The 124,412-nt window shown below is 35.6% G+C and overlaps 12 protein-coding genes, 2 long non-coding RNA genes, 1 other non-coding gene and 1 pseudogene across 22 annotated transcripts; 9 read left to right on the forward strand and 7 right to left on the reverse strand.

The window, feature by feature from the left end:
- Window positions 1–6,265: 6,265 nt before the first annotated feature.
- LOC142528698 (protein argonaute MEL1) lies at window positions 6,266–14,688 on the reverse strand. Its single transcript, XM_075633798.1, has 22 exons — window positions 14,150–14,688; window positions 13,290–13,489; window positions 12,460–12,609; window positions 12,198–12,331; window positions 11,901–12,007; window positions 11,438–11,541; window positions 10,836–10,974; window positions 10,623–10,739; window positions 10,407–10,517; window positions 10,257–10,328; window positions 9,927–10,040; window positions 9,672–9,828; window positions 9,460–9,581; window positions 9,223–9,360; window positions 9,006–9,148; window positions 8,872–8,934; window positions 8,081–8,144; window positions 7,853–7,988; window positions 7,688–7,761; window positions 7,445–7,539; window positions 6,982–7,013; window positions 6,266–6,675 (listed from the first exon to the last, which is right to left on the reverse strand). Exons 1-22 carry the CDS (start codon window positions 14,621–14,623, stop codon window positions 6,494–6,496), a joined length of 2,928 nt encoding a protein of 975 aa, XP_075489913.1. The 5' UTR covers window positions 14,624–14,688; the 3' UTR covers window positions 6,266–6,493.
- Window positions 14,689–20,777: 6,089 nt separating this feature from the next.
- On the forward strand, window positions 20,778–22,799 carry LOC142529246 (outer envelope pore protein 16-3, chloroplastic/mitochondrial-like). Its single transcript, XM_075634720.1, has 3 exons — window positions 20,778–20,929; window positions 21,422–21,729; window positions 22,567–22,799. Exons 2-3 carry the CDS (start codon window positions 21,426–21,428, stop codon window positions 22,656–22,658), a joined length of 396 nt encoding a protein of 131 aa, XP_075490835.1. The 5' UTR covers window positions 20,778–20,929; window positions 21,422–21,425; the 3' UTR covers window positions 22,659–22,799.
- A 2,170-nt stretch (window positions 22,800–24,969) lies between these two features.
- LOC142530067 (uncharacterized) lies at window positions 24,970–27,704 on the forward strand. The gene is made up of 4 exons (XR_012816023.1): window positions 24,970–25,111; window positions 26,333–26,407; window positions 26,974–27,189; window positions 27,292–27,704. It is a non-coding gene; the product is annotated as an uncharacterized LOC142530067 (long non-coding RNA).
- A 2,100-nt stretch (window positions 27,705–29,804) lies between these two features.
- LOC142529524 (uncharacterized) lies at window positions 29,805–30,843 on the reverse strand. Its single transcript, XR_012815916.1, has 2 exons — window positions 30,661–30,843; window positions 29,805–30,142 (listed from the first exon to the last, which is right to left on the reverse strand). It is a non-coding gene; the product is annotated as an uncharacterized LOC142529524 (long non-coding RNA).
- Window positions 30,844–33,571: 2,728 nt separating this feature from the next.
- Window positions 33,572–43,093, reverse strand: LOC142529243 (DDT domain-containing protein PTM-like). Of its 2 annotated transcripts, none has more exons than XM_075634717.1 (10): window positions 42,936–43,093; window positions 41,699–42,603; window positions 40,617–41,315; window positions 39,253–40,429; window positions 38,572–38,863; window positions 38,296–38,420; window positions 37,693–38,144; window positions 37,576–37,604; window positions 35,586–36,062; window positions 33,572–35,465 (listed from the first exon to the last, which is right to left on the reverse strand). In XM_075634717.1, exons 2-10 carry the CDS (start codon window positions 42,532–42,534, stop codon window positions 34,417–34,419), a joined length of 5,136 nt encoding a protein of 1,711 aa, XP_075490832.1. In that variant the 5' UTR covers window positions 42,535–42,603; window positions 42,936–43,093; the 3' UTR covers window positions 33,572–34,416. The 2 variants fall into 2 exon arrangements, with proteins under 2 accessions (XP_075490832.1, XP_075490831.1); XM_075634716.1 differs by having other exon boundaries at window positions 41,699–42,756.
- A 6,296-nt stretch (window positions 43,094–49,389) lies between these two features.
- On the forward strand, window positions 49,390–54,898 carry LOC142529909 (glucomannan 4-beta-mannosyltransferase 2-like; annotated as a pseudogene).
- Window positions 54,899–61,504: 6,606 nt separating this feature from the next.
- TRNAL-UAA (transfer RNA leucine (anticodon UAA)) lies at window positions 61,505–61,587 on the reverse strand. Its single transcript has one exon. It is a non-coding gene; the product is annotated as a tRNA-Leu (tRNA).
- Window positions 61,588–61,669: 82 nt separating this feature from the next.
- Window positions 61,670–66,148, forward strand: LOC142528659 (splicing factor U2af small subunit B-like). Of its 3 annotated transcripts, none has more exons than XM_075633749.1 (6): window positions 61,670–62,017; window positions 63,712–63,798; window positions 63,874–63,955; window positions 64,117–64,243; window positions 64,337–64,772; window positions 64,846–66,148. In XM_075633749.1, exons 1-5 carry the CDS (start codon window positions 61,781–61,783, stop codon window positions 64,722–64,724), a joined length of 921 nt encoding a protein of 306 aa, XP_075489864.1. In that variant the 5' UTR covers window positions 61,670–61,780; the 3' UTR covers window positions 64,725–64,772; window positions 64,846–66,148. The 3 variants fall into 3 exon arrangements, with proteins under 3 accessions (XP_075489864.1, XP_075489865.1, XP_075489863.1); XM_075633750.1 differs by having other exon boundaries at window positions 65,855–66,148; XM_075633748.1 differs by having other exon boundaries at window positions 64,337–66,148.
- Window positions 66,149–67,354: 1,206 nt separating this feature from the next.
- LOC142529529 (uncharacterized protein At4g22758-like) lies at window positions 67,355–68,354 on the reverse strand. The gene is made up of 2 exons (XM_075635077.1): window positions 67,769–68,354; window positions 67,355–67,647 (listed from the first exon to the last, which is right to left on the reverse strand). Exons 1-2 carry the CDS (start codon window positions 68,169–68,171, stop codon window positions 67,457–67,459), a joined length of 594 nt encoding a protein of 197 aa, XP_075491192.1. The 5' UTR covers window positions 68,172–68,354; the 3' UTR covers window positions 67,355–67,456.
- A 1,654-nt stretch (window positions 68,355–70,008) lies between these two features.
- Window positions 70,009–79,496, forward strand: LOC142529179 (DNA glycosylase/AP lyase ROS1-like). Its single transcript, XM_075634639.1, is given in 22 exon segments — window positions 70,009–70,231; window positions 70,314–70,458; window positions 71,185–71,751; window positions 71,837–72,814; window positions 72,899–73,234; window positions 74,188–74,278; window positions 74,367–74,777; window positions 74,780–75,794; window positions 75,898–75,977; window positions 76,096–76,180; window positions 76,262–76,353; window positions 76,426–76,494; window positions 76,610–76,646; window positions 76,742–76,824; window positions 77,464–77,895; window positions 77,992–78,028; window positions 78,138–78,195; window positions 78,412–78,515; window positions 78,618–78,683; window positions 78,775–78,889; window positions 78,985–79,023; window positions 79,125–79,496. Coding segments are annotated over 22 exon segments (5,004 nt in total). The 5' UTR covers window positions 70,009–70,168; the 3' UTR covers window positions 79,226–79,496.
- A 507-nt stretch (window positions 79,497–80,003) lies between these two features.
- LOC142529177 (putative phytosulfokines 6) lies at window positions 80,004–80,847 on the reverse strand. Of its 2 annotated transcripts, none has more exons than XM_075634637.1 (3): window positions 80,608–80,847; window positions 80,324–80,403; window positions 80,004–80,231 (listed from the first exon to the last, which is right to left on the reverse strand). In XM_075634637.1, exons 1-3 carry the CDS (start codon window positions 80,705–80,707, stop codon window positions 80,103–80,105), a joined length of 309 nt encoding a protein of 102 aa, XP_075490752.1. In that variant the 5' UTR covers window positions 80,708–80,847; the 3' UTR covers window positions 80,004–80,102. The 2 variants fall into 2 exon arrangements, with proteins under 2 accessions (XP_075490752.1, XP_075490753.1); XM_075634638.1 differs by having other exon boundaries at window positions 80,004–80,228; window positions 80,608–80,835.
- Window positions 80,848–90,055: 9,208 nt separating this feature from the next.
- On the forward strand, window positions 90,056–92,361 carry LOC142528550 (uncharacterized). The gene is made up of 3 exons (XM_075633591.1): window positions 90,056–90,608; window positions 90,740–91,139; window positions 91,770–92,361. Exons 1-3 carry the CDS (start codon window positions 90,056–90,058, stop codon window positions 92,359–92,361), a joined length of 1,545 nt encoding a protein of 514 aa, XP_075489706.1.
- Window positions 92,362–96,997: 4,636 nt separating this feature from the next.
- On the reverse strand, window positions 96,998–98,668 carry LOC142529933 (arogenate dehydratase 1-like). The gene has a single exon (XM_075635656.1). The coding sequence runs from the start codon at window positions 98,541–98,543 to the stop codon at window positions 97,224–97,226; it is 1,320 nt and encodes a 439-aa protein (XP_075491771.1). The 5' UTR covers window positions 98,544–98,668; the 3' UTR covers window positions 96,998–97,223.
- Window positions 98,669–104,875: 6,207 nt separating this feature from the next.
- On the forward strand, window positions 104,876–105,526 carry LOC142528552 (ethylene-responsive transcription factor ERF024-like). Its single transcript, XM_075633592.1, has one exon. It carries the CDS (start codon window positions 104,876–104,878, stop codon window positions 105,524–105,526), a length of 651 nt encoding a protein of 216 aa, XP_075489707.1.
- A 3,094-nt stretch (window positions 105,527–108,620) lies between these two features.
- On the forward strand, window positions 108,621–115,375 carry LOC142529039 (histone deacetylase 9). Of its 4 annotated transcripts, none has more exons than XM_075634400.1 (14): window positions 108,622–108,891; window positions 108,986–109,098; window positions 109,186–109,303; window positions 110,481–110,555; window positions 110,635–110,854; window positions 111,591–111,654; window positions 112,305–112,397; window positions 112,481–112,589; window positions 112,747–112,796; window positions 112,873–112,963; window positions 113,940–114,010; window positions 114,238–114,336; window positions 114,883–114,949; window positions 115,058–115,375. In XM_075634400.1, the coding sequence occupies exons 1-14, from the start codon at window positions 108,855–108,857 to the stop codon at window positions 115,141–115,143; spliced, it is 1,293 nt and encodes a 430-aa protein (XP_075490515.1). In that variant the 5' UTR covers window positions 108,622–108,854; the 3' UTR covers window positions 115,144–115,375. The 4 variants fall into 4 exon arrangements, with proteins under 4 accessions (XP_075490516.1, XP_075490515.1, XP_075490517.1 ...); XM_075634402.1 differs by having other exon boundaries at window positions 108,986–109,042; XM_075634401.1 differs by lacking the exons at window positions 113,940–114,010; window positions 114,238–114,336; window positions 114,883–114,949; window positions 115,058–115,375 and adding an exon at window positions 113,505–113,933 and having other exon boundaries at window positions 108,621–108,891.
- A 2,215-nt stretch (window positions 115,376–117,590) lies between these two features.
- LOC142530079 (serine/threonine-protein kinase AGC1-5-like) lies at window positions 117,591–121,110 on the forward strand. The gene is made up of 2 exons (XM_075635843.1): window positions 117,591–118,313; window positions 120,227–121,110. The coding sequence occupies exons 1-2, from the start codon at window positions 117,703–117,705 to the stop codon at window positions 121,023–121,025; spliced, it is 1,410 nt and encodes a 469-aa protein (XP_075491958.1). The 5' UTR covers window positions 117,591–117,702; the 3' UTR covers window positions 121,026–121,110.
- Window positions 121,111–124,412: the final 3,302 nt, after the last annotated feature.

The raw sequence follows: 124,412 nt of genomic DNA on the forward strand, positions 1-124,412 counted from the left end.
TATACATAATCACATGACAATTTCATAAATTATCGATAATCAACATAGGATTTACGTTAATACGATACACGGTCCTTACATTTTCTCCCCCACTTAAAAGATTTCGTCCTCAAAATCTCAAATATCTCTTTATACATAACATTGGCAAACATATATATATGTCACCAGTTATTGTACATATCAAAACTAAAATCAGTAAACGAATCAGTATACATTTAATACAATGGAACAGATGGATGAGAATCAAACAAATGCGGATATAAATCTCGCATCTTGCTCTCCAATTCCCACGTCGACTCTTCCACACTATGCCGTGTCCATTGTACTCGACTAAAGGAATCGATTTATTACGCAATATCTTTTCCTTTCGATCCATAATGCGAACAGGTTGTTCAACATAGGAAAGAGAAGGATCAAGTTCAACTTTATCAGGTGCAAGTACATGTGATGGATCTGGTTCATATTTCCTCAGCATAGAAACATGAAATACATCGTGAATGGCAGATAGAGCTGGTGGCAATGCCAATCGATAAGCAAGATCTCCAACTCGATCAAGAATCTCGTATGGACCAACATATCGAGGAGATAACTTTCCTCGCATGCCAAATCGAACAGTGCCTCTAAAAGGAGATATTTTCAAAAACACTTTATCACCTTTCTGGAATTCTAAGGGTCGTCTTCGTTTATTCGCATAACTCGTTTGACGATCCTGAGCAGCTTTCATTCGCTGTCGAATCAACTGAACCTTATCATTCATTTCTTGTATCATTTCAGGTCCAGTCAATTGTCTCTCACCAATTTCATCCCAGAATAACGGTGATCTACATCGTCTCCCATATAGAGCTTCAAACGGTGTCATACCAATAATCGTTTGAAAACTATTATTATAAGAAAATTCAACCAATGGTAAGGCATCTTGCCATCCCATTCTGAAATCCATCACAATTGCACGCAACATATCTTCCAATGTTTGAATTGTACGCTCAGTCTGGCCATCGGTTTGAGGATGATAAGCAGTACTCATAGCCAAATGCGTACACATCTCTTTCTGGAAACTACCCCAGAATTTAGAAGCAAACCTGGGATCACGATCAGATACAATTGAGACTGGCACACCGTGCAGTCTCACAATATTCTCGATGTATAAGCGGGTCATTCTCTTATAAGGATAAGTCCGCTCATACGGAATAAAATGTACAGATTTCGAAAGCCGATCAATAATAACCCAAATAGCATCACAGCCTTTGGGCGAACGAGGTAAATGAGTCACAAAATCCATAGCAATATGTTCCCAATTCCATTTCGGGATTTCAAGACCATGGAGAAATCCTCCAGGTTTCATTCTCTCGGCTTTCACTTGCTGGCAGACAAGACATTTCGAAATAAACTCAGCAATGTCCTTCTTCATACGTTTCCACCAGAATTGAGGTCTCAATGTCAAATACATCTTTCGACCTCCAGGGTGAATACTGTATTTGCTACAATGTGCTTCTCGAAGAAGGGCATATTTCAAATCAGAATCATTAGGGACTACCAGCCGACCATTAAGTCGTAAAGAACCATCAGAAGAAATCTGGAATCCAGGCTGATGTCCTGCAGATACAAGTTCTTTCGACTTTTGGATCTGATCATTGCTTCGTTGGGCCTTTCGTATTTTCGATATCAAATTCGGCTCAATTTGCAATGCTGAGACAGTGACAGAATTCCAATTCGAGTGAAAAGTCCAGTCAGAAGTACATATATCCTCATGTACCTTGGCGACACAAACAAAAGGTAGAACAGAATCATAAACTTTCCGACTAAGGGCATCCGTAGGTCTTGGCCAATTCAATACAACTTCGACCTTCGCATGATCAACAGATATGCCATGTCTCGAAATGACGTGTCCCAAAAATATCACTTTGTCCATCCAGAATTCACATTTGGACAATTTATCATATAAATGATTAGTACGAAGAGTTTGAAGTATCAGTCTCAGATGTTCAACATGCTTCTTTTTCGATTTCGAATAGACAAGAATATCATCGATAAAAACAATAACGAATCGGTCTAGAAAATCTCGAAAAACACGATTCATTAGATCCATAAATACAACAGGAGCATTCGTGAGACCAAAAGGCATAACCAAAAACTCATAGTGGCCATACCTCGTACGAAAATCAGTTTTAGGCACATCTTCGTCTCTAACTCGTACTTGATGATATCCATAACGAAGATCAATCTTAGAGTATACAGAAGTACCCTGAAGCTGATCAAATAAGTCATCAATACGAGGAAGTGGGTACTTGTGTTTCACAGTAGCCCGATTCAGTTGTCTATAGTCGATACACATTCGCATAGTACCATCTTTCTTTCGAACAAATAAAACTGAAGCTCCCTAAGGTGATACACTCGGTCGAATAAATCCCTTATCGAGAAGATCCTGTAATTGTTCTTTCAATTCTTTCAATTCCAATGGTGCCATGCGATAGGGAACTTTAGATATGGGAGCAGTCCCCGGCACAAGATCAATACTAAACTCAACTTCTCGATGAGGAGGAAAATCAGGAATCTCATCGGGAAATACATCTGGAAACTCTTTCGCAACATGAATCTCAGATAAAGAAGGCTCCTTCTTAGAGACATCAATAACGTAGATAAGATAACCCTCATCTCCGCTAGTCAAAAGTCGAGACATTTCCAAAGAGGATACCAATGGAATTTTGGCTTGAGAGCCCTTGCCATAAAAATTCCACTTGGGTCCATCAATCGGTCGAAATCGAACCACTCCATGAAAACAATCAACAGTAGCTCGATTTATCGTCAAGATATCCATGCCAACAATACAATCAAAGTCGTGCATTGGAAGGACAATCAAATTCAAGAATATCACATTATCCTCATATATCAATACACAATTATGCACAACTTGCTCAGACAAAATAATCTTTCCTGCTAGCGTGGCTATCGATAATGTATCATACAATTGGGTACACTCAATACCGTGAGATGCAACAAATGCATGAGATATGAATGAATGAGATGCTCATGTATCAAATAAAATACGTGCAGGATAATCGCAAAGCATGCAAATACCTGCAATCACACCACCAGGAGCTTCTTTCGCCTGATCCTCCGTCATAGCATACACTCTTACTTGAGGAGGAACTTGAGCAGTATGACCACCTGGTCCTCGATATCGTGGGACACTCGACTGCTGGAAAGATGGAACAGGAACAGCAGGTCTCATCATGCTGGGGCCACCTCTAAATCCTGGCTAGGGTTGAGAAGAAGTCGTACCCCTGTTCGGACATACTCGAGAGAAATTGCCTTCATGCCCACGCTGATAACAAGTACCAAACATACATCGACACTGCTCGATAATATGTTTACCCCCACAATGACTACGATAAGGAGCAATCACGGGACTCCCTCTCTGGGATCCACTAGAACTCGAAGAAGACGAAGAAACAGAACCAGTCTTCTTAAACTTTTTACCTCTTGGACGCAATGTAGGCTGCTAAGCTGACACTGGTGGTGGTGGAGTATACTGTGGACCTCCTCGCCTGAGTCCAGCCTCGGCTGCCTTAGCTCGTTCAATTGTCTCTGCGTAGCTGGTAGGCAAACCAGAAACAACAAAAGTATATAAAGTAGGATGCAATCCATTCACAAACCTGTTATATTTCGCTTTTGCATTCCCAGCTACGTGAGGTGCATACTTCAACAGAGTAGAAAACTTCGAAGCATATTCTGCAACAGTCATCGTTCCCTGCTGCAGACTATTAAATTCATTCTCCTGAGCAGTATAATAGGAAGGAGGGGAATACTGCTCCAAAAACTGGGCCTTGAAGACATCCAATGTGACTTCAATCCCGGCTTCTTTCAATCCAATCTCAGCGGCTTCCCACCAAGATTTTGCTCGGTCTTTCAACTGATAGAGAGCAAGTTTCAGTCTCCGAGCCTTGGGATATTTAACAATATTAAACTGCTCGATATCCTTTAACCAAGCCTCTGCTCTTTCTGCACTCTCAGTGCCAAAGAACCTCGGTGGTTTCAGATCCTGGAATCGAGTCATCACTATATCCATGGACAATCCTTCAAATTGCCCAACTATCCTCTCAGTACTGCTACTCGCAGTTTCATTCGTGGGATCCATCTACAAATCAATATCAATTTCACATCATCATCATCTCATATCATCAATCTCATCAATAACTTACTCAAACTAAATCAAGTAGGAGCAAGTAATACAAATAAATCAAACACATACGCACAATTCATTTGTGCCTATTCACGTGTACACAAGACTCAATCGAGCATTCCCAGCTATGCTCTGATACCACTCTGTGGGGGCCCTTAGCTCCTAATCGTTATTACAATACAATCTGATTAGGGTTAATTAATTACAGCGGAAAACGGGTTTAAATTTTCTTTACAATGAGCCCAAAATATTTCTTATATAGTTTGAATACTAAAAATAGTATTTTATTTCATATCATAAAACTCGCCCACACATAATCAAAATCAATCATATACAAACAACTCATATCTTCGGGACATGCCCCGGTATATAGATATATATATACTGGGAACAAAACATAAAACCCCAGCTCAAACTGTGACTCTCCCCAGAATCCAATCAAATCATATCAGGGTATCCAAGGATCATAGCTCAACGTTCATGTCATGTATCGATGTATGCATCTAACGATGTGTGTTAACAAAACATTTATTTTATACATCGATATTCAAATCACAACGTCATGTATGCCACATAAACTCAACAAATAAGGCATATAGACATGTATTCTCATTCCAATCAATCAAACCAATCCAACATATATCATATAATACAAATACCTATTGTATGTTACCCGATCGCAACATACCTCAATTCTTCGTTCCAGTTGATGTAGCTTGAAGATATCAGTATAACAAGCTATCTACATCAATAACGTATTTATTTCAATCAATAACACCATTCAAATTCAATAATATAAGTTCCAAATATCTTTTGAAACTTTGAAAATTCATATCAAATCAAAATCATAACATAATTCAATTCCGACTTCGAATATGAGTTTCTTGTCGGTTATTCTACCACATACAGGAATCTCGACTTCAAATACATGTTATTCCAGCACTTTCATATTTAGAGCTGCTGAAACTAGAAGAAATTTACCTCAAAAGGAAGCTCTCGACGCGAAGATTCCAAATATATAATTTGTTTCGCGTTTGGACAACGTTTCGAGGTCGATTCGGACGAAAGAAATCGACTTCCCAACTTTATCTCTCGAAGCCGCTAACGGAAGGTGAAGGAAGAAATGAACAAAAAACTTAATCTTATCTCCACCGCTCTCGCGCTCGGGCGGTAGAATTCTCGCGCTCGGTCCCCGAGTTTACTTACACCGCGCTCGGGCGGTCACAAACTACCGCTCGGACGCGGAATGTTCTGTCCAAGCACGTTCTTATTCTATATTGGCGCTTGGGCGGTCATTTTCTACCGCTTGGGCGCCACATGTTCTGTCCAAAATATTGATTTTGCATTATATCGGCGTCCGGCTTCTCCACACGAGTTCTTACAACTACAATTTTGTTAATTAATCAATATCTAGTACGATATTTCATTATTAACACTTATTTTCTCATTTTCCATTGTCATGAAATACCTTATATACATAATCACATGACAATTTCATAAATTATCGATAATCAACATAAAATTTATGATAATACGATACATGGTTCTTACATGTACCCCAGGTGGCAAGACTCGATTTGGCCTATCTGGCACATGAACCCAAAAGCCATAAGCAAGACCAGAGCCAATGACATATACACTCGACGATTCCAAGTATTCTGAGACAAAACTTGGATATAATAAATCATATAATGTTTACGTATTATTTTTTTTCTCCGATCTTTTTCTGACTGATTTGAAAGTCAAGGACTCAAATAGCGTTTGAGATTACTTCCAAAAAAATTCTGAGCTTTTTCTTCCCAAAATATTCCGACTTCGAGATTACTTATAAAAAAAAAATTTGAGCTTCAGAAAATTTTGCGACACTTTTTGGAAGCAAAACTATCAAACACTATATGAGTACTTTATACCCGGCTTCTGACCTTGTAGAGCGTGAGAGAATGTGGGTTCTTATACCTTTTACGGTAATTATTTTTCTTAATTTTCAAACAGTAAAAATTCAAACAATTCGATTCGATTTTTATTATTTTAGAGAGCTTGTGCTAATGTGTCAATGGTGAGATTAACCTTCATATCAGAAATCAATACAGCAATAAATAATACCATTCATCCAAAAATTTATAATATCATTCATCTCAAATGGTAAAGAACTTTGACAAACATAACCAAAAACAAATTCTGAATAGTTCCCAAAAAACCCAAAAACATTTCTTAGCTTGCTCATGTGCAATCAGCCAAAAGAAACTAGGCTCCAAATATCCCCAAAACAACCTAGATTAAATCTTATATATCCATTCCTAGTACCAACATGCATCAGCAATAGAACATAACATCCTTCACGTTATCTTTGATTAAAGGCAAGGCCCGGACCTGTATATTCCTCTCCCTCGTGGCACCAACACCTCCGGAGGTTGACCCACTGTCTGATGTGTCAGTTCCTTCGATGTAGTAACGAGCACGAAATGCCGCCAAATGGGCATAGTATGCAGGCGGAACTGCACAAGGAGTCGGAAATTATAACCAACATTTTCATGAAAACAGGTCTGAGTGAGTACCTTGGAATCGAGCAAAATTATGAATATTCATATTAGATCAAGTAGTAATATTTTATTGCTAAGTGAGTCGAGCTTTCACCAGCTTGGATTGTATGCCTATTCCCATTCACACCCTTTAAAGCAAGCCAGGGGAAGAACTTTTTATTTGATGCAATTTCATGAATTGTCAATATAATTTACCTTGAAATATTTAAGATGGATAAAAATAGAAATAACCAGCTGGAAGATAACAAGCACGGGACTAACCTATGGAGACTGATCGAGTGCACCTCGCATACCTGCAGGGATTAGTAGTTCCATTATTATTTATACTGTTATATCTATATTATATAATATAATATTATATATAAAAAATTCCGTCTAAAAAACACCACTTTTTGTTTCCCAAATTACCTTTACACCAACATTTTTTCTCAAAATTGTCATTGCAACATATTTTCAATATTACTTCTCTCGAATTGCATAATGACCCCTACTATTTTCTATCAATTATTATTAAATTAAAATTTAAGAATTTACAACTACATTTTTTCTCAAAGTTCAATTGCAACTACTTTACAATATTTTTCGTCTCAAATTACCCGTAGTGCCTCACATTTAATAAAAAAAATCATATATAAATTATTATTATAATTTTACACACATAATTTACTATTTATTATTATTTATGGAAAGCCCTGATATAGTCAAAGTAATGAAGGCCACATACGTGTAGCACAGGTTGTTAGTCAACAACTGCAGACCATCAGCAGTGAAATTGTTTTCATCATACAATACATGGTAATGCGTTGGACGACTCGTACCCTGCTCGACAAGGATTGAAACAGATCATAATAATTACCAAAAAGGCATCTGAATGTTATGTATCCACTGTGCACGAAGCGGTATTTACAACATATAGAAAAAACAAAAAGATGTAAATGAAGAGAGCCAAATCACAACAGAAGCTTACTTGGATTCCTGCATGGCTACAGAGGTAAAAGTCAAACTCATGGGGATGACAGATATGAGTATCGACTACAGTACCTAAATGTTTAAAGCATCGGTGGGTTACACGCAGTAGGTGGATACCAGAAACTAACACAGGGCTCCTAATATGCATTAAAAAATTTGGTACCAGGCAGAATGTTGCCACTCTTGTCTGTTGTACTACGATCAGAATGATTTTCAGCAAAGAGGCGAGTGTGGTGCCTCTTTTGCACCACCACAAAAGTAACTCTAGGTAGATACCTTTCTTCTATAGAAACACAAGCCTGAAAATAGATGAGTGTGTCCCTCGTTGAAATGTCCAGTGTAAACTTTTTGGTTCAAAAAAATAAGTATAAAAATCACAAAGTCACTGTACCTTTCTGATTGCATCCATTTCTTCCAGAAGAACTTGGTTAAATTGTCCCTCACTAACGCCATCCCTGCCATTTTAGAATCTATTAAGTACATTACCACATAAGATAGTGCAAGTATAATCACACTAGAGTAAGTTGGGGTAAAGAAACATAACCAAAAAACCTAGAATGGCAATTTTTCCACAAATAATACCATAATTACTTTTTCCTTTTTTGGGAAAAGGAATTGTGTTTGGTCAGGCATTTATAGTCTTAAATTCTAAAATTATAGAGAAAACTAATTTATTGTCCTACATTTTTACCGTTTTACGATTTTGGTATGTTATGTTGTCAAATTTCATTTTTAGTCTGCTAACTTTATTTTTATTTTTTTGTGCAATTTTAGACCTTTTTCTGATGCGTCATTGATGTGGCGGCAAATGGTGCTGACGTGGCACTTTCAATTAAAAAGGGCTGAAATTGCAAAGATATTGAAAGATATAAGACTAAACTAAAATTTGACAACAAAGCAGACCAAAATCGCAAACAAGCATATATGACAAAAAATGCAGTTTTCACAAAATTATAATTATAACCATTTAAAAACCTGAAATAATGAGCCACAAAATGCAGCACTTCAGTACTTTACTTCCACTTCTCTTCAAAAAAGTATTAAAAATGTCTTTTTTCCAAGCATCACATCCAAACATAAATCTCCTTTTGTTCAAATAAGTTACTTCCGAACATGTTATCTATGAAGTATTTAGTTAAGTGCTTTCACATCCCAACTCTTCCTAAGAAAAAACAATCAAACCTGTAGAATATAATCCTGTGCGGCTTCTGCCCCGTGGACTTGTAGAAGGCAATCATAAGTTCTCTGCACTCAAAAATTAATGATAAGGAGCAAAGAATAATAATACAATATGTGTCCAGTGGTAAAATTCTAACCTAATCATTCCACCATGAACTGTGCCTTTTTTAGGATCTTGTTTTACTGTGTAAAGATCCTGAATTATTTCTTCCCTGTGAGACTGTGCAGAAACCAACCCTCGATACTTCGTAACTTCTGGCCAATCCATTGAAGCCACCACCTGCAGATTATCAAGATAGGTCATGTCAATTGTACAAACTGCAAAGAAAACAACGATAAATGCTCATCATGTACCGCAGCTATAGAAGGGCTGGAATCTTCTCCTGATGGAGGATGGGTAACATCAGCACCAAAGATTATAGTTGGGCGTTCAGTTAGGAAAGGAATTCCTCTGGACAAAGCCTGCTCGAGAACAGTGTTCCTTCCTCCAACCTACATCAAACCATGACCACGAGAATATGTGCCAGGTTATAAATATCAAGGAGAAGAATCATGAACGGAAACACCATAACAGAATATGTTCAATCAAACCTTCACATTTATTTTTAGAGAGACATTCTCCAAATATTGTCCACTGATTCTTGATGCCTTCTTAGGGTGACAACATTGGGTGACTATTCCCAATTCAGTCTCACAAATTCTCTTGATCTTCCCTGTTGGGGTTTTTTTTCGGGGGGGTGGGGTGTACTTTAAGCAAATAGCAACGATAAATTAGACTGCAGTATCCAAAGAGAGCTGCATACCATAAGACCCACTGATGTCAGGCAAAATCACAATCAGTAACTGAAGTTGTTTACCACCCAGTCTAGAAGCAGATTCAGTGTGAATATCAACGAGAGCCTTCTCCATCTGACCAGGATTGGCTGAACGAATATGAATCAATGGTTCCGAATTAAATTCCTGAAAAAAATCAGACCATTATAAGTACAATCTAAACTTTCAGCGTGTCAATGAGATTTATGAATATAACAGTACTTGTTTAAGCAATTAAGACCAACCATCCCCTTGTTGCAACACATGCTGATCAATTCATGGCAGAACATGCTTGGATCTATATTACGGGAAAAGCTGATACAGGTCCAGAACTCCACTTTTCCACCATTCACCATTTTCTGAACAAGTGGTCGATGTATCCCAAAGTAACAAGTTTAGAAATATCCTCACCATCAACACGGATATAAAATAGCAGTATTCTTCCGACAGATTGGACACAATTTTATTTCACTAAATCAGAAGCATAAAGGAATCAATGCAGACTCATACAGGCATTTATTAGATAGCGAATTTAATTTCTAATTAAGGGCTTATTTGGAAAAAAAACAGTTCACCTTATTAATCATGTTCCACTGCCCAACCCTAGGGGCTATAGTGGACTCCCTTCCAGTCCCATGATATTTCAGCTGGCAATTCAGAATTAGGCGAGTTAATAAAAAACCGTGCAAAAAATAGCAGGCAACTCAACAAGCAGAGAATTGTACCATGGGAGCAGGCAAAACACGTGCTTCGATGGAAGTAAAATCAGGTTTAACTTGAATGCCAAACTCCTCACTGACAAGTTTATTACCATTGTAGTTGTTACAACGAACCATCTACAGATTAAGGTCAAAGGTATTCAGATGTTAGCATCAACTAATTATGATTTATCAAAGGCAACGTCATAAAGAAACAAGAGGGTAAATGCTATAAACACATGCCTCGATAATGCTCTTCTCTCTCTCTTTTGGACGTTGACAAGTAGCTTTCAAAAGCTCAGAAACTTGTCTTTCATTCAGTCTCTTGGAGTATCTTTGACCATCAACAATTTTGCATAGCTTTTGAGAAAGAACAGGGATGTGGTAAGCCAATTTTACAGCATTGACACAAGAGCGAGGCAGGAAAACGAAATAACAAGGTATGAAACAAGTTACCTCCATAGGGAGGTAAATGGGTTTCGAATCACTTCCAGCTTGAACAGCAGGCAAAAACGGATATTGAAGTGTGATATTATACTTCTGACGAAAGTACTGTACAACAGATATCTTTTCTCCAGACTCATCAACAGGAAACCTGCAAGTTAAGAAATATCTCAATTTTGAAGGATCTAATCATCAGAGAAAATCAGTCAAGATTTAGCAATATATCAAAGAGAGTGCGACTGCGACAAAGAAAGCTTCGATCTGATTTATCCACAATGACACATTACATTCAAGATACAACACCACAGATATAATTTCACCAGCCAATAGTCAAAAGATATCCAGTACACTGAACGGTAGTATGAATATCATAACGAAAAATGAATAAACCAAGTCTCATTGCATGATAAGGAGGGTGAGTGTTGTGACGTAAAAGCCCAAGATTGAGGCAAAGCTTGCCTAAAAACAACTAAACATCTAAAATTTTAAAATTTCTCACAACAATAGATGATCGGTGCCACGAGACCATCGATACCACCACATAAAGTAGGAAAAGAGTATTGCTAAATAAATCCCGATATGGTGCCAAGTAAAGGTAACACGGAAGATCTTACATCAGCTGTTGTGCAGGTTGAGTTGATATCCCTGATATCTTGTATCGTTTGATATACTGCTGATGATTAAGCTCCACTTTAACTCCTTTTAAATTCTTTTTCACCTAAAATAACATGAAGAGATTTCTCTTTACTCTTCAGCATGGCTCAAATTGGAAATAGATATATATATATATATTAAAAAAAAAGAAGCAAAGTTGACTGATGGAGTGTAAACTAATTGTAAATACTTTAACTCCAACAGTTCATTGAACACATGTCAAATGACTGCCTGAATACAATGCCCACGGCAGACAGAATACATTTCATTCATTGACTGATGGAGTGTAAACTAGTTGTAAACTAGTACAACCACAATCTTCCTTGTAAAATCAAATTTCAAATAATTAAATTTAAAATTAATATAAAAGTAGGAGGATGTAATTTTATAGGCACAGCTGCATGGAATAAGCTACAAGCGAACCTTAATGCGGTCTTGGTCAGACAATGGCCTCGTTAGGTTTCTGCTGAAGTACTTTGCAACATATTCAGAAACCAAAACAGGTTCAAAAAAGGCTCTAGCTGACATATCTGCAATGCCACAATTTAATGATCATATATAAGTTTGTCGTCACCTAAAATGACAAAAATGCGGTTGTTCTACCGCCACCGAGCCGACTAATGATAGTGTGAGAGGAACGCTCAGCAGTATCCTCACAGCAGTATCCTCACAGCAGCAACCAAAAAATAGCAGACGAAAAGAATGTCAAAGAATTAATACTTATGTTGAGTGAGAGACCCATCTGGGTCGGGCGAAGACTCTGGTAAAAACCTTTCCAATATTCCAGACCATCACCGAGCACCCCTTTCTGACCTAACTGAGGAGAGAAAAATGACCTTCCAACAACCTCAAATCTGCAATTGAAAGAGAGGAAACCAAAACATGTATTAAAATACTATATGCTTTTGCACATACACACACATATTAGATGCAAACTGCATATTGATATAAACATTTAAGCAGGAACACTGAAAAAGGGAACCTATTGGATGGATTCTCCCTAAGAACCACATCAAGACATTGTAATGTTTCTTGCGGAATATCGAGTTGTCTGCCCTGTAAGAATTGCTGAAGATGATGAAGATCGGCCTTCGAGGCAAATTTTATGGAAACCTTGAACTCTCGTTCCCTCCTGCATAAAGCACCAAAACATTTTAGCCAAGTGAATGCACTGAATGGGAACCAGAATTTCACGATTTTTCAGTAGCTCGGCTCAACTGTCATAAAACATGGAAATAAAAATATAACATTAATCTGTTATATTCCTAGAACAATTACATCATACCCTTCAACATCAAATTACTCTACTTAGCAAAACAAAAGTAATTTAAAAACGCAATTGCATATAAACAATAAACAAAAAGTGTCCAAAACATGAGAATAAAAATATAACATTAATTTGTTGTTAATCTGAGAATAATACACTATTTTATTACCCTGAAGGCATTATAAAACCTCTGCAGAATCTGCACCGGACTGTATAGGTCAGGGATGGAGCCAGAAAATGAATAGGGGAAAAAACTTTAAAATTTTAGGGTGTGCAAGAGCAAATATCAAGGAGGAAAGTGAAACAAATATAATTATTTTCAGGCCCCTAGACAATAAAATTAAAAAGTTGAGGGGGCGGGTGGGCGCATTGGCTCCATCACTGATAGCGGTTACATCATACTCTGCAACATCAAATTACTCTACTAAACAAAACAAAAGGTAACTTAAGAACGCAATTGCAACAAACAATTAACAAAAACAAAAAGGGTCCACTTGAATTAACAACCAAATCTTCCAAGTGTCAAGACAGTTTATAGCATTAACCTGTCTGCTCTATCTTCATCAACAAGCTTAACAACAAAGTCTTTAGAGGCAAAGGGCAGTTGCCCTGCCGTGTAGGCACTTTTTCTCCCATCATAAGCCAACATTCGCTTCCCCAGGTGGGATGTATGATAACAATTGACAAGCTCCTTCATAATAAGCCGACATACTCTCTTTGATGTTACTTCCGGGGTTATCGAAACCTGACAAAATCATCAGTTAAAACAAAAGGTTTAACGAAGGAACATTCACATTTCAACATCAAAAATGAACTTACCAGATTTTGAATTCTAAAAAAAATGAAAAGACAAACCCACAAAAAAGAAAAACCAAAGTACATGAATGAACAATTGTACAAACAAACTATGGCCGATGGACAAAACTATCGAATAAAATATAGAAAAAGGCCATGCCAAGAAAATGGGCAAAAATACAATATGATCACGAATCAAGGCGCATGTCGTGCGACACTAAGCCTGAATTCTGTGAAGCAACATTACTCGCATACATAAAGTCAAGCGGATTATCACAAAGGGTAATGACTTTGCAATCATATATGCACATGCATCGCAAATCAGACCAACTGTCAACGAAAGATGGTAAAACCGGCACACCACACACGTACAGAGAGATTGAAATCAATATCGCGTGTCAACATGGATAGATCCCCAGGGAAGAAAAAGATCGAATCACATGTTGCATTGTAAGGATTTCCCAGTACAAACAGAAGATGAACTATGCAAGATTAGATCACGTTCCACATAATAAGAAAACGATTAACACATTCGAGAGACTTTGCACTACAACTACGCACTGGTGAGACAGGGAGCAAGTGATTCGTACGAAACAGGAAAATCACATACGTCATATTGATGCAGATCGCGGTTGGCAACTTGAACCAAAAAGTGATTGGCCCTCACTATAACCTTCTGCCCCACGGTTCCAAAACCTGGCCGCGCCGGTTGTGCGAGCGCCTTCGAAGACATCGGAGTCAACCGCTGCTGCCCTTGCGGATTCTCTACCGCCAGATCATGCTCCACTGGCTGAGGCTGAACTTCAGCCGAAGCGGGTGGCGCAACCGCCAACTTCTGCTCCACATCGTGGCTCAGTGCTGCCACGACAGGCGGCGTCGGAGATAACGGAACTGATTCAAAAGGTAGAACAGACGAGGATGCTACCGATGGCGGCGGAGGACCATAAGAACCGCGGCCTCGACCGCGGCCTTGACCGCCGCCACTAGAAGGCTGCCTTCCTCTTCCACCTCCACCTGCGCCGCCGCCGCGATACGTCTGCGCTCCTCTTCCGCCGCCGCCGCCGCCTCGCCCTCTTCCCGACATTTTCGCTTTTTTCTGCTTTTTAGACGCAATAAATTCGAAGGATGTTGTGTGGAAACTGCCGAGTATTTGTGTATTTATACATGCGCGGGGAAGAGTGGAGTCGCGTGGGAGTGGGGAGCGGATGTAGGGTACGAATTATGCGGTTCGTGCAGTTACATGATAAATCGTGTTACACAATCCGCCATTATTCACTACCACTAGCGCGTTTTCAAAGAACTGAAGCAACTGCAGGCAAAAGGTGTTGGGTTAGATTTTTACCCGGCATAGGAAAAGCGTGTGAAATGGGGTTAAAAAATTTTGAAATATATTATTATACTACTGGATATAGTAATGATTGCGTACGATAAGCGGTTCACTGCACCATATGTAGAATAAACGGACATGAAACGGCGAACGATGTTGTACAGTTTCAAGTGGTTGGACTATTTTACCCTTACTTTTTGCAAGTTGCTTAGCCTGCTAGGTTTTGTTTCAAGTATTGTTTCAACATTCTTCGGTTACGTGAGTGCCCGCAGGGGTAGGTTCGACCGAACCACCTTCTTCTCGCACACTAAAAATTGGTCCTACCTCAGTTCAAAAAAAAAAATTTAAATAAATTTTGTCCTACCTAGTATATATTTCTCAGGACACTAAAGGTTGTTTGGCTGCTACGTTTTGTTTCGATTTTATTCGTCAGATAAATTAAATTTATTTATTTTTATAAAAAAAATAAAGTTTTTAATATAAAAATTAATATTTTTATGCTTTATTCAAATAAAATATTTCTCTCACAAAATTGATCCGTAAAAATATTTTATAATTGTTTTTATGTCAATTCAAATCTACGTTTGCTGCAAGAAATTTAATTCTATATTATCCACCAATTCATTTAAAAAAAAACTGATGGAAAAGACTTTTAATTAACTCCACGGTCGGCTAACTTTGATGCTGATACAGTTGCTGTCAATATCTCTAAACTTGGTTTGGAAATCGAGAGAGAGAAGAACATAATGCGGGATAAAAATAATTAGTTTTCCTTCTGGAAATTTTTGTTCTAAATAACAAATTTTACTTTTTTTTTTTTTACTCACATTAAAATAATAAAATCTCCCGGACCAATAAATTTTTTATATTTCCTTTCCTTTCCCTTCTTTCCCTCTCAAACAAAAGTCTAGTGTTAAGAATACTCTTCTGTGGGTGGATGCAATCTATTTTTTTTGTGATGCCTCTTTCGATGGTTCATATTAATATATGGAAGTTGTGGATTTAAAATAATAATAATAAAAACAATAATAAATCATTTCAAACCCAAAGATTTTCGAACGTTTTTAAATTTAAATTATTCTTTATATTTAAATGTAACTTAAATTTATTATCGAATGCAAGTGATTATCTGATTATGATATATTTTATTTATAAATTAATGGTTTTTTTAATAATGATATATTAATATAAAAATTTAAAATTAGATAAATATTGTTGGGTAGAGAAACAAAAACAGTCTTGATTTTGATGATAACTAATTTTTTTCGTCTTTCTAGACATATTTACTAAATTATGAAGTTTTTATCTCAAGTCGGAAGCTGAAACTCAAAATCAGTCAAACTGAAAATCTGGCGAACTGCAGTTTTCAATTAGATCTCACAGCTCGGTGATATAATGATAAGCCGCCGAAATGATTGAATAGAAAATTCTAATTTAAACAAGTCATATTTTACAACAGCTCGATTGGTTCGAATGTTAACTAGGCTAAATATTAGTCGCATGATCTAGATAATGGAAACGAAAACAACTATAAGCTTGAATAGATTAATTATGGTATTTTGACCATAACTCTCAGCTCGGTTATTCAAATAGAATGCTTCAATGTATGTTACAAACCTAAGATAAAGATCATCTTCGTAAGTCAAAGTCTTAACCGGATATTAAGAAGATGATAAATCACGATGAAATTCTTGGTTCTACACATAAAGTATATAAAATTCCAGATTGCTAATAGCTTGACCCGTTAAGCATATTTTTCTCGTACGAAATTTGAATTGAGTGATTCTTGATTCCATAAAAAGATAAGAAAAAATGCTAAAACTTTCATATTTATTATTTTATCCAAAAATCGACGAATCAAGAACTATAACAAAGCAAAATCAGCATATCAACTTGTACTAGCTTGACAACAACTAGCTTGGAATTGCTTAGATCAAGCAAACATCTCAAGCTCATAACATACCAGATCAAACCATCAGATCAACACAGTTATCAGCTCAATTTCAGAAAATGGCTAGAAACACGAATTTGATCGTTGTAATGTCATGATCCGTACACAACTTTTCCAAACGATCATATTATTGTATCTATCACCTATATCATTATTGTGGGTTATAATACATCATATCGAAGATCGAATACAAGCTTTGAAAGTGGATTCAAAGCATATTTATCATACATGGAGAAATTAGCTAGATTGAGAGCAAATTCATGTATGATGATACATTTGATATATACTGCAAAAATTCATCGCACACAGTCACTCTCACATATACATGATAGTTGAGTTTCAAAGTCTAAATGAGTTAGTATTCACACGAAGACATTAAATATTGTGTTTGTAGTATTGGCATAAAAGATTATAAACATTATGCGGATTGTGAGGTTTCGGCTTACAATCGAGTGTGGTAGGAGTTTCAATTAGGCAATAGATAAGTCATAAGTTGAAATGTGTTTGTACAAATCAAAGTCTTATAGTGAATCCTTCATAGCTGGACTAAGGGATAAAGTATGAGTTGTTAATATCCGAACATCCATAAACAAATTTGTATTTATTTATTTGTTACATTTAATTATTGCTATTGTTTTAAGATATATTGTTAAAATAGTTTATGTGTTCTTCAAATACCCAAAATATTGCACATCAAGTTTTTTAATAAAATCATTCAACAAAAAAACATGTTTTACACATTAAACTTGCATATCTTTTAAATTATTTTTAAAATGTTCAATCGGTTATTACAATAGGTTATTTTTTGCGTCACCCGCTTGGTTTGAAAACCAAACTCGATTTAATTGATCGGTATTCAATATTTTAATAACCGAACTATTGTGGCTTAATACTCATCCTCCAGACAACCATATCAAATATATTATTATATTTAATTTTTGTATATCATAAAGATTTTAATAAGCAACAAGAGAAAGAACAAGACTCAATGAGTCCCTTCAAAATTCTGACTCAGAAATATTCTGATATCTATTTAAAAGATAAAATGATTGAAGTCTACATGAAAGAAATGAAGAAAGACCTTTATAAAAATATTGGATGTTCAGATTCCAAATCAGATAAATTTATAGCGTCTGATTCAAGTGAAAATCAATTCGTTCAGTTAATGCACATGCAGGATGCACAAGATCCAGAAGAAGATATTCTTAATTTTTCTCATATTAGTGATATTTTCGAAAATTTAAAAATTCAATAAAAGGTAATATCAAAGATGATTAGATGCTAGTGGAGTTGGTGGAATATCACTATCAACTTTAGTTAGTGGCATGTCACTATCAACTTTTGAATTTTGTAACCATGTTCCTATTTGCTTTTCAAAAAAGCATTGTACTGCTTATATTTTTAGTTGAAATCCGGGGTTTAATGTCCGGCTCTTTCTTCCGTAAGTATGTTGTTTTGTGTTCTTAGAAGAACACGTTCGAGTTTGCTTCTCGTAAACATAGATAAGGCATGTCAAATCAATTCGAATTCAGTTATTTTAGTGGTCTATATTTTATTTATATAGTATATATCAACCTAGATAGTCTTGTTTTCTCTCGGTAATATTATTAGCCATCACTTGCTCGAAAATTAAAACTTATCATCAAAGTATTCTGATACAAGTACTCCAAGCAATCCCTTAACAAATCGACAAACAAAAATTCGCGGGGCATTTTAACACTTTAATTTGAAATACAATCCCAACATAATTAAACTAATGAGTACATGTTCACAAATTTGAAGTCGATGCAAGAGAAAACTCTTTGTTTTTAAAATAAATTTACCTCGTATATGATGTTTACGGGATATGACAATCGTCTTTCAAAATACAACGATTTTCAACCTGTGATAATACTACTATAATTCATAAGTTTCATAAATATGAAATAAAACAAACCTCCTTTCGAGAAGAGAAAATAGGAAATTCAAAAAAATGAATGCAAAATGTGGCAGACAAAATTAATTGCATTAATAAATGTATGATTCCAAGGAATCGTTTTGGTAGGAAGTTACAATCATTAATCTGTCATTTTACAGTGTAAATTGCATGAACATTCTCCAATAAAAATTCCAAAATAAAAAATATCTTATCTAAATTACTTGTATTTAAAATCCTATGTATCGGAAAAAACCGAGAAAAAATCGAGTACAAAACCCCTGGTAAATAGGAGTAGTATATTATTGAATTTCTTTATAAAAGGAATAAATGAATTTGATTTTTGAAAAATATACACGACACTTTGGTCTATTTATATTACTTCAGTGTCTTTATGAACTTGATTTTTGAAAAATATACACGACACTTTGGTCTATTTATATTACTTATATTACTTTAGTGTCTTTATTATTATTTATACAGGGTATGGTACAATTAGCTACAAACTTAACTCGAAAGCAAGGTACCATTTTATTCCCTTCAATTTTTAAAATTGCAACTGTGTTTCATAATTGTTATATAATTTATTCGCCTTAAAAATACCTGTTATTTATTAAACATGTCAAGTTAAAAAATTAAACTGTCTTTATTGAGTGCAATAATATCCCTAATACGATCGAAACGTGGTGCTTGAGCTACTATGCATTGTAAAAGATTTGAGTTTATCATTACTAACATCTATAGATTTTGGTAAAACGAAAAGCACTTAGATTCTAAAATTGATATCGGGGTCTGTCTAACCTATACTAATTGTATCGAATCAATATTTTGAAATCTTCATTCTATATATTCATCCTTTTCGTTATATTTATGATATATGGTTTTTGTTTTTTTATAAAAATATTTGGAAAAATTGTCATCCCAAAAAACATACGCGTGTACGGATTAGCTTATATCATAATTAAAGTTGAAGGAAAGTTCTTAACCGTGACCGAGAAAGTTCAAAGTCAAGAACCAAGTTATATTTTATTACAACTTAATTTTTATTAGAAAATTTATATTTTTTAAAATCTAATTTTTATATTTTATGATTTTAATTATTTATATTATTAAATTTCAGTTTTACAATTTTTTTATATGTGATAATTTTAATCAATTTCATTAGAAACGATGATAGTATGAAATTATACACACAAATGTCACATCACCACTGACCACATATATCGATATGTGAAGATATATGTTAGATATATCGACCCAGTTTATACGGACAGTAAAACATAATATTCTTGACATAAAAAAATAATACTCTATATGTGAGACATATCGACACAGTCTATACGGGCAGTAATACGTAATACTCTTGACATAAAAAAATAATATTTTTTATGAGTTTGATCTGATATCCGTCTTACAAAATCAAGTATCTCACATGTGCAATGAACAAAATATTATTTTATATAATTAATGATTAGAATTAATAAATATAAGTGTGTGGATAATTATTTAAAATTAATTGATATAATTAAATGAATATATTTAAATTTCAAATATTACGAATATAATTAGTATTTTAAAAACTTTTTTTATGTCATTTTGGATAACACTCAGATGATGCTTAGAACAAGGGTGGTTAATCCGATCTGTACTATTTTTTTATTTGTGGATTTTCACACGTGGTTCTTCATGACAAGATTTTTAACGAGACACTTAAGCAACATCAAGGGATGTCGTATTATTGTCCTTCATTAGGATTTTATTTCATTGGATTTTTTCTAGTAAGGTTTTGATAAACGACATACGTCAAATGACATTCAAATGAGAGCATTGCAATATCATAGATGTCTGCAATTTGGGCGATCAGAAAAAATCATATCAAATATTTGAGTGATGGTAGAAAATCGTGATCATATCAATTCTTGTATATCATATTGACCATATTTAAAAAAAATTTGTGTCTATAAATATGTCATTCATGTAATTCATTTGATATGTTGAATTTACTCGTGCATTATTTTTTGGTTAGTTTTTCTTTTAGCTTATTAAATTTAGGCAAAAATAAAACACACAACCAAAAGCCCAATAGTCTCGATCCATTCTCCACACTTTGCATCAAATATATCCGGCCTTTTCTTCTTTCACAAGCCACAATCGATCAGCGTGGAAAACGGGTGAGCGTCCTTCCTTTTCCTACCAGGTGAAATTCATGGTTTGCTGGAACGGATCAAAGTTTCGGCATTATTTCTTTAACATATGATTTCCATTTCGGCTCGAAATATTGTTGTGTAGCGCCGAGTTTATCGAATCACAGCTTTGATATTCTTGGATTTAGCCTTTGTGATTCTCGTATTTTAGATTTGGTGTTGCGGTATTTTGTTGCTAGTATACTGCTAGAAAATATTTTTACGCTCGGATTTTTTCCATTCTTTGTCATTATTTGCTAGTTTTTTTTTACGTCTGACGAGATTTTCATGGCACTGTGAAATGATATGGGTCGGTCATTGCGGAGTGATTCTGCGTTTTTTAAAAGGATTAGTGTGATTTGGATTTAGCCGCTGTAAGTAATATACTGCTGCAGGTCTCTAATTTAATTTGCAAGTCTGTCAATATTTTATCCTAGCATGGAAGATTTAATTGAGAATCTAGGGACTGATTTGTGTTTGTTATACGTTCTTTGTAAACGTTGTAGCGCAATGGATCCTAGGAAACACAGGCGAACTGAAGACGAAGGGACTATTATAACGAAATCGATGGAGGGGGCAACCCACTTTCTAGTTCCTGGAATTTTATGGGGTCTCTTGGATGCTGAACAGATGAATTCTCCTGGTCTGATTCGCACATTGAAGATAACTGGAAGAAGAGGGTTGTTGTGTGCTGCGACGGGTGGACTCTATGTTGGGGCGTGGCAGTTACTCGAGAAATACAGGATGAAAAGAGACATTATTAATGACGCCGGAGGTGCATTTGTGGTTGGTGCTGCTTTTAACGGTTTGATGAGTAAGTTTTTTTTTTATTGATTAAATTTGTGTCATCTCAGTTTATGAGCAATTGAAATTATGATGCTGCATCCTCGCTGCCTGGCCAAAAGTGCATGAAGTTTTTCGATTGTTTGTTGCTTATTATCGTCTATAAATGTAAGCATCCTCATTTGCATCATCTAAGGAGTCTCTCAGGAGTGCTTGCATGCACGTGTCTGGAGACGGTGATCCGGACTAATCCTCCTCGTTCGTGTGGCTTTATGAATTTTTGGTTATTTGGAATTGATACTTATGCACACATGATTTTAGTGAGTGTGCACTCCATATTCATTGTAGTGTAAAAATTAAAATGAAAGCATTTTAAATGTTATGAAAGACCAAGGCAATCAGGCATGGTGTGTTTCTTGTAGCTTCATCTGTGACTTCTTTACATTAACGAACCTAATTTTCCCGTCAGCTATCACAGACAAACGCACCTTTGTTTTTGGTGTTGTTTCTGATGGATTTTATTTTCTTAGCTAGCTTTAAAACACTTGACCAAGCCTCTCTTATGTGGTGATCACATACATTTCACGATTTTATAGTTTAAAAAGCATAGGATTTGCTCTCGAGTTTACTTATCTCGGTAGCCAGATTGCAGCCTATGTATTACCAAATCAACATCTTGTGCAGTGTGTGTGTGTGTGAAGGCTTGTATGTGAGGATGTCCTTCAGCTGCTCAAATTTATTTTCATCACCGAGTTTCGTTTATTTCAATAAGAATTTCTGGAATATGCCGTTTTCTTCCTTTAATTAAATAAAACAAGCGATGCTGAATTTTTGTATAGTTTGGCTGATATGACGTTATGCTGTCTAGACAGGAGCATTTCAATGGGAATAACTGGAGGGATGACATTTGCTATGACTGCTGTTTTCATGGATATGCTGATATCTCCAAGAAAGTCATGATGTTAACTAGTTCAATGCCAAAAACTTTATTTTTAAGTTTCAATGCCAAAAAAATGTTAAAATAAAATTTAAAAAATTTAAAATTTGATCTCATGAGAGATGTCGACGCTTAACGTCAATATATTATAAAATAAAATTTCAGTCTCCTCGACAAAACACAATTTGAGCTCAATAATAGAGAATAAAATTGATGTCTACTGAGCCCAACAAAGACGAATTAATAAACAATGTCATTCATATATATATATATATGAATAAAAAAATATATATATGTGTGTATATTACATATGTATATATATTGTATATAATAATAAGACTTGTTAAAAAAAATTGGAGTCCCTGGATTACAATATAGATATGACTATGCATGTGTCTCGTTACATTCCAGCAATGTATGCGTCTTATAGGATCGGTTAAGAGAGTAATCGTTGAGCTACAATAATTCGATTCTTGAAATATTGAACACCGATGAATTAAATCGATTTTGGTTTTCAAATCAAACGGAAGAGACTCAAAATAATCTTTCGTATAATCCGATTAAATATTTTGTAAAACATTTAAAACATATGTAACAATGATATATCTGTTAGACACAATAATATGACCGTTTGGAAAGTTTCTGTACTGTTTCTGAAATTGCAACGGTCAAATTCGTCTTGTTGGAAGCCTAAACTGGTCAAATGGTCAACTCTGGTCAACTCTGCTGGTCGTTAGTTCAACTAGTCGTTCAGTTCAGTTGGTCAGCTGCTAGTTCGGTTCAGTTGGTCAGGTTCAGTTCAGCTGGTCAGGTTTAATTCAGTTTCAGTTTCAGTTGGTGTGCTGAAATCAGCCTAGCTTTTTTCAGTTTGTGCAGAAACATCAGCTTTATTGTCATTTATCAACATCTTAAGCTCTGATTCAGTCTTCAGCTTCGGAAAATGACTTTTAGATCATCGTCTTATATTTCCAACGCATAATGATTCGTTTCATTCCAATAACCGAGTTGAGAGGTATGACCAAAATACCGCAACTACTCAAACTCAACTGATTGTTATTTTCGTGCAATCAGTTAGGTCATTCAGCAATCAATTAGATCTAGATAACATCCGATTTTGTCCAACTGACGTGATATACGATTTGTTCCAAATTGAGTTTTCTCCGTCCAGTTGACGGATTGTCATTTGAATCATCCAGTTGGGAGATATCAATTAAAATCGAAACTCGCCATAAATTCAGTTTTAGTTTACATGCAATCATTTCGTTCATTCAGCGATAAGTAGGATTTCACCAAATGAACCCAATTATCTATTTCAAAATATAGATAAAAACAGTATTGAAGATTAAAAAAGTAGAGATAATATTAGGAGTGATATACAAATATTGAGACATTTATCTCACAATGATATTTTTTTTTTGTTATTATCTCAATATTTGTATATCACTCCTAATATTATCTCTACTTTTTTAATCTTCAATACTGTTTTTATCTATATTTTGAAATAGATACTTGGGGTCATTTGGTGATTTTACTTTGAAATTAAGACAGATAGAACGTAAATTCCTATGCCTGATTTAGATGAATCACTGAGATTAATTTATTTTATTCTGTAAAATATGATAACTGTATATGATACTCATGAGAAATTTAGGGTCCGTTCCCAGCAAGTGTCACTAGTACAGACCCAGGCTTTTGAAATTGTCCCGAGCCTAAAATCACGAAAAAGACCGTTAAGAGGGGGCCAGGAGGGTATCCTAGCGTAGCCCCTCCGACGCTCAAGTCAGTGACTGATGATATATGGGGAAGCAGCTAAGGATGCTGTTGAAAACAATATAGTGATTTTTTTATCATACGCTCAAACCTGGTATTTATAAGAGAATACCTAAGTCCTTGATGGACATGTCTTCCACTTGGGCTTGGGATGAGCCAGAGTTAGTGAACTCATTCATGTGATATCAATATATTATATATATATATATAAGTAATGTACGTGTCTCGTCAGCTAGTTTATATTAAAAATAGTACACATGTTAAATATTTTCATTGACATGATGTTTGACATCTTTGAATATCAAATTTTATCTATTGAAGTCTTGTTAATGAATATTTAAGAAAAATAAAATAAACATATTAAAAAAATTGTATCATATCTTAATATAATTTAAAAATTCACAAAACTATCGTGAGATTATCTCAATAGTCAATTTTATATAACGAACATCTTATTTGACCCGACTCATAAAAAAACATTAATTTTCATAGATTGATTTATCACACAAATATAAATCCATAATTTTTTTTAAGACTACTTGGATGAAACGATAGATGGACCAAACCACATATTCGACCCAAGTCCGTTCCCCGTTAGTTCTATTCCAGTGGACCGGACCCAAACCCGTCCGCTCGAATTAAAACCTTATTTCTTTCATTCACAGAAGCAACTCCATCGTAGGAAACAGACGCGGTTAAAAAGAAGGTGATTCCTCTTTCCCAACTCTCTGTGCCTACGTATTTCAGATCCATATCGTGCGACTGTTTGTCCATTCCGATTGTTGTGCTTGGATCTTGTTTATCTGCCTCTTGAATAAGTGTTTGCTGTGTAAATCTCTATCACGTTTTAATTGGTATTCCTTTCTGCAATGTTCTTGGTGTAGAGGGATTGTATTAATTTGATTTTTAAAGGAAATTGGAGGACAGACAGCAGTATGGATGTTAATGCTTGAGTGGAATTATGATTCTTGAATTGAATAAGTGTTTGCTGTGTAAATCTCTATCACGTTTTAATTGTCATTCCATTCTGCAATGTTCTTGGTGTAGAGGAATTTTATTAATTTGATTTTTAAAGGAAGTTGGAGGACAGACAGCAGCATGGATTAACATGCTTGAGTGGAATTATGATTCTCGAATTGAATAAGTGTTTGCTGTGTAAATCTCTATCACGTTTTAATTGTCATTCCTTTCTGCAAAGTTCTTGGTGTAGAGGGATTTTATCAATTTGATTTTTAAAGAAACACGCTCTTTTTATGGAATTTGGAGGAGGCCAGACGCAGTATGAATGTTAATGCTTGAGTGGAATTATGATTCTTGAATTGATAGGAATTTAGTGCAGTACCTATATGTGAGGAATTACAATCATTCAAGCCATTTAATTGTCATGAATACAACTAAGTCCCAATAAAGAAATATGACATAATCTTATCCTCTGTAGATTTCTGTCCATGTTCTTACTTGAGCATCATTGACACAACGATGGTTTGTGGGAACTTTGAGCATAACCTGTTTTAAAACAGATTCTGAATAAGGGCTCAGGTCGAATTCGATTAATTTTGATCCCTTCTGACTGAATGTGTTACTCTTCAACTTTATTTAACATCGAGCTCTTGTCCTCTCGTGTTTAGTTGTATTCCTTTTGTTGTTTTTCTAAGATATTGTAGCCAGTGTGTTGCCTTATGTCTGATCCTCTGAAGCAAGAATCTTTAGTCATTTAAATATCCCAGCTTACCTGCCAGGGTTGGTATCTTGTTACTCCACATGTTTTCAGCTTCTAGATAATTGATCTCCATTCTTGTCTATCTTTTAGTACGACTTGGGCATCATCAATTTTTCCTCTGTTTCATAGAGTTATTCTTAGTCAGATTTTATATTGATTTCTTAACTAGGACATCATATACACGAATCTCATCATTTTTAACTTTAGCCCGAAGCCTTAATCTGAAAAAACCCACATCACTCTGCTGCTACGAACTGGAAGGCGTTCTACAAGGCAATAAAGGTACACCATTATTGTCATCGTGTTCATAGGATTATGAAATTCATTGGAATACCTTCACTTGTTAATATTTCATTTTGGAAATGAGGTGCAGTATTTGTGCTGTATGAATGCCTTACCTGTTAATTAGGAATACCAATTTACAGATTCATGGACGATGGATGTTTTCGGGAATTAATGTACAAGTGGGAATATTTTGGGAATATGGAAAGTGTGAAGCCCATTCTTCTTTGTACACTTACAAGTTGGGATGGGCATGAGCCGGCTTTTTTGGGTTCCGCGTGTTAATTTTATTTAAAAACTATATGTTTAAATCTATTTTGTTTTTTGTTTTTAAAAAGAAATCGGATACTGTACAAATATATTAGCATAATCAACTAAAATATAACTAAAATTTACGGAGTTTTGTATTAATTAATTTATCATCTTTGTCTATAAACTTAATTTTTTTTTAAAAAAAAACAGAAGTTGGTTAACTTACCAACCCTAGATTGAGGAGAATTTGAGTTCACTGTGCCAAACTCTCATTCTTACGTGTACTGATACTAGAATTTTGATTAATTTTGAAGTCGTACAATAGAAGATCATCAGGTTTTCGCAGTCCTTCGACTCTAAATCTGGTTGTTCCTCCCACTGGACATACTTCGAGTGATCTCGTATCTTATACTGGGCATTTGGAGTTGCCAGCATATCGTATTGTGTTAATTGCCGTTTGGCTACAGAGACTCTTGCGAAAGAGTTGAGACTAGATGCTGAGAAATATGCACGTGTAATGTCACACAGAGGTACGTAACGTTTGATAACAACAGGCAAAATACAAGAATCCCTTGGGAGATAATCTCGAACAAATATGTAAAGTGCTTATGTGATTGATGTTGTCATGTTAGATACTTGGGGGGCTGCAACAAGGCGAGACTGGTCCTAGCCACACTTTACGCTCATCAGTTATTTCATCACATGCAAGTATTTTAACTTGTGGTGTTTCAAGTGAGTAGCGCCATGATGGTGAGTATTGCATGTGTGACATTCCAGCGAGTGAGTAGCCAACCATCACGGTGATTATGGTTGGGTAAATTGTTCTTATGAGAAGTGTTTGATAATGTGTGTTGTACGTCGTGTTGTGTGCCATAGTGTGAGCATCCTCGTAGTAAGCATGGTGAAGAATAACTAGAAACAGCATAGTAGTCTCATTTGCAAAAAAACTGGAATGACGAAATGTAGTGATGCTTATATTTTTGTTGATTTTGGATGATGTTTATGTTGCTATTGTTATACTTACCTCGTGAGGTGTTGCTTCCGTTGAAGCGGGTAACAAGCATTTGACAAGCTGGAGGAATTTTGTCAAAGAATCGAAGGATTTTGCGACTCTCACAATGTTTTTTTTTTTGGTTTTTTTTGTTTATGAGGCTCTGGTCTGTGGTCCTTCATGTATACAGACTAGTCTCCAGGGTTCACTAGTTGTGTGCTCGATTTTTTAAAAATATTTTTGTTAAAAAAAATTAAAATGAATTTAAAATTTCTGATTTTTAATGAATTTATTAGATTTTTTCATAAAGTTAATTTTAATTTGCTTGTTATAATTTGATAATTTAGTGGGTTTGACATATCAAGAGATAACTCTCTCTTTTCCAATATGTATATACGTGTATGGTTCCAAAAACAAAAACCCCTTGGCACCCCGAGACGATAGTGAAATAGTTTAATTGGTACAGCTAAAAATCAAATTTACCCTTTGATGAAATTTTAACATCCATCATTTTTGCAAATTCTCAATAGATCAATATCATATTTCGAAAAATTAAAATGACAACTATACTTGCTTCAACAGTCTAAAAATAAAATCACCGAGCTATGATTACATATATATTCATCAATGCATTAAAAAAAATTTATTGCATGATTTGAGTTGAAAATTTTATCGTGATATAATTTTAAATAAATATGATGGTTTTATAACTAACAATTCATTTCAGCAGTTTGTTTACTAAATGAATTTTACTCTTTAAGAAAATATGAAAAAACCAAATGAACCCCTCTCAAGTCTCAACCGAATTAAATTTCATTTAATACCCAAAAATCAAAATAACTGAATTAACAATTTTTTTAATTTTAAAAATGAGTTGTTTTATCTAGAAATTCTAGTATATAAACCGAATTTATTTTTAAAATTTGAAAGCTAATAATATTATCTTAATACCACGATATCGAACATTATATTTCAAAACAAATTAGTTTACGACAATATTTTAGGGTATGATCCCAAATGGTCGATGCTCATGAAATGAGAATTTTTTTTTATCTTCGAACGTCCAATTATCTCCTGCAGCATCTCCTCTTCACCAAAAGTTTCCCATCCAAGTTTTGTTTTCAGTCTCCTTCATTATTTAAAAAATTTAAAATTAAAAAGTTAAGTATAATAGTTGCAATTGCAATGTAAGAAATAGCTACTGTAATTACTTTCAATTCAACTCCCTTCGCTCCTAAGACCTCATCTAACCCAGCATTGATCGGAGCAGATTGCAACAAACAGATGGGATAAATGCTGAGTGAGGAATTAGTATCGACGTTCTACTGTTTGGGTCATAAGTTAATCGTGAATATTATGAATATCTTTGGGACACGTAGATTTTCTAAGAAAATATCTATAATTCGTGGTTACTAGTTGAATTAATTTTTGGGAATTACTCATAAGTAATAATGATTCAAAGACTGCGATTATCTTGGGGAGTAGAAAAATATATGAATTGAGATTTTAAGTTTGATAAAAGGTAAGATTGGTTATGTGAATTGATTTTTGGATAAAAAAGTTCAAAATTTTCGAAATTAGGTTATGGAAAACCTGTAGAAGGAAATTAAGAATGCCAAAAACTTAAGGATTAATTGTAGGATTTTCGAAATTTATGGACCACTGGGATAATTTTTGAGGAAATTAAGAATTATTTTTGCAATTATTAAGAAATTTGGGAGATTAGTTTAGCAATAAGTGAAAATTGAATAAGCTGAATTGATCGGAGCAGATCGAACTACCTATTAAACCTAACCAAATTTTCGATTTAATTCGGTTTGGTCGATTATTTTAGTTAAACCGAGATTTTGCTCACTCATAAAACGAAAAGGAATTTCTAATCAATACCATAAAAATTTACATTAAAAATTTGCTCTAGAATCACAAATTGCGAAATAAGTTCATTTACATCAATTTTATTGATGCGATATTAGAAGTGGAGAGAGTAAGAGATAGGGATAACTGAAGAATGTTCTGGGTAAATAAATAAATTAATTAACTTAAGCTATGAATGAATATTTAAATAAATAAAACGAGACATATCAAAAGGATTAAAAAGATATAGTTTTGAGGTAGACTTGTATCTTTTTGTACTAATTTGTAGTCTCCAAACCAAAATCAAACATTAGGATCTTTATGCATGTAAACCTTCTTATGGGCTCAATTATTACATGTAATAAGCCCTTAGTCAAGTTTTTTACAACCACTTGTATGTGCAAGAATAGTGTTACCCGTAACCAAAATATAATGCACAAACCTAGCAAGAAGTGCATCCGTCCAACCTCCATTTATTTAACTAGTATAAGTGAAGGGCGACGACTCTACATGCTTGGCAAACCATGGTTGCTAGCTCGAATCATGTTCGGCATCTTCTTCCTTGTTTTCTGCTTATAATCCCTTCTTAAAATTCAAACTAGGTGCCAATTCAATTGACGAGGTGGACGAGACCCAATCTAGTTCATAAAATCTTATCATCAACGATACTTGTATAACATGAGGTCAAAAGCAGCAAAACGGAACTACTTTCCCACACAGACAACTTCACAAACCAAGGGTTGCTTGTTCAAGAGTTGGATTCGGATGTTGCAAAAGTCAAAAAGTTTTTAGAAATCATAAGTCTGACAATCAAACAGATTCCTTTGCAATTGAATAAACCAAATCTACAGCAAGACAACGGAACTACTTACGTACACAAAGAACTTCACAAACCAAGAATTCGGATGTTTGCCTATTGATGTTGCAAAAGTCAAAAAGTCTTTAGAAATCATAAGTCAGACAATCAAACAGATTCCATTGCAATTGAATAAACCAGATCTACTTTTTCGTTCTACCAATTCAAGGTAATTCTAAAAAAAAAAAAAAAAAAAATCAAACAAGTAGACATAAACAAAATCAAACGTTCAAGATCTACAGATCGGGAGTAAAATCACGCACATAGCATATCAATCTCAAGTACAGAATATATCCTTACCAATGATATATTCATATGACACAATTGAATTCCAGTCCATGGCTGAAGTTGTTACTCGACCACCAAATTAAAGCCTGAAAATTGAACGAAGAAGGGTCAATAATTATTTTCTCATATCTTAATATGAAAAGAAAGGAGGAGAGGCGAGAAAGTATATTGAAGCGAAGTAGAGATGGAACAGGATTCAGCGGACCTTGACGAATATATATATATTTATATATATATATAAGAAAATAGGGTTCGGTGGACAACGAAGTACACTGAGCCAAAATCTCAATTTCAGCCCGTCACGTCTGCCTAATTTAGTAATTTTAATGCTGGCATTTGCTTTTTATAATTATATAATTACTAGGAAACTTGCATAGAATTTTTATCCAATTTTCAAAATGATAACAATAAATTAATGATGCTACGAATACACACTTAAATATAGTAAAAGAAACTTGAGGAATTTAAAATTAATGAGTCATACACACGTTATGATATTTTTTATTTTCAAAGATAATAGATAATAATAAAAAAAAAACTAATTGGATTCAAGGGATTTTTATACAAAATAGGTGTACTTCCTACTTTTTCTTTAAGAGTAGGTATGGTCTCACATATCCAAGTTCTTGCGATGTCTTTTTAACATGTGACGCCCATTTCTCTGCGTTGCGGAATGCTTTTCTATTTTTCGCCGATTAGTCGTGTGAAATTTTAGTTCTGGGGCTCGAACTATTGTGGTGTAGCGTCGAGTTTACCGAATCACAGCTTCGATATTCTTGGATTTAGCCGTTTAGATTCTCGTATTTTAGACGTGGTGATGTGGTATGAATATTGTGATTCTTGAATTGATAGGAATTTAGTACGGTAGCTGAGCGAGACTGTTATACCTATACGCGAGGAATTACAATCATTCAAGACATAATTTGTCATGAATAGAACCAAGTCCCGATGAAGAAATGCCCCATAATTTTATCTTCTGTCGATTTCTGGCCATGTTCTTACTTGAGCATCATTGACCTGCTGGTCGGCTCGGATATATACAAGGATGGTTGGTGCCTGGTGTGGACCTTTAACTCATTTGAGTGTAAACTGTTTTAAAACAGATTCTAAATAAGGACACAGGTCGAATTCTGTTAATTTTGATCCACGGAATGTGTTACTCTTCGACTTTATTTAACATTGAGCTCTTGTCCTCTTGTATTTAGTTGCATTCATTTTGTTGTTTTTCTAAGATATTGCAGGTCCTTGGCCACTCTCTCGGCCTTGCATGGATGGGTATGTATTTGTTTATTTGGTCCCATTATATTGGGCTGACTCATTTATCCCGCCACATTACAACTATTTGAAGGGATGCAATTATTATACAAGATTATTTTACACTCTATAGGAATCTAACTCATCGATTCGACTTGTGGGGGAGGGACTGGCACATTCCTGCCTAAGTTCATGGATAAGGTGAATAAATCGAGACAATGAACATTGACTCTTGCCCGAATTCTTGAGAGGGGGTGCGGTGATGCCCTATGATACATCCTGGGCCTGGGGTATTATTTGATCGTATCCCGAGATGTATCCCTTTTTCATATCAACTTGACTCATTCTGATTCAGATATAAATATCGAGAATTGAAATCTCTCCGGTAAACTATTTTTTTTTTTTTGGTAATTTCTCATCAAGGTCAAGATCAACTCCACTTATGACTCCGACACTGACTCCCGTTGCCTGGTTAATCCACTCAATCCCTTCTCATTATTTTCAAACACATTCATGAATACTTTAATGTAGTGAAACACACCTTCATGAATACCCTTTAAGATAGTCACAGTAAAAAATAATTAGGTATTTCTTGAATTTTTTGTTTTCATTCTGGCAAGGCCCATTTTTTTATATATAAAATACAACAAAATAAAATATATGGAATTTCTTAAAATAGAGCAAAACATTTTATTACGAGATTTGAGAGAAATTTGCACGCACTCATGAAAGCGAGTAACCCCATCAACTCATTGTTAAGAATGTTTTCATGTCTCTTAGCCAAACTTTCTTTTGTCAAATTGCATATTATTCAAGATTCCTCAAGCATCATCTACCTGGCAACTGTTAGATTCCTCAACTTCTCCATCGTCCACAAGTTTTGTTCCGAATCAAACCCGTATATTTATCCTCTCCGACATTTTCATAATATCTTAGTAGATCCTATCCCCTCCCAGCTCCACACCGGATGTCCCGGCTGCCATACGGAGTACGTCCTCGAACAAAGAGACATTTCCCATTATATCGACATGCGCACCGTTATGTACGCCCCTCCACTCGAATCATCATCCATCCGATTAAGAAAATATTGTTTACTTGTAATATTTAGTAGTTATTTAAAGAAGCAGGACATGCGCTTAATTGTTTCTGGGCACGGTGTTTGAGGAGACGGCATGCTATGATGACATTGTGCACGGTCACTTGTGATCTACCAACAACGGCTCGGTGTTCAGATACGGGGGAATTAATTGAATGGTCAAAAAACATTGTGGAAAATGACCAGGATTATAATACTCGTATTTTAAATAAATAGATCAATTAGTTGCTACCCCAAAAGTTGTAACGTATGATCGACGTGCAACTCAAATCTTTACGATGATCACGTGTCAAATCAGTAAGAATAATTATTTAGCTCTAACAATCTATCTATTATCCGATGATTGCCTTCCAATTTGAAATACATATGGTTTGTCTGAAGAAAGGAAAGACACACAACTAACTAATTCAACTAGTTGTATTGGTTACTTGAATTTCTATGTTTATCTATTTTATTTTTATTGGTGTATGGTTTATGGAAATTTGGTTTTAAATAAGTTATTGCTAGTAACTTAGATATCTCAAAAGCTTAGAATGACTACAATCTCAATTTGAATGTTCTGAAGTTTGAAGTTGGATTGTGTGAAATATTGGGAGATTTGAAATCTATCATGCAACCTCAAAAAAATTCAAGCTCTTGAAATAGGGGACTTTTTATTTCTCATGCCAAAAGCCTGAGTGGTCCCAGTAGAAGAAGCTTGTGTGAACATCTAAGTTATTGGCAAGAACTTATTTAAAACCGAAACTTCAATTATAATTACACTAATAAAAATAAGAGACAGATTCAGGTAACCAATTACAACTAATTGGGAATTGGACTAAAGGCAAGAGGATAAACACAACGATATCAGTCAACGATTGCACAAGCAAAGATCGCCCCGGTGCTTGTCTTTCCATTCTCCAAACAAAACATGCTATCATAATTTCATATATTCTCAATGTTTCGAATTGGAAGGGCATAGAAAGAACAAATTCAGGGAAATAAAAGGCTGAACAATGTCGCTCATTCCAGGAAAATGAAGGTGGTACCCATTGTGCACAATGGAATACTTCCTACAAGCAATGCAATTTGATAAGCAACAAAAAAATCTAGCTTATCCAAGATTGGAGCGTAATCCACGGCGATCACGATTTCTCCCAGAAATAAAGGGAATTAAAGCAGTACTTCTGATTTTTTTAAAAAAAAAGCTTTTCCATGCACAAACGTGATGCGACTCGAACAAATGATTGCAAATGCTATTATGCGTGCATCAACTGAAGCTCGTAGTTTTGGCCTTCAGAGTGCCACCAGACTTGTCCAATCTCAGACATGTGTAACGAGTGACTGGCCATTTTCTACTCAAAGCAGGCTTCACACATATGCCATTCAACCCCAGTTCGTTCGGAGCATATTATTCAAGACATAAGAAAAAATTTCTACTACCTCCACTCACGGCAATGGCCACACTTCCAGCCGTTCTCCCAAGATGACGACTCAACCCAGGGCGAACAATGGCTGTGTATCCACATACCACATTCCTGGCAAGAAAGATCAGGGTATGGTTCGGCATGAGAACAAATCTTACAAGGAAGTGTTTCTACGGATAAGGTCGGTTCTTCCTGATCCTGATCATAAGATATTTCGAGCAACCCATTTTCTGGAAGGAAAGACCTATCCCAATTTTCTGTAGCTTTTTCCAGGGATTCATTGCCATTTGTGTGACCAACGTCATCAGATGCAAGCAACTCATTGAAAGAGAAGTAGGTCTGAGGTTCGAAGTCCATATCGTCACATCCAAGGGAATCGCAGTCCAAAGTTATACCATCATCGAAGTTATCATTAGAAACAATCCATTCAACTTGAGGGGGTGATGATTCCTGCATATAGCTCTTACCATTTGCTTCCAACTTTTCGGATGCTTCAAACTGAAAGGAACTGGTAGACGAGTTACAGTCCAAGTTGTTTTCTTGCATTATTCGTCTCCTGAAGGGTAGTTTTTCTGTAGAGTTCGCGACATTTGATTTGACCTGAAACAGATCTCCAGGGCAAGGATAATCTACTTGATTTTCTTGTCTGACAAGTCTTCTGACTGGTAGTTTCCGAGTCCCAGGCACAGATGCAGAGGCATTACTCCATCTGTATTCCACTTCTGCCTTGTCCTCAGTTAATTGCTCAACTTCAGAAAGAGAAAATAGAAGAGGATCATCAGCTGTTGAGTGGCTAATTTCAGCCTTAGTGGGTAATGTAGAATAAGCCGGCAGGTCTTCCTCGTACTGCTCGCCTATCACACCAAAGTCGGATTCCATCTCCGAAATCTCCTCCTTTGAAGGCTGTTTTTGCTCTATTTTGTCTTCCAAAGCCTTCTTTTTTTCAGTATCCATGTATGGACACACGGGAGATCTTATCCTCCGACACTTGCAGCATTTGAATCCAATCAAAGAAAAAATCTTAGACTCGTGCAGTTCTAAGGCATCAGCGTGAAACCAACCTGCAATAGGCACAAAGAAAAAAATTAATCACTCTTGCACAGATGCTAATAAAAAAACAGTTCAAACTATAAGCATAAGATCAAATTTAAGACGTGGTACTGAAAAAACACATAACATACATTTGCATGTTTCACAGCGAATGTACATTAGGTCACTGTTGCATGGCTGATTGCAAAGCCGGCAGGAAGGTTGTATCAAATCCAGATGTGGATTGCCTCTCAAAAGAATGTTTTTCAACCTGAAATCGATGCTTGCAGTTTCGCAATTCTTCTTCCCCCATATCAAACCCCAGTTTTTAATTTTACTGTTCTTGGCAAGTGAAGAGCGATTGACAGATTTAACCTCAGAAGAATGCTCCACAGTTCTCACAGGTGCTGATGATCCTTTATATCCTGCTAACTTTCCACTTTTTTTGGCAGTACCAGCTTTTCTAATGTCTTGTCCATGAAGGAGCAAAGGACTTGTAGGCGACCCATTGCTAGTTTCAACTTGTGTGCGCACCCGAGTCTCACAGCATCGCTTGCATGTGATACAAAACTCAACCTCCTCGTTCACATTAACTGTTGAACTGGAAGCACATTGATCGTGACAAAAACCTGGCCAGAGAAACCTTGAGAAGTTAAATCATTCATTAATACAAGCCATAAATTTAGACATGTTCAAAATGAAATGCAGATACTACAGCCGGTTACACACAAGAACTGGATCATGACATAACTACGATGTGAAAGGTGATAAAAAAAACCCACCGCCCATTTCATCGATAACTATTAATTTCCATTAGACTAATTTGAGTCAAGCCATTGGTGTCCAATATTGTACAGATAGATATATATGGGTTGGAACTAGTGGTGAATATGCAAATGGACAATTATACCATATCTTCTCGATTTTCCAAATACTTCTTAAAGGTAAGATTCAATCTCCCCACATTTGTTGTCTCACGATTTGTACCAAGTTGGGGTCCATGTCAGTCCATAAGGAATGCACCAAAGCATAAGGCCAATGAAACTCGAAACATGTTGCAGTTAAAATAAATAAATAAAGCTCAACCTGTGAGCCTCAACACAAACTAAAACACAGCCTCTTTGATAATGTGTGCCCCTTAACAATAGAACCCACCCGCGCTTTTAAGTCTGTGTAGAGACAGCAAATCCAAAATAAAATGCAAGAAAGTAAAATTTCATGTTCGCTTATAGAATAACGACCACTTGTTTTATTGTCATTTAATAGCTAGTAATGTATATTCTTATAATAATGATGATGATGATGATTTAATAGCTAGTAATGTATATTCTTATAATAATGATGATTATGATGTGAAAAAATTCCTTTTGAATACTTAAAATATAGAATATCCTTTGGGAGCTTCACTTCAATGAACTGCATGCCTCACCTAGCATTCTACATCAAGACTACTATTACTAGGCACATCTGTTCGCAACACTTCAAATAATCATACGCCCGCACCCCTATCCTGGGTTATTAAAAGCTCATAATGCATGAGCATAAGCCTCAAGGCCGAATTAGGCTCAGTCTATGTGCTTAACGCAAGCTAAGGAGTAGCTTTTTAATGAAGAGTGTGCCTTAACCATAAAGCCCCAACCTTGTCGCTTTTAAGAGCTCTAACGACCTTTTAGACTAACATTAAATGTTGGGATAGGAAAAAAGCAAGTAAATAAGCATCAGTTTCGCGTATAGGCTAATGAAGACTGAGTACTTATTTTACTGTTATTGTTATTTAATAGTTTGTAATTAATAATTATACATTAGATAAACCCGATGAAACTATTTTCAAATGTTTTGATTAACTGATCTCTTTTGGGACACTTTCTTTCATCAAAGTATGTGGCTACGTAGCGCCTCGGGCATAGACTTTACCATACCAATATGCCTTGAGAGTGTCCTGTACTTTTAATGACTAAGCCTCGATAACTCAGCGATTTTTCCTTTCTTAAATAGGAAAGACCATGATTTAATTTGAACACATGATTTGTTCCTTCTTGTTTGACAATCGGTAAAATAATGGAACATGTACATTTCAACATATATAAGGAGTTGAGCTAAAAAAATAAAGCAAAACAAGAATATGGTTCATTATCACAATACCTTGGCATGCATTGCATTGGACAGCATTCCTGACATCAAAACATCAAAAATATTAATGAATGGGAAAAAGTTGAGTGAACTCAAAGAGATGATTGGAAAATGTGTAATGTAAAATACCTATACAAGAGGTCTAGATTGCAAGAACAACAATAATCCTTTTCCATGTTATCTCGCTTCAGAGAGAGATATGCAAATATATTTTTATGGAGAGCCTTCAACTGCTTCCTCTGAAGTTTGGATAACTCATCCACAGGCTTGTCTTTCTGTGTTTTTTCTTCATATTCTTTGATAAGATATAACGGAATTCGTGTCTCTGAAAACCAATATCTTTCCTTACCATCATTTGTCGTTCGCTCGATTTCTAAAATGTTCTTCATGACACGAGATGGAAGGTGCTTCTGATTACCAAAAGCAACACAGTATCTAATGTCATGCTCTACAATTTTCTTATCACTAACGGAAGCATTTCTGAAAGCAGAAGCTTCTGTCTCAGGCCCTTTTCCATCATAGGCAACCTGTTCTGGACGAACAAGATCATTCCACCTCACATGAAAATCCATGCATCTGACCTGATGCAAATCCATGTGTACAAATTAGAATAATACCCTCAAAAAAAAAAAAAAAACTGATTGCAACTTGATTTTTTTTTGTCAAAAATACCATGGTACAGGCATATAGCATCATATATCTCTATTATTATGATCAATAAATAACAAGCACCTGATGTGCAAGCTGTGCTGTGCTTCTGCTCATTTCAACCGCTGACCGCCAAACAAGCTGCCGGGTTCTTTTAGGAGTTTCTTGCCCTTCTAGATAATAAATTCCAGGTATTTTCTTTGAACAACCTGCTATGTTTACTTGTCAGAAAAATACATCTGAATTTCCGCAAAATTATAACCACAAAAAAAGAGTATCGCAATTGTTCAATAGACAAAGAAGTCAATAAGCTTTCAGCTTCACTGAAGAACAAGACAAGGTGTGTGTAGTCCCTCTCACCTTTCCGAGCTGCATTTCTAATCACTGAACGTGGAAGAAACCCTCTCTGGAGTACAAGCTTCGACAATGAACCACCTCGCCACCAGGTGAAGTCAGATGGCTCATCCTGACAATCATCAACTGCAACATCGGCCACAGTAGAGGGTTTCCGACCACGCCTACCTGGTCTGCGCTTCTGAGTTGATCCAGTAACAATCACTGCCACTTGAGAAGTGGAAGGTTGGCTCGAAATACCATCAAAGAGCCTTATCCAATCTTCTGAAAGTGCAATTTTACGTATATTTTCCTCAAGCTGCAAATACAAACCACATTCATATAACGCCGTGCATACATAATATCACAACTCTCAAGCACAAAGAATTCCAAATAACACAAATAATCTAAATTGGCACAGATGGCACAAGTTAGAGATTTAACCATAAGCCGCACACCAGATTAAGTACATGTATCACACTATCATGCATTCTTCTAGTCTAAATGCAACAGTGCGTTCATAATGAAAAGTGAGAAAATGCACGCCTGGTAGTACAAAATAAATTGTGAATAGGTAGAAGAGAGAGCCATCCACCACAAAAAACACAAAAACACTGATGAACTATATTAGCTATATAAACAACCACTTAGAGTTATAATCAACTGCCTCGAGATAACCAGACAACCAACAGTAACTAGAAGACTTACTTCAAGTAAAAGGATCTTTATTGCATTGCAAGTGGAAGCCCGTTCAACTTGTTTCCGCCATCGCATTCTAAAAGCATCATTAAGGAAGGGACCAACTAAAAGACCTCTTAAGCTCTCCTCCATAAACAATATATATGTTGCTATACCAGGAAGCCTCCCATCCCCGTTGTTCATAGGACGAACACCAGAAAACACCTTGATAGACCCTTTAATGGAATTTGAAACGGCTGCATTTAACAAGCATCCTCTCCTGCTTGAAACTGGAGCCTTACAAGAAAAGCACCAGCTGCACCTTTCTCTTGAGATTTCAACAAGCTTTTTCTCGGTGTTTGGCCAGAAGAATCGCGAAGCTGCCAAGGAGAATGCTTTCAGCTGAAGCGAAACACTGTCAGTCAAACCCTTTCGACGGTTATTTAAGTGGCGAGACTCGGGAAATTGATTTTCCTCGGAGGAAAGAATGGCCAAATTGGCAGCTGCAGAAGCAGCAAAATCTCCATGTAAATAATAATTTATATAATCAGCTGGGTTGAATGAAGATCCCGTGTATAAGCAACCACCATGTCTTCCATACATGTTTCCGTCAACAATGTTATCAAGTTCCCGGAAAGTACGAGACATTCCAATCAAAGAATTACCAATAACAGGACCATTATTATTATTTGTTGCGAGTGTAAAAGTTTCTGTCACACTTGAAGTGCTTTGTTGACTAAACTCACAAGGATCAGCAGGCTGGACGGTTAAACCACTGAACAAAGTCGGGTCAATTGTCTGTGGCTGGTCATACTTGGGCATATACAAAAAATTATCACATAAAACAGGTTTTTTAACACAAATCATATGATCCGAGTTAGCCATATCTGCTGAACTAATACCAGTAACGCAGCTTCCAACATTATCAACCACATTCATGTCCTGGACTGACTTATACAACAGATTAAGGGACTGAGCGGTACATTCACCACTACTTTCCCCATTTGCTAACTGCAAGCCAGTTTCAGAAACCTCAAAATGTGGTAAAATGATTCCTGGCAGTTCCCAACAATGCAATATCTCCCTGCATATTTCTGAATACAAATTGATATGTTCTGCTTTTGAATAAAGTGCGTGGAGGACTTTAGAAATGTCATGTCTACTGTAGTATCTAAGGCAGGTCCAAGAGTTAATTGAGGCGTTCAATCTGCAAAATTAAAGGCAACAGAGAAACAGCAAGAAGTTCAGAAACATCTAACTTACACAATGACATCAGGAAAAACAACTCAATGTTAAGCAGGAGAGAATGAAGGCCAACTGGCAGGTACATCTTAGTCAAGGAAAGAACTAATATTATATTATAATACAAAGTTGAAAAGAAATTAGAAACATACACGAGCAAATGATCGCATGTAGCAACAAAAACTTGTTTGTATGGATCGATACCACAAATATTTCCTCCTCTCAAATCCACTCCGCGTGAAAGTTTAGGTTCAGTTGAGTTTATTTTACACTCAGGACAGTACCAGGAGCCCTCTGCTATATGCATCTTGTTCAGTCCTAAGCATCTTGAGTGGAAAGATGATGGGCAGCCATCACAGCAGAGCAGAAATCCATCCATTCCACAAAGACGGCATTCATCGCCATTACCATCCTTGTCAGTAGAACTTCCCACTGGTTCACCTACTTGAGATCCCATTGAATGGCTGATAAAAGACTGTATCTCGTGATGCTCTGTAATGCCTTGTGTTACTGGTCTGTCGTTGCAGGTAGAGGTTTTAGAGTATCTAGGATGCACTCTTCTAGGAACGCCAGGAGAAGCAAATACCGCACTACTATCCACGTCTATTCCAACTTCAGCTTCCTCACGCGCATCCATTTCGGATCTTAGCTCTTCAGAATCCAAAACATCGTCACATAATATCTGCAAAACTATTAACTTCCTTCCAGCTGACAACGTGTAATAATCTCTCTCCAGTGAATGGGTATGAAAATCTTTCCAGTCAGGTCCATTTGTATAACTCATCACCAACAGATAATGGACCACATAAACAGGCCACGTCAACGCATCAAGCAAGGTCCAGTCCAGGCACCTAAATGCAGAAGGATGATAAAGTTTTATATTAATACAAACAAAAATTGATGCTAAAAATTGGCGGATGCTGAAAGATAAGCACGGATGACCATTTACAGTTAACGATTGTCAATTAGGAAAAAAACTGGTTGTCTCGCCTAAATTGTCTTTCATTACAGACTTGTTTTCATGATAGCACAGACCAGAACAAACTCGAAGATTTGAGATTTAACAAAACAGGAGAACAACAAACATAGGCAAAGTGGGATAACTTGCCTCACCGACTGTCTAAGGGTATCGTATACAAAGCTATGAAAAATTTAGTAGCGTCAAAGATTTTCCATCATTCCATATTACTACTCAAAAAGAGATAAACTCGTATAGAACATTTTTTACAAGTACCTGAGACATTTTAGCGCAAGCTCTGAACCCTCTGATGAAAGCCTCTCGAAATGGCGCTTCAGGACATGCATTAGAGCAACATGAACAGAATCCAACAATGTATTTGTAACAGAACAATTAAGTGCCCCCACAAATTCGTCTAATCCAAAGGGGTAAAGAAACAGTTGCACACTAAAGGAACGAAGTAAAGCGTACACAGAGAGAAGTTGTGAAACATACTCCTCTGGAACACCAATGTGCCCAGAGGAAGGAGGCAATTCAGGTGGTGGAACAAATGGCACTTCCATGTCTAGAATAGAATCCTGATCTCGAGCATTCTCACAAGAATCACTCGACGAATCTGCATCGACGTCAACGTCGGCGCCAGGGAGAACCTCTTCTACTTCATAATTACCAGCTTCATCATTTCTTGATTCAACTGGCAACAATAAATCAACCTGATCAGCACATTCTGTCACCATACTTTCAACTTTCAAAGATTTTGGATTGACTTCTTTACTTAGCAAACTGTCCAGCTTCTCTTTCCTCTCGGGCCATTTACCAATCAAATCACCATCGTCAACCAAACAAGACCTAAGTTCACCACTATTCAAATCCTCACAATCCCCATCCTCGTAGCTTATCCTATACAAACCTGAAGCATACGACACAATTTTCCCCAAGAACAACCCACTGCCCTGAAACTCTTTCACAACATATCTACCAACAAATTTTAGTGACCTAGTCTGCAACACCTTCTTGCCCTCACAATCCACGGTCACATCCTGTACATCAATTATCTTCCTTTTTCTTCCCCTCCGCTTCGGAGGCGGAGGCGCAACCAACTCAGATTCCATTCCAATCACCGATGGTAATTCAATACCAAAAAACCCCTAAATATTCTCCGAAATTGCCGGATTTGCTTCCTGCAATTACATCATCATCAGTAAACAGTAGCCGCTCTCAGCAAACCTATCAGATTCCATCGACACACGCTACACGAAATTGTGCAGCAAATCTAACAACAGGCAAACCAAATGCCCAATTATAGAACCTTTTAAGATCCGTGAACAAAAAGGCTGCAAATTAAGATCAGAACGTAAATTACATAAGAATTGAAAAAATAACAAAAAAAGTAACCATTCAGTTAATCGATCTATTCCGATACATATGAAAAACAAAAAATGTACAACTGAATGTTCTCTGCAAGATACGACCAAAAAAAGGATAACAACAGATACGCAATTAGTTTCGGTACCTTTTCCTCCTCAAGCTAATGGAAAACCGCCATTGAAGAAGAAAACGAATAGAAAAATGAAAATCTAGTGGGTGAGGGACGCGTTGATGTGGATGGGGGACAATGGTAAAGGAGCCCTAACCATAAGGGGCTTCGTCACTCTTCTGTACTTCGTGTCAAACCGGATTGGACTGTCATTATACTTGACCCGTTTTGACCAATAATATTCGACCCAACTTCAGAAAATCTGGGCGGCCATCCCCGTAAACTTAGTTTTGCTTAAATTAAATGTTTGATAAATTGCGTTTGGTGGGAGAGGGTGGGAATTAATTTTCAGTTAGTTCAATGATTTTATATTTTTTTAATTTAACATTTATATATTACTCGAAATAAAATCGTCCTCTCAACTTTGCGGAATACTTTCAACGGCATAAATAAATATTAGCCCCAAACAATCGGAATCAAATGTCAATCAATTATAAAAATATAAATTATCATAAAAAAATTATTAAAACGCAATTATATTTTCAATAAAAAATTAAACTCCTTAAATTTGCACAAAACTTTTGTGAAACAGTCTTACGAGTCTATTTTATGAGACAGATCTCTTGTTTGAGTTACTCATGAAAAATATTATTTTTTATGTCAAAAATATTACTTATTATTTTAAATATGGACAGAGATTATCCGTATCACGGATAAAGATATGTAAGACTGTCTCACAAAAAACATACTAAAAATGTGTAGTCTACATTAACCTACATTTAGCTTCCATGTATTTATATATAAATTGTATATCAATTATACTGTAGAATTAAAAACTTATTCCAAATATAAAAAGTTGAAATTTTATGGTATATAATTAAAATGATGATTAATAAAATTTAAATATGTTTCTTGTCACGAATATAGTGAAAGGCTGAAAGCTGTAAATTTTATGTTTGTAGAAAATTAAATATACAGCAGGTTTTCTATTTTAATTGCAAATTGAACCAAGGAAATGGGTTGCTGGTTTATTCGTGGGTCGACTCGATTTGAGTGGGATCCGGAACTATCCAACCCGATTTCCGTTTATCGTTGTAAATTAGTATATTTATTTAAACAAAAAAGTTAACCCCAAGCATTGTCATTTGTACGGAGGAATTGGCGCGAATGGGTTTTAATGATTTTCGCGCCTCGTTTATTTAAAATAAATTGATTTAAAAATGTAAAATATTTACATATATAATATTCGATATTTCTGAGAAGAATTTATATTATTATAAATTATTTTGTATATATTTTTCAGATGAGCAAATTTCGAGCTAGTTTTTTGTCACCATATGTGTGTGACAATGTAAAAATAGATGTGGTAAAAGACGAGTTATGTGTTTAAAATATATTTTATTCAAATTTTATGTTTTAAATTTGCATTTAAATTTTTGAATTATAGGGATGAAACAAAGAAGTGGTGATACATTATATTTTTCTTGGTCGCTAATGAAAGTTTACAAGCAATGTCAATTAAAATAGTTCGTTTTTATATGAGTATGTCTCACGTGAGAGACAATTGACGGATTTATATTTTTTAGACGGACCGACTAGATCCCTATTTTGAGTAAAAAGTAATTATTTGTACATAGAAAGTAATATGTTTCATAAATCGGGTTGAGTAAAGATTCGTCTCACAAAATTGACACGTGAGATAATCTCATAATACTTTTTGTGTTTTTGCATTGGATATTAATTAATTTGGAGTTATCAAAATATCTTACATACACGTGAATGTTATGTTGAACATAGGATCTCCATCGATCTAGATCTCAACGTCAACACATATACTCTCAATGGTGATGAAATAGAGGTATAATGTATCGATCGATCATTTGATCCAATAAATTAAGAAAATTATGTATATATAGTTTTGATATATTCTACACTTGTCGACATACTTAATAGGTAAGTGACACATCATTGATACACATAAATGTACACGGTAGCTGTCAGCGTATCAAAACTTTATATATATATATATATATATATATATATATATATATATATATATAAACATAAAATATCGATGATTGTTCCAAATAAACTTATTAATTGCGCAGATATGCTCGTATTTAGAAATTAATTATCTAATCTCCGGGCGAAAAATAGGTGTTTTTATTATTATATAATGATAATTAAGTCTTAATTAAGGGTCTGTTGTTGTATTCTCATCGCCTATTAAAAGAATTATTGCGATAAAATTCACTTTTAGGAAGCCCATAATATAGTACTACTGGGCCTCATTTAAAACTATACTACGTTTGGACCATAAGCCCGAAATATCATTTAAGAACAAAAATGGCCAGGGGCAATAGAGTAAGTGTGGTTCATAAATCAATATTGGTCCATTGGATAGCATTATTTACACTTCATATTCTACTGTCCACATTTCACTCATATTTTACATGTTGACAAAATTACCCCTTAATTATTTCTTTAAATTATTAAACTACTAATAGTATATACCATAAATAGATAATTGAAAGCGATTAATAATTTCAATAAAAAATACTAATCAAGTATCTCTGTTAAAATTAAAATTACAGTTAAAATTAAAATTTACAGTATCCATTTAAAACTAATGTTGATATTTAACTAAAATTAAATAATAATAATCGATATAGTTTTGTTCTTAAAATAGTTTTTTTATTTATATAATCTTATATTTATTTGCATCTCAATTTTAAAAAAATTATGTAATATTCAGATGATAAAAACCAAAATGATATTAAAAATAAACAAAAGAGAACTGCAAAAAAAAAAAAAAACACTGTTTTTTGCAAATAAGTCGAATGATATTAATCGCGAAAGCCACATTACATGAAAATTTTAAAGATCCAATTTTATTTAAATAATAAACAACCAATAAATAGTTTTATTATTTGCTATCGTGATTATCTTTTTCTTTTTCGTTTTTAAAGTGGATGAATCTAAAAAATTGTTTAAAATAATTTTGTTGTTGAAATAAAATATTGAAGTTCTCACTTAAATCCAAAGATTTCAATTAATTTTAATGTTTAATACAAACATGATGAATTTCAAATAATAATATTATTATATAAAATTGAAATTAATTCATTTTAATAAATATACATATTATATAAAAACGTGAGAGTGATTTTTTTTTACGGTGAAAGCTCTTGTAATTTATTGAATAAGATAAAGGTCCTTAATTACAAGATTAATCAGTCAAAAAGGAAAATCTTCACTCTTCCAAACAAATGAGGAAGGGGTAGAACAAGTAAAAGAAGCAATGGAATGTGCAACATTATTTGCAGTTCGCCGCACATGCCTTAAGGATGGGTTTCCCAGAAGAGACAGGAGACCTCGGATATCCGAAGCTAGGGTCCCGACGTAACTGCGATTCTCATCTACATTTGTGACTGCTTGCACAGCGAAGAGAGAATCTGAGGTGATAAGATGAATCTCAATGTTGTGTTCCCAAGATATATTGACTCCAATTTGAATAGCAAGAAGTTCAGCAAACGTAACCGATATGGTTTTCTCAATCTTTTTTCCAAAAGCAAGAATTGATTGTCCCTCATGGTTTCAGATTATCTCACCAAGGGCGAAACTATTAGTACCTTCATTATAAGATGCATCAACGTCCAGGCGTATGTATTCACAAGAGTAGCAATCCAGGAATTCGGAGAGCTTAATGGTTCATGGTCTAGAGCTAGCAACAGAGCGTGATGTGCCACTTGGAAGTCTTCCAATAGGATAGTGCAACACTCCACATTGAACGCAAGAGGGTATTCATTACGGAAATGAGTAAGTCGAATTCTCTCACTCCAAATAGCCCACAAACGCATCACAAAGACTTCATAATCTTTCTTTGTCAACTTATCTTTCATCCAGATTGATATGTCTGAAGCATCCAGACAGCGAAGAGAGAATCTAAGTGACTTTTAAGTTTATGGTTTACTTATCTAAACAACATAAATAAATTTAAAATTCATCGATCTGAACACAACCTAATTATCGACAGAGACACCTAAATCAAATTCACATAAACAAGTCAAATGAATATGAAATATTTGGACCTAAATTCACGATATCGAATTAACGATCCATCAATCCAAACAGGTCGCGTATATTTGTTTCCTTTGATCAACGTGCATTACCATCACTCAACAAATAATACAAATGATATATATTTACTTCTTTTGAATTTCTTTGACCAAAGAATAAAAGTTTGAAATGAACCGGACAATTTAAACCCAAAATAAATAAAATATGCAAAAATCTACAATTTATCACATGATAATTTTTATTGAATGAAAGAGTTTGTTTTTTTTTAAAAAAAAAAAATCAATTTACATAGAAAGAGCAAAATTAATTTGAACAACGGAGCAAGGGAAGTGGCCAAAATGACTTCCACTCTTGTCTATCAGTTTATTTCAATCATCAATACACGATAACGTCGAGTTTTTTTTGTCACTTCGCCTTTTGGCAGGACATAACTTCAATTAATTTTTATTATCCCATTTCGGTGCCGGAAAACTGATTCCGGTGGCCGGAACTCTGGACACTTTTTGGTAGGCTGCTTTCATTTGGATAAAAAGGCAAATCACGATAGTTGTTGGAACGGTTGAGGCTTATCATCATCGCCACAACATTAATTAATTTGGAGGAACAAATCTCGTCTGTCCAGAAAACCTAATGTAGAGTAATTCCATCGTGACACGTTCTCACATGTATTGACTCGACTCATATTTAATATAAGAATTAAAATTTTAACATAAAAATAATATTTTTCCATGAGTTGAATTTATCTCACAAAATGAACTCGTGAGAGTTTTTATGCCTAATGTAATATATTTGTTTTCAGATAAAGCAATTTACAAAAATAGAATTTCAAGCATAACATGAATGTCGAGATTTGCTTAACAAAAATTTAAACGTTGATATATTCAAAATTTAGAATTCTAAACATAACCGAAGTCTCGTGCAATTTAGGATCACTACAACTGATCTCCAATTCACCTGAAACTATTAATTGCTCAACTGTTCAGAAATATGTGTTGCATGAACACATAAAATGGTCAATCAGCCCTAAGCGTCACGATTTATTCGGATTTAGTTATTTGATATCATGGATTCGAGATTTCAAATATATTATAGTTGTTCGACTAAATTTATAAGAATATTTCAAGCTGATTCTCATTTCAATTTAGTTATAATCATAACGATATAATATTTAGAACATTCGACAAATTTCAATCGCAAGATAACATGTTAAAATGTACAACATTGGACGGTTGATGAAGTGAGATATATGTTAATCCATTTTTTATATAACAATAATAATATTAATAATAAGAAAACGTATTTAGTATGTAATAAATATATAGTCTTACTATAAAGAAAGACCAAAAGTTACATAAAATCAAAATCATATTTACAAACTAATATATCCTCTGATATATTATTAAGTTATTATTATTATTATTATTTTAGTGCTAGAAACACACACAATCCGCATATTTAGTCTGTAATAAATATATAATTTAACCATCGAATCAAAATCATGTTTACACTCAATCCTCGGATTAAATTTGTCATATAATTTGAAATTAGAAAAGGTGCTATATCATATCTTAAATATAAAAATATATTTTACGTATTACACCAATCGGATTATTTACTCGATACTTAATGTAAATATGCATAAATAAATGTTGAATATATAATTTACTGACCTATATTTACTAATTTATTGAGAAAATACATTACAGATCGAACAACCAATTTGATATTCTTTGTGTTTTATGTATTTTCCCAGAATACCTTATAAAATTAACTACTTTTCATATTTTGTGTTGTTTTATTTAATTTTATAAAATACATATTTCATCTAATTGATTATATAACAAATTGATTTTAAATTAATTATTTATATTGATGATATTATTAAGCAATAAAAGCATATCGAAATAAATTTTGGTTTCTAAAATTATATTGAATTTTATTTTCCAAAGTATCCCATCTCCACATTATTTTGTTTTTCTCATAATAAAGTAAAATCAAACCAACATGATTATATTTTATAAAAAAATTAGTATATATGAAACTAGATTATATATTAAAATTTAATATATACATGTAGTTCTTGTATAAAATTATTAATATTCTATTAATATTTTCAACAAGGACAAAATTGTAATATCATATTATCTCAAATTTAATCAAACAAATCAATCAAATCAAACTATATATTAACAATTATTTTTTATTTATTTTATTATTACAAAGTATTACTTATCCCTATACTATATATCCCATACCATAAACCAAACGGTACCTAAACGTCATATTAATTGAATATATATAACTAAATTTGTAGCACCTTAGTAGAAATTTCCTCGAAAAAGATACCGGCAACAGTAGAAGTCAAAACTTGACCAAACGTTGATTATAAAATCTCCCTTAATTTCTTTTCCCCGTTGATTATCGGTCTCCTATCTTTTCTTCCTTTTTCAGAATAACAATGCCACTGTACTTCGGTCTCTCTCCCTCGTTCACATCAAATGGGACGAGATAAGAAGCACTGATTGGCCCGAACTGATTCTAGAAACAGCAGAAAACGGGGTGTAAAACGAAGGAGCTTGCAATTTTTTGAGCAGTTTTTCTGCTCAATCTTTGCGCGAACTCGAGTTCTAAATATCGGGTTTCAAACGGGGATAAAAAGCTAGCGGATCCGTTGGTTGATTCAGAGAATACTTACAAGTGGACTGTTTTTCAGTTTACGCTGTTTCTTGATAAAGCTATAGAGGAAAATGGCTGAAGTTTCTGCGCAGACGTTCATACCCGAGTCATTCCCGGGTACACGGCAGATGTATCGTGGCAGATTGGTCTCCTATGGGAGCTAATCAAGGCACCATTGATCGTTCCAGTGTTGAGAATCTGCGTGTACATTTGCCTGGCAATGTCGATTATGGTGTTCATGGAAAGGCTTTACATGGGAGTCGTTATCATTCTCGTGAAGCTCTTCTGGAAAAAGCCTGAGAAAAGGTACAACTGGGAGCCGATGAACGACGATTTGGAGATGGGAAACGGTGCTTTTCCAATGGTTCTCGTTCAGATCCCTATGTTCAATGAAAAGGAGGTGTGTATTTTCATTGTTTTTGCTCTGTTTTTTCTGTTTTCGCTCTCTGGCTCCATTTGTATTGATGATTGTATAAAAATGGTTGATTTTTGTTCGTATTTTGTGGGTTTTGGCAGGTTTACAAGATCTCCATTGGTGCAGCTTGTAATCTTTCATGGCCGTCTGTTAGGCTGGTGATTCAAGTGCTGGATGATTCTACTGATCTTGTCGTTAAGGTACATTTGGTGCTATCAGTTTCTTGAAATTAGATTAAGAATCCACACTGTTTTAATTTCTCAAAAGCACCTCCTTTTAAAAAAAATATTATTCAAGGGTGAATGTACTTTGTCTTGTAATATGCAATTAGCTCAAGTCAAGATTGTTTTTTGCTTCAAATTTTCCACTCTTTTTCCCAATCTTTAGTGTATAATTTCATCCCTTCTACATATAATAATGACCCGTGTTTACTACTCACCAGAACTGCCATAAATAGTGGAAGTTCTTTTCATGATTATCTGACTTTCAATTCAGTATATTTAGTATAGCATGCAATGAGAATCAAAGGATGGCCAACTGGGATTTTATGACCATAATCCCCATTTAAATATTACTATATTTTTTTATATCTGAAAAGTCGGTTCATACATTTCCTTTCCTTTATTTTAAACCGTTTTGGTCTATTTTATTTATGTCAAAAAACGTCCATCTACTTATTAAATATTGCACTTTTTTTTTCCTAATTGACAAAATATTTTTGAAGACAAAATAATTAGTAAACAAATTGTCAAATTGGTAATAAAAAAAATAAGAAGTAAATGAATTGGTTGGGATTGATTTGGTCACTAAATACGTGCGTTAACGTTGTAGGACATGGTCGAAAAGGAGTGTTTAAGGTGGGCAAGTAAGGGCATTAACGCAGTCTACCAAATTCGAGAAACTAGGGGTGGCTACAAAGCTGGTGCGCTGAAGGAGGGTTTGAAACACGATTATGTCAAGGCATGCGACTATGTCGTCATCTTCGATGCCGATTTCCGACCCGAACCGGACTTTCTCCGTAGAGCCGTTCCGTTTTTGATCCACAACTCGGATGTCGCCCTAGTGCAATCCCGTTGGAGGTTCGGTGAGTCTCCAAATATATATTGACTTTAACTATAAGTAACGAGGGAGTATATTTGGATATATCAATTAATATTTTGTTCCCTTCAAAGAAATTAGAGATTGAAAACAATATAATAAAGCAAATCATATAACAATCGGAATACTATATTTAAATAACTCTTGATTCCATCGTGAATAATTATTGATCCCCATATTCTCTAATTAGAGAATTTTTTTTAAAAAAATGGCTTTTAATATCTACTCATCAATGAATTTCGATGCTTTAATTAAGGGTTTGTGCATATAGGGGTGATCATTAAACGTTTTACACCGAAAAAACCAACCGGACCATAAATTTTGGTTTTTTTGGTTCGGTTTAAACGGTTTTTCGGTCGGTTATGGTTTTTGAAAATTTAAAATCGAAAAAATCGAACCGACCATTTAAAATATAATAAATAATAAAATAATTAATATAAGTAATTTCATTAGGTTTACAATTTTATCGCCTTGCCTTTCTTCTAAACGTTTCACCTTCCACTCCAATCTCTCTCCAGCCGACTCTGCTAAAATACTACCATATCAAATATCAAAGTTCTTAATTTCTTTGTTGTTTTCTTCTTAAAATATTGAAATACAGGTATGAAGTTTTTATTTCATTAATGAATATGTCATAGTTTGAATTAAATGTTTTAGAGTTTCAAAATGATTTCAGCTTATATTTTGGGAATACCTGGTGTGGAAGCTATCTTTTTTGTTTTTTTTTTTTTTGAAGAAAATCATGTTAGATCTGGTGTATTTTGTCTTGTTTGGGGTTTGAAGGCTCGTTTAGCTATGATATTGCTCAACCAATCATTTTTTTATCGTTTTTGATGCTTTGTGAGACTGCTAGCCTCATTGGTTTTAATTATTTTTTTACCTTGAATAGTCGCATTCAATCAGCATCAACATCTTTTGAAGATAACATGTGATAAAAACAGGTAAAAAAATTCAAGGAAATTTGATTGTGGTTTTTTATTATATATTTTTAAAATTTATAACGTACAACTTCATTTATAACTTAATTTATTACACAAACCGTAATAACCGACCGTAATAATCAAATCGTAATACAAAAAAACCAAACCGGACCGAATTAAAATGGTTTGGTTTAGGATTAGTCATTCAAAAAACCGTAAACCGAAAAACGAAACCGAAGTTTATTAAAATCGAACCAAACCGAACGTTGCATATATGATTAATTAAAAAGACTGAATGAATTCTGTACCCGGACAATAATTGGTGGAATCATCATAATTATCGGCAATTTAACGTCGTTTGGCCCTTAGAATGTTTGGTACCGACAACTTCGATAGATTTAGCATTTTAGAAAATAAATTATATTTTTTAAAATGGTAATAATTTACAGGTTGTTCTTTCGCGACCCACTTTAAATTGTTAAGTCACGTGGCATCTGAAATATATGAATTGGACCACCTTAATTATGCCCCCTTTTTATTTCCTGACGTACATCAAATATTGTTAGATTCAGGCTACCAATGTTACCCTAAAACATATGTTGTCTTTAAAAAATTCACGTGAACTTCCTTTATTCTTTTTAAATTAGTGCATGTGAGCTCCCATCTTGATAGTAATATGATTCTTGTTTTTGGGTACTAAAACGTTTGGTAATTTTCCAACTTTTAAAGAAATATAGCGACCGTTGTAACCGAACGTTTGGCATCCTATCGACACTTTCAGGTGCTAATGATAAACTCAAAAATTTTAAAATCATAGGTAGTTCAATCGTCATATTTCGAATATTTTCTTAAGCAAGCGTGATTTTTGAGGATAAATAAAATAAAAAATTTGATACATATTATGATTTTTCAGTGAATTCGGATGAATGCTTGCTGACAAGAATGCAAGAGATGTCACTAGACTACCATTTCAAAGTTGAACAAGAAGTTGGATCGTCCACTCATGCCTTCTTCGGCTTTAACGGTAAATCAACAATAGCTAAATGATACGATCAATGTGACTGATGGAATTCTGTGCCAATCGACGCTTGTGGTGTGACAAATTATTGCCGAAATCTATGGAAATTTATATATAAAGTCAGCAGAGACACATTCGAGAGTCATGGACCGGAGTAAAGTAAACACGACCACATGAGACGGGCAGCACTTCCCTAATGTAGTCTATCGTCTAGCGAAAATGATTAAACCCGAGTTGCGTGATGAATCTTATGCGTGCTACCATTGTTATTCGGTCGAAGATTTTAACTTTGCTCTGTCTTGGAATATTAGCCATGCATGCAGTATAATTCACTTAGTAGCATGATCTCCAGGAACTGGTGGGATATGGAGAATCTCAGCCATCAACGAGGCCGGAGGGTGGAACGACAGAACCACAGTAGAGGACATGGATCTCGCTATTCGAGCTGGTCTCAAGGGTTGGAAATTTGTATACTTAGGTGACCTCCAGGTACATTTATATATTATATATATTATTTTAGTCAATTGCCAGCAGATGAATTTGATCAAGAAATCTGTTTTTTGACAGGTGAAGAGTGAACTTCCTAGTACTTTTAAAGCCTTCCGATTCCAGCAACACCGGTGGTCTTGCGGACCTGCCAATTTATTCAGAAAAATGTTCCTAGATATTGTTCGAAACAAGGTTTTTTTAGGAAGAATATTAACTTTACTTTACAGTTTAAAGTTCATGTTACTGTACCACAACTTTGCTGAATCTTTACAATATTCCTGTGCAGAAAGTATCACTGTACAAGAAGTTCTATGTGATATACAGCTTCTTCTTCGTCCGAAAGATCATAGCCCATATGTTCACTTTCTTCTTTTACTGCGTCGTCCTGCCATTTTCGATACTGGTCCCGGAAGTTGATGTCCCCAGATGGGGAGCCATTTACATTCCTTGCATCATCACTGCTCTTAATTCAGTTGGGACTCCGAGGTATATATAAATATACGACACAATGATACAAATCTTTCGATATTTTTGTCAAGTCTTGTTCTAAGAAGTTTTGATGCAACCTTGTGTCGATTTTAAATTTTCAGGTCATTCCATCTACTGTTCTACTGGGTTCTATTCGAGAACGTGATGTCGTTCCACCGCACAAAGGCTACGTTCATCGGTTTGCTCGAGGCGAAGAGGGTTAATGAATGGGTGGTGACTGAAAAACTTGGAGATGCTCTTAAGAACAAAACCAACACCAAGAATGTTTCCCCAAAGAAGCAACTATTCAAGTTTCTCGGAGACAGGTAATATATCCAACCGATGACTTGTAATTAATTATTCATACCTATTTTGTACCATAAATGTCAAGTTACTTGGTTTATCCAGAATACAAGTGCACGAGCTCGGGTTGGCCGTGTTTCATTTCATCTGCGGGTGTCACGACTTCCTCTATGGAAAGAACTGCTATTTCATATACCTATTCCTTCAAGTCATCACCTTCACCATCGCCGGATTCGGCTATATCGGCACCATAGTCCCGAGTTAATTCGTAACCTCTTAGTTTGAGTGAACATCGATCCCCATTAGATATTGATCCATTAAAAAATTATATACTGAAAAGGGAACTTGAGTTCAATTGATCTGAAAACCTCTTGCTTACCGCCAGCAAAATGGGCAAAAAGCATCGATGTATCAAGAAAGAGTTGGAGACCAAGCAAAAGTGTCATATTTATGTACTTACAGAGTTAGGAAAAATAATATAATTTATTTATAGGGGCGTGTAGTTTGTGTGACATTGTATATCATTATCATATAGTATACATTTAATTTAAGAATTTTTTTAATGAGTTATAGCGTGATATAAATAAGGAAAATTTCAACTTTGGTTATGTTGACTTATTTTTAAGTTTTATTTATGTAATTGATTTTTATCAAATAATTTGGGAAATTTTTTGTTATATTTTTCTTCAGAAGCGACTAAAATCACTAAATATTGCTTATTTGATATCGATGATTTCCTATGTTATCATATTACGATAATAAACTTAAATTAATATTGTTTTTGAATCAAGTTAGGTAGATATATGTCTCACATAATTTATTCGTAGGACATTTTCAGGAGAGTTTTCGTGCACCACAAAACTTACGAAGTACTACTTCAATTAATTTTGATTAGAGATGTACTTGTTGTGGGTCTAATCCTATGATTATTTTAATCGATTTTATTTTTTTCTATCTTGTCGCAATCACTTAGGAGACGATGACTTTAGATCTTCTTCGACCAATCTTTTCGACCGGGACATTAGCATTTATAATGAAGAAACAAAAGCCATTTGGTATAAGTATATACAAATATTAATATGTTGTCGCGATATCAAAAAAATTGATCAAAGAATTCGGTCATGTCCATTTGTCACCATCTTTACATTACACTCGATGTTGAATAAAAAAAATTGAAATATTTACCTAATTTGCATGAAAAACTAACGGCTGTGAGTTTCAAGTAAATATTATTAATATTTCTTCTAACTAATCAGCTTCTCTATATAAAATTTATATCTCAAATATGTGGATAAAAATATGCAAATTGTCTACAAGTTGAGAAATGAATGGAGGAGAGAAAAAGGAGAGGACTGTGCACATTTCAAGTAAATATTAATAGTGACTGATACTCACGGAAAATTTAGGGTCCGCTCCCAGCAAGTGTCACTAGTGCAGACGCAGGGTTTTGAAATTGTCCTGAGCCTGAAATCACGAAAAAGACTGTTAAAGGGGGCCAGGAGGGTGTCCTTGCGTAGCCCCTCCGACGCTCAAGTCAGTGACTGAGGATATATAGGGGGAGCAGCTAAGGGTGCTGCTGAAAACAATATAGTAAATGAAATATCATACGCTCAAACCTGGTATTTATAAGAGAATACCTGGGCCCTTGATGGGCCTGTCTTTCATTTGGGCTAGGGATGGGCCAGGGATAATGGGCTCATCCATGGGGTATCACCAGTCTCCCCCTCCCGAGTCGAACTGAATCGCAGGTTCGAAGTTCGATTAGTCGTGCTGTCCTCGGGTTACCGGGTGCGAGTTGTGCATTATCTTCCAGCCTTTCGTCAGTCCCCAAAAATTTGGAAACAAATCAAATCGTAATCCTAGCACCGTTTCATCATCACCTCGCCATCACCCGAGCTACCGCTTCACCCCGCGCGCCGGCCCCGCCTAGCCCAAGCTACCGCTCCACCATCGCCTCACCCGGCGCACCTCCTGCTCGCCCAAAGCTTCACCCCCGTTTGCCTGGCGCACCTCCTGCTCGCCCAAGCGCCACGCTCGCCCAAGCTTCACCCCAGCTCGCCCGGCGCACCTCCTGCTCGCCCAAGTGCCAGGCTCGCCCAAGCTTCACCCCAGCTCGCCCGGCGCACCTCCTGCTCGCCCAAGCGCCACGCTCGCCCAAGCTTCACCCCAGCTCGCCCGCTCTCGGCGCAGCGGTCGCCCAGCACCGCGCGCAGACGCTCGACCTGCTCCATGCTCGCCCAAGCTCGTCCCGCGCCGCGCATCCTGCTCGCCCGAGCTTCAACCCAGCTCGCCCGGTGCACCTCCTGCTCGCCCAAGCGCCACGCTCGCCCGCCTTCTGCTATCGCCATCGCCTGCCGCGCTTCACCCTCGCCCTCTCGACGCTCGTCTGCCATCACACCGCATTCACGCCCAAGCACCTTCTTCGCTCTCGCACGCTCGCCCAACCAGCGCACGCTCGCCCATCACACCTGCTGCGTGCTCGCCCCGCTCCCTTCACCTTCTCGCCCCATCCCCTTGTCAAGTCGACCTGCCGAACGCACGCTCGCCTGAGCACTCGTCCAGTACGTTGAGAATTTTGATACATTGCCTTGCGATTGGTTGTGTGATTTCTGAAAAAATTTTATGGGGGCGTTGCCCCCACGACCAGACCGGGCAGGTCGATCCCCGCGACCTGACCGGGCAGCTCGAACCCCGTAATTTTCGCAGCGGCAAACATTGTTCGTTAATGACAAACGAAATAAATTTTTCTAACACAATATGCCCTCGTCGCCACCATCTTCAAGGTTCTCTACTAAGCTTTTGAAGGGAAATAGTTTCCAATTCCCCGTGCCCTTGACTCCTCTGCTAACATAGTTCATAGCAGAAAAATAAAATTAACACCTCCACCCTCTAACTCCTCTGCTAGGTGACGCCATAGCATGAAAATAAAATTCAACACCTCCACCCTCTAACTCCTCTGCTAGGCGATGTCTTAGCAGAAAAATAAAATTCAACGCACCCACCCTCTAACTCCTCTGCTAGGCGATGCCTTAGAAGGAAAATAAAATTCAACGCCCCCACCCTCTAACTCCTCTGCTAGGCGATGCCTTAGCAGGAAAATAAAATTCAACTCCTCCATCTAACTCCTCTGCTAGGTGATACCTTAGCATGAAAATAAAATCAACACATCCATCCTCTAACTCCTCTGCTAAGCTAGGCCTTAGCAGGAAAATAAAATTCAACGCGCTCACCCTCTAACTCCTATGCTAGGCGATGCCTCAGTAGGAAAATAAAATCAACACCTCCACCCTCTAACTCCTCTGCTAAGCCGGGCCTTAGCAGGAAAAATCAAACTCTCACCTCATCATCTCATAACTCCTCTGCTAAGCCGGGCCTTAGCAGGAAAATAAAATCAACACCTCCACCCTCTAACTCCTCTGCTAAGCCAGGACTTAGCAGGAAAATAAAAATTCAACACCTCCACACTCTAACTCCTCTGCTAAGCCGGGCATTACCAGAAAAATAAAAATTCAACACCTCCACACTCTAACTCCTCTGCTAAGCCGGGCCTTAGTAGGAAAATAAAAATTCAACACCTCCACACTCTAACTCCTCTGCTGGGTGATACCTTAGCAGGAGAATAAAAATTCAACACCTTCATCCTCTAACTCCTCTGCTAAGCCGAGTCTTAGCAGGAAAATAAAGATTCAACGTCTCCACCCTCTAACTCCTCTGCTAGGTGATACCTTAGCAGGAGAATGAAAATTCAACGCCCCCACCCTCTAACTCCTCTGCTAGGTGATACCTTAGCAGGAAAATAAAAATTCAACGCCTCCACCCTCTAACTCCTCAGCTAGGTGACACCTTAGCAGGAGAATGAAAATTCAACGCCCCCACCCTCTGACTCCTCTGCTAGGTGATATCTTAGCAGGAAAATAAAAATTTTCTTCAACACGCTGCTCCTCTACTAGACGATGCCTTAGTAGGAAAATAAAATTTTTCTTCTACACGCTGCTCCTCTACTAGGCGATGCCTTAGTAGGAAAATAAAAGTTCTCTTCCACCCCAACTCTGCTCCTCTGCTAGGCGATGACTTAGCAGGAAAATAAAATCTCTCTTCCACCCCAACTTTGCTCCTCTCTCTTCCACCCCAACTCTGCTCCTCTGCTAGGCGATGCCTTAGCAGGAAAATAAAATTTATTTCATCCTCACAATACAACAATATCCATGAACTTAATATAAGAACTTGGTTTTATTGAATTTCAACTGATTACATGGGAAAATGCAAAGATGAAATACATCAACAATAAATTCAAGAGTAATATTTTCTGAGGTGGTAAGCACTTCAGGGTCTCTTTGAAGCCTTGCCCTGCGCTTTCTCCAACTTTTATGCTCCTCTTATACCTTCACAGAACAAAGTTACCCACTTAGAAGCTTCTTCGAATGACTCTACAACTGCAAGACTGAGCTCAAGCTTCCATGCGAATGCTCGCGACCTCTCTTTTCTTCTTCCTTCACGATTCTTTCATAACAAAGACGTGCGACTTTTTGGTCCCCGCATAGGACTCCAACTTCTTTTCCCACAGGAAACTTAAGCTTTTGATGATAACTGGAAGCTACTGCTCTAAAATCCTTCAGGGCTGGTCGTCCTAGAATTCCATTATACGCTGACGGGGTATCTACTACAGTGAAGGCTATCATCTTTGTTACCCGCCGAAAATCAGTCCCCAAGGATAGGGGAAGAACAATCTGACCCAAAGGCAAGATGACGCGTTCTGCAAACCCATACAGCGGGGTGGATATCGGCTCAAACTCAAGTCCTCCCATCTTCATTTGATCCAACGTGCTCTTGAACAAGACGTTCACAGAGCTTTCATTATCAATAAATATTCTCGCCACATCATAATTGGCAATGGTGGTCGTTACCACCAAGGCATCGTTATGTGGAGTCACAACGCCTCAGAGGTCTTCCAGCCCAAAGCTGATGACGGGGTCTTGTGGTAAGTCTGCACCCCTAGATATCTCAAAGTTCTCCAACCTTCTCCCATGTGCCTTCCGAGCTCGCCCAGAGTCTCCATCAGTAGCACCCCCCGAGATCATATGAATCATTCCTCTCGTAGGGTGGTTATCATCATTCATTCCCCTCCTCGGTTCGACGAGCTCCTGAGAGACATCTTGACATCGACCTTCCCCTCTCTGCTCCCCGATCCTCTGATTTATCCATGGAGGGCCTTGACCACGCCTAGGGGGCGAGCGAGACCTTTGTCGACTCCTGAATGAGGATCCTTCTCGTCTATCCCGTGAAGGCAATCTAGCACTGCACCCAACCCTTCGCGACTTCTCCCACCTCCCCGCGGGCTCCCTCACCTCCATCACCTCGTCCCGACTCCTATCCAGGGGAACATGGGATGAGAATTGTCTTCTACTACTAGTTCTGTCTTCCTCTCTTTCCCCCGCACCCCTCTTTCTTCCTCCTTTCTCCGCTCCCTCAACTCTACTTCCTCTGGGCCATTTCTCCATCCTTCTGTACCGTTGGGCATCTTCCAAGTTTACATATTTCTCAGCTCGAGCCAACAGATCATCATAGCTCAACGGAGGCTTCTTGACCAGCGACTTGAAAAACTCCCCTCCCCTCAGTCCTTGTGTGAAGGCACTTATCATGATGTCAGGGGTAGCCGCTGGTATTTCCACCGCTGCACTGTTGAAACGCTGGACAAATTTTCGCAAAGTTTCATTCTCTTGCTGTTTCATCACGAACAGGCTCAAATAATTTTTCTGGTGCCTCTTGCTGCTAGCAAATCGGTGCAAGAAGGCAACTGAGAAGTCCTGAAAAGAACGTATAGAGCTGGGCTGCAAAGTGTTAAACCACTGCTGGGCTGACCTCACCAACGTGCCCAGAAACACCCTGCACCTGACTCCATCCGAATATTGGTGCAACAGAGACGCATTCTCAAACCTCCCCAAGTGTTCCTCGGGGTCAGTATGTCCATCGTACTCTCCCACATTCGACTGTCGAAAATTTGGAGGAAGCCCTTCTTCTAAAATGGTTAGTGAAAAAGGACTTCCTCTCTTGGGTGTCGACGCTCTGCTCCCCAACTGCTGCCTCAACATTTGTATTTCTTTCCACATCTCCTCTATCTCCGGATTCTCTTCACTTGGGAGGGGTCGCGTCTCCTCCCCCTACTCTGACTGCTCTCCACATTCTCCTCTTGCTCCTGGCGAGCGGCTTGCTCTTCTACAAACATAGACTCTTTATTTCTCTTCATTGCATCATCCACTGTCCGGGTGATAAATTGGCCCAACTGTTCCAAAGTCAAGTTCCCAACATTCTCATTGGGATGGGTTTGCTCGACCCTTGTATCCTGAAGGGGCTGCTCGGTTCTTGTCTCTGGACGAGGTTGTTCCTGTCTCGTCTCGAGACACGGTTGTTCCTGTCTTGTCTTACCATGAGACTGTTCGGGTCCCCTTTGAGGACGCGATGATGCTGAGGTAGCTCTTCTACTTCCTTTCCTGCCTACCATCTCTACGTCTCAACTCAAGTTTTCCCACAGACGGCGCCAAGTGATACTCACGGGAAATTTAGGGTCCGCTCCCATCAAGTGTCACTAGTGCAGACGCAGGGTTTTGAAATTGTCCTGAGCCTGAAATCACGAAAAAGACCGTTAAAGGAGGCCAGGAGGGTGTCCTTGCGTAGCCCCTCCGACGCTCAAGTCAGTGACTGAGGATATATAGGGGGAGCAGCTAAGGGTGCTGCTGAAAACAATATAGTGAATGAAATATCATACGCTCAAACCTGGTATTTATAAGAGAATACCTGGGCCCTTGATGGGCCTGTCTTCCATTTGGACTAGGGATAGGCCAGGGATAATGGGCTCATCCATGGGATATCAGTGACAATCATAGATACACACAGCCCTGTAGATATTATCACATTACAAATGGAACCTGGGCGAAAGGGGTTGCATAAAGTTGAATAGGTCGATGATTATCGACTTTTGTACGAGAAAAGTAAATTTTATAGGAGATTTTTTTATATTTAGAATCAATTTTTTTTAGCCCTAAAAAAGTGTCGGGAGTTCCATCTTTCTATACTCAATTTAGGGATTAAAAGAATATGAAAATAATAAAATGTATCATATTTTAAATTTTTTTTACCGAAATGGTGGCTGTGGGGTTCGAACCCACGCGCACTTGTGTGCAGAAGATCTTAAGTCTTCCCCCTTAACCTCTCGGGCAAACCACCGCACCTGGCTGCCACTACGTAAGATTATATTATTTTAACGTATAATTTTATTTCGTATTTATCTATCTAGAAGCTTCTCTTGATGGACCGCCCTCGAATCAAATTTTCCAGTTTCAATCCCAAATCGCCACTCCCAAAAACCCTAAATCCAAGCTTCCTGAGTTATCATTAGATTTGTTTGATTTTAACATTGATGGCGGAACACTTGGCGTCGATATTTGGGACGGAGAAGGACAGGGTGAACTGCCCTTTTTACTTCAAAATCGGAGCTTGCAGGCACGGAGACCGTTGCTCGCGTCTACACACGAAACCCAGCATAAGCCCCACGCTGTTGCTCTCCAACATGTACCAGCGTCCCGATATGATTACCCCTGGAGTTGATGCTCAGGGTCAACTCATCGACCCTGAAAAGATGCAAGAACATTTCGAGGTAGCCCCGTTTTTCATGTTTTCTTCACAATTGATAACTATATCTGGGAATGGATTCATAGATGAGTTATGCGTGAAAACTTCGGTTTTGGAATTTAATATTGGCCGGATGCATGTTCTTTTTTGTATTTTTAGATTTAATTGGGGGCTTGTTTCTGAAAGAAAGCTTGAGCAATAATTCTAATGATCTTTAATGATATGCTTGTGATGCATTGCCGCTATCGGGATGGTTGATATGATGGCAGACTATTCTCCGTGACCAATCTAGTGATGACCAGGTTTTTCACTTCTTATGCGCGAGGGAATAAAAGTGGGATTTCACATTATGAATTGAACCCGTTATTTGTCTCCTATATAAGGCTTTAAGAGATGAAACATTTCAAGTTAAAGGTTGAATAAACGTGTATTTTTTTCTACCAAGGGATAAGAAGTTTTTACTGGCCAAATAATTTTAGAAGGGGACGCGTACATATTTTTATATTCTTTTATATTAATGATATGGTGATGGAGCTTCCAAATATGATTGTTTGGAGCTTAATTTTTATTTTGAGAAATCATTATTTTCTTTTTTTAATATATTTTTTCACTAAAATGCTATCAAATTGCAAAATATTTATGACATAGTTATTAGAAGTGTTCTTAGGTGCGTACGTATAGTAGAACCTAAACGCAAGGGACGAGGACACACACACTTAAAAAATCTATGTGGCCAAAGGAATGATATGCTAAGATCTGAAAATCTCGTAATTTTTGTTTAAACATATATACTTCACTAGTTATTATACAAGAAGAGAACAAATAGTCATTATCTGTGAGCGAAAATTGCTATCGTCTTACATTCAGATTTACTAGTATTGTGGATCGCTCATCCACTAACTTTGTAATCTTCATTATTATTATAATAAATTATAGTTTTCGATTAAAAAAAAACATTTCAGATTTACTATTTTTTCATTTTAAGTGTGGTTATAAAGCATCTTGAGCTTGAAAAGCACACCAAGGACGGGGCTTTACCGTTAAGGCACGGGTTATTGAATGGCTGCACCTTAGCTTTTGGCTGGGCTCAAAGGCTTGAGCATTGCTGAGCCTTGAGCCTTGGCGCACCACTTATGAGTGTTTGATAATTATGATTTAGATTGATCGTGTCTTAGCCTCTTATGAGTTATTAAAATTGGATTTGCTACACCTGCATATTTATTGATTGTGCTGTAGCATCTTACTTCTGAGTTATTGGAATACATATTCCCTATCATGTTTTTTTATATTGAAAACTATGTTATTATTATAATAATAGAGAAGATTACAATAGATGGTCTTGATTCTCCTCATGTTCCTTGCATAAGCTACACCATTGTGGGCATAGGACAGAGCCAGGCCAACGTTTTTGCAAAACATCACAAGTCTGCAATTCCCCCAAATTCACGATCCACGAGAAAATTGAACCTTACTTGGGATAGGTACTTGCCAAATGTTAGAGTAGTAGATGAATAAAGGAAAATTGGTATCCGGAAAGAATGAAGTGTAAAGAGAACTAACAGAAAAAACACCAGTAGGCTCCCCCAACCAAACCCGAATGTCCTCCGTGCCCGAACTCAACCTAACTGAATCTAAGACCCCTAAAAGAGTGCTGAACTCCCAATTCGATGTCGTTTAACGTTCTTCTGAAACGCACATCCCTATCATGTTGTGCTGCAGGATTTCTATGAAGACCTTTTTGAGGAACTGAACAAGCATGGAGAAATTGAAAGCCTGAACATTTGTGACAATCTGGCTGACCATATGGTATTTCTTCTGATTCATTTGAAATCTGTCATCTTTTCCCTTGAATCCCTTGTGTTAATAGCATGTTTGTGGCAGGTTGGTAATGTTTATGTCCAGTTTAGAGAGGAAGAGCAAGCTGCAAATGCTTTGAACAGTCTGACAGGAAGATTTTATGCTGGTCATATTAATTTTGTAATTTTTCCCCATATCCCCAGTCATTTTACTTAATTGTGCTCTTCAGACTTCTGATTTTTCCTAATGACTTATCAAATCATAATACTACATTCATCGTGATTGTTCACTGAATGTGAGTTTGTTTCTGAATGACCACATTTGCAGGACGGCCCATAATTGTCGATTTCTCTCCTGTGACTGATTTTCGTGAGGCAACATGTAGGCAGTATGAGGAAAATATTTGCAACCGTGGTGGTTACTGTAATTTTATGCATCTGAAGAGGATAGGCAGGTAAGTCTGTGAGTTTTTCATCAAGCAAAACCTAGTAAAGCATAGTTAAGCTTGGCAGAATTGTTTAGTTGTGTTACACATGATAATTTATAGGGAGTTGAGACGTCAATTGTTTGGGAGATCTCGGAGAAGGCGTAGCCGGAGCCGCAGCAGAAGCCCCTACAGGCACCGTAGCCATGAAGAGCGCTCTCATGGAGGTCGCAGTGACAGTAGAAGGGATGATGATCGAGATTACTTTGAAAGTCATAGCAGGAGGCGCAGAAGCACTAGTCCCAGCCATAAGAGTGGTAGAAACAGGATCCCAGATCGCAGGAGGGATCACAGTCCTATTAGGGAAGGAAGTGAAGAGAGACGAGCTAAAATACAGCAGTGGAACAGGGAAAGAGAAGAAGCAGGACGTGCCAACAAGGCTAATGATGGAATTGCTGATGATCGAAAAGCCAACAACCACCATGGCAATGAGAAAATTGGAGCTCATTAAGGCCAGGAGTTGGTAAAAATGCATATGGGTATTGATTATTTCACCAAGGTTTGTGTTTTTTCTCAGTCAAACATCACACCTGTTCTGAAATAAAGCTTACTGCACATTTTCCACTGTGCAGGTGGTGTGCAGGCTTACCATCCTGTCATGTGGAATATGATAAACATATTTTTCTTTCGTATTTCTTCAACTTCGGATTAACATGCTTGTCTTGTGTGCATGATTTTGCGACTTGGCTCTTGAGTAGTTAATTTTTTTGCATATTCGCTACATTCTTCCAATTTTGCATGTTCTGGTTATCAATCTTAGTGGGTTACTCTTCCCTTTCTGTATTTCCTCTCCTTTTCCTTCTGCCTCTCTGCGTTTTCCTCTGCGGAACTTTTCTCCTTACTGATGCATTGATATTTGCTAAATTCTAGGCTCCTTGACACGCCCGGCTCTCTTCCTTTCAAGATACTTCTTTTTTTGTCAGGCGGTTTCGTAAATTTTTTTGTGAGGAGAAATTCATAATGCCGTTTTATCTTGTGCACACAGTTTGTATTAGTATTATGTTCATCATTATTTAGTAGTTGTTTTTCTGGACATATGCTTCAAGGATTTATGACTCAACTATACCAAGTATCAATCATCAGTTGCAGACTAGATCTGAGAAATATGAAATTGCAGCCTATTGTCTGTAACGCATGTGAATATGATTTTGCCCTCTGCTTAGGATGCAATGATCTTGGGTTCATGACTTCAGTTGACTATAGTAGGCTCACTATATGACTTTCAATTTGCTATATGTACTTTGAGCTTCCTATCATGCTAAATCTATTTTCTGCACCTAGCATAATGATTAAAGAGCAAACTGTGAGCAGGTTATTGTAAATAATTTCAAATGCATGTTTGATTGTTTTCTTTTTATCTGCTAGTGCTTGTGTTTTTGTATGTGCAGTCAGGTATCCTTAGTAACCACATAACATATCAGGCTTGTGAGTTTTCACTTACCTTTCCAATATCTTTTCCATAAATTTCAAAAGGTTCTCCAAAACTCACTCCATTAACTAGTTTTGCAGGTGCAGGTTAGGTTCCTGATTGTAAAGACTGACAATTTATTTTAACAAAAGCTTATGATGCGATTTTCACAGGTACTTTCTGTTTGTAGTTGAAGTTTGGCTCAACACTTCTGATTGGGCTGGAATTGGCAGGTCGAGGGGTGAGTGAATCAAGGATTTTATGGAAGGCTGAAATCTTGATTCCTAGAGTCGTCCAACTATGTTTAATTTAGTGAAATTATGTTTCAAAACTGGGTATTTTTTACTATAGTGGTTGTATGCTGTCAAGTTGGTGAGACGGTCAGGATGATACTTAGTATGTTAAACTTTGGTATGAATTCTACATAGTTAAGTTCTTCTTTGGAAGCATAATGTTGTTGGGTAAAACCCTCTTTCTTCTCTTGTTATAGAATATGGTATCTTAATGGAGGGGTATGACAATACTGGTTTTGATCTTGAATCAAGGAAAGAGCTGTTGAGCACGAGACCGTACCGTTGTGTGGTGTCACATTGTTTTGTATCTTTTTAGGTTGGGGTGAAAGTTATATGCATATGCAGGTCGGAAGGCTGAAATATACAAAGCTTGGGCAAGTTCAACCGTGTAATCCACTAGGTTTCTAATCCTCAGGCTTCGTGTTTGGAGAAAATGTAAAGCATTATCAAATCTTAGAGGGTTCAAGAAAATGTAAGAACAATTAGACACCAAGGATGGTCATATTCGAGCTAGATAGATAGATACCAAGGTTTGTCATATCTGAGCTGCAAAACGGAGGCTTCATGGAAGATGGTTGTCGTGAATTTGTGTTTTTTAGCCAAATGGGATTTTATGGATTAGGACATATTTTGATACCTTTTACTGTCGAATTTGATAGTACCTAACACTTATCAGGTACGCCCAAACAGTGAACCTTCTCGAGCCCAAATATTATATATAAACGCACATATACTGCAAATGAAAATAAAAAAATTATTTTAACGAAGAGTAATAATATATAATTTAGCGTATAATTTTTTAAAATTTATTGAAATTTTTTCTTTCCTCTAATTAATCTTTAAAATCTAATGCTACACGCTTGTATTCTATGATTTAAATCCCTTTATTGTTATACAAGCAAATAAACGTGCATGGTTCGACCATGAATGCAGAGCCCCACGAGTAACATATTATTTACTTGCTTTTTAATAACACTTGGCTTTTTTTCAGCGAAGTTGTTCTAGAATATTACCCTAAACATTTAAAAAAAATATCAAATTATCCTTTTAGGCTAAGTTGGGACGAGAAAATTGTAGAAATAGTCGAGATTGTTAATTTATGCAGGTTATACCGGTATTATTACAATATTTACAAAGAGAATTTATATAATTCTTTGTTTGTAAATATATTGACGAATCAGTTGCTGAAATAGTATTAAAAAAAAAAAAAATTAGAATTAAATTCAAAGTATATAAATATTAATTCCAATCAAAATAAGTATAAATAAATCATTCAACTATTTTCCACCTGTAACTTGGATCTTTTTTTTAAAAAAAATGTATTTATACATGATTCAACACCATATGTATTGGACTGAAATAAAATCGAACCCAGTATCTTATATTTTTGTACCATGAAACTGAGTTGCAATAATATTCTAAACTACCAACTGAATCTAACCGATTTACAAGTCTCAGATATTTGTAATAAATTGGGGATTTTTACAGCAAAAATTCCATGAAATCGAGCCAAGGCATCACCTTCTTGCGACCCGCATCAGCTTCACTTGAACAGCTCGAATTCGACGTCGTTACAGCGCCGCATGCAGTATTCTCCACCGCCGCCGCAGTTTTTGGACAGAGAAAGAAGTTTCTTGATCCCAATTCCTGTATCTTTTCCGAGCGATCTAAACCTGTCGGGCGATACGATTTAATTAGCCTTTTTTCGATTTACTGAATGATAAGTTCATTCTTGAATCTCTCTGTGGAATATATATATGTATATATAATTTATATTCAAGGAATAAATCTTACTTTCTAAGTTGAATTGTGAGTAATGGAGGTCAAAGGCTGAAGCATCGGACAAAAGGATCGGCCGCCGTGCTTCTTTCTCATACTGGCGCAGTGCAGCCGCGATCAAATCCTCCACCGTGGCCTCCAGCGAGATCAACACCTGAACCGGACCGAGACTCCTCTGCACCGTCACTTTACACAGCAATTTCGTCAGCTTCGCTGGCGTCCCTCTAAGCACCATATCCTCCGCCGCGTTTCCACTGATCCTCGCTCCGGAAAACAAGTCCGGCACGGTCCTCGGCCTAGGAAGCATCTCCGACGCCACCCCGCTAGCTCTGCCATGAAAAGACGACGCTTTCTCCGCCAGCCTCCCTTTCTTGTTCTTCTTGTGGCCTACTTCACGCTGACTCTTGGGTGACCCCATTCGAAATATCTATACAACTATTAGTGAGTAGCTGAACAAAGGCGCCGCCGCCTATAATAAGGGGAAACGGGGCACTAAGCTTTCCGGTGAGCGGCGGCGAACATAAGCTTAATAGCAGTGTCCTGGTCGTTCTAGAGAGAGTGGTGTCTAAGGTAGAGTGGTGGAGTGGGGAATGTAAATATAAAGGGAAGATTTTTAGGATTGGGTTTCAAGGAAGATTCATTCAAACGTGGATAAACGTATCCATATTATATGGAAAAAATTTAGGACTGAGTTTCAAGGAAGATCCTCCTCGAGTTTTTATTGGTATGAAATTTTTTTAAAAATGTTAAATTTGATACAAAACAATGATGCAATAGATAATGTTTTCGTTGCAAGAATTTTTCTCTGATTATGTATATATTTAAATTGACAGATAACATTAAAAAGAGAGATAATTAGATTCAATGATATTTTTGTACTTAAAATATAAGCTTGCGTATAATCTTAACCATACATCCATTGAAAAAAAAGTAACAAAAAATGTTATCTAAGATATTTTACCTTGTGAGTGGGTAAAGAATTAGATCGGAAGAATCAAAAAACGCTTTACACACACAAACAAATACATATAGATCAATCTTCGTATTAACTAGTAAAAGATGTACATATATTATATGTGTTATTATTATTTTTAATTTGATCGAATAATACTAAACAGTTAACACAAAGTTATTTTCAATTTATGAAAAGTTGTTTGATTTAAAACAGAAATTTGGTTTAGATTTTTTTAATGTAAAATATGGAGTGACTTGAGGAGGTTTTTAGCATAATAATAAAAATAATTATGGATTTAAGGATCTTATATTTAATAATATAGTGTATATATGTATGTGTATGTATTCTAGCATATGGTAGATTTTTTTTAAATTCATGAACACATCAAAAACTGAGGAGAGAGGGGTGAGTATAAAAAAGGTAAAACCAAAAAAATTATCTCAATATCAAAAATGGTTTTTACCTTAATAAAATAGCAAGATATATTGTATATACTCGTAACACAACAGCAGTTGGACACAACGAAACAATCCGCACTTGATCACTTCATCTTAATAGTTGAACAAGTATCCGTTACAGTGTTGTGTATTGTAGAGTCGCTGGATCATTTGTCCATGATGTATATATAATCCAACATAATATGCCCCAAATCCAAAACCCTAATAGTTCGTTTTAAAAAAGTTTTATCATTAATTTGATTATTTGTCGTTGTAGTAAATAGACGAGAAAATATAATTATTTTTAGTTTTAAAAAAAATAGGAGTTAGCTGTGACTGAAAAAAAATCATTTTTTTTAGATTTCATTCGGAAGAGGAGCCTTATAAAGATCGTATTGATTCTTATAAAAACAACATGATTAATCGAGGCTGTTCAAACAAGTGTAGGTCGACTAAATGGTATTTTCGTAACAATTGGGGTTATGGATTTTCATTTTATGGGGGGTAGTATGGGATCCGTGGTGGGGGAGAAAATCACTTGTTTGATTGAGTACACTACCAATCGACTTATACATTTTATTATAGTGTGCGATTCGAGGGGGCATGGAAGAAGGAAGTTTGAGCTTTCATATCTTATCCGAATATATGAAATTCAATTTTAATCACACCTTCTTATTCAATATATTTATAGATGACATATTTTTTTTAATAGAAATATGATTTTTTTTTATGGCTGGGTTTATGCGATTTTGTTATATAAACTATTTATAAATATATAGAGGTATGAAAATATATACATATATAATTTTTTATGAATATATACCATATTTTAAATCTAATCAGGACGCTGACCAAGTCAAACTAATAGTCTCCCGATCACGTGCAACTCCCCAAACTTCATCACGAAAGGTTTACCGAAATCTTTCCACAAGTTTCGCGAATCTTTTCTATATTATTTTTGGGCTCCTTTGGCTCCTGCCAATACTAACTCTACCTGTGGTTGAAGCTCGCGCGGAGTTTGTGATGGCCGGGGAGTGGAAGGATGATGGTGATTGGGTGCCAGTAACACCGGCGAAAACGGTGCAGGTAAGGTTTTGAAGTAATTTTTGCTTGAATTACGTGTGGGTTCTGCCCAAAGCCCTTAATTTTTTGATAATTCGGGAAACAGGAGTATTCAGCAGTTGATTCGGGGAAAGAGAGGGACAGCGGTGATCGCATACTTGGGAATTTGAGTGCTAGTGATGCATGTTTTGCTAACGTCTCTGAGAATTCAGGCTGCAATGCTTCTTTGGGTTTGAATGGTGGTATATCAGGTACGGCAAAATTTTATCGTATCTATAATTTTTTTTTGCAAAATTGTATATTAAGAAACAGTGCTCGCCTTGGTAATTCATCTGCTTGATTAGTGATGAATTTTCTGTCTCAAGTTTTATATTTAATTGTGATGCTGTTCAATAGCATAAAAGTGAAAGCTTTTGGTAGAAATTCCACTATACATGGAGAATATGGACTCGAGGGGCGAAAGATAAATAGTTAGTAATCGTTGTACAATTTGGTTTAGGTTGTGGGGGTTAGAAGTTAGAATCGTGGGAATCTTGATGTGTTACTATGTTAGTCGTTGAGAGAATTCATGTTATTTTAATCAAGGGAATTTTTTCATAACGTTAATCAAGGGATTTTTTTATAACGTTAATCAAGGGATTTTGATACCTGAATAGGAGGAGTATGTGCTTTGCTTTTTTTTTTTTACTGCTCTGTGTGTTTTATAACGTTAATCAAGGGATTTCTTATTTCTTGATCAAGGGATTTCTTATTTCTTATTTCTTAATCAAGGGATTTCTTATTTCTGTCTCAAGTTTTATATTTAATTTGCTTTTTTTTTTTACTGCTCTGTGGGTTTTTTACTGCTCTGTGGGTTTTATAACGTTAATCATTTTTTATAACGTTAATCAAGGGATTTCTTATTTCTTTACGTGGTTTATGATATTTAATAACGTTGTAATCATGTTCTATTTGAAATCATCACAATTTTGGGTCAGATTCTACAACTTCCAAAGCTTCAGATATACCGGGTCGGCCAAATTCTGAAAAATTTGGCAGTTGTGGACTTAGCTCGAGTAAAAAAAAGAGACCAAAGATGAAAAAACACAGACCAAAAGTATTTGACGAAACCAAACCCAGAAAAACTCCGAAATCACAGACTGTTAATCCTGTAACACCTAAACAAAAAACTCCAAGGCGATCTATCTCTAGAACAAGTCCACTCGATAAGAGGAAGTGCCCGAGAAAAGGGAATCCACAGGAAGTTTTTGATGGAAACTTAGGAAGTGCTACAAAATCTTGCAGACAAGAACTGGATTTCAATCTTGAAAACCATGCCAGGGATCGGCATGGGCATGTTAGTTGTGGTTTGATTGATGGGGCGACCAATGCCAAAGTCATGAAAACTTCATTTGCAAAAGATGAGCATGTCCAAATGGTGGATGGATTTCAACGCCCAGCGACTTCCTCAAGTGCTCATGGGGATGCAGTAGATCAAACTTCTTATTGTGCAGTAAAAGGGTTCACGGATTCAATGAATGCTTTTACTGAAAGCTCATTAAGAGGTAATATTAAAAACTACAAATGCTAAGGTGATTTATATCCAAAGTAAGATTCTATCTACAATAACACTTTCATTTCTGTCGGCAGATTCTTTAGAAGATACCACAAAGCAGGACGTCAACTTCAATTTGGAAGTGCAAGATTTCGACTCCTGCCCCGAAATCGGAGCAATTGTCCAGCGATATCAACGCAGAAAGAAGACTGGAAGCAACCCTTTATACAAGGAAGGTTTGAAATTCGAGGAAAAGATAAATACACCAGAAGTAGGGTCAAAGATGCAGTATGGTGCCAGATTTTCTGGCTTGAAAGTCTATAAAAGGATGCTCCGACCAAACGAGTGTCTAAAGAACAGCAGGAAACTTGGACCAAACTTTCCAAGTATATTCAAGAAAAAAAGAACGCAACAACAAAGAGCAACTAAATTCCTGGAAAAAATGGATCCATGTAATAAACGTAAAGTAACTTCCACGAAAAGATGTAAATTTGATAGAACTGTCGAAAAAATCGTAAAACGATGTCCGTCTACGAAATTAGCTGATGAGATGCATCAGAAAAGGGTCATGGACCACGAATTGTCGTCCAATTTCGTAATGAAAGCGTATAATTTAAGGGTGAATAAGCCCAGCCAAAAACAGATACTGGATGCAATGAATGATCCCAAGTCTTTTAACTGTGCATGGAGCTTGTGCCCTATGGAAAACTTTAGAAAAAAGAGATCTTGTAATCGTGGTCGGAAGACTAAATTTTGGGGTATGCATAAGGAAGTGAAACATCGAGAACCACAAGGATGTATTTCTCCTTTAAGTTGGTCGGTCGAATGCAAAAGGAAGCGATCGAATATGTTTGCTCGAAGGCGTGATTTATCATCAAGGTATTTGGTTCCAACAGCTTTTCCTTCAAAAGCCCTTAGTGTTGTAACCCAAGATACTGCACAGGAAAATGTTGAAGATTGTGCAGAGATTTCTGGCAAGCACATTCCATATTTGGATGCACATAGTTTAATTGAGACTCCAATTTTTGTGGGACAACATCTTGACCTAAAACATATGTTTTCGAACCTAAATGGTTAGTATCAATGTTTATTTTGGCTCAACATATTTCTTTACAGGGATTGACAAGCTGATTTTATGTGTTTGGTTCTTCTTTCAGCGGATGAAGTCCAAGGTATGACTGATTTTATTAGCCAGATGTTTGAGAGACTATGTATATCAGAAGTCAACAACCAACTTGTGGTGCGGGATCAAAAAATCAGTGGTGCAATTCTTTCTTACGAACGGAAGTTTGATCCTTCAAAGAGACGGAAACTACTGCCAAAAGTTGATCTTGATGCTGAGACATTGAAGGTCTGGAAATTGCTGATGGAAACTGATGGGAGTGAAGACATTGGAGAAGGAGACGAAGAAACCAAAAAATATTGGGATAGTGTCAGAGAAATGATTAATGGACGAATAGATTCGTTTATTTCTTGCATGCATCATATACAAGGTATCATTGACCTCGTTATTACACTTTATTGATAAAGCACAGTGCAAAAGTCTAGCTTGATGTTCTTTGCTTCTGTGTTATAATAAATAAGAATGTTACGATGACAGTGATTATTTGTTCTCACAATTGAGAAATAGTTGATATTTTTAGCTCATAATTTGGGGAAAAACACTTGAATTAAACTATATCACTTTATGATTAAGTGAGTGCCACTTAAATATAAAATGAGTATTTCTCTTGTTTTGTTTATGTTGAATTTTTTTATATTTTTTAATAACTTTACTATATGATAAATGTCTTCATCCTATTTTCTTCCAAATTTTTATTATCAAAGAGTTCTATAATTCAATTTTAGGTGCGATTAATAGACTGGGGCCAAAATTATAAAAATTATTTTAGTGGCTTCTTCAGATGACATAAAGACTCAGTATTTTTCATCATCACCAAGTGATGGTTCAGACTCAATAACATTTAGTATTTAAACTCAAAGTTAATATAATTTTCAATTTTACTTTTAACATAAGTTCAAAGTAAACCTGGTTAGATAGAATTAGATTAATGATTTCTGATTTTATTGGTTTGATTAATTAAAAATACACACAAATAGTTTAGAAAAGAAAACATGAAGCATGAGACTGATGTCTGCATATAACATTCAGAAGTGGTCCGGTGATTGGAGATATCTTTGAAAGAATGTTTCTGGAGTTTTAAAAGACCATTGATCAGGATGAAGATAGAGTGGCCGGCATCTAATAATGGAAAAGCAAAAGTTATTTAAATTTATTTTAATCCCTTGACTCCAATCCTTTCTGTCTTTTATCTAGACAAATGATCATTAATCTAAGGAGAATGTGATGCATCATTTATGAACTATTTATGTTGATTCACTTTTGATGTTGTTACACCTATGATTGATTTTGTTATAATATTATTTTTACTGTGTATCGTTCCAGGGGACAGACGATTCTCTCCATGGAAAGGTTCAGTTGTTGACTCGGTGATTGGAGTTTTCCTAACTCAGAACGTCAGCGACCATCTTTCGAGGTAAAGGAGAATTTTTTATATAAATTGTTGCGAGAAAATTACCATGTTTTAAAAAAGTGCAACCTGTTTTGAATTTGTTGCGTTGCAGTTCTGCCTTTATGTCTCTTGCTGCAAAATTTCCTCCATCTGCGAATAAACGGAATAATTCCAGCAAGAATAATGTGGGTCATCAAGAATCTATTGATAGTAATAAGATTGCTTGTGATCAATCTACTGATAGGAATAACGAGAAACCATGCTTATGTTCAACTGAGGAAGATATGAGACAAATTTGCTCTTGTGCCAAAACTAAGACTCTTAGTGTGGATGAAAGAAGTTATAAAGACGCAGTTCAGGGAATTCAAGATTCCCCTTCCTCTAAAGTTCAACTACCTTTTCTCAACTATGTACTAGTGAGAACTCTGCTGTACTTAGGGAGGTTTTACATGGGGAGGAAAATGCATCGCACCAGCATATTAACAATCAGGAAGAGAATAAAATCTCATGTGATCAAAGCATAGTTGATACGGAATTTGGAGATGCATCTGCTGGTTCCATTTCTTGTAAAAGTCCAGATACCATTTCTATAACTTGTACTAGTGAGAATTCTGCTATAATCAGGGAGAAGGTTTTCAAGGTGGAAGAAAATGTATTGCTCCAGCGCACTCATGGTTACGAAGAGAATAAAATGTCAAGTGGTCAAGGCACGAGTGATACAAAATTTGGTGGTGCAGTTTCAAGCATTCCGTATTCCTCTTCTCACGAAAGTTCAACTACCATTTCTAGACCTTGTACCGGTGAGAATTCTGCATTTTACAATCGTGAGGAGGATATAACTTCTTGTGATAGATGCGTAACTGATGTGAAATATGGAGGCACAGCTACGGGTATTCCAGATTCATCCGCACATAAAAGTTCAACTACCATTGCTATACCTTGTTCCAGTGAAAATTCTTCTATATTTAGAGAGACTTTACTGGTTGAAGAAGATGCATTTCTCCAGCAATATTACAGTCATGAAGATAATACAAGGTCGTGTGATAAAAGCATAGCTATTTTGAATTTTGGACCTTCACATAGCGACACTAGTGCTTTAAGACCAGACAAGACATCTGATTTGGATTGTTTGACTGATAAAAGCACAAGTATTTTGAAATTTGGAGCTTCTCAAAGCAATACTTGTGCTTTAGGATCAGACAAGACACCCAATTTGAATTTTAATGCGGCAAGCTGTTTGACTAGATCTCAAAATCTTGTGACAGATCTTGGAAACATAGATATCAACGGTCTACCCAATGTAGGCAAGAGCCGTGAATCTGCAGGAGGAAGAAACAAACGAAAAGTGAAAGAGAATCAAGAAAGCACTGTTAACTGGGATGACTTGAGGAAACAATATTCTGGTGGCAAATCAAACAATTCAGTGAATGATAACATTGATTCTGCCGACTGGGAAGCAGTTAGACAAGCTTCAGTTCAAGAGGTTGCTAAAGTGATCATGGACCGGGGGATGAACAACATTCTTGCTGGTAGAATCAAGGTCATATATAATTTCAAATCATGAAAATGCGTGGTTTTGGGGAAACGAAAGAATTAAACTTCATCTGTTGGTTTAAAAATTCTTTTTTTACTTGTATATGTAGGATTTCCTTGACCGAATGATTGAAGATCATGGAACTATCGATCTAGAGTGGCTAAGAGATGTTCCACCTGATAAAGCAAAGTAGGATCCATAAACAATTTAACTAGCAATGTGTTTTTTATTATTGCAATCACGTGATGATATCATTATTGTTTATCTCAGCTGAATTTATGGTGCACTTGTTTTCTTTTTTGTTTAGGAATTACTTATTGAGCATTCCTGGACTTGGCTTGAAGAGTACTGAGTGTGTGAGACTCTTGACGCTTCGTCACCATGCCTTCCCAGTAAGATTTTATTGAGGATTGGATTAATTTTTCGGTAATCAAGTATGACTTCCTCATTAATGGGCTTTGATATTGCCCAAGGTTGATACCAATGTTGGTCGGATTTTGGTGCGTCTTGGATGGGTCCCTCTCCTTCCACTTCCGGAGGATGTTCAGATACATCTTTTAAACAAGTGAGTGTTACTGAATTACATTCCTTACGCGTGTCTTTATTGTAAATGATTTTGATGACCGATCCTCTACAGTTACCCTTTAGTGGATACCATCCAGAAGTACATCTGGCCACGTTTGTGCAAAATTTCAAATGAAACACTGTAAGTGAAAAGGAAGTCAACTTCTTTCACATCTTGGGACAAAATTTGTTTAAGCAGCCCACATATTATTTCGAGTTTTTGGTGCTTTTCCTAAATCAATTGTATTATTTAATAGGTATGAATGCCATTACCAGATGATCACCTTTGGAAAGGTTGGAGTTTTTATTTTCTACGTTTATGCATTAATCTCTATTACTTTTATGTATAATAAACTATGATAATGAGAACATGATCTTGAATGTTACAGGTGTTTTGTACGAAGAGACAGCCCAATTGCAATGCATGTCCAATGAGAGGACAATGCAGGCATTTTGCAAGTGCATATGCTAGGTTAGTGGCAGATTAGCTGCGCGTGTTATTCCAATAAATTTATTCAAGATTAAAATTTGCAGTTAATCCGTTATATGTTACGTTATTTAAAATCTAATCGAATTATTTTAAATCTAGTCGAATTATTTTTGGTAAGCCAACTTAAGAGTGTGTTTGGGTAGACAAGCCAATTTGAAAATTGCTTTTGATGTGAATACTGATGTTCAATTTGACCTTTTAAAAATTTGAAAGCACTTAAAGTTGAAATTAAGAAGCCTGAAAATGTAGCTCTTACTGTTTGTATTTTTACCGTCTTATCAAATAAAAAACTATACCCTCCTATATTTTAAAAAATAATTTGAATTGGTCTGCTTAATGAAGTGTTTTATTTGTTTATGATACACAAACTCACCCTTACTTGGTAATTAGAATTTTCGAACTTTTTTGTGGAAGTAAATGGTGTCTTAGTTCCGTTTAGAAGGACCAATGGCTGAAGGAAAGTGGAAGTATAAAAAAGAAAATGTGGCAAAAAGATCATCATAGGTTTCCAAAGACTTTATACCTCATCCAGTAAAGTATGCCAAACACACAATTTGGAAGTGAGAAGTAACATGTAGAAAACATAATTTATATGTGTGGATTTTTGTAAATTCAATGCAGTGCCAGGCTTCGCCTTCCAGGAGTGCAGGGAGGGAGTAACGAGGATGAGCCTCAAGTTAAATCTAGTCAAAATGTTACGGATACAAATCCGCCTCTGTTGGTTCATTGTGATGATGATGTATCTAGAGTAGGGGATATATGCTTTAATTCAGAACCTATTATAGAATTCCCCTCATCACCGGAACCTGCATCTATAGAAATGGCAGAGCGTGACATTGAAGATTTTGGATATGAATCTGAAGACGAGATCCCCACCATTAAACTCAATCAAGTAGAGTTCACTCAGAATTTACTTGATTTCATGGAGAAAACAAATTTCTTAAATGGAGAAGGTACCATGTCAAAAGAGCTGGTTGCCTTGAGCCCTGACGCTGCATCAATTCCCATGCCTAAGCTAAAATCCGTGGGCCGGTTAAGGACCGTACACCAAGTGTAAGTGATGTATTACCCTTTGCGTGTTCTGGACAAAGATTTAATACCCCCAATACAAATTTGGTTTTTATCTGTCGTGCTTTCGTTTTATCGCAGCTATGAAGTTCCAGATTCACACCCTCTTTTGGCAGGGGTTAGCCTCATGTTTTTGTTCTTATTGACTTGTGTAAATTTCAGCATTGTGTTAAATCCATTTAAATGCATCGAAAAATTGGTCTGAGTTTTCATATGCTCTGTAACAGTTTGAAAAAAGAGAACCTGATGATCCATGCCCATACCTTCTTGCAATATGGACACACGGTAAATGAATATCTAGCGCTCTTGATGTTGTACAAATGAAATCTTTTGAAGATCTAGTGCACCTATAAAGGATCTCTAGTTTCTCGTAACTTGGGGCAAATTGCAAAACTATATTTGTGTGTTATCAATTTCTTTCTAAATCTGAAGATGCAAATCCCGATAACTTTTGTTATTTTTCTACTGAAATAACTGATAAGTCTTCCCAACCTCCAAAAGGTGCATGCAGTTGTCAGGAGTCGATAACATGTGATGTTGGTACATGCTGTTTGAGAGATGAGGTTCAAAAACAAAATGAGGAGTTAATTCAAGGGACAATGTTGGTGTGTAAAAATTTCAGCTTTGGTTACGTGCTGTAATGTTTCACTAATATCTTTCAAACGAAATGATTCACCTGAAAATTGACAATTAACTACCACAAACAGATACCATGCCGGACAGCAAATAGGGGGTCCTTTCCTCTAAATGGGACATATTTTCAGGTCAACGAGGTAAAAGAAGATTGTATGTCACCATTCTATTATGACATTTTCTGCTGCAGAAATGGGGTGCCTCAGGCAATGGCTCTGGTATTTGTTTCAGGTTTTTGCAGATCATGAGTCCAGCCTTCGGCCAATATCTGTTCAAAGAAAATGGATTTGGAACTTTCGGAGAAGGTCATTGTATTGTGGAACATCCACAACATCAATATTTAGAGGTAAAATAGACGAATTTGTTTTTTTTTGTTCCATGTTGAATAACTGCTGAAACTGAGTTTTACATCTGATTTATGGATTGCTCTTTGATGTATAGGCATGACAACAGATGAGATACAATATTGTTTCTGGAGAGGTAACAATCATATCCAAGTCTCTTAACTTTGTGCTCGGTATTCTACCATTGGGTTGTTTGATTGTTTAGTGCTGTTAATGAGTCTTTGAAACTGCCGGCAGGTTTTATCTGTGTAAGAGCAACTGATAGGGTGACTCGGGCACCAAAACCACTTGCAAGGAGATTTCATATCTGCAAAACGAGGGTAGTTGGCGACGAGTAACAAAATTTTGAAGCATTCTCTGACATAAATCGTTATCTTTGCACATTGACACCTATTATTGTACTTGTGAATAACACAAGACGAGGGATCATTAGTGTACATATCCAGTCGCTTTTCTTGAAACTTAAGTTGCAGGCTCGTGGGAAAGTTGTAGAAAAGCAGCGTCTTTATCAAGGAAGATTTTTTCCTCGTTAATATTATCATCTAACATTGAAAACAGAAGAAATGTAAAGTATTACTTCGAATATCAAGTTTTTTTTATATCTTTTTTTATACATAGGCCTTTGGTATTTTCAGCTTGTTTTGATTATTTCCACACTTCTGTCAACTATAAATTCGACTAATTATTTCTGGACTTATTAATTATGCTGGAAAATTAATATGCCTTTTCCCTAACCAGGTTTATTATGATCTTTTTGTTATGTGCGGGTACTCTGGCTCTCTTTCAAGAAATAGTGAGTTGTATTTCAAAATTACACTAGGAAATAAATGCATCTGTGATTTTTTTATGAGTAAAAAATAATGTATTTCATTACAACCGAATGATCACATTTTGCATGAATTATAGCAATCTTGACATGTTTATTTTTGAGTGGGCGTGAATATATAGGTAAAGGTGCCAAAATAATAATACTAATACAGGAAATAAATAGAAATAAATAATACAATGAACTAACAGTTGACTTACAAAACATTAAACTCTCTGGTATTAATACTGAATTACTCCTAATATATTTACGAACATAATAGATTTTTGTGTGTGGGGGGCACAGCTCAGTAAGAACAGTAGTTAAAGAACAATTATTAATTATTACAACTTTCTTACACCAAACCTTATTCATTAAAAAATATCTAACAAAAAAAAGAAAATTTATTTTCAAGGTTTATGTTGCTGAGTGTAGATGTAGTCAAGGTGCGCCTCAAGCACGTCCCTTCTCCTTGAACAGTCTTCTTCATCTGATCTTCCTTCACATGAGTTGATTTCTTCAAGACCCATCAATATCTGCTACATATATGAAAGCAAATAAGGCAAATTTTATGAAACATTTGTGAGGAAATTGAAAGGGAGTCCGAGAAGAGAGAGCGAGGAGAGATTACATCAAAAGAATCGAAGCCTTTCATTTTTGTGACAGATTCTTGGCTCTCGACGACGTTGTTCATCTTCACATTCACTTCTCCTGTACAAGATACACATTTTTCTGTCATTTTTACGAATATTCTAAGAGGAAATGAACCTAAGCCAGAATCCTCAGTGAACCCACGAATATTTTAAACGAGAGAGAACTTTTTAAATCTGAAACAAAAAATGTTCAAAATTTTAAAAGATTATAATCTATACTGGCTCTTGCTAGGCATGTAAATGAACTGAAGAACAATTTTACCTTGTTCGGGTGCCAATTCTCTTGCAGAATACTTGGGGATGGTGGTAAACGAAACGAGGAGGAAAATAAGAGCAATCATCACATGAAAATGTCGATTCATGGTTTTAGTTCTTGGTTGTATTCTAGAGATTTATTAGCTCCAATAAATCAGGGCATTCGTGAAGTAGAGAGGGCTTGTGAAGGAGAGAAATGCTTCTTGTTGGGAGTTTAGGGGTTAGAAGTGCACATATGCCTACTATAAATACATGCAAGCAGGAGTTGGGAGTTAGATTTATTATTTATATTCTCTGTCTGTGTGGTTATAATTAAAAGTTCTTGATAATATTAGGAGATGAGAAGATAATAAAATTGATCCAATAAGTTGATCAGATTTTAATCCAACAATTAATCAAAATAATGTTTTAAATTATTCTTGGATGGACGCCAACTTGACATCTAATATTGCTGATATGATGGCCGTCATGGTTGTATGAGATTAACGGTATTTTGGATACTATGTCAGCATTTCAATGAAAATAATGAAAAATGTAAAAATTAAAAATAATTTTTTTTTTGTACTAGCTAGTATCTGGATTTTGAATAGTTAATTAGAATATCAAATTTTGATCTATGTCAATTAAGTGGTAAAAATTACTTTTCCTCCTTTAAAGGATTGAGAAGAGGAAAGTTATGCATATTAATTTTAATTTTAAAAAATTAAATTTTACAGATAACTCTTGTGAGAAATGGTAATAGATGATGAAAAGTCGTGGTTGCGCCTCTATCTACTACATGTTCTCGCAATATGAAGAAAGCATAGTCACAAAATATCAATTTAGAAATAGTTTCAGCAAAAATTTATATATTTATGTATGTGTGTGTGTGTGTATATATATATATAATACATACATATATACATATATGTATGTATGTATATGTACGTATGCAGAAGCCTGAAAATTGATGACAAAAATTATGAAAAGGGCCCTAAAATGATCAGAATCTTTTTGTATTCCCTATGCTCATGTTAGGGCTCCACCCACTATTTTATTAAAGTATATGTATGATATCATTTCTTATCATAAAGACATAACCTAACGTTCATATTATCGACGGAACTCATATGTGAGTGTGAGACTTGTTTATTGTTATCTCAAAACAAAGAATATGCAAAAAAAAAAAAAAACAATTAAATTTATATAAATAAATTAAGAAAACTACTCGCAATCGAAGAGACTCGATCATAAAACCAACAGGTATCGGGATCTCAACTTTAACCATTGGAATAAGACTTCATCTGCACCCAGTTTTATGCATCTGATGAGATGGGGAAACAAAAGCTTTAATTTGCTTTTGTCGTTGTCAATGTAATGGTCCAGCTAAACGTCCAACTCACACCAAAAATCTATGCACACTTTAATTTACACTGTCGATACTAAATTAAAGTCAACCTTTTGGACATATTTTCCCCTTCAATATTAAATTTAATCATCCCCATCTCTTTCAATTGAATCAAAACATAAATACACGTACTTAAACTCATCTTGGTTTCATGGCGCGTGAACAAAATAACCATATTACTTGAACTAAGAACTCAAAAAAGTATTAAAAAACACGATAAATTTTTTTAAAAAAAAAATCTCACATATTTTTCGGACGCGAATTAAAATCGCAAAGAAATAAATTATTGATCACAAAGTACCACTCTCTCCAAAAGTTGATTAGTTTAAAAAGATGGCATAAAGAATTGAATAGATCGAAGCACTTAAAAGGGGCAACATACGAGATATTGGTTCCCACATGCAAGCGACATATAATATATAGTGGCAACTCCACCCAATCCAAGTGGAGAGATTTCCACCTCTTTTTGCAGGATTTGTTCTCAGAATAGTACTATTTAAATTGACACCTAAGAATAACAGAGTCCCATATAATTTAATCTTGTATATATTATACTATGTCTGCCAGTTTCAGACACATCCACTGTTTATTATCTATCGTACATAAAGAAATCATAGTAAAGAAGCTGCACCTCTTCAACTTATGCTAAAGTTGTTGCATATTTTAGTTAATTCATCGTGCATGGCTTTTGGAACAATGTCTCACAGCCACAAAATGCAGCACCAGATGCCACTTGAGCATCATATTATATGCACTACTGCAACTTATGCATGGGTAGTAAAATTCTGTATGCTAAATTCAAAACTACTGCATTTGATTCGCACTAGATAGCTCGCGGTCGACTCCGTCCATACGAGTACTAGTAAAACAGCCTTAGAAAGTGATCACGTGACATTATACGATTTATGGAAAAATAGAGAATAATCCATGTAATATAGAATGAATTTTTTGGATAAAGTAAACTAAAATTAAGTTGTAATGGTACCAAAGAATTAAAATGTGGCCCAGGGTAAAGCCCGACCAGATATCCAAATAAGTGGGCCATGGCCCAATGCACTGTATTTGATATCGTACTTGGGCCTGTGAGTGAACCACCCTTTAAGCCTCAAATACAATTGTAATCTCTATTACTATGTCTCCCAACTCTCTTTTCTCTCCTCGCATCTCATTTCATCCTACTCTCTTTCCTTTTAAAAAATTTACAAATATCTATAAAAGTGGTCTTGCAAAAATGTCTATGGAATTTTGTTAGTAAATCTATGAAATTCAATAAAAATATATCAATCCACAAAATACTATCACTTAAAAAATCCGTCAAAATCTATGAATTGAATAAACCCAACTTGAGCGCATTTACTTGAGGCCGCAACAATTCTGTCTATACCCATTTTATTTGAGTTCGTAACAATTCGGCCGCCTTGAAAAATAGCCTTGTCCTCCAGGAGGGGAAAATATATATGGTAATATTTAATGCAATATTTTTTGTTATATTAACAATTAGCTTTTATATGTTAAGTTTTTATCCGATTTTGGCGTTTTTCTTGAACGGGTTGTACATGATCTTGCCTGGAAATTCGCTATGTCGATTTATATGCGACTGAAATTTTCAGTACAAGAATGTGTCTCGCTTTGTTGATTCCACTGCTTAAATTTTTATGGTGTTTGACTGTTGAATCTACTAATGTTGAAAGTTTTGGGAGTGTAACAGAGTCCTAATGCCTAATGGTTTTATTTTTGCTGCTTATCCATAGATTGTGTATGTATTTAAACTTTCTGCTGGCAAACCATATGAATGGCTGCTATAAAACCTGAGGGTGAAGGCCCAACTCACAGAACAAACTCCAAAGTCACGTGCTTCCAACATTAAGCATAGGCTGGAATAAAAGGACCAAATCCTGGTCAATTATTGGCACTTGGACACCACAGATCAAGTTCAAAGCCAGTCATCTTATAGGTACGAATTCTCGGCCTTATACTTTCAACAAAAAGAAGAACACATAAATAAATATTATAACATAATTGTCACGTTCCGAAACCGATATGCATCATCGGCGTTGTTTAACAATTAAAATTACAGAATAACAAGTGACGTAGTCCATAAAATAGCCAAAAGTCAGTTTATTACATAATCAGAACTGTTTTTACATAGCATAACACAATTTTGGAAGCGATAGCGTAAAAGAAAATAAAACTAAAATCGATGCTTGAAATTTCATGTTTCGAACTTGATCACCAACCCCACAACATGTGTTATTTATCTTCTTCCACTTGATCTTCGCCCTTATCTCTGGAGGTAAGTAAAGAGATGAGTGTTTAGAGAAACACTCAGTATGTGGGAGGGGGGCAATCGTACACGAAAATATGAAATATACATACAATTTGAGTTCAAGTGTGACATGTCGCAACATGAATAAATACATGAGACAAATAGAATTCGAAACAAGGTATCAAAACATGTCGTAATTGGAGCATCAACTTATACAAAACCCTGTTATTCATCTCCTTATCCATGATATACTGATCAGTCCATAATTGTTACACATATAAAGGAGCGAGACCGATATTGGTTATTATAATCCACCGCATCATGGCCTTATCTTATCTTGTCATGTTTCAGAATTTTTTTTACTACTTTTAATTCAAATCCTAACAGTCAATTTTCAAGATTTCATTGCATAACAAAGGGATCATACCGAAAGAAACATATACATAATCAAATGTTATGAAACTTGTAATGTACGATCGAGTTTTCAAAAATAACTGGAACATCATTATTTTAAAACATACTTATAAGCACACTTACTTGTTCTTTTCTCAAAATAAAGTGTGAATTGCTTGCTGCTCGAAGTGATATTCTTTTGACGCTCGACTTGGCTCAAACAAGGGTCGAGTGTTTTCAGAATTCGGTGCTGCTTAGATTGCTTCTCGAACAAAACTTTTGCTTGAAAATGAGTAGAGTGTTGCTCGAATGTTTTGTTGTTGAATTGCTTTCCGAATATGAGAGATTTCGAGATTGTGAAATATGATTTATGTGTGGCAATTGATACCATTTTATAGAGAGTTTGTAAGACATCCCACTACATGTCATGATCCCATATCTCACAAGCCATTACTCAATGATTATTCAGCCAATAAGTCACATTTTAATGGTCATAAAGTAGGGGTGTCAATCGGGTGGGTTGGGTCAAGTTTCGGGTCAACCCGCGAAATTTTTTTTATTTTTTTTTCAACCCGGACCCAACCCGAATCCGAAGTAACCCGAAAACCCCCAACTCGAACACGAACCCGTATAACCCGACTCAACCCGTCTAACCCGCCTAACCCGAATTTTATTTATTTTTTTTAAGTCTTTTTAAAAAAATTAATGAAAAAAATTTCAAAAAAATAAAAATAATAATAATATTTTAATTTAAACACATAATAACAAAATTTTCGATTTAAATTTGAAAATTTAATCGTAGAAAATTAAAAGTATATTTACTAAATCAAATAAAAAATTGTTAAAAAAATAAAAATATAGAAAATAAATATTAAATGATGAAAATTTATCAAATAAATATACAATAAATTTTGTTCAAATATACAATATATAAAAATATAAGTAATATTTTCAAAAAAAAAAGTTCACGGATCAACCCTGCGACCCAACCCGACCCAACCCGAAATCCCGTCTAACATGGCACTAACCCGAATCAACCCAATCCGAACCCAACCCGAAAAACCCCAACCCGAACCTGATTTTTTTCGTGTTGGATCGTGTCGGGTTGACGGGTCGTGTCGCATTTTGACATCCCTATCATAAAGTCATGTTTAATTAACCACTAAACCACATTTTTTATGCTATGGAATTTCAGGGTCTTCACAATAACAACATTTGTCCAATCAAAATCTTGAACTACAAGCAGGAATATCCGAGAAGGATGTTTTAACCAACAACCAAATTGAAGAGTATTTAGTTGGACTTTAACATGTTTGATTAGATTTTCACACACGTTGTATGCATCTACATACGCATCCCCGTTACAACCCTCGAATTTTAAGCCAAACTAGTTGTATGCTTCTTTTGGTATATTATTAATTAATTTAGTGATATAAACAAACAAGTTATCTTTAAGACAATGTGGATTAGAGTCGCGTCAATTGTAAAACTCTTTTTTTTCAGAAATTCGTAATTTAATGCATGAAAACAACAAAGATATAAGTCAAAAAATTGTGTGAGACGATCTCACGGGTCGTATTTTGTGAGACAGATATCTTATTTGGGTCATAAATGAAAAAATATTACTTTTTATGCTAAAAGTATTACTTTTTATTATGAATATCGGTAGAGTGGACCCGTCTCACAGATAAAATTAGTTAAACAGTCTCACAAGAGACCTACTCAAGATATAATAATAATAAAGTGGTGACACATAATTTTTGCAACATATGTGGGGTGAGTTGCTTTCAATCACCAACAAACCAGACCGGTCCACCTTCACCTACCCTAAAAAACCGATTCGACCGTCACCCCTTTTCCTTAGCCCTCCAAACCTTTTTTTTCCTTAATTAATCATCACAATTGTTGTTGTTAGAAGTGTAAAATCCAAGAATTTTAAGTTTTATCATTTAAGTTTTATCACGATAGTATATTTTGGATACCATGATTTATCTCATTTGAGGATGTGAGATTTGTAAGATTTTACCAAGATTGAGTCAATAATAATATCGTGTATATTATTATTTGAAATTTCGCAGATAAATGCCTAAGATTTGAGTTGATATGTAGATACCGGGATAAAAATCAGGCAAATGATAATAAAATCCCTAGAATTCGAAATTTACAGTGTATATATTTGAGAATTTCGAAAATTGAGAGATAAAAGATTTAGAGTTCGAATTTATATCACGGATAGATCACGATTCTCGATAAAGATTTGATTCAGATTCAAACGCGATATCACTCGATCACGATAGCAGCCAACCCCTATAAATAGGAGGGCCCTGTAGACTCGAAAATCACACCACATATCATACCAAATTTTCGAAAATTTGTGCTCTAGTCTCCTTAGGAATTTTCGAGCGCAGCGAAGCCCTGCCGCCGTCCAACCAGTGAAGTAGGAATTTCGAAGAACCCTAGCCTTTTTACATTTTTCATCAAGAATTTAAGGTAAGTGGGCTTGTTTTAAATCATTGAATTTCAATGCATATATTTTCGGTTTTATAAAAATTCGGGCGAGTACAATTCTTCTTTTACACCCTTCTGGTTACGATATTTTGCATGAATAAATGTTTTGACACTGTGAGAATTCAACTTGATATGGGTGGGAATCCCAACCATACGTACCCTTACGCGGTGGGGGAGATAACCGCTATACAGCCTCGTCCCCTTAGAGGAGTAAAAATTAGGGACTGATATCAGTAAACCGTTGAAAGTAGATGAATCTCAGTGTCGGGTTAATGATGCGCACGTGATAAGAATTATGTTTGCATGGTATGTATATTTCGAAATTGCATGCTGTTTTGTTGTACTCGAACGGCCCCCACTTGCTGAGTATTTTCCAAAATACTCACCCCTTACAACCTTCCCAGATAAATCCAAAGAGCAGATTGAAGAAGAAGAATCGGAACAATTTTGGGGCTGGTGAATTGTTTTAATCTCGAGAGTTGTTAATAAAGAGGTTTCTGAATTTTTGTACTCAAGTTTTATGTAAAAACGTTTCCGCATTTATTTCATTAGTTATTTCAGTTGTAAAGACTTTGGTTTTTGAGATTATGATTAATAAACTGGTATTTCGGTTTATACTATGCTACGAGGCTGGTTGTTTCAATTGTGTGATTGTTAAACGACGCCGGTGTCAAATCCCGAGTTTCGGGGCGTGACATTTTAGTGGTATCAGAGCCGCCAGGTTAATAATCCGAGTGGGAAAAATCGAGTTTAAAAAAAAAATCAAATTTCGAAAAAAAAAAAATTTCGGCCAAATAGCTCTTACGCGCGCCGCGGCATTTTTTGCCGATTCCGGCCGCTTCCGGTAGTGTTTCTTTGATCGGAGACCAGATCTAGAACCGTCTCGATGAGACGAACAAAAGCCCTCAAACAATTTCATATTTCGCGTTCGGATGCAACGGGAATTTCAGATCTACGAATTTGGCGTATGAACCCTAACCCGAAAATTATTTTGTCCAATTATCCTACCAATCCTACTCCGATTTTCAATTCTTTATAGCCAACCAATCTATGATCCATGGGTAACTTTTACCAACAATCAATTTTGAGTTCGGATCACCCAATTGGAAACGCCCAATTTCATTGAGTTAACCGAGTTGCGCGAGTTCCCCGCCAAATTAGGTAGTTTTCCTACCGATTCCTGCCGTGCCACCATCGGTTCTGTGATCCTGACCCCTTCGCCGTCATAAGAATTTGCTCCGACCATACTCCGACGAGTCAACCCGGCGAGGCAACCCGGCCGAGTCAGCGAGTCAACCCGCCAGCATACGTCCTTCGATTTTTTTTTTTGTAGGAAACTCCGAATTCGGTTCTGTCAACTGTTCTGAAACCCTCTCGACGAATTCTTTCAATCCATATGTTTATCTCTAGACTTTCCATTTTTGGAAAATATCTCGAAAAATCTCGTTAAACGCGTTTTTGTAGTGCTTATCGGATTTTTATGGAATTTTATTAAGGAAACAATTAATATTGACCTATATTGTTGGGATTGTACTTATCTGAGATAAGTTGACTTAAGCTTCTGATTTAAGGTGAAATATTCGATTTGGGGACAATAAATTATTTATGGGAAGAAAAAAAAACTAGTATGTGAAAATCTGAGATAAGAGTTATAATAAGTTTTGGATATTCCAATATGGAAGTTGATTTTGGGCAATAGTTAAATGTGTAAACATTAATTTGGGTTCTTAAAGAATGCTAAGCGTTAACTTTAAATATGTATAATTTTGGGTTACCTTGTCTAAAAGGAAGTTGGGAAACAATATCTTAAGGTTTAAGTAATTTATATTATTTTGGGATAACTCGTAGATTACGATCTTATATGAATAAAATAAGTTATGAGATTATTGCTGGATATTGAGGAAAGTAAGGTTTAGTGCAAGTAAGATTTAAACAAAAGCATTAATTGATGATTAGTTTAATTTATACAAGGTTGAATAAGATTTTATTTTCTGACGACTGAGTTATAATTTTTGGGATTTAATCAATAGGGTATAGATTGATATTGAATTAAGTTCCAAGATTTTATATGTGTTTTTTGTTTTGAGATAGTAATCGTGATAATTTCAAGATAGGATAAAATCACCATCTATTCGTATATATTCAGTACCGACTTGATTCAAAGCACTTTGTAAGATTTCGACGTCATCATATGGATGGATTGGTTATCTAAGAGCAGTGCAATAGCAGATTGCCGGAGTAAAAAAAAAAATTCAAACTCCGAAACGCGAACCAAGAAGAAATAAGGTATCATGGCAATGCCAAGAGACAGAAATACATTCTTTCTGCTTCCCAGACTTGGAAAGCCATTAAATCAGGCAAAAAAAAAAAGTTTACCTAGCAATGGTGAACGAAGTGCAGGAAAAATATTGAGCTCAAGCTGGAAGATACCCTAATAATGCGAGAATTTCCGAACGTTTTTCTAGAAGAACTCCCAGGGATAGTCCCGAACCGCGAAGTTGAGTTCGAAATTAATCTGGTCCCTGGTACAAGCACCAATTTCGAAAGCACCTTACCGAATGATGCCAACTGAACTCCAAGAGCCAAAGGAACAACTCCAAGAATTGCTAGACAAGAAGCAATTTCAACTGGGTACGTCTCTATAAGGAACTCCAGTACTGATTGTGAATAAGGAAGACAGAAGTATGAGATTGTGTATAGATTATAGAGAACTCAATAAGATCACAATCGAAAATAAATATCTTCTTCCAATGATAGACGATTCTTTTCGATCAACTTAAAGAAGTTACAACATTTTTCAAGCTTGACCTGAGAAGATGCTACTACCAATGGAAGGTCAGGGCTGAAGATATTCTCAAAACAGCTTTTCGGACAAGATATGGGCATTATGAGTTCATAGTGATGCCTTTTGGACTGACCAACGCGCCTGCAGCCTTCATGGACCTAATGAACAGAGTTTTCAAGCAATTCCTGGATCAGTTCATAGTAGTATTTATTGATGACATCCTCGTCTATTCTTCCAACGAATATGATCACGAAGAGCATCTCCGCATTGCACTTCAGACCTTGAGAGAGAAGGAACTATACGCTAAGTTTAAGAAATATGAGTTCTGGTTAAAGAGTGTATCCTTTTTAGGACACGTAATCTCTGAAGCAGGAGTATCAGTGGATCCCATGAAAGTCGAGGCAATTACAGAGTGGCCAAAACCTAAGAACGCCACAGACATCAGGAGCTTTCTTGGACTGGCAGGTTATTACAGAAAGTTTGTCGAAGGTTTTTCCTCAATCGCCATACCACTGACTAAACTCATTCAAAAGAATTCCAAGTTCGTCTGGGACGAAGGTTGCGAGAAAATTTTTCAGACGTTAAAAGAAAAGCTCGCATCCACGCCAGTACTAATCTTACCCACTGAAGATAAGGAATTCACCATTTACAGCGACGCATCTAAGGAAGGTTTGGGATGCGTACTCATGCAAGAGGGAAGAGTAATAGCCTACGCATCAAGGCAGTTGAAACCGCACGAGCAGAACTACCCTACGCATGATCTGGAGCTAGCAGCAGTTGTATTTGCCTTAAAAATTTAGAGGCACTATCTCTATGGCGCCAAGTGAGAAATTTTCACAGATTACCAGAGCCTCAATACCTGTTCACCCAAAATGAACTTAACATGAGGCAAAGACGGTGGATCGAACTCCTGAAGGATTACGACCTGACAATCAGTTACCACCCGGGTAAAGCGAACAAGGTGGCCGATGCTCTGAGTCGGAAAAATGAGAGCAAAATTACTCTGGCTTCACTCTCCGCGAGACCATGTCTGCAAGAGACCGTCAAGTTAAACCAGGATCGAGACCTTGAGCTAAAGAAACTTAGGGGACAAGTCGAAAGCGGGAAGTCTCAAGATCTACAAACTGATGACAAAGGAGTCATGTGGATGAAAGGGCGACTGTGTGTACTAGAATGCGATAACCTTCGCCAAGAAATACGGTCAGAAGCACACAAATCCAAGTTTTCAGTCCATCCAGGGAGTACGAAGATGTACAGAGATCTTAAAAGCAATTTTTGGTGGAATGAAATGAAAAGAGACGTGGCAGAATTTGTCTCTAAATGCCAAGTGTGTCAACAGGTCAAAGCAGAGCACCAACAACCTGGAGGATTATTGCAACCGTTGGAGATACCTGAGTGGAAGTGGGAACACATCTCCATGGACTTTGTGGTGGGGTTACCAAAGTCGAGGCAAGGTCAAGGCGGAATATGGGTAATTGTAGATAGACTTACAAAATCTGCACACTTCCTACCCGTCCGTATGAACTATAATCTGGACAAGTTGGCTACACTGTATATGGATAATATTGTACGAATTCATGGAGTACCAGTGAGCATCTTGTCTGATAGAGACCCAAGATTCGTCTCACGTTTTTGGAAGAGCTTTCAGGGGGGCATGGGAACTAAAGTGACTCTTAGTACGGCCTATCACCCACAAACCGATAGCCAAACCGAGAGAACAATTCAAACCCTGAAAGACATGTTGCGAGCCCGCGCTCTAGAATTCAGTAGCAATTGGAGCAATCATCTACCATTGATCGAGTTTGCTTATAATAACAGCTATCACAGCAGTATTGAGATGGCTCCATACGAAGCCCTGTATGGGAGAAAATGCCGATCACCCTTATATTGGGATGAAGTGGGAGAAAAAGCAATAGTAGGACCCGAACTCGTACAGTTAACAATAGGCAATGTTACAGTAGTCCGAGAGAAACTCAAGGCAGCTCAAGATCGACAAAAGAGTTGGGCAGATCTGAAAAGAAGGCCAGTGGAATTCAATATCGGCGAGAAGGCCTACGTAAAAGTCTCGCCTATGAAAGGAGTGGTCCGATTCACTAAAGCCGGGAAGCTGAACCCTCGTTATGTGGGACCCTTTGAGATTTTGGAAAAAGTGGGCACATTAGCATACAGATTGGCGCTGCCACCAAACATGCCTAGAATTCACAACGTTTTCCACGTGTCCCAACTACGGAAATACATCTCGGACCCAAGCCACGTGTTGGAAGCAGAACCGCTCATGATCGAAAGTAACTTGGGAGAAGAGCTGAAGTACGAAGAAGTTGCCATCAGAATTGTGGACACCAAGGACCAAGTACTAAGGCGACGTATCATTCCCTACGTCAAGGTACAATGGTCTAACCACACGGAAAGAGAAGCCACGTAGGAGCTAGAAGAAAGGATGAGGGACCAATACCCGTACCTCTTCGGAGACCAAGCCAACCCAAGTTTCGAGGACGAAACTTCCCATAAGGAGAGAGGGATGTAAAATCCAAGAATTTTAAGTTTTATCATTTAAGTTTTATCACGATAGTATATTTTGGATACCAGGATTTATCTCATTTGAGGATGTGAGATTTGTAAGATTTTACCAAGATTGAGTGAATAATAATATCGTGTATATTATTATTTGAAATTTCGCAGATAAATGCCTAAGATTTGAGTTGATATGGAGATACCGGGATAAAAATCAGGCAAAGGATAATAAAATCCCTAGAATTCGAAATTTACAGTGTATATATTTGAGAATTTCGAAAATTGAGAGATAAAAGATTTAGAGTTCGAATTTATATCACGGATAGATCACGATTCCCTATCATAAAGTCATGTTTAATTAACCACTAAACCACATTTTTTATGCTATGGAATTTCAGGGTCTTCACAATAACAACATTTGTCCAATCAAAATCTTGAACTACAAGCAGGAATATCCGAGAAGGATGTTTTAACCAACAACCAAATTGAAGAGTATTTAGTTGGACTTTTAACATGTTTGATTAGATTTTCACACACGTTGTATGCATCTACATACGCATCCCCGTTACAACCCTCGAATTTTAAGCCAAACTAGTTGTATGCTTCTTTTGGTATATTATTAATTAATTTAGTGATATAAACAAACAAGTTATCTTTAAGACAATGTGGATTAGAGTCGCGTCAATTGTAAAACTCTTTTTTTTTAGAAATTCGTAATTTAATGCATGAAAACAACAAAGATATAAGTCAAAAAATTGTGTGAGACGATCTCACGGGTCGTATTTTGTGAGACAGATATCTTATTTGGGTCATAAATGAAAAAATATTACTTTTTATCCTAAAAGTATTACTTTTTATTATGAATATCGGTAGAGTGGACCCGTCTCACAGACAAAATTAGTTAAACAGTCTCACAAGAGACCTACTCAAGATATAATAATAATAAAGTGGTGACACATAATTTTTGCAACATATGTGGGGGTGAGTTGCTTTCAATCACCAACAAACCAGACCGGCCCACCTTCACCTACCCTAAAAAACCGATTCGACCGTCACCCCTTTTCCTTAGCCCTCCAAACCTTTTTTTTCCTTAATTAATCATCACAATTGTTGTTGTTAGAAGTGTAAAATCCAAGAATTTTAAGTTTTATCATTTAAGTTTTATCATGATAGTATATTTTGGATACCATGATTTATCTCATTTGAGGATGTGAGATTTGTAAGATTTTACCAAGATTGAGTGAATAATAATATCGTGTATATTATTATTTGAAATTTCGCAGATAAATGCCTAAGATTTGAGTTGATATGGAGATACCGGGATAAAAATCAGGCAAAGGATAATAAAATCCCTAGAATTCGAAATTTACAGTGTATATATTTGAGAATTTCAAAAATTGAGAGATAAAATATTTAGAGTTCGAATTTATATCACTGATAGATCACGATTCTCGATAAAGATTTGATTCAGATTCAAACGCGATATCACTCGATCACGATAGCATCCAACCCCTATAAATAGGAGGGCCCTGTAGACTCGAAAATCACACCACATATCACACCAAATTTTCGAAAATTTGTGCTCTAGTCTCCTTAGGAATTTTCGAGCGCAGCGAAGCCCTGCCGCCGTCCAACCAGTGAAGTAGGAATTTCGAAGAACCCTAGCCTTTTTACGTTTTTCATCAAGAATTTAAGGTAAGTGGGCTTGTTTTAAATCATTGAATTTCGATGCATATATTTTCGGTTTTATAAAAATTCGGGCGAGTACAATTCTTCTTTTACACCCTTCTGGTTACGATATTTTGCATGAATAAATGTTTTGACACTATGCGAATTCAACTTGATATGGGTGGGAATCCCAACCATACGTACCCTTACGCGGTGGGGGAGATAACCGCTATACGGCCTCGTCCCCTTAGATGAGTAAAAATTAGGGACTGATATCAGTAAACCATTGAAAGTAGATGAATCTCAGTGTCGGGTTAATGATGCGCACGTGATAAGAAATATGTTTGCATGGTATGTATATTTCGAAATTGCATGTTGTTTTGTTGTACTCGAACGGCCCCCACTTGCTGAGTATTTTCCAAAATACTCACTTCTTACAACCTTCCCAGATAAATCCGAAGAGCAGATTGAAGAAGAAGAATCGGAACAATTTTGGGGCTGGTGAATTGTTTTAATCTCGAGAGTTGCTAGTAAAGAGGTTTCTGAATTTTGGTACTCAAGTTTTATGTAAAAACGTTTCCGCATTTATTTCATTAGTTATTTCAGTTGTAAAGACTTTGGTTTTTGAGATTATGATTAATAAACTGGTATTTCGGTTTATACTATGCTACGAGACTGGTTGTTTCAATTGTGTGATTGTTAAACGACGCCGGTGTCAAATCCCGAGTTTCGGGGCGTGACAAGAAGCTAAATTGTTAATGGTGTCCTTATCCTTCTACAAAACACGATTTTTTTAATTATTAAATCTTTCAATTTTCTCTTCTTATTTTTTTCGGTTTGTATATATTCTTATTTATTAAAATTTCATTTATCGTAATAATAATAATTGAGCACATGCAGTGTTTCGTCTGTATGTTTTGTAAGTTTTCACAAATTAATTAAACGAGTCAATAAATAGTTTGCGTAACATATTTATAAACTTTATATTATGAAAAATAAATTTGGCGATTTAATACATGTCTTTTGCGTTACAAGTTTATTATAATGCGATACATTATATGTCACTCAATCCATGTTAATCGTGACACGCGAACTACTTTGACACAAATAGTCATGCGATTCTAATAAGGTAATACCCTTTTTTTAATCGGATTCAAATTGAGGTTTGAAATAATTTGTAAGGGCATTGATGTATGATGCGTGCTTGTACAATATTTTTTATAATTTATTTGGTTTATGTTTAAATGAGAATCAAAATGTAATTATAAGAAATAGGGAAAGACTATACTTTAATTTTGATATATGAATTAAAAAAAATAAATATAAAAAAGAAAGAAAGAGGAAAAAAAGAGACTAAAGTAAAAAATTAAACCTACAACTTGATACTTAAAAAAGAAAGACTACATGATGTGACTTATATTAAAGTTTAAATATTTTATTAATACATATAATTATTAAAACATATCATGACACCAAAAGTTAGTTACTCTAAGGATCTCAAACTTAATAATCTAATAATAATATAGAGTAGATCTCTTGTGAGACGGTCTCACGAATATTTATCTGTGAGACGGATCAACCCTATCGATATTCACAATAAAAATTAATACTCTTAGCATTAAAAGTAATATTTTTTCATGGATAACTCAAATAAGATATCTGTCTCACAAAATACGACCTGTGAGACTGTCTCACACAAATTTTTTCTTATAAATATAATATAGATATATATACTATTGCAAAAGGTTTAGAAATCGCTTAATCACGGGTCTACTTTTTTTTTAATGTGTGTAGTATGTGTCATAAAAAATGTTTTAAAAAGTTTCAGAATGATCACGCATACATGAAGTTTGTCAATTTTTCAGGAAAAAATGTTTGAATAACGTGCACTGTCTGATTTAAATATTTATATTTGTCGGCATGGATCACACATATGAATCTTTTTCTGGCATCTTGGCCCTAATCAAGATCTAGTCGTAATTAATAAGTATTAAACAAAAATTAGATAAAATAATTATATGTAAATACGTGATTGGGCATGCCTTGAAGTTTAAATTAAATTAGATCACTGCAGCTGGTCTCCTTGCTTAATTGAAAAGCAATTGGTATGTTGACATGAACGAAACATTTATTTGGGAAAAAAATTTGTTGGTGAAAATATTAGAAAATGTCGTGAAAAAGTAGAAATTTATGGTAAAAAGTAAAAATCTCAAACTCTCAAAATTTATCCAAACTACACACTTTATAATATTTTTCTCTCTACTCAATTGTATCAAATCTTTACAAATGGAGACCTATTTATAGGATTTCTTTGGAAAACAATCCAAAAACAATTTCATCATTACATACATCATCACACACTAATTTTCAATATTCAACACCTAATTTACCTAATTTTCAACATTCAACACAAATATTTTTCATATTTTCAACAGAAAACAAATTATTGAAAATAAAATAAAATTCATATACGTTCACTAAAATACAATTTATTTGTTCTAAGAAAAACAAATTCAGAGTCTATTTTGGTAGATGGCAAGAAATCTCGATAATCAATAATTTATATGCTAGTCAATTTTGTACCAAAAATGCGATGCAGAAATGGTCAAATTCATTTATTTATCATAGAAAACAGAAATTGTTCAAAGGTTTCCATGCCGCAATATATACACGCACATTTGACTCCCAACGATAAATTCCTCTCAATATTACGATTAATCACCGATAAATTATTGTATATGTCTCTTGTGAGACGGTCTCACGGATCTTCGTGAGATGTGTCAACCATGTTCATATTTACAATAAAAAATAATACTTTTTCATTGATGGAATAAATAGAAGATCTGTATCACAAAACTAACTAACAAGACAATCTCACAAGAATTTCTGTGATTAAATTGTAATGATATCAAATACATATTTACATTTTATATATAAAAAATAGGGAATGTGAACTATTTCCGCACTTGATCCCTGGTTTCATACTGTGATACATGGATTCATAAGTAACATGTATTCTAAATATGTTATTTGATTAAAATATACATGATATTGAAACTAAATTTAAATTGTTGGAAATTTAGAATTTAAAACTTTAGAGGCAATTTAATCTTGGGGGGAAGATGGAGCCCATGGAGTCATATCCACGGGGTAGCTTCCTAAGACCCTCAAGAAAGATGTATATTCTTGCACCTCCACTAAGGCATTTTGCGCCCGCACCTCCGCCAACGACGCCTCGAAATCTATGTAAAACATGTACTCGAAATGCTTGGCCGTCCCGGTCTCCGCGTTGTCCACTAATCTGATCGGGCAGTTCCGGCGCGGTCGGGACTCGATTTTTGTCAAACTGATGTTCCTGAAAGCAAAGGCCGATAAGACTTTGAATAGGACGCTGGTTCCCTTTTCGTGTGCGAATACGATGCTTGTTTTGAATGGCCTATCCGTGCGAGGGATGATCGGTTCCCTCGCCAGCATGACGAATCGTGTTACATTGCTCGAGTCGTCCTGGATCCCGTCTGCTAGTATGTTCAGCCCGTACAGCCCGGCTGCTCGTGCCGAGGCGATCGCCGCGGTGTTGTGGAGGTTGTTGGTGGAGATGTATTCCGCAGCTCCGGCCGTATCATCGACCGCTTCCAAAATGACGTTGAGGTCCATTTTGGTTAGCGTGAGCTCGCATTGGGACAAGGCCTGTGGGTGGCTGATCACGCGGGTGAGGAACTCTTTACAGACTCCGGGGAGTGCCAGGAGGCAGTGGTGAACAGGGAGTTGGACTTCTCCGACGATGTGGAGGCGGTGGCGGAGGAGCAGATCGTAGTTGCGGTGGATGGATCCGCCGAGGGAGTTTTCCACGGGGAGGACGGCTCTGTCGGCGATCCAAAGCTCAACCGCCTGGAATGCCACTTCAAATTGGTCACAGGGAATAGCTTCGCAATTGGGATACGCCTTTCCTGCAGCAGCTTCGCTATAAGCTCCGGGAATACCCTGATACGCTACCCGGAGCTGAGAACCGTGCATCGGAGACGGAGACAGGTCGGCGATACTCAACGGCCTATGGAGTAACGCCGGTGAAAAAGGCAGATTCTTGATCGGTACGAGGTCTAATGTCGGGTGGCCATTTACGGCAGCGATACTATCGCCGCTGCCATTACTTTTCTCGGTATCTTGGTCCAGTGACCTCACTTTGCTTGCAAGAATAGCGCAAGAACTCTGCCACTCAAACCGGCTCCTTCCAACCAACCCAGCGCCAAAGCTTAAGCCGGTCTGAATCGAAGCCGCAGTCGAATTCGGATTCGAAGAATCGAACCTCGAAACACACTGGATGACGGATCTATCCCATCCGACAGGGTGGCGGTTCAGACCAGTTTCCGCCGTCCGGAACAAAGAATTCAGATCCGGACGTGAACAGGGAGAATTCAGGGACACCATGGCAATCAAGATTCAGGAAAATAAAAAAAGAAAAGAAAAATTGGGAGAGAGATGAAAGAACAGGAGGAGAAAACTTGTTTCAAGAAAGCTTATAGTTCTCCGAAAGAAGGGAACGTTTAAGCTGAGAAGAAAAGAAAGATAGGTCGGGGTATATATTGTTCAAAGTCCGAGAAATTGCTTCTACCGACCGCCAGTCAAATTTTTTTCTCCTTATTTTCTTTTTTTATATTTCATTTCAAATCTTTATACCACCATAAAATATTGATTAATATATATTATATGATTTGTCGAATATAATGAAAAAATACATAATTTTCTTGTGTCAATTCGATTATTAGTTAATATATTATTTGATTTGTTGGTCGCACACAAGATTTCACCACTTTTCATGTTAGTCAAAAGATAATTTCAGTATCCAAAACATGGGAAAATCTCAAGTTATTCTTCAATAAAAGATAATTTGAAATTTGGATTTTGCAATTATATGTCCAAAACGTCATATATATTGATTACATGGTGGGTGAGATTTTTTGCTACAACACTACCACATGATATCAAACTCAAATATATTTTTTATCGAGTGATGTTTATGACATTGCATCACAAGTGGATGTCAACTTATATATATTGAATGAGATTGTTACACTAAGATTTCAGCTCAAGTCCTCGTCTCAAACTTAGAGTCTAGTTGTCAGATGAACTACAAGTCATAACCACTTATATTTTAATATCATACAAATTTTATTCAAAATAATCTTGAAACTTACCATTATATTCTTAACGACATTACCTACCTTACTTTTAAATTGAGCAGACAACTCAAAAAAAAAAAAAAATTTGCATTAAATCAATTAATTAACGTAGTGCCAGATAAGTTTTGGGGTCTAGCACTAATTAATGATAATAAATCATGGTTAAGAGGCTAATTTTCCTCCCCTTGAGTGACATGATCCAATGAACATACAAGTTTTTTGTGGCTCGCAGCTGGTTACGATATAAATCAAGATTTCGATCGAATGTCAACTTTGGATAATTATTCGAACATAAACATGACTCACGTCGCTTAATTTCATAAAAATGCTAAGATTAAATTATCTTTAATAATAAAGTACTGTGATCTTAATTATAATATGTAGCATCATTTAAATGGTGAAAATTTAGGCCAAGTTTTTTGTTTTGTTTATTTTACTTCAATGGGGTATTGGATTCGAAGGATTCACGGCCGCTTAACTTTGGAACTTGTCTTGTTTTGAACTTAATACTTGAATTCATCAAACAAATGTGTTTTTATTATTATATTGCTGGAAAAATGTAAATTTTTAAAATATTTTCTGTTCAAAATGAAATATATCATTATTAATTTAAGAGTTAATTCGAGAATTATGACATATTTTAATCGTGAGAACAGATGACGTTAATGCTGACATTCATTCATGGCCATAAAATGTGTTAAACGAGGCTTCAATAAATTAATCTCACGGCTAAGGAACTCATAACTGGGAGTTTTATTTTCGAATCTCTACAACAAATTCTTTGTAATTCTTCCATTTAATTTTCACAATGATCTTATCGATTATTGTCAACTATTTCCGAGTATTTCGACGATGAAGATGACGATGATATAGATTATAACGATAAAATACGAAGCCTTGTTTTGATGCTTCAAAGCGAATCAAAGTACCAACTTTTAAGTTAAGAGTCTAAAAGTTAATGAATAAATGTCATTGATTTGATTACAATGTTGATGCAGGAGGTTCAATTCATATCTTGGCAAGTTGTGTAGTGAATTATTTATGGGTATTTTCCCCCCTATGTTTCTCTTTATTCCCAAAAATTAAATAGTTGTGTAACTTCAAATATTTGTTTCAAATTATATATATATTGATGTAGTCAAAAATTGTGATTATTCGAATTACTCTCCAAGTTCGTAAACGGGTCCAAGTAGCTGGTGGATATAAATCTTTGTGGGTTATCACATGCGTCACAAACAAACGTCAGATGCGCCGGGATTTGCCCGACGTAGACACTCTGACGCTCAAGATAGAAAATAATTTAAAGTTTTTAATTGAGAGCTAAAAAGTTTAAAAATAAAATTATCCTCCCTCGAATAATGAGAATCATCTCCTATTTATAGATTTTTTTGGAGCGTATAGCGGGCTTGGACTTTTATAATTAATTTGGGCATCAATAATAAATTAAATAATTAAATTGAGTAATTACCCATCATATATATATATTTGAAATAAAAATTTATCACGCGATACTCTTGAGACATTTTGAGTCAACAAATGCGTATAAAGAAATGGACGACGCCTCAACAATTCTGACGATAAAGCCAAATTACTCAATTTCTTGTTATTTTCAGGCTGACTTCATGGAAAATTACACCATGAATGTGTCTAAAATTTTTGAATTATATAAATGCAAAACATAGTCAAAAAGAGCATTATCCAATTACAAAATCAAGTAATATTTACGGTTTTTTTTTGTTTTTTTTTTTCAGATTACTGTGTTAATCGAAAAGTAAAAATATAATATATAATTTAGCATGATGGATTACAACTTTATTAAAATAGGTTTATGTTATTTTTATTGGATAAAAAACAGTATTTTTTATTCGTTTAATTATAATTACAAAGTTAGTTATCGTAAAGATACGAAGCTTACTTATGTGATAACATGTTTTGTCAATTAGCTGCCCGGATTTGACTGGTTGTAATATTTAATTTAAGATAAAATAAATTTATTATATACATAGAAAATTTATTTTATGTTTATTTAATGAATGATTTAATATGATATAAAAACATATTGGAAGTAACTAATATATTTAGTGAATGCAAATAAAGTATTAAAATAATTAAGAAAATAATACTGATAAATATATAAATAATGGACTATATATTTGGGCTATTAAAAGTAAAATGTGTTATTTAAATATGAGGTGGAATACATTCAAACTTCTTACACGAGACAATTAGATGTATAGTTGAAAAATTACAATTTTAGTAATGTAAATTGGTCTATTTTTGGTATTAGTCATTTAATTTATCAAATTTTGGTTTTCACTAGAAACTCATATTTTGTTTCCGTCTTTTATTTTGTCAAAACCACTAAATCCACCGAATATTGTTTATTTCGAACCAATACCTTCTCACGTAACTTATATGACAAGAATAAATCTTATATTACAGACATTAAATATACATAAATACAAATAATGCGAAACGACAAACTCTTTTATCTCGTTTTGAAGTAATGAAGTTGTTTTACTTTATTTTTCCTTTTTTTATGAGATGTATTTTACTTTGAACAATATGTATTTAATTCTCACTATATGTTCCACGGAGGAGAAATGAGTGTCAAATAAATTATATTTGTTCGATTCAGTTGTTTCAGGAAAAAAACATTTAATTAAAGCTAAAAAAACTTATTAATTTCCATAGAAAATTTTCAAAAAGTAAAAATTTATACAATATATATATATATATATATATATATATATATATATATATATATATATATGGAAATAATCACGATGCAGTTTTGCTTTTAATTGGCTTCGAAATGACAAAATTTAAAGCAACAACAAATTATAAAAATAAAATATAAAACAAAAAAATTTATAAAATTTATCTTACGTACTATAACGCATATTTTTGACACGTGGAAAACCATGCGGAAAAAATTTGGCAAACCTGGTTTTGTTTGGCTTGAATTATAATTTAAAATTGACAGCTTTTAGCACAAAACACTGAAATTCAATGGGACTATTATTATTTTAATCCCATCTCTGATCTCTCCAACACTTGTTCGATATAATTAATTGTTTTTAATTTAGTAAAATATTTAACAAGTAATTAATTAAAGTCCTACTGAAGTAGCAAGAGTGGGCGTGACGCTTTTAATTCAGCCACCACACTTTTAGATCATTTTTTTTGGCTTCTATCGTCATTAAAGAGACAGATAAATTATATTTCAATTCATTAATTAATATAAAAATAGAGCCATAACATAAAATCTAAGTGAAAAACTTGTGTGAGACGATCTCACGGGTCGTATTTTGTGAGACGGATATCTTATTTGGGTTATCCATGAAAATGTATTACTTTTTATTGTGAATATCGATAGAGTTGACCCGTCTCACAGATAAAGATTCGAGAGACCGTATCACAAGAGACCTACTCAAAATCTAATATTGTTATTAAACTTAATTCGTGTATAATAATCGATTTGGTCCGTGAATATAAAATCAAACTAAATTTACATATATATTAACAAGAACGATGGAAAATTGACAGATATATATATCCCACAAACTTATTTGAAAGACCGTTGTATAAGTTTTGAAAATTGATTTTCCAAAAGCCAAAATTTATGTGTTTATTATGTGAAAGCTCAGTAACTCAAATAAATAATTATTTCAGCAGTGAAAAGGATTAAAGCAAGTAGCTAGGGCAATTGACTTTTTTGGGTTAACATAAAATATTTTTTTTACACGTAAAATTCACGAACCTAGTGAGCCCTCCACAAACATTTAATTAATTATAAAGGGAAAAAAATAAATTTGTGATCCCAAATATAAACTCATAAGTAAGTAACTTCTTTATTTTGGGCTAGATGAACCATCTCAATTTTGTTTTTTAAATTTAAGTTGAGATGACACTAGTATATTGGATGCGATGATACATATCAAAATTATATATATATATATATATATATATATATATATATGTATGTATGTACGACGACGACCAATAGAAGTCCTTACACACGGATGAGATTTTACCTCATCCTGCCGCAACTACGAAACCTTTACTTGTTCTTTGAATCGCCAATCTAACCTATAAATATAGGTCAAGACGGAACACACGTCCAATAACCACAACACAAGTATTGAAGGTCTACTGACGTGCAACCTGAATTCGTCTCGAAAACACGATCGAAACAGTGTATACGGTTGAGTATATCATAGTCAAATGTATGATGGCATGACGATCAGTTAATTCGATAAGAAATATGAATTAACACTTGAAAGACAAGACTTGAATTTCGGAAATTTTGCATATTGTGTTTTTAAAATTTTCTCGACAGCTCACAAGGACGAGTCTGTAGTATGTCACTTGATATTGAAACATAATAATAATAATAACGACAATAATAATAAAAAAATGATGGGTTTATCATATTTAATGAATCTTAATCAAAACGTGCAACAAAGTTAACATATAGTGTCGTTCTTCGTTAATTTCTTTCACATTCATTCACAACTAGGTGTTTACAGAGGTGATATATCGTACCGTATCATATCTAAAATCATATATCATATATCGTATCGAAATTACGGTATACACAATTTTTATACCGATACCGTACCGAAGATTTTCGGTATATGTAACTGTCATATTGATTATACCAAATTTTACGATATACCGAGATTTCGGTACGATATCAATATATATCGTTTTATACTGAAAAAACCTTACATTTTTTAAATTTCATAAGTTTATTGTTTTAATTTTTTTGATATTTATTTAAGTATTTATCTTTTGCCATAAGTGAACAAAAATCATGTTCATGATGTTTTCTATATTTAAGAATTTTTTTTCCAAATTATGTAATAATGCACAAACAAAATTAAACCTAGAAACAAACTATTAAAATTTTTTTAGCAATAATTATATTATATAATGCCATGCAACATGTGTACTCAGACGTCAACTTAATAATTGGATGGGAAAACTAAGAAATGGGCTAAATTAAAGTCGATCGATTCTAAACCATACTTGATTTGTTAATTGGATACATATTTAATTAGGAGTTGAAACTATAAATTTATAAAACTATGGTTTTTATTCATTTGAAATTATGTAAATATTATCCCAATTCGCCACCACAAGTACTTCCAAATTAAACCATACCAACCTTTAAACTATAATTCGAATATAATCTATAAATTTATAAAATAACCGAAAATAAGTCCATTTTTCATATATTCACTATCTAAATTTGGAACGAGTCAAAATTCAATGCTTTGACAAAGTCAACGTTCTGTACTTTGATTTTTTCAACGTTAAAACAAACCCTGGCCCGCTTTGAATTGTCAAGCCACCGTCACTAACTAATCTAATTCCCACGTGCCCATAATCCATTTTCAGAGACGCGCACTTGTTGCTTGTTTATGCCTTCTCAAAGTAGGGTTCTCGTACGATGAACATAATCTATTTCTCCATCATTTTATCATGAGCATAATTGATGTGTGCATGCATATATAAATTTTTTTGTATATATATATATAGTTGCATGCATTGCCCATGCAGAACTAACTAAACATGGATTTTGATCAATCAAACCAGTGGTGGAATCCATCTTCTTCATCGTTTGATCACAATGCACAGCTTGTTGCAGAAGCAAACCCTGATGAAAAATCGAGCATTGCATCCGCACAAAGAAAAAGGGGTGGCCGGAAAATAAACAGGAGGCTCTCTGAAGTGCGTGATCCCAACAAGAAACCAACACGATCATCTCTCGGTAACCCTGAGTTGGTGGTGGCCGCCGCGTATGACAACGTGGCAGCCGTCAAGTTGAGTGGTAAGGTCCCGCAGCAGGATTTCTCTGCTTCTCTTGTCTGCCCTCCTTGGGCCGAGTCGAACGCCAATGATGATATCCAAAATGCTGCTAGATATTTCTCTTGTTCGAGCTCTTCTAGTGGTATTATGAGTGAATTACCTGCAGACAAAACTCCCGTAGAAATGGTTTCAAATGCTCCAGCGATGGATTTGTGGGGAAATAATGTTTGTCGTGATCATGACGGGAATATCGGATTCATGGACGAGGAGGCGGTGTTTAACATGCTGGGTTTCGTGAATAGCATGGCGGAAGGAATGCTGCTGACTCCACCGGCTATGAAAAGTGGATTCAAATGGGATGATATTGACGATCGTGATGATTACATTTACTTTAATCTGTGGGAAAATTCATAAACCCTTGTTCTCTTTTAACACATTATATTTTAATTTATTGATTGTGAAAACTAAAAATTACCACTAATTATTGGATATATGTTTCTAAAATTGGTTTCGCAAACCAAAAAAAAAACAAAAATAAAAACAAAATGTTGAGGACTATATGTCATATAATTAACATCACATTAGACGACGGTTTTCGGTCTCTTGAAGTATGCATTATTAGTTTACAAAAAATGTCCGGTCCCGTTAAAGTCTTTAACTACAAATTGGTTTTAGGATTAATAATTTTTTAAAAGAAATTTTAGCTGTCTTTTCGTCTAAATAATGTGAGTTGTTTACCCCTATAAAAAGGAAAACTATATAAAACAAAATGACAAGGACTAGGAGTTCAAATTCTCAAGGAAATAAAATCAATTAAAACCATATTTTCAAAAGACAAAAACCTTATATGAGACGGTCTCACATGTCGTATTTTGTGAGACATATATCTTATTTGGGTCAATTATGAAAAATATTACTTTTTATCATAATAGCAGTACTTTTTATTGTGAATATCGGTATAGTACTTGACCCGTCTCACAAAAGACCTACTCATTTCAAAATAAATTATAAACCAAAATCCATTTATCTACATATATAAAAATAAAAATTATAAAATTTATCTTGTTAGTTGGTCAAGCAGAAAGTACTGTTTTTCGATTTGGTCGGTGGATGCATATTGTCGCATTTTATTCAATTAGAGACTTTACTTTACATAATGTGCAAGAATTGCAACTGAACATCGTGGAGAACTTACTGTACTCCATCTCTCAGAGAGGAACTCGTTGATGGCAATGGCGTTTTGGCCGTACATCATCGGAGAAATGTAGCATCCCCATATCATCCAATCTTGAATGCCATCTATATGACATGGAAACATTGCATTTTATCACTAGATTCTTGATTTCACGGCCAAGATATATTATTCGTAAACACTTGAATCATTGATGGAATAATGAATCACCGACCTTTCGCAACAACAAAGCCTCCTTGCACAAATACCAATAGTAAAGTGAAGGATCCGAGCGTGTTTGCAACAACTTGAGTTCTTCCAGCTGCTGCAATGAAACGGGACAAAGAAAGCGCCATCTGGTGTACCCGATAAATGCCAGGAACGCTTGAAAGATCTGAAGGAAAAAAAGGATAAAAAATTATTCACAATATCACTTAAAAAGATATATTATTTTCAATGTATACTGTAGGACAGAGTGAGCCGCACCATCAAAATCTGTCTCTGATAGTAAAGATGCGATGCAAATTTTTTAATAGAGGCTTAAGTCAATCATTTGTGAACTTGGGTGCATGCAAAGCCAATACTGTAGTATGTCAAGACGATCCACAAACCAGACTTCATTACTGAAATCGGAACTCGAAGGACCACAATTGGCAAGGAAAAAGCCCAAGCCGGATAGAATAACGAATCCCTTTGTTTGAAAAATACAGGGAGCCTAAAAACAAGCATTGCGAGCTCTTGCATCCCATTAAACATCTCATTAATAAGACTAAGAACAATGCTCCCAAAAATTTAGAAGAATCCGCCATTGTTCCAGCTTTCATTCCGTTCTTAAGAACACCGTCAAGGCTATGGTCGCCATAATCGTTATTTGCGTACAAATGAGCTACGCTTCATCAAAAGCCATTCCCTGGCGAAACAAGCCCTGAAAAAGCTCCAAGTTCGGAGATTCCGTATTTCTGTTTTACCAAAGCTGCAGGATGAGCCGTTGATTTTTGATAAGGGGTTCTAAGCTCTTCAACAAGCTGTTGCCCCGTTCGAAAGAAGTGAAAGCCTGTGAAAACTCAGGTATGGAGATATAATGAATGTTGACTGTTTCTGCACCAGTACTGACTTTGATCCTTCTTCGAAGTAACTTCTTGTAGAAAATCTGCAATTCCCTTTCTTTCGGGACATTTGAATCCCATGTACACGAAAAAATGGAGCACGTCTTCACGAGCACCCTCATAAACAATCTGACCATCTGAAAGAAGGATTACATCATCGAACAATTCGTATGTTTCAGGAGCCGGCTGCAGTAAAGATATGACCATGGTTATATACTTATATCATTGATATGAACCATTTGTCTCATAAACTTGACGATTTGGAAAGTCGTGGAGCTAACCAATCCTGTTGATAATTCATCCATGAAGAACGCTTTTGCCAGTCCTACCAACATTTCACCTAAATTTGGCCAAAAAAACTCAAATAAAGAACCCACTTCTCATCATCGTAAGAGACAGAAAATAGCAACTCATTGGCCAAAAATTTGTTGTGGAAACACGTTTCTTTTGTCCGCCTGAAATTCGCCTTCTCATTTCGTCTCCTACCATAATGTCAGCACAAATATCCTATCTTTATAGAATATTTTTTTGGCAGAACTCAGTTTTTATACATATCTATACTATTTGTTAAAGTTAAATTCTCGCACTAACTTTGATATGATGGAGAAATTTTTTAATAATTTCTTAAACATCCTCTAACTATCCAATTATATTTAACTTTAATTTTTACATTTTATTTTCTTTCTTACCATTTTAATTTAAAAAATTACTTTTTATTTTAAAATTAAAAGGCTACTTTATTTTTTTTATGAAACACTGCGCTGCGATCCTCTAATTGATATATAACTTCTTATAAAAAATAAATGACCATATAAAATCTTGTGTTTTTCAAATTTAAAGCAAAAAAAAACCTCTTCTTTTTTTATTTTGTTTATTCTTGCTAATTTAATAAACAAATATTGTTACTATTAAATAAAAATGTAATTATTTATCTTCGTGTCATTTACGTAATTTAGAATAATCAAGTTTCTCCAACATAACAAACAAATAAATTACAATAAAAATAACTATCAATTGGCTAATACTATTTTTTATTTAACTATATAATTTTTTTAACAAAACAAATAATACATATATATTTGATTTTTTAATTGAAAAATAAAAATAAATTATTTTTAAAAATAAAATTTGGTTAAATTTGAAAAACATAAGATTGTACATCATTATTTATTTTTCATAAAAGGTTTTATGGTATTTTAACTTTGTTTATATAGCACTAGTTTATTTATTTCCTCTCTAATAATTTGGGAATGAGACTGTATGAGAAATCATGGATACACTTGCCGAAAACCTCATTCCTAAATCGACTAGGGTTTGGTTTTTGCAAGACAAGTGATTTTTTAATGTCTCTTCAATTTTCTGCCTGAGAGAAGTAGACGAAATTCTACTTTTTGTCGAAGAAATTCGGTGAATAAAGGCATCACTCTTCAATTAGTGTTCTCCACGGACCAGCCCTCACTCTAGCATGCGCAGCAAGGACAGAATCTCCTATTTCTATGACGGTTTCTGCTTCTTTTCTCATTTTCTTCTTTCATGCGTTGATGTGTATTTGTTTTGAAGACGTGAAATGGACTTACCCAATCATTTGAACTGCAGGGGATGTGGGCAACGTGTACTTTGGGCCGAATCACCCTATGAAGCCGCATCGGTTATGTATGACTCACCATTTGGTTCTTGCTTATGAGCTCCATAAGAAGATGGAAATTTATGTTCGTTGCAACATTTCAACTAATTTTTTTAGCTTGTATATGTTATTTTCTCGGTTTACGCTGCTCAAATTTTGTCTTAATATTCAGAGGCCTCACAAAGGATACCCAGTAGAGCTAGCTCAGTTTCATTCTCCTGATTATGTGGAGTTTCTGCAGCGAATCACTCCGGACACTCAAAATTTGTTCTTGAATGAAATGACAAAATGTGAGTATTTAGATTTGTATTGGTTTTATTGTATTCAAATGTAGCTGATCTTGGAATAATCGAAAGGCATCGTCATTTTGTGGTTATGAAAACTATGCTGTCTTATTTGTTTTTTAGGAAACCTTAGGAAGTGGGATTTTACGTATACATATTCCAGATTGAGTTACATTCACATAATATTCATGACTTTGAGAGATATAACTTCATGTGCATTTTGTCTGTGTCATAGCTTTTTGATTTTACACAGACAATATTTCTCGTGTTTTAATGTTTTATTATTTTAATGCGTTATTTTTCTAATTTCTCCATCATATATTTGGAATTGATGCGCACTTCTACAAGTCATATTAACAAAATTTTCCCCTTAATAATTAATTTCATCTTCTACTTAGCATTTGTGAGTGACCAAGTTAATCGACAGAGGTTAAAAACAATGGAGTAAGTAAATTGCATTAGGAGTCATGGGTTTTCTTTTTTTAGGGAGAGTTTGAGATAAGGTCCCATTGGAGAAGTGTTATAATCAGTGTTTAGGAACACCTATAATGGATTCATATCATTTATCTTCAATGAAAAAACTTCTGAAATCAACAATTAGATTAATATTTTAAGCAGCTGCTGAAAAGTTGAGTTTTTGATTTCACATCCTCTATCTAGAATTCTTAACGTCCACAGCCGGAATTTTTCATACTATCATAGTTGGATGACTACTGCATAATTATTATTTACTTAGCTGGTTTTTGAGGTTAGGACATAACAGGTTTGTTTCATCAGCGTTGGGGAAATATTTGGGGTAAAAAAAATGAATGTTTCATTGTTTCGGGGGAATAAATTTGTATCAAATCATGTCAGACCTTATTTGATAAATCATAAAATATTTATAAAGTGATGAAAAATTTAGTTAAAAGTAATGATGATGCTAAAAATGTTAAAAGAAGGGAAAGTTTATTCAAGGAAATAAAAATGAGATATTACAGATTATTCTTATATTGGGGGGATGCAACAGAAAACTAATATTAGCTTATACAAGTCAACGCGCTCTTTGATTTCCTAACTCATGGCACAAAAACTTCTGAATAATTGATTACCTTTCAGATTACAAGTTTTCTGCCTGATTTTAATCCATAAAATAGCTTTGCTTAGTATTAATTTGTCCACTTACTTGTTTTTTCTCCCGTAGATAATCTTGGGGAAGATTGTCCAGTCTTTGACAACCTTTTTGAGTTTTGCCAAATTTATGCTGGTGGAACTATAGGTAATCCTATGGTAATTGTCCTCCACCCAGAGTTTGAGGTTGAACAAACCTCACTGATCCCGGTTGATTTTTGTGGCAGATGCTGCCCGGAGATTAAATAATAAGCTCTGTGACGTTGCCATAAATTGGGCTGGTGGCTTACACCATGCCAAAAAGTGTGAGGCATCTGGATTTTGTTACATCAATGACTTAGTTTTGGGAATTTTGGAGCTGTTGAAGTATCATGCCCGCGTGCTGTATATTGATATTGATGTGCACCATGGTGACGGGGTTGAAGAAGCCTTTTATTTTACTGACAGGTATTATGACAGTCATGTAAACATTACAAATGAAGATGCTGACAACATGTCTATCTTATGAATGTTGAATGTTTCATGCATAATACAGTTGAAGAGAAGATGGCCTCGTCAGACGATTTCTTTATTGACGGACGAGTGCCATGCCATTAACGCTGTTGGCGCCAATGTAGCATGTTGGCCATGTGAAGTAGTATAAATTTTTTTATGAATAGTAAATGCCCTGTGAATTGAGGGAAGATGAGCTAACAAGATAAGTAAAGAATTGAGAATGAAGACATTCTCCTGGAGTTCAATTTTCTCTGCTTCTGCTGTGATTTGTTATTCTTTAGTAAATATGTATAACCCAACAATTTAGAGAAGAATAATCAACAATGAAGTAAGTGGCAGTATACAATAGTTGCAATTGATACTTTATACTCCTAGCGCCTCTGTATATCTTTGCAGTTACCTTTGTTTTTGGGTGTTTCTGGAAATGTTACAAGGGCCTGGCATTGATTTCTGTTTGGGCACACTTGTGCTTTTGAAAACTACTATTGCCATAACATGATTTGTGTCCAAATTTGATGTAAACCTTAGATATCTGTTACTTGGGTTGCTTCAAACATTTTTGTTTACTGTTTAGGCTCTCTAGGATAACAATTGGCATCTTTGGGAAACTTAATGCTCCAATTTAGATACGATCTGTTATTTGTCTCATTGCCTTTTTTGGTATTTCAATTAAACTTGCGACATGCAGGGTAATGACTGTCAGTTTTCACAAATACGGAGATTTGTTCTTTCCTGGAACTGGTGATGTTAAGGTACTTCCTCTAGGGTTTGAGCTTTGGGTGTTCCTTTTAATGTATAGACATTTTGTTCAGCGAAATATACGCAATGTACTGAATGCGATGTATTTTAAAAAATTAGATAATTTAGTTCCACAGAAGATATTTCCATTTTTTCTTCATCTAGTTAGTGTCTCTGTTACTCTAAATACCTGGCTATGTTCGGTCATTGCTCACATTTTCATCTGTTGTCTACCACGATTAAATCTTGGGTGCGAGCCTGACTAGTGTAGATAAAATGAAATATGCCTTCTGTATTTAAAACACACCCACAATCTTGCAGATTAAATGTAAAATGGGTGATTTCCAGGCTTGTCGGCAGAATCTGTAATGGTATAAAATTAAAATATTTATGTCATTAAGATGTCAAATTTGTGTATACTTGAATGTGTATTATCCTTAGGTTTGAATTGGAATATTAATTCCGAGTATCAAATGAATTGCCCCAATGTGACTCGTGGAAGCTTGTAGACTGTGTTGTGTGTTTATATATATATCCATTGGCTTAGTAGTCAATAGAGGGATTTAAAAGATTTTAGGATACTTTCAGTTATTCCTTTAGCCAATTTAAGATTTGTATGCTGTTATTGAAGAAGTTTAATGCATTTGTTGAAATAATTTTGAAGGATGTAGGGGAGAGAGAAGGTAAATTTTACGCTATAAATGTCCCTCTCAAGGATGGAATAGACGATGGCAGCTTTTTACGTCTCTTCAAGACGGTGACATTTTTGTAAACTTTAGTTATGAGAAGTTCCTTTTTAGGAATTGATAAATTCTAGGTTTCTAATCTGTAAAGCTACAGGTTATAACGAAGGTTATGGACTGCTATGTTCCTGGAGCAATTGTTCTTCAATGTGGAGCAGATTCACTTGCTGGGGATCGATTGGGCTGCTTCAACCTCTCGATTGATGGTGCTCTGCTTGTAATTGAAACAGTTTTTATTCTTACCCTGTTTTGTTTATTGTCAATTATGATTTTGTTTTGTGCTCTGTCTTATGGGTTACATTTTCCTCGCCAAATTGACAATTTATTTGGGTATTTACTAGTTGTATCGAATTATTTCAACAGGCCATGCAGCTTGTGTTAAGTTTGTGAAGCAGCTTAATTTGCCTTTGCTGGTAGGTTTATGCTTAGAATAAATTTAGTGGTTCTATAGGGACTTCAGGTTGATTATAAAATGTTTTCTTCTTACAGGTAACTGGAGGTGGAGGATACACTAAAGAAAATGTTGCTAGATGTTGGACAGTGGAGACTGGAGCTCTTCTAGGTGTGGAGCTCCCTAATGGTATGTCTATGAATTTTGCTTTATTTTAATTCTTGTATTTGGTTACTTGTATTTTTGAAGTGCGTATGACCTCTTAGACCCTCACGGTCGTCCAGCTCAAATGAATTCAATTCAAAGTTTGACCAACTATTCAAAATGTTTCACTCAAAATTTTTTTTTCCAAAATGTTCTATCGAATTATTTTTTCTGAGTCGCAGACAGTAAATCAAATATTCAAAATACAGTTGATACATACTCACATATTATTTCCAAACAACGATTCTTTTATTTAGCCTTTATCACTCAATCGTTAAAACAATATTACTTGATTACATATCATATTGACTTCTAAACTGTATATCAAAGTACTGAGAAAAAGTGATACATAACTTTGAAATTGAATGTAGTTAAATTGAGTTGAAAGTGCAACCAAATGCCATCAAATTCTTCTGTGGCATCATATAATGCAAGGACCTAATTTATTCACGTGTCATGTTTCTTTTGCCGAAACTGACATGTCAAAAGTATTCATTCTTTCTCTTCCTCTGCTGGGCATATGCAGAATGGTTTCTCCCTAGTTGTATCTTGATTCTTGACAATGTCTTGGTCCGCAGACAAGTAGCCATGCTATACTTGGAGTTCCGTAAATTTGACTTGCTGATCTCACAGATGCAACCTACTTGCTCATTTACCACATGGAAATTATTATTGGTTGAGCTTGTTTATTTTGTAGAAACATCATTTAGTCATCTTTTGATGAACTTTGTTCACTTTTATGGCACTAACCGTTCCTTCTCATTTTTAACGACTTCATACCTATTTCTTCTTCATTCTATTGCTTTATGCTGACATATGTTATTGTAGCATGCCTATGCCTAGCCTCTGAAATACGTACGCTTTTGCGAGACATAGTTCACTGGCCATCATTATCTTGTCTTTTTACTGCTGGGCAGAACTTCGTTATCTATTCCAAATAACCGTATTTTCAATTTCACAGAGATCCCAGAAAATGATTATATCAAATATTTTGCACCAGATTACTCATTGAAATCTCCAAGTGGGCACATGGTGAGTAAACTGACTGTTCTAATTTTTTCATACGCCACATGCTACTTGCTTGATCGACTTGTACGAGCTAATACATGAAGCTTTAATAGATATAACTTTTAAGTTTGTGTTATGTACTGTCTCAACCACGTTTTGTTGATCCAAGAAATGTGCATTGTGGTTCGAATAAGGAAGCAATGGCATTGTGGTTTTTCATTTCTTATATGAATTTTTTTTTTATCGAACAGGAGAATATGAATACCAAATCGTATCTCAACTCAATCAGACAGCAAGTTTGTGAAAATCTTAGCTCCATCCAACACGCTCCTGGTGTACAAATGCAAGAGGTAAGCAGACGGACAATTTCTTGGAACTCAATACTACTGTTATTTTTTCAAGTTAAATTTATTTTCTTACATACATGGACAACGAATGCTGTTGATCTGCACAGATGATTTTACTGGTGTTAGTAACATCTTATTCTTAATGTGTTGAAGAGCACACTATGCTCCTAGCTTTTGCTATTTCTTTCTGAACTGGAGTATGTGATTTATTTCTTTGACTACCTCATTACTTTTATCAGACAATTTTCTTGTATTTAATAACCACATTTTGTAAGTAATTATTTATCAACTAGGGTGAGGTATCACAGTCTGGCTGACTGCGAAAGAGTGATAGATTTTAATATTCAATGTGATATCTATCTTTATCCGACAAGCATGGTTCATCTCTAGTTGCAGTTTCCAAACCATCTTCATATTTTTCAGATCGTAGAAGCACTTGATACCTGATGGATAAAACTGCATTTTGAACCATTTAATAGATGGATGGTATTTGTTACGACTGTTAATCATTCGAGGATTGAAAACTGAAATCTGTATAACCTGTTGTAGGTGCCGCCTGATTTTTACATCCCTGATATCGATGAAGATGCACAGAATCCCGACGAACGTATTAGCAGTAAGTAATTGCCTGCACTGTTGGAAAATAGAGTTTGGTCATTCGTTTTTTCATCTTGTAAACATACTAAATGTGGCAACGTTGTACTGGACTGTAATGTCATTCTAGGACAAACACGAGACAAGCAAATCCAGCGAGACGATGAATATTATGAAGGCGACAATGACAATGATCAGATAATGGATGATGCGTGAGAAGGCCTATTGCTGGTTCTGATTGTTTTTATGCATCGAGAGTGCTGTCTTATTTTTGGCTCATCACAAACAAAGATGATCAAATTAAGTTTGACGGATTAGATACAAAAAAAGTGATTAACCATGTTGGATAATTGTTACCCATCGATTTTTTTTGTTCCGAGTATTTTTCATAAAAAAAATGATCACTGTAGAGAAGGATATTTTTTTTAAAAAAATTATATATTTTATAGACCAAATTAGTTTTTACGTTGGTCTCTTTCATAATAATATCATATTATATAGATAAATTATTAATTAAAATTAGTCTTGAGAATGATTGGAGTTGCATCAAGGCTAATTTTGCCCCCAACCACTCCACATTTCAGTGTCGATGTTTTTGTCATCATTATTGACGTTTTGATTTCAAAATAAATTAATGTTCACGTGTTATTAATTTATGTGCTGAGCATACAGAGACATTTTGTAATGTATAATAGTTTCTTTTCGATTTTAATTAACCAAATTTCAATTATAGATTATTATTAATTATTTTGTAATTATTAAAAGTCATTTGCGTAGATTTTTTGTATGGTTTTATTAAGAAATATGTTTTTTTAAACGTAAATACTCTTAAATTAAAATCTGAAAATTCTAACCTCGGATTCTAGCCTTCTTTCGAGGTTTCAAATCCTGGATTATTATAAAAAAATTAAAGCCACGATTTTGTCACATTTTGTGAACAATTTATTATTATTATTATTTAATATTTACTTTTTGCGAGGAATTTGAATATCAATATCACGTATAGTATGGCCCAAAATCAAAACAATCCACGCCCATTTTAACGCAAGGCCCAAATTTCTTCCAATCTTACGAGACAAACAAATCCCATATACCAAATAGTCCCCCGATCCGTGTGCTGGCAGTGCTGCTAAAGCCCTCATATTTTTTTGTCAAATCCCCCGCTTTCACTACTATGAACTGGTAAGGCTTCCTTCCTTTTTCTACCATGTGAAATTCATGGTTTGCCGGAACGGATCAAAGTTCTGGAGATGTTTATTTAACATATGATGCCCATACTCCGCGTTGTGGAATGTTTTTCTATTTGTAACCACGGTTTATGAAGAATTTCTCCGCGTCGCAGAATGGTACCGCCGAGTTACGTTGCTGTGTGAAATTTTAGTTATGGATCTTACGGCGTATAGGCAAACGGACGGTGAACAGACTTCTATTATGAGAATGATGGAGTGGACTACCGTCGATCTAATTCCTGGCATGATATGGGGTACCTTTGCTGCAGATGCTCACGTGGAGCCTCATGTTGGAAGGATAGTTGTTTCTCCTGTTTCGATTACCGCGTTGAAGTAAAGGGTTGATATGTGCTGCAACTGGTGGACTCTGGGTTGTTTGGGGTAAAGCTGTTAGCCCAGAAATACAGGATGAGAATTAAGGGACATTCTCAAAGACGCAGCTGATGGATTTGTGGCCGGTGCTGCTTTTTCCGGCTTAGAAAGTAATGTTTGCTGCTTATTATTGTCTATACAAGCTTGCATCTTTATATAAATCATCTAAGGAGACTGCGTGTGTGCGGAGATGATGATTTGAACTGATTCTCCTTGTTATGCAATAATCTATTCTTGTTGAGGGACGGAAGATTTATAAAAGAAGGATGCAATATAATAATCTATTCTTGTTGATACTCACCAAAACATATTTTCTTGTTGATACACACGGCCAAAAGCATGGGGTTTTCTATAGCTTTAATTTCCAAAAATTTCTCAATCGAAAGCATCCACATTGCTCAATCAAGTACCAATGAAGCAAGGAGAAAATATAGATGATTTAGTAAATTTTTAACTCACCTATAGCTATAGCCGTAGGTCTCTTATGAGATGGTCTGACGGATCTTTATTCATTAGACGGATCAATTATACTTATTTACAATAAAAAGTGATATTTTTTCATCGGTAACCTAAATAGAAGATTCATCTAATAAAATTGATATCATCTCATAAGATTTTTTGTGTAGGTCACATAACTCCAATTTCTCATCTCCTCTCTAGAACTACTAAATTATCTTTATTTGTACTTTTATATTTTTAAATTAAATAATTAAAATTAGTTAAATTATAGTATTTACATAATTATTCCAATTAATTATTAAAACGAGTTTTGGTTAATAATAATTAATGTCTCGTCGCATGCGTTACGTGTATATAAATGTGATAGAATTGGTAATTTGAAATTATATATATGAAATTGCATTGAGATAAAATGGAATGTTGATTAGATGCATGGATGTGTGCTTCAATAATGCAATTCATGTTAGTATCAATAGGGACCTCTATTGTTTTAATTATTTTTTAAAAAATAAATAGTGAGATTTTGTAAATAGTTAAGTTTATTAAATTTAAATTAAATAAAAATATCAATTACCAAGATATATTAAAATAAAAAAATTCAGAAAATTGGAGACAAAAACATGAATCCTGGGCTCGATGTACCCTTTTATATTTCCAACTCAATCCTCCTCACTCACACAGGAACAGCCCCACGTTACCCAAGAACCCATTGTTAATGGAGCCATGGGTGGACGATATCGCCGACGACCTCCAGAGCATGAGCTTCAACTCCACCACAACCACCACCGCCACCGATATTCATCGCTCCACCAGCTCCGGCTCCGACTGGACCTCCGCATCCTCCCATTTCCCTATCTCCACCGCGCTCAAGCTCCATTCCTCTTCCATAGCACCCTCCGGGGACCCATGCTGGGACTCCATCCGCCGCTTCCCTTGTCTCTCCCTCGTCGACCTACGCTTCCTCCACCGCCTCGGCGCGGGAGATATCGGCTCAGTCTACTTAGCCGAGCTAAAATCTCCACCACTTCCTCCTACTCCGACGGCCCTGGCATCATCCGGGGCAGAGCCTACTAAATCCAAATCCACGGCGCTCTTCGCGGCGAAAGTGATGGACAAGAGGGAGATTGCGAGCCGTAACAAGGAGGGCCGAGCGAGAACGGAGAAAGAAATCCTCGAAATGTTGGACCATCCATTTCTGCCGACGCTCTATTCCTCCCTTGATTCTCCGAAATGGTCATGCCTGATGACGGAATTCTGCCCCGGAGGAGATCTCCACGTCCTCCGCCAGCTCCAGCCGTGTAAACGCTTCCCCGAATCCGCCGTAAGGTACGCCACCATATCCTCCATACTTTATCAATTCCAGCAAGCATGCACTGATCATAGATTGATCCGAGGAGTAAAAATCTAACTTCATCGTTAATTACACTAAAAATCCATCAAGATTTGTCCATCCAGTCGCCATCAATAAGTGGGATGTTTCAAAAAAATTCGAGTTCGAGTTTGAAATTGATAGTTGGGAGAGTGACGGGTGATGGTTGAGAGGTGGGGCCAACACCTGGCGGAGGCGTTGCCCATTAATTGGGGACTTTTCCTTCCATTTTCCATTGATGGGTTCACAGTTTTTAAATTAATGGAGAAACTGAAATTTACTGTATTTTCTGTTCTGTTGGTGAGAGACGCTCAAGCGCTCCGACTTCTCTATCCATCTTCATATTATTATTAAAAATTCAATAAATATTTTTTATTAGAAATATTATTATTATACTATATAATTTCATTTTTTTCTCTAATTTTAATATATAAACTTTTTTTTTTATTTTTTGTTCAAGAGAAAATTAATGATTAAACAACGTAAAAATATATATCGAAATATGAACAAATACTGTAATTGGTGGAGTGAGAAATATGGTTCTGCCCGGCTGAAATTTTAAACTCTAAAATATTTTAATATTTTAAATTGATTTATCCGGATATTATTTCAAATTTATATAAAATTTACATATAAATTAAAAATTGGATCACCAGATAAACAAGCACGTGTCTCCGCCCTGACCGTCTGTAAACCATTTTTTTTCCGAAGTTAATTACATTTAAGTAGAATTTCTTCATGCAACCACACTGTGCATTAAAAGCACACGTTACGCGCATTTAGTTCATATTAATAGACTAATTCAACATCAGAGTAACGAGCAATTTATTATGAAAAACAATTTGTAATTATTATGATCCTTTAGATATAAATTTTTGCCTAAGATTATATATCTAAAGAATTTTAAAACTTCCCTATTGAAATTACTATTATATATAAAATAGTAAATATAAACATAAAATAGCTTCATTTAAGGACTTCCATTGTTTTCTAGAGTTTTGACGATTATTGTTATCATATTATTAATGATAATGTAATTATGATTATATTATGAAAAGGTGAAAATATTATTATTACTATAATATATTATGGTTGACCTTTTTTTTAGGATTCATCATCTAATGCACGTGGCCTGTGATTATTTCTCGCTCATTTTTACCCATCACAAAGGCAAAGTCATTTATATATATGTATATATACAAACTATTACAAGATGCCACATGAAATGTGTTCCGCTAACTTATGCGGGAATTTGGGGATTTCTTGAAATTGACTCAGCATTTTCACCATTCTCCTTGTGTCCGTCCCTACTCGATTTGATTTCTTGATAGCTAAGCCTGGTTGATGCCAAGTTTGGAAAGGGAAGTAGTGTCAATATAGCCCATAGAACTTGAAAAACAATGACAAAATATAGGAATTTAACTATGTTAATTAAAGGAGGATGATTGAACGTAATTTTGGACTTAGTTGTCACTCACACCAAGAATTATGTTAAGGTGGGGTGGCAAAATCAGACACGAATCACCAACTCAACACGGTTTAACTCGAAAAAAATCAGGTTTTTGGGTTTGATGTTTTCGGATTCGGATCAGATCAGTGTTGGGTTAGGTCTGGGTTGACCCGAAAATTTTAATTTTTTTTAAAAATATAAATAATAAATATTTGCCTACATTTTTTTATATAATAAATGGCTCGGGTTCGGGTTGAGAAATTTTTGAATAGTATTATTGCTCAACCCGACCCAATCTTACCCACCCGAATTGACACCCCCGATTCAAAAGTGCTGACTGACTTTCGGTCCACGGAAAGTTTAGCCAGTTTAGTTTAAAATACAAGTTATATGTATGATCAAATCTCATGTTGTTGACAGGTTTTATGCATCTGAGGTTGTGGTAGCTCTGGAGTACCTACACATGTTGGGGATTGTATATCGCGATCTTAAGCCCGAAAACGTGTTAGTTCGATCCGACGGCCATATAATGCTTACCGATTTCGACCTCTCGCTAAGATGCGACGAGTCAACATCCACCCCTGCTCAAGTATTTTCCGGCCAAAATATGCCAAATGCCGCACCATCAAATGACTACACCATCGACCCACCTTCCTTCAGCTCGACCTCATGTATTCTTCCCAGTTGTATAGTTCCCGCCGCATCATGCTTCCATCTCAAGCGCAAGCGCAAAATGAAGTCCACCCGCCACATGGGTCCCGAGTTCGTGGCTGAGCCCATCGATGTTCGTTCGATGTCGTTTGTCGGGACGCACGAGTACCTGGCACCGGAGATAGTGTCGGGAGAAGGGCATGGTAGTCCAGTGGACTGGTGGACACTGGGGGTATTCATATTCGAATTGTTTTACGGTGTGACGCCTTTTCGCGGGATGGACCACGAGATAACGCTGGCTAATATCATCGCTAGAGCGCTCGAGTTCCCAAAAGAGGTTGCTATTCCGGCTGCAGCCAAGGAGCTGATATCGCAATTGCTCGAAAAGGATCCGGTGCGACGTATGGGATCGACCATGGGTGCATCAGCCATCAAACACCACCCATTTTTCCAAGGAGTGAATTGGGCATTGTTGAGATGCACAACTCCACCTTTTGTTCCTCCTCCATTTAGCAGAGATTTTCTATCTGATGGATGTTGCCCCGAACCTCCTGTGGACTATTACTAGTCAAATTAAATGTAATTATGATTGTTGAGGAGATTTCATTTATAATTTATTATACTCCAGTGGGAGATGTTTTTTCATCATATATATATGTAAATTTGATATAAAAAAATCATGTTTTCAAATATAATATGATTTCTAGAGGAACAAAATATGTTGAAAATTAGCTTCCTAAGACCATCGATTGTTGGAAATATTTGAAATTGTTTTAAGATTGTATATTAATGTATTTTCTCCTTACTTTCATATATATATATGTCAAGCCAATTAATAAGGTCCATGGCTCCACCATTTTCTTGTGGATAGGCTATCAAAATGAAATTAACATGAGTGCTTTCACAAATATTTGTGGACAAATATGTCAAGCCAACAACAAAAGTGAACCTAAACATCTATCCCATTAAGTAAATTGCGAAACTCAAGCATGGATCAAAATGAAAGAAAACAAAAACAGTCGCTTTCATTATATTATTTTTTACCAAATCTTTAATGCATGGCTATAATTTGACGATCGAATTATATATATACATACATATATATATATATGACACCAAAATATTTAATTCCGTAGTTACCTTTCTCACCTTACTCAAAAACAACCTCAAATCACTCCATATTTTACATAAAAAAATCTAAACAAAATTTGCCTTTTAAATTGAACAACTTTTCTAAATTGAAAATAATTTCGTGTTAATTATTTAAAATTATTTGATTAAATTTAAAATTGTAATAACACATGCGCGTTGCATATCTTTTACTAGTATATATAAACACACACCCCCAAACTCGATAAATCGGTCAGGATTATGGGTGAGTACTGATCTCTCCAGTCGAAATTCCACACAGATTGTATGAAATTGTTTTGTAGCCATTGCTTTCCTGCAATAATAGTGAAGGGTTGGGGGGGACGAGAAAGTTTCCTAATGGAATTGATTTAAGGCCTCAAGTTTTAGTTTCTTATCCCTTAAAAGTCAATGCCTTACAATTTATTTGAGAGATCTCGACAATACACATGTAAGCCAACATCCATGTCATGAGCTAAGATCTTATGGTGGAAAGCAAACAAGCAAAGCTATCCCACCCCCACGTGATTTTGTGTACATTTGGAGGAAGAATGTGGGGTTGAGTTCATCACAATGTTACCATTTGATTTCTCTAAAGATTTTGCGATAATAGCAATTGGAATATGTTGGTTTTTGTTTGGATTTCGCGATTCCTCTTTCGCTTTATTGTTTATTCTCGATTATGGTAGATGGGGTTGGGTGCAATAGGGGATTTAGTGGAACCATCAACATCAGATTTATATATAACTTTTTAGTGTAATAGAAATTATATATTGTTTTAATGCAATACATATACCATAAACAATATTGCTGTAACACCCGAATTTGACGACGATCTCCACTGTATCAATACAAGTTCTTCCAACGCGTTTATCTTCTCACTCACATGTTCCCTAATAAACTTCAAAAAGCTATCCTTTCTTTATAGCGATTTAACGATTCTTTTTGATAATAGATTTCTCTTGAATAAACAATTATTTCGAGTTTATTTTAACTAAGAGAGTTGGGCTGGGGTCCCATCAAGTATGCAATTTGTCAATGAGGGTATGTCCGACGGCCCTGCCTAAGGTGGCAACTCGTTACTAAAAACTAAGTCGTCCGATTTTGTTGTTTTGTGTTTGTAAGAGATAGCTCAAGCTGATAGAAGAGGTAAGCCCATGAACGGATAACCCAAATAGTCAACAATTTCCATAAATTTAATCGTCAAAATATATAAATAATGATGAATTATGAGTAAAATATTATTCGGAATAATAGCTAATATTTAAAAATAATAAATAAGAAAAAAAAATATTACTCGATCGAGCATGAAGACATCAGAGTTAGAACTAACTTCTATTTTGATTGATGCTCCAAGAAAAACGAATATCTCAATCTTCATTGATGTTGATCTTGAAATTTGAGCCTTCGAGTTCAGGCGCAAATTATTCCGAACTTGTTCAAATCGAGCTCGAGATGAATTTTTTTTGAGTAGATATTTTGGGAAACGGTCTCACGAATCTTTATCTGTAAGACCAGTTAATCCTATCGATACTCACAATAAAAAGTAATACTCTTAGCATAAAAAATAATACTTTTTCATGGATGACTTTAATAAAAGATTCATCTCACAAAATACGACTCTCGACACCGTCCCACACTAATTTTTTGTCATTTTTTTTTAACTCTGTTGAGCTCGGGTATCATTTTACCGAAGCTATATTAATTGAGCTACTCAAATCGAATACACCCTTAGCAGGACAAGATTGACTCAGATTTATGAGAAAACGGATAGTTACAACCTGTGTCGTCTTCAGAAAATTGGATGCTATAGGCTAGCGGCGGAGCTAGATATCTCGGGTGGCCCAATTTTTTTAATTTTTTATATATATTAATTTTGAATTAATTTGACATCTTGGATAACTTAATTTAAAAAAATTAAGAGATTTGAGGGTTTAAAATCTTAACCCGAGTATATTAATAATCATGGCTCTGTCATTGTCCTAGGCTAATAATTTTAATAGAATGTCTTGTATAATATTTTTATTAAAAATAAAAATATTATGTACGAGCTGATAATTAAATACACATATTATCATCAATACAAAATATAATTTTAATACTAACAAAGATTGATTGCTGATATGAGATTTAGATATAAACACAATATAAATCGTATTGCTGATTGTCCTAGCTTCCTAAGGTTTGCGAGTCTGAGTTATCAACTTTTTTTAAAAAAAAAAAACAAAAATCCCCCTAGGCCCTAACCCTAAATTCTCTTAAGAAAAATAACTTCCACATCTTGTTAATTGAATACAATCAATTTGCATGTCGATAATTGAATCGGATCCAGAGTGCTATGAAAGGTGACGCTGCGTCCCATGACACCAAGTGGGTAACAAAAGTAATCTCGTCGTTTTTTTTTCCGTCATGATTGTAAACTACATCGACTTATCCATATATATCAATCAAAAGTTCATCGATCATCCATTTTCTTCTGTATCGAACGCAAGAAGACGGATATTATCAGCTGAGGATAATATCTTAAAGGTGTTAGACCAAACCATTCAATTATTCAACAATTAATGCTAGCAAGCTAGCAGCTCTTTCAAATAACGCTCTGTTTCAAGTTGATGCGGATATTATCAAAAATTCACCTTCAGTTGGAGCAGCTTTGCTTCATGCTTATGTTAAGATGCAAAAGAACAGTGAAGCCTCTAAAATATTTGAACAAATAGGAAAGAAGGATGTTGTTGCTTGGTCTGCTAACGGAGCCAACCCGAAGGGCTCCGGCACGGGTCGATTTTTCCTAACATGCATATATTTAATTTAATTATATATATATAAT

Source organism: Primulina tabacum, chromosome 16 (genome assembly GCF_025594145.1).
Source record: "Primulina tabacum isolate GXHZ01 chromosome 16, ASM2559414v2, whole genome shotgun sequence".
In the NCBI taxonomy this organism is placed as follows: domain Eukaryota; kingdom Viridiplantae; phylum Streptophyta; class Magnoliopsida; order Lamiales; family Gesneriaceae; genus Primulina; species Primulina tabacum.

Excerpts from the sequence above, each read along its gene's own strand:
- LOC142528698 (XM_075633798.1), bottom strand. The coding sequence starts at position 14,623 with ATGTCGGGAAGAGGGCGAGGCGGCGGCGGCGGCGGAAGAGGAGCGCAG. Across the intron at positions 10,740-10,835 it reads CCATTTACCTCCCTATGGAG|CTATGCAAAATTGTTGATGG; the intron begins GTAACTTGTTTC and ends CTTTCTCAAAAG. Across the intron at positions 7,540-7,687 it reads GTAGCCATGCAGGAATCCAA|GGTACGAGTCGTCCAACGCA; the intron begins GTAAGCTTCTGT and ends CTTGTCGAGCAG.
- LOC142529246 (XM_075634720.1), top strand. The coding sequence starts at position 21,426 with ATGGATCCTAGGAAACACAGGCGAACTGAAGACGAAGGGACTATTATA. Across the intron at positions 21,730-22,566 it reads TGCTTTTAACGGTTTGATGA|ACAGGAGCATTTCAATGGGA; the intron begins GTAAGTTTTTTT and ends TATGCTGTCTAG.
- LOC142529243 (XM_075634717.1), bottom strand. The coding sequence starts at position 42,534 with ATGGAATCTGAGTTGGTTGCGCCTCCGCCTCCGAAGCGGAGGGGAAGA. Across the intron at positions 40,430-40,616 it reads ACATGCGATCATTTGCTCGT|ATTGAACGCCTCAATTAACT; the intron begins GTATGTTTCTAA and ends TTAATTTTGCAG. Across the intron at positions 38,145-38,295 it reads CAGCACAGCTTGCACATCAG|GTCAGATGCATGGATTTTCA; the intron begins GTGCTTGTTATT and ends GATTTGCATCAG.
- LOC142528659 (XM_075633748.1), top strand. The coding sequence starts at position 61,781 with ATGGCGGAACACTTGGCGTCGATATTTGGGACGGAGAAGGACAGGGTG. Across the intron at positions 62,018-63,711 it reads AGATGCAAGAACATTTCGAG|GATTTCTATGAAGACCTTTT; the intron begins GTAGCCCCGTTT and ends GTTGTGCTGCAG. Across the intron at positions 64,244-64,336 it reads CATCTGAAGAGGATAGGCAG|GGAGTTGAGACGTCAATTGT; the intron begins GTAAGTCTGTGA and ends GATAATTTATAG.
- LOC142529529 (XM_075635077.1), bottom strand. The coding sequence starts at position 68,171 with ATGGGGTCACCCAAGAGTCAGCGTGAAGTAGGCCACAAGAAGAACAAG. Across the intron at positions 67,648-67,768 it reads CTCACAATTCAACTTAGAAA|GTTTAGATCGCTCGGAAAAG; the intron begins GTAAGATTTATT and ends ATCGCCCGACAG.
- LOC142529177 (XM_075634637.1), bottom strand. The coding sequence starts at position 80,707 with ATGAATCGACATTTTCATGTGATGATTGCTCTTATTTTCCTCCTCGTT. Across the intron at positions 80,404-80,607 it reads AGAATTGGCACCCGAACAAG|GAGAAGTGAATGTGAAGATG; the intron begins GTAAAATTGTTC and ends TATCTTGTACAG. Across the intron at positions 80,232-80,323 it reads AAGGCTTCGATTCTTTTGAT|CAGATATTGATGGGTCTTGA; the intron begins GTAATCTCTCCT and ends TCATATATGTAG.
- LOC142528550 (XM_075633591.1), top strand. The coding sequence starts at position 90,056 with ATGCCTTTTGGACTGACCAACGCGCCTGCAGCCTTCATGGACCTAATG. Across the intron at positions 90,609-90,739 it reads CAGCGACGCATCTAAGGAAG|AGGCACTATCTCTATGGCGC; the intron begins GTTTGGGATGCG and ends TTAAAAATTTAG. Across the intron at positions 91,140-91,769 it reads AACCTTCGCCAAGAAATACG|TATTGAGATGGCTCCATACG; the intron begins GTCAGAAGCACA and ends CTATCACAGCAG.
- LOC142529933 (XM_075635656.1), bottom strand. The coding sequence starts at position 98,543 with ATGGTGTCCCTGAATTCTCCCTGTTCACGTCCGGATCTGAATTCTTTG.
- LOC142528552 (XM_075633592.1), top strand. The coding sequence starts at position 104,876 with ATGGATTTTGATCAATCAAACCAGTGGTGGAATCCATCTTCTTCATCG.
- LOC142529039 (XM_075634400.1), top strand. The coding sequence starts at position 108,855 with ATGCGCAGCAAGGACAGAATCTCCTATTTCTATGACG. Across the intron at positions 109,099-109,185 it reads ATAAGAAGATGGAAATTTAT|AGGCCTCACAAAGGATACCC; the intron begins GTTCGTTGCAAC and ends CTTAATATTCAG. Across the intron at positions 111,655-112,304 it reads CTGGAACTGGTGATGTTAAG|GATGTAGGGGAGAGAGAAGG; the intron begins GTACTTCCTCTA and ends ATAATTTTGAAG.
- LOC142530079 (XM_075635843.1), top strand. The coding sequence starts at position 117,703 with ATGGAGCCATGGGTGGACGATATCGCCGACGACCTCCAGAGCATGAGC. Across the intron at positions 118,314-120,226 it reads TTCCCCGAATCCGCCGTAAG|GTTTTATGCATCTGAGGTTG; the intron begins GTACGCCACCAT and ends TGTTGTTGACAG.